The sequence below is a fragment of the Carettochelys insculpta genome, chromosome 1, assembly GCF_033958435.1.
Source record: "Carettochelys insculpta isolate YL-2023 chromosome 1, ASM3395843v1, whole genome shotgun sequence".
Taxonomy (NCBI): Eukaryota; Metazoa; Chordata; order Testudines; family Carettochelyidae; genus Carettochelys; species Carettochelys insculpta.
Window position 1 is genome coordinate 242,853,427 of NC_134137.1, and position 121,430 is coordinate 242,974,856.

Consider the following 121,430-nt stretch of genomic DNA (forward strand, 5'->3'; position numbering starts at 1 on the left):
AGGAGAGGGGTGAGAGAGAAGATCTGCCATGAGAGGAAGTTGTGCGACTGGATGCCATGAGTGCACTTGCAAGGCTCAGGACTCTTGGGAAAAACTTTGGAGCACAGAAAATTCATCTCCCTGCCCCTCCCTCATCCCCATCCCCACATGGACCTCAACTTACATGAAATCTGACTTAACGTGTGGTTGCCCAGGAACGCCACCAGCGTGTAAGTCGGGGTTTTACTGTATTCTATTTGTAAGCATGTACAATTTCTGTATCTGAAATTAAGAATATTGACTATTCATGATGTGAAAAGCCTATTTCCACCCACCAGGAACAACAGTGAAGAAGCCAGACACAGAGCTAGACACAACTGATTGGGGGAGAACTGTTTTCCTGCACAAAGATGTGTCCATGTCACCTGATGCTGGAATCCATCTTGAATTTTGTACTTTTTCACAGAGGTGTTAGGGGATCGAGCAAAGACGTCTCACCCTAGGGTAATTCTATATAAGGCAAAGGACGTAACCAAAGATTGTCTTCAGCTAATTTTGCAGGCTGCCTCCCCACCCGAAGAGGTTACATGAAAATACCTGGAAACGAAAGGATTGTAAAGACAGGGGCAGAGGACAACTCTGGCCTGGAAAGGACTTTACCTGAAATAGGAACTGGGGTATGGAATTATGATTTGTAACAAGTTCACTTAACGCATGAGACTTAGCTTTTGTGCTTTGTTTTATATTGCTTAGTAACTTACTTTGATGTGCTATCACTTGCCACCACTCAAATCCTACTTTTTATACTTACTAAAATCACTTTTGTTTATGATTAAACCTAGTGTAAATAATTATTAACAGGGTGGAGGAGGCAACAGCTGTGCATATCTCTCTTTCATTGATAAAGGGGGCAAACAATTTATGAGCTTGCACTGTATACAACTTTTATATAGAGTAAGACCAATTTATCTGGTGTTCTGGTCCCATTAAGGCTGTGCAGCTGGGTGCTGTATCAATTCCTTTGACTGAGCCTTTTCAGAGCTGAGCTGATCTCAGTGTCTGTGTTGCTCTGCTGTGGGATATGACCCCAACTCTGCCATTGCTGGGGCAGACCAGAAGTGTGGCTCACCAGAAGAGGATGGTGGGGCACCCCAAAGGGCAGGTTGGCAGGCTCAATGCTGTTTCATAATATCAGCTATGTCTACACTAGCCCCTCCCCTTTTGAAAGGGGGATGCTAATGAAACACTTTGAGATATGCTAATGAGGTGTTGCAATGACTATGCACTGCCTCATTAGCATAATGGTGGCCACAGCACTTCGAAAGTGCCACTTTCAATCGCACTTTGCTCGTCTACATGGAGTCCTTTTCGAAAGGACCCTGCACACTTCAAAATCCCCTTATTCCTATAACCAAATAGGAACAAGGAGATTTCGAAGTGTGCAGGGTCCTTTCGAAAAGAACCCCGTGTAGATGAGCTGCACGCGATCAAAAGTGGCACTTTCAAAGTGCTGCCGCTGCCATTATGCTAATGAGGTGCTGCATATTCATTGCAACACCTCATTAGCCTATCCCAAAGTGTCTCATTAGCATCCCCCTTTCAAAAGGGGGACTAGTGTAGATACAGCCTTCAAGTGACAGCCTCAAGGGGATCTCTGTGACCAAACCCGTCACAGGTATTATAGGATATGAATTGGTGTTGGTGTGTAATTTTTCCTTACATCGTGCCATTTTGGCCAATGTACCAGGTACTCAGTAGGGATTGTAGAGCCAAAAGCATACATTTCTACAGCTCAGGCTAAATAGTCAGACTCATGTTTTGTGTGTATTGGACACATACAACCCACTAATCAATAGGTTGCATTTGCATTAACAGGAATTTATTCTGAGCAACCTTAGCTCTAATTTAGCAAAGACTTCACACACACACACACACACACACACCCCAACCAATTGTGGCACTTATATGTAGATTGCACGTGCTGGCTCTAAGCTAGCCAGAGTATTCCTACCAAACAAATATTTCTTTGCATCAATCCCTATGACATAAATGTCATATACAATAATTATTGTCAAGCTACAGCAGCCCCAGTTCAAATAAATTATATTTCCTGATCACAAAGTTCTGCTTTTCATTTAGCACTGCAGATCAAAAGAGACTTTTGAGGTATATAATTGAGTTGGGTTCAGCAGTGATACAACTGTTTAAAATCATTAGCTGTGTCAGCATGACTAAAATGAAATATAACTCATCAGGAGCTTTGCCATCATGTGTTTGCATTGCCCTGGCACTAAAGAGAGGGTTTTTTTCATCTCTTTATTATTATTATTCTTTTCATTCACTCAAAATTTTTTTATTTGAACAAATGACAGGCCACATGTTGTTTAGATCTCTTACCTCAGCCACTGAAATAATCATAATTCTTTTAACCTATCAATTTAGCATCCTGAACATTATGGAAATTATTTTTTAATGTTGACCCATTGTTGCCCAACACCTGTCACAGGTATTATAGTATATTGTTGACTAGAAACAGATTTTTGACTAGAAACAGATTTTTGAGATCTTAGATTTCATTTTCCCAATGAATGAGAAATTGGTGAGGCAGAGCCAGGGCATTTTCTTAGCAAACTTTATTTATTTTTATAAAGTACACCTATCATAATTCCTTTAATAGAGGTGGTAACAAGCTATACACAGGCAAGCCTTTTGGCCTCTCTTTCTTTTTTTTGAAAAGCAGTGAAAAATCAAGGTCATAGTTTCTCATGGGCCTGAAAAGAGAAGCTGAACTTTTGTATACCTGTCAGTCTTTAAACCCATGCTGATTTCATTTTTGAGAATAAACAAGAAAACACTATATTTTTTCAGTTTCCAGCATTTATTGGTGATGAGAGAATGGAAGAATCTTTGACTTTACTGTGATTTCTGCAGCTTGGAAGGTTCAAAGTTCCTATTGCCAGTCACTCAGGAGTGACACAAAAACGTTCACACATGTTTATGTAAAGAATGTGTGAGCAGGAGCTCAATACTGCTGAAGGATTTGGGGAATGTGTCCTTTAGAGATCATTTGCATGAAAATGCAAAGGTGTGCCTATATAATTCCTGGTAAACAAAGCCTGATGGGTAGCAGGTGAAGCAATGACGTTTCATCTATTGTAAACAACATGTTGTTGTAAGTCACAATTTATGCTACACCCAATGTAAGAATTGTGGAGTCTCACCAATGCTTGAAGTTGTTGTGTGGGTACAAGGCAGTCATTGCTTCTGTGTAAGATATGGATCGCACAGGGCTCCCTCCATCTAAGCATTGTGAGGTTGAAGTGGCAGGGGGCAGGGATAGTGGTTGAACCAGGTCACTGGGAGCCTTTTGGCCATGCAGCTGTAAGGCTGATTTGACTAGTTCTTCTCCTCCCTCCCCTGCCCCCACTGTTCAAGATAGATCTAAAGCTGGGCCTATAGCAGGGATTCCAAACATGGGTCGTGAGTAAGTTGGAGCTGCATGTGGCTCTTAAAGAAGCCATTTACAACTCCTTAACACTGCCACATCCAGCAGCTATCTCTATCAATAGAGAAACAATTACACAATACAAGGACAGCTTCTCCACCTTTGACGTCCATAGCCATCCAAGGAAAGTCACATAATAGACTCTTGCGATAAGTAATTTTTGCCCCCACTCCTCCCTGCCCTCCTTTTGCCCCCACTTCTGTTCTATGTACCTGATCTGTCAGTTTTCATTTTTTGTTTGGGGGAGTCACACTTGGGCTGGGAGGGGACAGAGGAAAGAGTGTGGTATGATTGGGCTTCAAGTCTATATTGTCAATAAGAGTTTCTACTGAGAAATTAAGCAATTTGAGGCCATGACCATCAGTGTTCCCTCTAATTTTTTCCCTACCTGGGCAGAATAAATTCTGTTACGTGCATTAAGGCACATGTGGATGTGCACCAGCAGTAGAAATACATGCTTCTAGCTGTGGGCACAGTGGGTACTCTGTTAATCAGCTGGGCAGCAACTGAATGGCTCCTGGGTGGCTGCCCAAGTCTCAGCTTTCAGGGAGCACTGATGACATCTTTGTGTTTGCAAAGCACCTACTTCATGATTGAGGCTCCAAAGTGCTATAACAATAACAACAACAATAATAATCAACTCCCTGCGGACTAGAAATGTTGGTTTGGTACCCAAAGGAGTAGAGCCTGTGTAACCCCAGAGGCACTAAATCTTCTAACTAAGGAGAGTGAAGTCTCTCCTTTACAGCCTGGACTGAGAGCTGGCTGTCCTTTAGCTCATGTGGTAGAGCACAGGGCTTTAGTCCCTAAGGTCACAAGTTCGTTCCCTCGTGCTGATGACCCAGGCATACTCCCTGGGTTACTCGGGAGCAGGCAACACTCATTTGTGTACCTGCTGGGTTTAATATTAAAGGAGATCCTGAGTGTCGCACTGGTGACGTTCGATAATTGGGAATCCCCTTTCCACCCCTGATTTCTAAATGTATGTGAAATGGCAGTGCCTCCACCTGGCTGGCCCTTGTACACACATAATGGTGTGCCTTTGGAAACCTCCAGGAAACTTATTCCACTTACGATCTGGGTTTAACTCCCAGGCAGCTATTATAAGTAGTATATATATCTAATAGACCACATTAGAATTAATACACACCTTTATTCAACAACTTAAGGAAACAGGGGTACAGACTAAATATGAGTAAAATCCATTAACAATATATACAGAAATGAATGAAACATAGTACACTGCCACCAGTTACCTCACCCCACAGTGTACACTCCTCAGTTATCAATGTTCCAGTTACTTGCTTGCATTGGTGCACTGCTGGTGTTTCACTGGATTGCAGACAGCTTAGTGAAGGTCAGGCCAGACAACAAGCTGATGAACCCCTCTTTCACTGGAGCTGGCCTCTGTAGCACGTCAGCAGACATAGATAAAGCTCCTTCCCTTCAGGCTCTCTCCTTAGCAGGCTGTAGCTCCCCAGAGCAGTTCGTGGCTGGGACAAAACTCCACACCTGCCCTGAAGTGGCTTGTTCAGTCAGCCTTAACTCTCCAACAACAGGAGAGCACCATCTTTGTTTTCCAGCCTAACCAAAAAACCCTTTCCTTTCCAAAACCCCAAGGGAGTTGTAGTCTCTAGAGCCACATTGCAGCACAAAGGTTTCTCCCAGTAACAGTCAGGGAGGCTCCTATAGACAGAGGGGCTTACACCTGCCAACTCAACTCAATATGGAGAATACAGGCAAATGAATAAGTATTGTAAATAGCATAAAGGAGTCCTCAATAATTTAGTTGGACTTCAGGCAGGTCAGTAGCATGCAACTATCCAACCAGCCCAGGAATGGGTTTTGGCAAAATCAGAAGAGAGAGACTGGAAAAACCTCATGCTCCATCCCTGGAAAGAAAGAGACAAGAAGAACACGGAGAAAGAAATGACTGAGCATAGACTCACTGGACAACCGAGTTTTATTCCAAGGCAGAGAACTCACACAAATGAAGATTGAAAGTTTGAAAAGGGAGATGAGTGGTGTTGAAACACGTGTTGTGAATATATGGTCCGGCTGGCTGTTGAGCCAATTAAATTGAGTCCTGCTCTTTCCCCTGCAGACAGAGAGCTGGAGGCAGAGCAGCAGCAGCACCTTTTAAAAATTGCACCAGGAAAAAAAGTGGCTGAACTCAGTTCCCCTGCATTCCATTGGAAAAAAAAAGCCCTGATGCAGCATATAAGAGGTGCTGAGCACCAGCCAAAGCTAATATGATGTATGAAATTTGCAGATGAGCAAAATATTGAATGAAGTGTTCAAAGAAGCATAAGACCAATGAATATTCGCCAGATGGATCACATGCTTTACGCTACAGCAACAGTTACATGGGCATGCTGCAGCTACCTGTGCTTGTGGTAGGGTTGCCAGATTTTCACAATGCTTATGTGGACAAATGGAGCCCCACCGGCATCCCTGAATGGAGGGCAGGGGAACCCTGGCAGCCCTGCAACTGGGAGCCAGCTGGAATGTGGAGCCCCACCGGCGGCACCATTGGCAGAAACCCAGGCTGGGGCAGGGAGACCCCAGCAGCCCCAGACATGGGACATTTTTGTGTAAATGCAGGACGCAAGATTGCCGATTGAAATGTGGAACTCTCCCACAGATTGTGGGATGTCTAGCAACCCTAGCTTGGGGGGGTGAAGTACCATCCCCTGGCTTGAAACAGTTTCCATCATAGGCAAGATTTATAGTTTTGTTCGATGGCTCTTACTGCCCCCACTACAGGTATTGTGCCAACGCCGCTGCAGTTACAGTTCATCAGCTTAAAATCCAGACAGGTGGAGGAGAGACCCACAGGGAAATTGCCTCTATTCAAGAACCTCCATGGAGGTAAAGATTAAGCCAGAAGATTAGGTTTTTACATGGGGAAATCAGCCTGCTGGAGGAATTTGAGAAAAATCATTTGAAGAGAGGGAGAAGCAAACAGCCTTGGCGATAAAATATCTGCTGAATGAAAGGGATGTGAGAGCTGTAAAGCAACAATGTAAACAGAAACTGATCAGTCAGGCTCATGGGACTGAAAGATATTCAACACTAAGCTGTCAGTATGAAGAGAACAGATTCTTTCTGAGAACAAGAGAGCCAATAAAAGCAGGAGATTTCCAGTGATTCTGGAAGGAAATCTGGCCTGAGGATATACAGCATAAACAGGCAGTGGATTGGACTAGCAACCTGACAGAAAAATATAAAAACAACACAGCCAGGCAGGGGCAATGTGTGCGTGTGCACAAAGGGTCATAGCCTATCCACCAAAAATGTGTGTACTGGACCCCATGTTTTTGTTGGACCCCATGTGGCTGAGGTTGGCCCAAGGTACTAGTGACCTGGTGCCGGCAGCTGTGGGATCAGCTGGTGGACTGATGCTCCCTGGTGCAGGGAACTAGTGGGGGTCTGGTGACCCTGATTGTGATAGGAACATCTAAGAAAGAAATTAAAAATTATGGCACCTGTTGGGGTTTAGAGATCACAGCATCTTCAAAGCCTCATTCTGAGGTAGAAGAAGAGCTGATTGCGACATAGGAAGTGCTGGCTCTTACTAGCAGAGAGTCCCGTGACTACCCTTGGCTGAAAACAGTGAACCAAAGCCAACAGGAGCCATGATGCACCGTCATGACCAACTCTTTAGGACAGTAGACAAAGCAACTTTCCCACAGTGAGTCTACGGTCCATTTTGAGAAACACTGCCCTAAAGGACAACAAGAAGTCTTGTGGCACTTTGTAGACTAACAGATATTTTGGAGCATAAGCTTTCATGGGCAAAGACACGCTTCATCAGATGCATGAGTGGGCATCTGATGAAGCGGGTCTTTTCCCACGAAAGCTTATGCTCCAAAATATCTGTCAGTCTATAAGATGCCATAGGACTTCTTGTTGTTTTTGAAGATACAGCCTAACATGGCTACCTCTCTGATACTGCCCTAGAGGGATTGTCCCTGCTGCATTCCTGCATGTGCCTTTTCTTTTCCGGAGATGTCCCAGACAGCAGACTTTTGGCCCTTGTGGCCAAGTTGGAGAGTTACAACTGGAAAGCATGCAGACCAAATGGGGTGTGGGGTTACTGGATGAACTGCCTAGCAACAATGCACAATCATTTACTTGAATAACTTAATAAATATTTGAAGAACAGATGTCCCAGATGGATGGTGACAGGGAGACTACTGCTCACGCATAAAAAGAATGCAGTCCAGAGTGATTGTATGAGTTATAGACAGATCACATGATTACCAATCAGGTGGACACTTCTCAGATCAAATTCTAGAAATGAAGATTCTGCTAGCTCACAATGGAATTTTGCCTCCTCAACAAAAATTGCCTCACAGTGAACATGAAAATGAGGGAAAAAATGTCACCTCAAGTTGAACAGGAGAAAATGCAAAACAACTGAAACGTAAGAAATATTCAGAAACTATATGTACAAAATACCAAAAAGCACATGACAGCTTCCCACATTTGTGGATCCTTGAGACGCTGCAAATGGCCAAGGTTCCTTCAAAGATAATTTCCTTAATGCGGCGATCTGTGACTCACTGGGACATTTTAGCCACAATAAAAGATCGTCAGATCATGGTAACATGTGATGGGTGAGCATGCATCACAAAGAAGCATAGGAGAAAGGTGAATGCAAATCTCCAAAGAAAGAATCAAAAGATTTATATACAACAAGAAGTCCTGTGGCACCTGATAGACTAACAGATATTTTGCAGCATAAGCTTTTGTGGGTAAAGATCTGCTTCGTCAGATGCATCTGACAAAGGGGGTCTTTGCCTATGAAAGCTTATGCTCCAAAATATCTGTTATAAAAAATATCTTGTTTTTGAAGATACAGACTAACATGGCTACCCCTGTAAGATTTATATAGAAATCAGTGTACAGACAATAATGGAGAGAGATCTAACCCACTGGTGATGGAAGAGTAACACACTCATGGCTGGTAGAAGGGTACCTCAGAAGAGAGAGAGGCTCATTATGAGCTCATAAAAGCAGTCCTTAAAGCTTAATTACATTCAAAATAAAATTGACCAACAGAACTGAGCTTCCAACGGCAGAACATGTTTGGAAGAACAAAAGCTGGTGAAACATGCGATAAGCACTTACAGGAGTGTGGCTTGGAGAGAATATATCAACTAACAATGAGATAGTCAAGTGTCTGCTTTGGAGCCCTTATGGCAAGTATGGATTTAAATACACTGTTAAGACCGCTGAACTGAAAGTGCTCTAGAGAGTGAAGAGGCTAAGATTTTATAGCATCTGGCAGTTGTCAAAGACTGAATGAGGGCAGGCAAACAGGGCAGGCCATGGCAGTTGTGGAAAAGAAGACAAACAAGATCATGTTAATTGATATTGCCGTATGGACAGACGGAAACATCAAAAAGAAACAAGAAAAGTAGATGGTGACTTATGAAGAATTCTCCCAAGTAGTGCAATAATTACAGAAAATTCAAACAAAGACAATACCAGTGATTACTGGAGGACTTGGAACAAATCTCAAGGGGATGAATTAGCAGTTGAATAACATGTTAGGACCACAAGACATCACCATCAGAAGCTAGTAGCTCTATTAGGCACTGTGAGAATTTTCAAGAAAGTCAAAAGAGAATGAGAGCATTTGTGCACCTAAAATGCAGAAATGCTGCAGCGTGTTTAATAGAGCAGCTGACTATCCAAACCTAGAGTCACTTTATGGTCAAAAACAACGAGAATTCCCATGGCACTTTATAAACGAAGAGCTTTTTTGGAGAATGAGTTTTCGTGGGCAAAACAAAAACAAAAAACCCAGTGGTTAGACTTTCCACTGCTTTTCACCTTTACTGATACAAGTGTAAAGTTGGTCTAAACCACAGTCATTGAGTAATAAGACAAAGGAGAAAGAAGCTCAGCATCTCTGGACTGCTTTTTTGTTTAATCTCTGGAGCAGTTAAGAGAAAGGCATGTTACTAATGTGGATTTTTATTAAGAATTCAAATTACTCAAAAATAATGTGATAAAGCAACAAACCAACCAAATCATTGATGGAAAGGTTGGTAGAAGCGTGGTCTGAAGCTCAATGAGGTAGTTAAGGGAACAAAAAATAATCTCATTGCTGAAACTACAAATAATGCAGAACAGTACAATATGCCACATTCAGGAATGTCCTGACCATGTTGATATGTGTATCTGGCATGCAAACAACAGAGAACTATTGCAGCTGATATGGTAATTGCAGAGGTATAGAAAAAAGTGGGCGGGTCATGTGAAATTCATGACATACTTGAGGTGAACTCACAGCAGAAGTATTAGTCACTTTTAAAATTGCACACACGGATCTCTCTGTGTGACTTGTTTTGTAAAAAGCATATTGTTCATTCTCAAGAGGTTTAAAAATCTGTTCCATCTCAGTGTTGTTTTTGTTGTGGAGATATTTTGCAACATGCTTTCACTCCTTTGGCCTACGCTGACAAATATGCCTACATATGCATACCTATTAGTGCCAGAGAAAGTCTGTGGTCTGTAACTGGCCCTTTCAGTACTAGTGCTTGTGGTTGTACTGTAACCATGTTGAAGACTATTTTTGAACACAGTTTTACCCAAACACAGTTTATGTAACATGGGCTGTGTTTATGCTCAGAATATTTACAAATCCTGAGACTAATGTTGTAATCCTATCTAAGGACACATCCAAGATTGCTACATAGTTTGGAAAAAGCATGAAGGGCCCTTCCAAGCTACAGGATGGCACTGTGTTGTAACCATGTTGTGCCATATTAGGCACGCCTTCATTAGGAAATCTTATCATGTTTCTGTACTATTTGTGAGCAGTGGAATAATCTTAAACTACGCTTAAGTAAACTTATCTTTGTCTACACTGATTAGCCCTTCTTAATGGGCATCAGGTCAATGAAGCTGACTCCATCATGTTTAGGCTTGCTTGGTAACTGTGACCTGACATGAGTGTAATTTTAGACGAATCCTCATCCCTGTTATTAAGCCTTGCTGACATGAGTCCGTTAACACCAATGGGGTTATTGATGTGAACAAAGATTACCGAAATGAGCAATGATTGCAGGATCAGCCCAGTATTGCAACCATTTCCACAAAATGTATTGATTTCACGGCAAGTAGCATCTGACATTTAAAATCACCAGTCAGTTTCTAGCTCATGAACTGACAGATGAGAAAGGTAAGATACAAGGAAATGAAATACTAATGTGCATAAATATCTGTTAACTTTCTTTTCTTTTCTTTCTTTTGTTAATTGATTTTTAGTTTCTGGACTGGCTGAAACTTGAAAGCATAACTAATTTCATAGAGATGTATTTTCACATTGGAATGGTGTTAAATGTAATTATGGTATAAGCTCAACATTTAAAAAATTGCAAGCAACAGCAAAATAAACCCTCTGGGTTTTTTTTTCTGATTTTCTTATCTAAAAGGACCATATTTAAACCACAGATGCAACTCTGAAGTCACTTCTGACTTTTCAAAGTTAAAGTACTCTTCACTGAAATTTCAGCCAAAGCTTTGGTCAAAAGGAGGACGGTAAGCCGTGCCAAAAACCAAAGTAAATTAGAATCCAACTGCCTGGGTTTTGACTGGTGCTCTCTTACCATCTACTTGAGGAGAATTTAAGGAAAGAACATTTTAATGATAGGAAGGGTCACAGAAAAGTCCCCATATGATCTCACTGTGAACTCCTGAAGGTGTCCAAGTTTAAGTACAAAAATATACAAAGCCTATTCCATCCACCATGTACCAAGTAATTCACAGTCAAGTTGCACACTGTGTATCTGCCCACAAAAGGGGTTCTCCATAATATAGCCTGTGGATCCCATGGAGGCTCCAGGGCTAGGAACTATATATAGAGAAGTTTTACCAATTCCCAAATGAATCCCCTTCCAAATGGTGGATTCCCATACCACTCCTCCCCATCACCACACACAGACCCCATGGGAAGCCCCTGGATGCCAGAATTACTGCCCACAGGGAAACTGTGGATGCCAAAATTACTGCCGACAGGGAGCTGGAAGAAAACTAAAAGGTGCCATGAGACAGTGCAGAGGCAAAAGGCCTATGCGTATATGACCCCATTGCCTCTAGAAGATTCTCTGAGACCCACACTCCGATTGCAGAAATTGAAGGATATTCCATCAGTGGAGCTCACAGAGTTTTGTCCATGGATCTTTTCACCAGTAAGGGGAAAGCTTCACTGAGGAAGAAGCACACCATGCACATAGTCAGTCAGTCTGTTGTCTCTCCAAAGGGCCAAAGGAAACAGATTGCTGCCAGTTAGATGGGTATTTGGCAGTAAGAAATACAAGTAGTTGTTTTCTCTTTTTCAATTCTTTACTGGCATGAGCTATTTATAACCAACCACCTTTTTGCTGCAATGTCCACTGTATTAAAGTGATAAATATACACAGTTGCACAGTTGGTGACTGACTTTTCAGCTTGAAATGTTCATCGCTCATACAGTATTCACCTATTGAAGATACACAGTATGTTAATCCTACCAGAATAACAGCCAACCCAGTGGAGTTTCAAACTTTCCCATTTTCAATGGAACTATTCAATTTTTTCTCTATAAACTTCCCAGGAAATCTTATCTATTTCAGTCAGGGAACATCCCATTGCTGAATCGTTAGTAGTGTTGCTATGGAAAATTCTCCCCTGATCCTCTCAGAAATATCATTCAGAGGCCCTCAGATAGCTTTCAGCATTCTTAACAGGAACATATTTCGTCCTTTCCCCCCCTGTAATATTTAAAGCAGACAGATGGCAACCCAACTGGTGGCAAATTCCGAAGTATTTATAACTTTTAACTTGCAAACGAAATGAAGATGTAATTGGAAATGTCATGCATGGAGTGCATGAGTAATATGTTCATTAATCAATCATCCAAAATAAACCAAGTTATGATGTGCATTTGTTGTAGTATACAGTAGTTATTTGCAGTTAGACAAGCCAAAACCACTCACTTGGTTCTCCATTCTCCTGTCCCTTGTGTTGGGCCAGATCCTCTGGTTTGCAAAGTTCGTTTTGTGCTGCTTATGCTTTGCTCAGGCACAATTGGGCTACGTCTACACTAGGGGGAAACTTTGAAATGGCCATGTTCGTAGCCAAATTGGAGAATACAAATGAGGTACTGAAACGAATATTCAGCACTTCATCAGCATGCTGCCAGCCGTGGCACTTCGAAAGTACTGCATTTTGCTTGCTCGTGGGTCATCTACACAGGGGTCCTTTTCAAAAGGACCCTGCAAACGTCGAAATCCCCTTATTCCAATCAGCGGGGGATTTGACATTTACAGGGTCCTTTCGAAAAGTACTCCTGTGTAGAGGAGCTGCACATAAGTGAAATGTGTTGCCGCCACTGGCAGCATGCTAACGAGGCACTGAATATTCATTTCAGCGCCTCATTAGTATTCTACAATTTGGCCATGAGCATCGCCCTTTCTAAGTTTTCCCCTAGCATGAACATATATTTGAAATCGAGCCCTTGCACTCAAGTTGGCATAAAACACGTAAGTAAGAATTCTGTACTCTATTATGTCAGTGTTTTACACCCACTTTGGACTCAATACAAGTGTAAATGTTTCCAGTGGGTCAGCTCGTATAAACTGTCATAGGATCTGGCCCAACCTGTTAAAAGACAGCCAATATTTTAAAAGTGAAATAAAAACAAAATAATCCATGCTCATTTTGCTAATTTAATGTTAAACTGTTCAAAAAAATTTGCCAGTTAGACTGGTGGTTTGCTATTCTGCATCTGACTCTGCTTGGATAACGCAACTGGAGTTGTCAGTTGATTTTATTTCTGGTGTCTCTCACGTCCTAATTCCCTTGCACTAGTGTCATTGCCTTGATGTTCAAAACATGTCAGGAATATTTTGTAAATGCTTTCATTGACAATTTTAACACCTACATGTGAACATTCCTATTTATATGATGCTTTGCAAAATCACCTTTTTTTTCTTTTGAAACTTAAATTTGAAGTGAATGGTCATGTATGGTGGTCACTTTCAGAATGAGTAGTCCCACTGCAGTCAATGAGAATACTCACATACTTACAGTTAAGCATATCTGTAAGTTTAACAGAACTGGGGCCTAAACTGTTAGACAGAGCAAGCTAAGTGTCTTACAAAAATCATCTTCATTTTACACAAATATTCTATTTGTTGCTTTATGTTGAACTTTATGTAGCTTATAAAGCACATCAATAGACTGAGCTCTCATTGTAAAACACTAAAGAAAGGAGCCATTTTCTTATTTACACTAAGGCCCATTTATACCAAGCCAGTAGTGTTAAGGGACCTTAAAGTGAATGTAAATATATAAGAATCTTGTAATCATTTTAAAGCCCCTTTATACTGCCAGAGACATATAAAGGAGCCTTGGTGTAAATGAAAATTAAGCCCAGAAACTCTTTAGATATGCTAGTGATGTCTATATACATTTTGTTGCTGGTTTTTAAAACATTTCAAACTTTGATTGCTTCTTATTTAATTTAGAGGGCTCGATTATAAGTAGAGTTGCCTAATCTCGCAAAAACAAGCATTACTGCCCTGTGCCTGAAACTTAGTTACAACAAAGAATGCTTTTTTGTACTTGAGTGTCATTGTTTGACCATGGATCCTCCTATAAAAATAAGAAATGATTCAACACACACTTCAACCTAATAATTAGATAAGATCTTCCCATATATTTTCATAACATAATTCTTTTTCCCTTTGCATTTTAAGAGAAAATTACATTGATCTTACACTTATGTTACTATTACTTTACCAAGCAAATTGTCTTTACTTTACTATTCCAACTGATTTGTATGCAAACAGAATATTTCCTTATATGGGAATTGCTTGGTGAAGCTGCTGAGTGGCACTTTTTTTTTAAATGTCCAGGGTGCCCACCAGTAAACACCTTAAAAATTTCTTATCCTTCAGCTAGAATTTCCCATCTTGGAAACTCCCTATCTAGGGGTGATTTCATGTTACTTTAATTAGGATTTTTGATAATCACAAGGTTATTAGTCAACATATTTTTTATCTGGAACTCATCCTTCTATGGTCAGTGGGCTGACATGAATTTTCAGTGGCTGGAGAGTCAATGGGATGAATTCAGATCTGAGGTAAGCATGAGCAACCTCAGTAAAGCAATTGGGAAGTCTGTGGAAGTTCCACAAATAGAAGATAGAACTCCTAACTTCCCGTCCAGTACTTTAACCTTGAGAACATTATTTCAGTTCTCTTTGAACCCAAAAGAAAATTCAAGCCAATCCTTTATATGGTGGGGTCTTTATTTGTTATTTTGTTTTGGTATTTTTTTAAAATAGAGATCTACTTTTGTAACCCACTGTTTTCCATTTTTAACACCTATACACTCTTCAGGTCTAGCCAGAGATGAAAATACAGGTACCAATATATAACCAGAAAGATTATATTTATATCCCAACTGGAACCCGAGGAGTAATGAAAATCTCTTGATAAAGTCTGTTCTTGGCAGATTTCCAGCACAGCTTGCAAGCCACCAGATAAGAGTACAGTATCTCTTTAATACAGAGAAGTGAAATAGCTCTGTACATAGGAATGGCAATCTAGAAGAGACAGTAAAAATAAATGATCAGTCCTTCACCCTACCTCCACCTTAGATTTTTGAACTCTTGAATGTTTCTAAAGTAGGCACGAATTAGCCTTGCATCCTGAAAAAAATTCCAGACTCCAAAATCTTCATATGCTTCTTTTCCATGTCACCTGATATTTTCACCTGTCTTTCCTGACACACTCTCCTGTCTGTTATTTGCAATTGGTCTGGTACCAAAGTGAAAATGTTCTTTCTGGTGCTTTCACAATATGAGGAGATCTTCAGAGAGAACGGTGACCATTCCTACTGTGTTTTTGCTGCTGTGGTCAGAATACCGATTTTTGGGTGTTTTCTCCTTTATTATATATACAAATGAAAGCCACAGGAGTTCAGGCCCATTCTTTCCCACATTAACTAGCAACTTGCTTTTTTTAAAATCTGTGGTTACGCCTACACTACAAGCACTGCAGTGGCACAGCTGCCGCATCTTATTACAAGACTGTAGTGATGTAGTATTAGACGCTTGTCACAGGAACCGAAGAGAATGTTTCCATTGTAATTTTGCTGTAGTAAATCAATTTTCTCAGGCAACGATAGCGAGGCTGATGGAAGAATTCTTTCCTCAACCTAGGGGTCTGTACACTAGGGCTTAGGTTGGCTTAACTTTGTCTCTCAGGAATATTGATTATATCTATCAGGTGACTGTAAATTTATTTTTGTAATGTACTTGTACATGCCAATTCTTAAGTCTAATTCTTCATTATGTTCTTCTTTGTAAATAATGTTTTTCTACACCTCCACCTTCAAATGCCTCCTCCAGCTGCAGTTCTGCTATTACACCTACAAGAAACCATGATGGTGAATGAGGTTTTGACTGTTCATCAGTCAGAGCACGATTTGATTGCATTTTATTTTATTTAAAAATCTAAGCTAAGTGAGGGCCTTCAGGAATCTCCATATTTAACCTATGGCATCTTGTGATTTTGTCTTCTTTAGCCTCATCCTCCCTCATCCTCCCTCCAACCTGCTGTTTTTTCTCACGTGTGTTGTTTCTTGCCTCAGATTGGGCCTTAGATCTCCAAGCACCTGTTTAATTGCTTAAGTTCACTTACATGAGTAGTCCTCTCAATTTACATGAGACTACTCATGCAAGTAAAGTATTCATACACCTGATGCATTTCAGAAGGGTAGGCATGTTAGTCTGTTTCAACAAAAACAGCAAGGAGTCCTACCTTGCCTTAAAGACTAATGCATGTATTTGGGCATAACCTTTCTGAAGTGAGTTCCAGCCCAGAAAACTTATGCCCAAATAAATTTGTTAGTTCTCAAGGTGCCACAGAACTCCTTGTTGTATATTCCTGATGGTTTGCAGGGTCAAAACATTAGAATTTAAGTCTTCAGGGTGCAGACTGTGCTGCAGATGCTGTCAAATATAAATTATTATAATGTTTTAGATGAATGTTATTTTAAATGCTCTATCCTATGCTCCCTATAATATTTTTCCAGCAACGTGCGGAGTAAATGTTGTTACGCACACCAAAGCATGTGTGGACATGCACCATTAATAGAAACACATGCTACCAACTGTAGGAGGCTGTTACAGGCTGGCCACCCAAGCACTCAGCTTACAGGGAACACCAGCCCTAACATACTGTTAACACAAAGTTAAGGTTGCCCAGTGGCACCTGGCCAGGAGCCCTCTAACTTAACCTTCTGAAAGCGAGGAAATGCAAAGTTAAGCTATATGCCTCTGCAATTGTTCTCCTGGAACTGTCAATAACCGGTGGGAATGGGTCAGTAAGGAGAGTGCCAGGATAAGTAAGTAAGTCTGAAAGAACCTGCCATTTTTGGACGGTGCTCCATGAGTTTGATTTCAAGCATTTGTCTATAAGAGCTCCCACTGCCTTCATTGTGTTAGGTGTAGCTGTATGGAAGCGTGGAGGGATGAGCTGAAGCAGGTTGGTAGAGCTGTTACCGCAGGGTTTCCCAGCCTATGGGTCTTGATTACATTGGAAAAGGGTCCCTGGCTGGGCTGGTCAGCTCCACAGGCGGCTCTTAAGAAGCCATTCAGGCTGAAGTGATACTCAACTTCTTAACTGGCTTAACAGCCCTCAGGCAGTCGAACCAATCAATTAAATTGAGTACCATTTCAGCATTACAGGGCAGAGAACTGCATACTTGCACAGGAAAAAGGAATAGGGCAGGGAGTTAGGGAGCCAAAGGACCAGTGCCCAGCTCAGGTGAGGTAGGTGTGGGGGGCTTGGGTCAGTGGTTGGGAGGCTTGAGGTTGGGAGGGAGGGAGGGAGGGAGGGAGGGCTGAGAGCTGATCGGCTCCCTGCCCCAGCTGGCTCCCAGCCATGAGTCTTGGAGTCCCCCCCATCGTGACCAGTGTTCATGCAGATGGTGCTTGCCTTCCAGAGCTCTGCCCCAGCTGACTTCCAGCTGTGGGGGTGGGGGTCCCCTCCCACACCTGGCCAGGGTTCCTGCATCTGGCACTGCCGGCCAGGGCTCCATGCCCCAGCTAGCTTCCAGCCACAGGGGTAGGGGTATCCCCCTGCACCTGGCCGGGGTTCCTGCAGCAGGCATGGCCAGCCAGGGCTCTACACCCTAGCCAGCTTCTATCCACAAGGTTAGGGGTCCCTGTGCTTCTCCTAGCCCCCTCCAGCCCCTGAGTGTGGTTCCCCTTGCCTTGTCCAGCCCCTGAGTGACTCCTGGCCCTGAGTGTGACTCACCTAGCCCTGAGTGTGGGGTAGCAGTTTGGGGATGAGTGTCTTTCCACCACCACATCTCTGATTAACTATAGTAAATGTAGTGTTATTGTTTTATTAATATATTTCCCCTTTTCTATTAAATAACTATTATGAATATATAAGCATGAGGGGGCACAATTTTGTATTGTTTCCTCAGGCACAAAATTAGCTAGTTACGGCACTGCCCCTCCTCCCCCGCTCAGCCCGCCGCCAAACTCCGTTTTTAAATTGCCTTGGGTCACCGAGTCTTCCTGAATGGTCAAAATGGGTCCCCATGTAGAAAAGGTTGGGAACCGTTGTGTTACTGTAACATTGCAAGAGGTGTATATGTACTCTGAAGGGTTGAAGCACACAGATTTTAGAGTACTGAGAAGCTTCTACTTCTAAACAGAAGCTGCGGCTCAACATTGACCTTACAAAAATAGTGCTCCTGTACAACAGCAGATAAATCAGGTATTACTACTGATTCTTTTTAAGAACATAAAAATAGCCATACTTAGTCAGACCAATCATCTAGCCCAATGTCTTGTTTTCAACGGAGGCCAGGCCAGATGCTTCAGAGAGAACAAAGAGAAGAGGGCAACTACCTGGTGATCCATTCCTTGTCATCCAGTCCCAGCTTCCAGAAGCAAGAGGTTTAGGAACAACCAGAGAATTAGGTAGCATCCTTGACCTTGTCTCGTAACCATTGGTGGACCAACTCACCATGAATTTACCTAATCTAAGCAATTTTGGAAGAGATTCCTCAAAGGTGAAACAAGTTGTTAAGATCTCTACTCTCCGAGGACAGAGGAGATTTAGTGGGGTCCAAATTGTTGTAATAAGCTGAAAATCCTGTGTCTTTAGTAGGGCTGTGATTTCTTTGTGTGTGTGTGTGTGTGTAAGTAACAGAGTTATGAATTTAAGTTCTCAGGTTTGTCTTTTGAAACTGTTGCATAGGTATTCTTTGAGGATAAGAGGTCAGAAATGGAGTTGCTGCCCATGGGTTATATGGTGTTTTTGTCTTTTATCATTCTTCTGTAAAAATGCACTGGAGAGTATAGTGATTATCTGGTTTCAGTTATTGGGGCATTTAGTGCACTAAATCAGGTATCCCACACGTGGTGATAGGCAATGCTTTTTTGCTAGGAAAAAACGGTGCCAGAACTCAGCACCAAACTGCACCCCACCAGCTCCCAGGCTTAAACCCCTCACAACCCCAAACCTGCCCCCACATCCCCAGGATTTATCTGCCTCAGATGACAGCTGTGTGAGCTGCCCACCTGCCCCAGCTGCTGAGGTGTGAGAAGGCAGCCCAGAGCCAGTGCCTGCCCTACCCCCCCAGCAGCACAGGCATATGGTGCAGCCAGGGCAGCGTCCGTGCTAGCACTGGGTGCAGCAGGGGGGTGCTTCTGAGCTGGTGGCGGCAGTGGCAGTGGCAGAAGCAGGAGAGCTGGGAGCAAACAGCTCATGGAAGAGTGGCCACCTCTCTTCCCCCTTTGGCTGTAGTGCCCTGCCATGGCTGGAGTGGAGCCATCCACTCTCCCCCTAGCTGCCGCCACTGAGCACAGTGCCTAGAGTGGGCTACAGCAGCTGGGCAGTGTCAGCCGGGCAGGCAGAAGCAGTTTGACAGCCAGAGGAGGATGAGGCTGGGAGCAGAGGAAGCAGTGCTGGCCATGGGAGTGAGCCAACTGCTTTTTTCTCCCATCTTCCTGGCATGGTTAGGGGTGCCCGCCCGCAGCTCCTGGTGGTGTCTGATGAGGGGGTGGTGCAAGCTGGGTTCCTGCTCTGCTCCTCCATGGCTGCTGCCTCCCCCCCCCCCGATACAGCTCCCCAAGGCTTCCTCCTCCTCAATGCAGCTCCAGCAGGTGCAGGCTTGGTTGCCCCTCCCCGCCAGCTCTTCTACAGTCTTAGACTTCCCCCCATATGGACCATGCGGGTGGCTTCCTGCCCTGCTGGCTTCCTGTTCCAGGGCTGCCTGCTCTGCAGGCTTCCCTGTTGCAGCAGCTGACTGCTCAGCAGCTCTGGAGGCTGCTGCCGCTTAAACAAAAAACTAAATTCAGTTTTAATGGAGAGTGTTATTTAAGCGGCAACAACCTCCAGAGCCACAAGTGGAGTCAGCAGCAGCAGCAGCACTCGGAGCACAAGTGGCTCCTTAAAGAGCCACATGTGGCTCTGGAGCCGCAGGTTGCCAACCCCTACACATGTTACTCGGAGCTTCTAAAAAAGGTGCCAGAACTCCATTTCAGTGTATTCCTCTGAAAAAGAAGTCCTGGAGATAGGCATGTGTGCGACCCTTAGATCTTGAAATGTGTCCCAGCAGAGGCTGGGAGTTAAGTCTGTAGGCTTTGCATCTGTTGTTATAGCAAAGGTGTGATGTATATTACTTTGTGTGGTATAGAAAGCTAGCTGTTCCAGCTTAACTTTCCATTTATTTTCCTCAAGGTTTTTATTGTTGTTTTTAAATAAGGAGTTTTACTTTAAAGAAAAGTATTTCTAAGGTCTTGGCCATGATCTTTCAGTTAAGCAAAAACAATCCACACAGACACAAGAGTGCTCTTCTGAAGTGTTTTTTAAACTTTTTGGGACCCTGGAACACCAAACAACAATATTTTTATGTGGAACTCCAATGAAAATTTTTTCAAAAAAAAAAAAAACCCGAAACAAAAAAACATTGTCAGACCAACCAACCAACCAAACAGCAACATATAAAGTAAAAACAAAATGAAGTACTTTAATCAGGTATTATACCAATGAAAAAGTAACATTTTATCAGTTTTAAATAAAATTAAATGTATACTTTGAATAATTTTTCCAAACGCTCATGACACACCTGTGAGCTGTTTATGGAACACCAGTGTTCTGTGGAACATAGTTTAAGAAACACTTCTCGACTGTGTGGTCAGCCAAACGACCGGGAGCTTTACCAGTGTGGTTGATTTTTCTGTTTTGTTGATAATTTGATGTAATATTTTAAATTGATAAGTGCAAATTTTGTAAAGTCACCTAAAGTGATTATTGCCAGGTAGGACAATTATGATTAGTTATCGTTTATCTATCACCATGTGAAGTGTACTGTGAGGTTATTTTGAATTTGTCTTGAGACTACAACAAAACATTTAGGTAAAAAATGTAAAGACTGGACAGAAAAGGGAGGGAACAGAAACCCCCCTTCAGGGCTTGATTCTTGTTCATGCTGAATTATACTTTACTCCATGAGCAGTCCCATTGAACCAATGTCTACACCACACCGTCTATGGTAGGGGTTTCTCTAAGCTTAGAATGCTGCAGCAGCCCAGCTGCACTGCTGTAGCTTGTCAGTGAAGACGCTACCTACACTGACAGGAAGGATTCTCTCATTGGCATAAATAATCCACTTGCCCAGCAGATGGTAGCTAGATCAATGGGAGAATTCTCCTGACGACTTAGTGCTGTCTACGCTAGGGGCTAAGTTAGTTTAACTGTGATGTTCAGGAGTGTGGAGTTTTTAGATCCCTGAGTGATGTAATTATGACATCCTAATTCCCTAGTGTAGACCAGGAGTAGGGCTCATGAGCACGTCCACATGGTTAGAGCACTGGTTTAGGATTTGGGAGTACTGGGCTACATACCTTGTTCCACAAGTGACTTTATGTGCAACCTTGCACAAGTGACTTAGGGCTGGTCTACACTAAGAACTAACACACCCCAGAGAGATGTAACTATATAGACCTCACCCCCAGCTTAGAAAGCACTAAGGTGAATGGAGGACTTGTTCCATCCTCCTAGCTACTGCCTCTCAGGGAGGTGGATTACTACAGCATTTTTTCTCAACTGGGGGTATGTGTATCCTGGGGGGTACACCGAGGTCTTCCAGGGGGTACATCCACTCATCTAAATATTTGCCTAGTTTTACAACTGGCTAAATAAAAACCACTAGTAAAGTCAGCACAATCTAAAAGTTCATTCAAGCAGCAACTTGTTTCTACTGCTTCATATGCCTTATGCTGTCAAGAAAGTACAATATTTCTGCTCCAAGATAAGATGGGAAAAAGCCAGCAGGTTTTCAGTACTAGTCTTCTGTGATATTTTTGCATATTTTTGTAAGTAGATTTTAACTGAGGTGTAACTTGGTGGTGTGCAAAAGAAAGCTGACTCTGAAAAGGGTGCAGCAATTTGGGAAGGTTGCATGGCGCTTGTTTCAAGACCTCAGATTACTTTAGGACCATGTTTCTCAACAGGTGGTAGGTGTGCCTTTAGAGGTATGCAAGAGAAGTCTGGGGGACTTATAGTGGGTTGTTTTGAAAGGGGTACTTTATAAAATGTTGAGGAGTACTGTGGTATGGTACCCCAGCTCCAGTAGCACTAAGTGTAGACAAGCCCTTGGCATCTCTATTCCCCATCTGCTTGATGGGCTTAAGAGCATTGCCCTTCTTTACAAGGAGGGGCGGGAGGGGTTACGCGCACATAAGGGTGTTGAGGGGCCAGCTGAATGGTAGCTGGTGGTAAAATTCCCTAGTGTAGACAGGACCCCGCTGAGGCTCTGAGGGTGGGGCTGAAGAGGCGGAGGGGGGAGGCAGAAAGGAGGCGGGAATCAGGGCGGCAGCGGTAGCGGCAGTCGCGATGCTGGCAAGGAGCCGCAGCTCTGCAGACCCCGCCCAGGGGCGGCCTCCGCCACACAGTGCTCACACGCGCGCCCGCGGGGAGCCCGCCCCCTTCCGAGCCGGAGAAGAAAGCCGGGCACTCCCGGCGTGCCCCCGCGTGGCGCTGCGCTCCGCTAGCGGCAGTGCCGGCGTGTGCGGCGAGGGGGAGGCGCAGCCCGGGCGGGGGGCTGGAGCTGCTTTGCCAGAGGTGGCTGCCGCTGTCTCCTTGCCCCGCTCCTCTTCCCCCCCCCCCCCCCCGCCTTTCTCCTTCCCTCTCTCCCCCGGGCTGAGTTCACTCCCTGGGATTGGTTTCAAATGACGCCATCTCTTTATTTTTACACCAATGACCTCATCCCAGCGGCTTGAAGTTTACTGACCAGCGAAACTCCCTCTCTCTCTCCCTCCCTCCCTCCTCCCTTGGTGTCTGTTTGTTCTAGCCATTTATTGCTAATTGTGTGGTTCCTCCTGGAAACCCTCAGCCTCTTTAATTCTCTTCCCCCTCCCCAGCCCTGGGCTTTTCTCCCCCCTCTTCATTTGCTCAAGCCAGCTGGAGGAGGAGGGGGGAAGAAGAGTTCCCTACGTTTCCTCTTTCTCTCTCGCTCCCCCCCCCCCCCATTTGAAATAGATCAGAATAAAGTTTTAAAGAAGATCCAGAGCCCGGCTTCCCAGCGGCTGGAAGGAGAGAAAGTGGGGTCTGGCAGCAGCTCCAGCAGCGGAGAAGCTGGTGGTAACTTTTATTCCTTCTCCAGGAAACAAGCGCGGGGGTGGGGGCGAGAGAATAAGTGTTGAAAAGAAAGAAGGGGGCTGGCAACAGGGTTGGGGAAGTCCCCCCATGTTGCTAGGGGCAGCCCCCTCGCAAACGAGAGTCACCCCCTCTTGCACTCCATTGCGGTGGGGACACCACTCTGGGGTGGCTGTGGATATGATCTGATCCCCTTTCAGACAGTCTTTAAAAGTTGTTCCTCTTCCCTTGAGTTCTACTTTGTAGTTTTCTTGACTTGTGGTTTTTGTTTTTTTTTTTTTGGTGGTGGTGTGTAGGCCCTAAGAACAGAGGGAGAGCAAATAAATGAATTGAGGTGAGGGGAAGGTGGTGGAAACTGCTAATAAGTGACGGGGATATGCTAATAGTCTCTGCTATCGTCTCTTCCCACACAATCCTTTCGTTCCGTCTCCGTTTTTTATTTGTGGGTTTGTTTATTTGGCCCTGATTAGTCCCTTTCCCCATCTCATGTGGAGAAAGGGAGGGGGACAGATGAGCTGCCAGGGTGGCACACTTGTTAGGGGTTTTTTTGTGGTTGGTGTTTGTTTGTTTGTTTGTTTTTAAAGGTACCAGATCCTAACTATTGCGTGTTTTTTTTGTTTTTTTGTTTTTTTTCGTTCTCTTAAACCCTCCAAACTGTTTCGGGCTTGTGGGTGGTTTGTTTTGTTTTTAAATTCACCTTTGGGAAAAAGTACAAAGCCACCTGTCTTAAATCCCAGATTTTAAATGAGAGAGAGACAGAAAAGCATCATTTTAAAAACCAAGCAGCAAATTAGGTGGTTTGTCTATACTAGTGGGCATTAAAATAACCTTCAGAGGATGTTTTGAGAATTTGTTGACTTTTTTTTGTTTTTGCCTCTAGGAACAGTAAGTGCTTCTGACACTTGAAAATTTAGTAAAGAGTCATTTGAATTCATGTTTTTAAAGTATTTGAAACAGTGACATTTAATAACACTGAAATATTATCACAAATTCTAAAAATGTTTGGAAGTAGTGCGTCAAACTTTACTAAATATTTTAACCAAACAGTTTGACAAAAATGGAGGGTTGATACAGAATCCAAAAAAAGTTACCTGTGAAATGTTAGCTTGATTCCATTTGAAATGTAGTGATTTTTAAAAAGAGCTTGACTGGTGGTTTTTGTTATTTTAAGCCCACCCTGGGATCTTTTTCTGGAATGTTTTAAGAAGCCATGGGAGGAGGAAACACCTATGCACATCAACATATGCTGAATAAGGTGTATGTGACAAGTCTTGCATAACCTGACCAGCAGAGGTGTGTTTGGTGTTTAACACTAGTAAACTGCATCTAAAAGGAAGGGCACAGAGCTGTTCAAAAAGTCTTAATATGTTTACCTACTGTTTACTGTAGTGTGAACTGATAGGACATGTGTGCTCTTATCCCTCTCTTTCTCTTCATCTCCCCCACCTACCCAGATGACAGGGATATGCCTAGTACATCTTACTGTTTGAGCTATGGCAATTTTTTTTAGCCTGTGTGTGTGATATAAATATATACACACGCTTGCTTGAAGGGATTTTGGTCCATTATAGACAGTATAAATATATACACACACTTTTAAAATTGCTGATGGTATTTTGATCCCTTTTGCACAGAAGAGATGTCTCCGTTCAGGTACTCTGTGTGTGTGTGTGTGTTTTTGCGATTTTGCTTTTAGAATGTGTTTTCTGTTCATATTGATATGGTATGGTGGACACAGACCTTACGAAATCGTAACTGAACAAGCGAGACTTAGATTTTTAAAGTGGTGCATGGGGTGGGGAGAGAACGTTCAAGATTAATTTCTTTGTGGTATTCACCTTGCTGGCTCACTTGAAATTGGAGCATTCATAAGTGTTCAATACTGACATAGTCTAAGCAGTAAGCGTCCTATTACAGTGGTGCTTGCATGTATCCTGATTGTGTGTATGTCTGTCCTTTTTTTTTTTTTTTTTTTTTAATACAGCAAAAGTAATCAAAAAGGAAGTGTAAGTTTTTAGTGGTGACAGCAGCAGGTTGGAGGGGATTGATATTGAATATAATGTACAATTAAAAAAATTATATATATGTTCTAATAATCCCATGTACTTTACCCCTCATCAAGATCGTGTTTTTTTGTTTAAAAATATCAAATTAAATATCTTTAACTCTGATGGGTCCAGTTTTTTGTTTCAGTGATTTAATTTGTAGTGCTGGGACAAAAATCAGTCAACAACTGCACCAGTGTAATTATGGATGTAGGTGGCCTTGATTCATACTCTTGGGCCAGCAAGGATGGCTACCTTACCAGGGATATTTGACCTCAGTAGAAAGTAGTTTTAATCTTCCATAGGGCCCTGTGGGCAGAAGTTGTTGGGTTGTGCTAAAATGGCTTGATACACTGTATCCCACCAACACAATGCACTTTCTAACCACTGTCTGTTACAGGCCCTTGCGTGGAGTTGTGGGTATAGCAGCTATGCGCCATTGCAAACTCCAGCAACAGACTTTCTGCCATGAGGGTCCTAGTCTTCAGTTTCTGCCAGGAGAAGCTGGCGGTATGTGGGATGAACAGAGCCAAGCTAAGTTACTGGATTTACACTGGTGTAATTAATTAAGAGCAGAACATGCTTATCTTTCAATAATTCAGTTCTGGTACAGATTTGGAGGGCAAATTTAGGGTCCCTTTAGGGATCTCTGGAACCCTTATTACGTTTCAAATGTGCTGTCCAGCTGATACACCGATTTCAGCTAATTTTACGGATCCTGTACCTTCAGGATGTACCTGTACCTAATATGGAAAAGTGAAAAGTTATTTACAGATATGAAGGAAGGATACAGGCCTATGTGATTGTGGCTGTGCTGACTTGCCAGTACCTCAGACCTCAGTCTGAAGATGAGAACTGTCTTCCCCACTTCAGGTTCCATGTAAATGTTACTGAAGGGCAAAAGAAATGGATGATTTCCTTTATGTTCTGATCCTGAAACGAGTTCTAGGGCTTGGGGGTTCTGCACCGTTTGTGTTTTATTGTGGTATTCTGTTAAATTATTTCTGTCTGTACTCCATGCTGTGCAGCCCCATGCTGCCTTTTGAGACAAGTGGTTAATTATGGGTGTGCCCCGTATTTTGTGATTGCATGACTAGTGTTCAGTGATGCTCACAAGGAAACTGAGGCTGGGAGGGCCAGTTTTCACTCCATTATTGCCTGGTTCTGTACTAACCAGTAGGAAACCATGAATAGTGCTCTCAATGCTGACTGTCTCAAGTGGAGAAATCACATGATGGACTGCTAGGGCAAATCAAGATCATACCTGCTATACAGGTTGTGTCTTCTTCCTTAACTTCTAACTTGTGTTGCTGGTTTTATTAGTTTGTTAAATCATATAATCAAGGGAGCAACTAGCCCCAGAGTGGACAGAAATTAATTAAGGCAGGCTAAAATAAATGTATTTCTGAGAGAGACACTTTATCTTTTAAGTTTTGATTTTAAGGTAGGTAAGACCAGCAGCTTCCTCTTCCAAAAGGGAATACATAACTTTTTTCTGCCAAATAATTCATTTTAAGTACTTTAAAATCCAATAAACTGAGAAACATTTTCTCCAATGATGTTAGGCCAGATCATATGCCTTTCTGAGATTATATGCTCGCATAGGAATTGGAGAATTCTAAGTAGCAGAGTGACTGAATTCCCTCTATATTCTTCTACTGGGGAAGTTGAAGTGGGTGGACAGGGGATGGGATGGGGTGAAGGTGCCATACTTGTATATACCCTCCCCTATGCTACGCTGAAAAAACTGGATTCTGTCTCACAAGCCACGTGGATTGTGTGTAGAGGGGCCCCTTAATGGGCCAGTATACCAAGGGTATAATGCAGCTTGTGTCTGTCTCTCTAATTTTTTCATTTTATATTTCTTGAATCCTTGTTGCTCTACTGTTTGGGTGTTGCCTGGGCATGTGTGGTTATTTAAAAAAAATTTATAAAGCCCTGGTTTTCTAGATGATTGTGTAGAAAGTCACTAATAGTGTGTCAGAGTATGAGATCCTTTCCTGTCTCCTCCTTTTCTCAAAGAGATCTAGAGTGTATTTAGTACATTTACAATAGAGAGTTTCTTATGGGGAATATGCAAATACCAGAAAGCTGCTTTGCATTTCCTCAGTTCGACAAAGAGAAGTATTCCATGTGCATGGATAGTCGGGAGGTGTCAAATTAAGTTTTTGTTACTATCAGTTGTTTGCCTAGCACACATGGTCTGTATATTCTGAATTAGCAACCTGCATGAATGAAACCTGGGGTCAAAAGGTGTCTCTAGGTGGAGCTCTGCTATGAAGCCTCTTGTGTCCCACTTGTGTGTTAAGCTCAACCCCAATGAGGCTGGTAATGATCAAAAAGCATTGGCATCTATAGGAAATGTGAGTGGTCTTCATCTTGTTTCTAGACCATACTTGAAGGACAGACTGCCCTCCTGTAACATCAGGTATGTTTAATTCAGTAAAGTTACCAGGATACAAATATCTCGGAAGTGTAGCTGTATTAGTCTGTAACTTCAAAAACGACAAGCAATCCTGTGGCACCCTAGAGACTAACCAATATATTAGGTCATGAGCTCTTGTGGGTAAAACCGACTTCAACAGAGGGGACACTGGAGGGGCGCAACTGCCACAGCAGAGTGGAGAAGCAGGCCTGGAATCTAAACTGTCGTCACTACTAGAGGTGGTGCTGAGTTGAAGCACATTGCTGTGCTAGGGAATGTTCCCATCATGGCTGACGTAGCTGTCCCTCTGGATAGATGTCAGTTTTCTTGGCTGTCTAGTACCTCATTTTAATATCTGAAGAAAAAGCATGTATGTTACGGAAAAGTTTGGCTCTGTCCTTTTTCAATTTCTGTAGTTTAATCAAAGCATCTCTTAATTTGCTTAGGGATATGGCTTCTTGGCAGCTGCCAGCATCTCTAGTGGTGACCTTGTTGGCCACCAGTTAGTTATTTTTCCTCGATGCCAGAAGCAAGTTGGCATGTAAGAGGAGGAAAGTGGGGGGCGGCGGGAGCAAGGCCTGTGTCTGCTGCTGCACTCTGTGGTCTGCTGCTGAGCCAAGACTGACCTACTCAGAATTGGCTTCTGAGGAGATTGGCTCCTTTCCATTTTGTGTCCCTCTGAAATGTTCTTGCTGAGTTTGAAGCTAAAAGAAATAATTGCGGCTAGAGAAGAAGGGAAGAGAGAGCAAAAGAAAGTTGCCATTGGTGCTAGAAGGTTTGTTATGGCACTGCATTGAGTGGTGGTATCTTTTTACGTTTCTGAGAGGGTGAGTTAGGCAGAATAGCCCTTTCTTAATTTTGTTACCTTCCCTTCATCTTTCCAGTGCCACACATTGCAAGTCTGATTTTTCTTCTCTTGCACTATGTAAACAAACTGAATCATTCATTAACTGTGGCATTTATGGTCCATAAATGTACTAATTGGCTAATGGGGTGCTTTATCTGAGGAAATCCTCAGTTAAATCTGTATCCTTCTTTGACACAAAAGCCATGCACCTTCAGCAGACATTTTAAACATCTTTCTTTGGTTGCGATATTAGAATAGTTACTGATTGAGTAGTTACAGTTTTGATCATACTTTCAGTGTGTTTTCCTACTTTTTGTTTATAATTTTTCATGTTTAAGGGACAACCCTTTTCTTGTTTACATTTAACAATTGACTTGGTCAAGCTCCTCTTGTGTAATAGTTTTAATTTTTCTAGGTGAAATAATTAAATGCATCCTGTTTTCTTACAATTCATCTAATTTGAAATATCATTGAATGCTAGCCTATAAAATTATAATATGAAAGACATTCTCCAGAAAACTATAACTATTTTAAGTGAAGTTAAATTTCAATGCTAAATTATGGGAGAAGGCCTCTTAATGTTTTAGATAAAACTATTGATAACTAGTTGAATTGTACAGTGAAATTGGGCTGTTTAGTGACCAAATTATAGATTAATGCAATTATAGTTTCTTCATATAATCTTTCATTTAAATGTCTTTGCATATTTTATCTTAATGTTTTATAACATTTAGTGGTGATGGGAGGCAAAAAGATTGACCTGAGTTTTAAATGGTAGCAACATGTAACTGAGCATATTTGCATAAAATGAAGAGGACAACAGAAACTAATTGAATGAAATTCCTTTTATGCACACATTCTTGAGTTTGAATGACTAGTATGCATTCAGGCTGCTGGAATAGAAGGCTTTGGCTCCGCATGGATAGCGTAAAGGTTGCTGTTAAAATAGGAGAGAATTTGTAGGCAGCTTTCCCCAGACCCTTCCTTATTCCCAATTAAATTTGATTCTTTTTTCTTTAGTTTTATTTTAAGGCTAAATCACTATTACTAGAGTTTGAAATAATATCATACTGCTCATAGCTTTTTATTTGTGGACTGATTGGTATAATTCACTCCTGGTTTGTCTCATGCTAGCATTTGGGTTTCTGGCCAGTGAAGATATTGCAATGTAGTATACGTGGGGAGAGGTAAGGTTGAGGGCAAGGTTAATATGACGAGTTAGATAAGTTGTTAAGGTGGCTCTTGGTGTCTGTAAGAAGCTGATGAGGGTTGATCTTCTGGGGTTCAGTTTCATGCATCTAGTATGGATTTGTGAAATCGACCTCTCGGGGGTTGCAGCCAACCCCTGTATTCCTCGTGAGACGTAAGGATTAAGAGAGGTCGACAGGAAAAACTCTCTCCCGTAGACCTTCCCCAGTATAGACAGCCAAGTTATCCATGTGCAAGTACACAATTCGAGCTATGGCAAGTGCACAGCTAAAAACTGATGTATCTGTGGTTTACATACTCTGCTTAGTGTAGATGTACCCTAACTTTTCTGACTAACTTGCTCTCTCTCTCTCATTGAAACAGCTTTTAATTTTGAAGGCTGAACAAGAAAAAATGTTTGAGAGCATGGTAAGACTTCAGTGTTTGCCTAAACATAAACTATGGTACCAATTTCCAGTTTGACTGTAATGCTATTTGTAATACATGAAAGGTACTGTATTAATACCTAATTTGCGCTCTCATTCACATTTTATGAAGAAAAACGAGTTAGTTAGAAATAGGTATATGTGCTTAATAATACTTTAGTCATCCTCTTTCCACCTTTTGAATTCCATGAAACCCCTTGCTAAAAGACTAGTAGCTATACTTGATTTTTAAAGTTGATGTTTGGTTTGTGTGTCTGCCTTACCTTATATCATAACACAACAATCAATAGCAAAGAAAATTAGGAATATATTCTCCCCAGAGCAGAAGAGCATAGCCAGAGAAATAACAGTATCCTAGCATTGTTCTGCTACTCTTGTTAAAGTACATTAGGGACAACATTTTAAAACCATCTTACATTTAGTCCTTCTCAACTGATATTTAAGCAGCTGTCTAAGGCTACGTCTACACGTGCACCCAACTTCGAAATAGCTTATTTCGATGTTGCGACATCGAAATAGGCTATTTCGATGAATAACGTCTACACGTCCTCCAGGGCTGGCAACGTCGATGTTCAACTTCGACGTTGCTCAGCCCAACATCGAAATAGGCGCAGCGAGGGAACGTCTACACGCCAAAGTAGCACACATCGAAATAAGGGAGCCAGGCACAGCTGCAGACAGGGTCACGGGGCGGACTCGACAGCAAGTCGCTCCCTTAAAGGGCCCCTCCCAGACACACTTTCATTAAACAGTGCAAGATACACAGAGCCAACAACTAGTTGCAGACCCTGTATATGCAGCACGGACCCCCAGCTGCAGCAGCAGCAGCCAGAAGCCCTGGGCTAAGGGCTGCTGCCCACGGTGACCACAGAGCCCCGCAAGGGCTGGAGAGAGAGTATCTCTCAACCCCCCAGCTGATGGCCGCCATGGAGGACCCCGCTATTTCGATGTTGCGGGACGCGGATCGTCTACACGTCCCTACTTCGATGTTGAACGTCGAAGTAGGGTGCTATTCCCATCCCCTCATGGGGTTAGCGACTTCGACGTCTCGCCGCCTAACGTCGATTTCAACTTCGAAATAGCGCCCAACACGTGTAGACGTGACGGGCGCTATTTCGAAGTTACTGCCGCTACTTCGAAGTAGCGTGCACGTGTAGACGCAGCTTAACTGTTGTGATATCAACCCAATAGCTTCTATTTTGGGGTGGATTTTGGTCTTCCAGGCTCTGTGTTTCCTTGCTTATTTAAAGATGAGCCAGGTCAAGAAGGGGTTGTTAAGGAACACATCACTTATGCTTCCTTTCGCTTCCCAGAAATATCACCTCACTTCCTGTGTCACCCACATATTGACATTTATGTAGTTAAATCTGCTTAGTCATTGGACTGGCTTGTTTGTTTTTTTTCTTAAGACCCAGAAATTAAATTTTTGTCTTTCAACAGTCACTTCCCTTGTCATGGTGACAGAGTTGGAAGAACACATATGGTGCTTTGCAGAATATTTTTGAAGAAAAAAGCAACATATTTGCTATTTGTTTTGGATTTTGTAATGATCTGATGTTTTGATGGCTTTTCAAGGCTTTAAGCTTCTTGTCTGATTGCCAAAATAGTTTGACGAAAAGAGTTAGATCTGACTTGTGCCCCCTTCCTCCAAAAACCAACTATTGTGGTGGTGGTGGTGGTGGTGGTGGTGGTACAGGTGGAACCTCTCCAATCTGGAACTCTCTTCTGGCAACATTCGTAATCAGTCATGATTTTAGTTAGCTGGACAACCACTTGTCATGGGTGTGGCCAAGTTTCCTGTGGTCCCTAAAGTTTGTTTACAACCACCAGTCCTGACTTCCAATGCTACATGCCGTTATTTAGTTGTACCCCTAAATATCTTCTAAGAGCCCAGAAAGCAGTGAAAAGTGTTGGTAATGCTGCTAGACAATATTGACCTCCTGTAGTTGGACAAATTGTCTTGTCTAAAAATGGTCGGGTTCTGAGGGTGCTGGATGAGAGAGGTTCAGCCTTTAATATATCAGTACGTTAATTGCCCTCATTGGAAAGGTGCACTAAAATTTGAGGGAATTGTAGGTATCTTGCATGTAAAATATGTAGAGCAAATACATGTAGTACTAAATTTAAAAAAAAAAAAAGGCGATAGTTACTCCCTTCTAGCTTTCCTGACTGCTGAGCAAGGGAAAAATGCTTAAAATTATAGATGTCCAGCCTTTAGTACAGAAGCTTAACATAGCACGAGTTCCAGATAACCATTCAAAGATCAACTCCAGAACAGCAGAAGACAAATGGCAAATCAATGATTCATTCTGTAGAGTAGCAGGCACTTTGAAAATCGTAACACACGTTATTGCCTTGGGGAAGGGGGCATTGTACCAATTGAGAGACATGTTTTAGGATTAAGCAGCATAACCCACTGGCTTTTTGTTTTAGTTTTTGGCAACCTTGAGTAGCTCTTAAATCTTTTTCTTGGTAAACCAATGCAGTGTGATTTGACAACCAGTGCAGGTGTGACCTCTTCTGGTATGAGGAAATGTGCAGAGATATTCTATCTGCTGCTTTTGTTGAGATGAATCCTATAAAAAAGCAATGGGGGGGTTCAGGGATTTTTGTTTAGTCTCTAACGATGATATGAGCTATTAGTCATCCCTTCCTTTTAAGGGACAAAAAAGTGAATGGCCAGTCCTCTTCAAGATTTATTTAATGTTGTTGTAAGCAAGCACACTTAGCCTCTATTTTAGTCCAAACAGACTGAGGTGGGTATGAAATGTCTGCATTGCAAAGTGAATGCACATCTGTCCTTTAAAAATAGCTTTCTAAACATTATAGTTGTGTAGATAACCTTGCAAACATAAGCCAGGAATACCTTGATGTGATTTACCATCCTCCCATGTCTTCAGACTGTGCTTCGATACCTCTGCTCCTGCTCAGTGTTGTCTAGGTTCAGTTGGCGCTGTTCTTCCAGTTTCCTCTCTGGCTGCCCACAAGCAGGTGGGCAGCACTAAAACTGACGGTAAGGTCAGTTTGACTTTGCTGCTGCTGTTTAGGATAACTGGGATGAAATAAAGAGAGGGTGCGGGGGAGAGAGAGAGAACAAGTAGGGCCAGGTTGGTGCTGGTCGTGGAAGATGAAACTCCTTGTGAGCTGCAAGGATTAAGGAATGTCAACAGGAGGAGTGCTCCTGTTGACATTCTGCAGTGAGAACAGGGATCAAAATTGATGGCGGCAAAATCAATTTTTTTGTTTAAGGTATGCAGTTGGCATACGTAAAATTGAGTAGCAGCCGCTGACATTCCCGGTAAGTGTAGACGTAGCCTTAGGAACATAGAGAAAGAGAGGGTATGAGGAAAAGAGGAGGAAGGCAGACCAGAAGGAATGGGCTGAGACGACGGTGCAGGAAAAGATGCACTCTGCTTTAGTACAGGAAATGAAAGAGGAAAAGTAGAGTGAAGCCTGGTGGGTAAAGGATATATGGTGTACTTCTCCCCCCGCCCCCACCCCCCAAAAAACAAGGCTGTTTAAATGTAATATTTGAGAGTGTTCTAATACAGTTGGGCATTGTTCCTTTCAACTGCAGGGAGTGTGATTCTAGGTTAGTGACAAGACGGGTATTGTCATTCTTATTAGTAGCCTGCTGCTAGGAGGTATTGGGTAATAGTAAAATTGAATTTTCTCTCACACACCCCTCCACCCCAACCCAATTTTTATATGGTATTTTAACTTGAGCTTTTTGCAACTTGTGTGGTTGTTACAGACGTAGTCCAGTAAGCTTTTAGGAAAATACAATTTCTGATAGGAAATCTACAGGTCCAACTAGAGATTTGCCTGTAAGAAAACCTTAATACCAACTTGCTTTCAGTGGAAGTTTGTTTTTTAAAAGCGTACTATTTTGTAACTCTGTAATCTTCGTTCAATTGAAATCCTCCTAAGAGGCACACTCAAAATCCTGAATGTGGAATTGGGATATGTGATTGTTTCGTGGCCAAGTGTTATAAATTTTAAACAGTAAACCTTAGGCAGCCAACTGATTAATTGCATTTCAAATGCTACACTGTAAAAATAGCCTACATTTTCATCATATGCAGAGGACTCTCTTTATTTAAGGCCCAAGGACAGCAAGCCACAAATAACTTGCTCTCAGGCACCTGTAAAGAAATATCATATTTAAATTCCCCCTACTGGGTCATCTGTCAGTCTTTACTAATGATTCCCTGATGAATGCATTGTTTACTCTTTCTTTCCTCTTTCATTTATCCTTGAATCTTAACATCTTTACAGAAAGAAGTATGCAGTTAGTGTAGATCAAAGAGAAGTTATGCTGTTTACATGACTTAAAATTTAAGTGACACAGTATATGTGACTAGTGACTGGGAGGGCTTATAAAATATGCCCAGTTTGGAAGACTACTGCCTTCTAGTCACACCAATCCATGTGTTAGCTTCCACAGGCCACCCTGCCTTTATGTATTTATTTTAAATAATCTAATATTATATTAGGGCTCATGGTGATTGATGTACAAATCCATAAGACGAAATGGTCATTGCTCCAAACAACATCACTCTGGAGCTGGGATGGGCAAGATGCTGCCTGCAGGGGCTAGGTTTGGCCTGCCAAGCCTCTTAATCTGGCCTGTGGCTTGCCCCTAAAGGTATGTAGAGGGGAGAGCTTCAGGCGCTGCCCCCCAACCCCAGCAAAATCTCTCAGCTCCCATCGGCTGCTTTCTGGTCAATAAGAATTGAGAAATTTTGCTGAAGGTGGGAGCAGTGCATGAAACCAGCCAATAGGAATTGAGAAATTTTGCTGGGGTGGGGTCAGAGAAGCACAATTTCTCAGCTCCCATTGGCCAAGCCTGCTCCTGGCACTGCACTCCAACTCTCTGTCCCAGACCCTTCGCTCGCTCCTGTGTCCCTCACCTAGGTCAGAATCCTTTCCTGCACCCCCATACCCCACTCGGGGGTCACAGGCCCTTCCTTCAACCAAACTCCCTCTCAGATCCCCACGCCCTCTTCTCCCCATCAGTCTCCTACCCCATCTCCCTTCTTGCACTCAACCTCCATCCCAGACCCCACACATTCTTCATAGGAAAGTGTGTCCCTTGACCACTTCTGAAAATCTTGGAGAGTCCTCCAAGCAAAAATTATTGCCCACCCCAGTCTAGGTGCACAGAATGGAAAAAATCATAGAATCGCAGAGCTGGAAGGGGCCTCAGGAGGTTGTCAAGTCCAGCCCCCTGGCCAAGCAGGATAAACTCCAACTAAATCATCCCAGCCATGACTATTTCAAGCTGGGACTTAAAAAATAGCAATCAGTGCCTTACAAACCAAATATCAAAGGTATAAAACTCTTTTTTTTTTTTTTTTTCCTAGATATTAAAATAAATATTCCTCAGATCATTCTCTCCCTCTGTTCTTCCAATCAGCCTGCTCTGACCAAAAGATCAGTGGTCAAGATCTTCAAATGAGAGAAGGTGGTTCCATCAGTTTCAGTGGTACTACACCAAATGACACCAGCCGACAACTGTCCCACTTGTCTGTCCTGGAGGGACCATTAAGGCATGAAAGGCTTGCCCTCTTCATACATATTTAATGCTTATGTCTCTGCTGAGACAGCCAATAGTTACAACTGTGGCTTTGTGATATGGATGTGTCTTCTAGAAATGAGACAAAAACAACACATTCCTTTCCTTTCACATAGTCCATCTCAAAAGCTAATGACAATTATTTCTAGTCACACCAGGACTGGATTGAATTGGCTGCTTTACTGTCTGAAGGATTCTGTAATCCATTTAAAATCTCTTGGTCTTCCATGAGTTCAAAAAAAATCACAGATAGTTTACATGAGGATGAATTTCTGTTTCACTGCCTTAGTTAAAGTTACTGTCTTTTCTTCTTTGCTTACCATATGTAAAGCATGTTGGAATATTTTGAAAGAGTGCTGTATAAAACCATATTCTAAATAAATCTGGGGATGGGACATTAAATAAACAATATTAAGCAGTTTCCTGTACACTAGTGTGTGTTTTTGTTTTGTTTTGTTTTGTGTTTTTTTTTTTTTTTTAAACAGACCAATCCTCTTGGGCTGCATTCTCTTCATATTTCACAAGTTCAGCTGGGTTGGGCCTCAATTCAGTCAGTTCTTGGAGATGAGATGTCAAAGGAATACTCAGGAAAAGGTGTTGGTAACTCAATAAGCAGAAACACAGATGTTGGACCAAGTCCATCTAATCTAGTATCTCATTTGATGTGCAAGAAACTTAATGTGCAAGATACCCCATGCAGAACACCTAAATGCTTTACATTAAATGTAAATACGTGGAATGAAAAGTTTAGTCTTTGTGTTTTGAGAATAGGTAAATAGGGGTGACTGGCTTTATCTGGTCCAGACAGTTTTTGTTTTGTACTCCTCTACTATGTCCCTCTCGCCAAACTAAATGATACCAATCTTTTAGTCTCTTTATATTGAACTCGTTCTGTGTGTCATAGCTTTCCTTTTCCATGTCTGACCATGTAAACCAAGGGTAGGTCTACACAGCAAATAATTTTGAAAGAACATCTGTTATTTCAAAATAATTATCTCAACATCTACACAACAAAGTAGCAGTTGGCTTAAACCTCATTCTATGAGGAATAGCGCCTATTTCTAAATAAGTCATAGTGTGTAAACTAGCTCTATTTTAAAATAGGCTTTATGGCTGTGTCTATACTTGCATGCCTCTTTTGAAAGAAGCATGCAAATTAAGTGCAGATTTACATATCTTGCACCTCATTTGCATCCCTCTTTCAAAAGAGCTTCTTTAAGAAGAGCAGTGTAGACATGGCTCTTTTGAAAGTAAACCCCATCTTTGAAAGAACCCTTTCTTTTTTTTAATGGGAATAAGGATTCTTTCGAAGATGGGGTTTACTTTTGAAAGAGTCACATTATGCCTCTTTTCGTCTTTTGAAAGAATATGCAAAAGAGACACCAGATATGTAAATCTGCACCTCATTTCCATTTTTGATTTCTCTCATTTGCATGCCTCTTTTGAAAGAGGAATGCAAGTGTCAACACAGCCTGTGTGTGTAGTCAATGTATTACAAATTGTATTTTTTGAGTAGCTGTTTTTAAGTTTAAAAAAAAAAAAGCCATTCCGGAATAGCTTATTGTGAAATAATGCTGCTGTGTAGACAACCTCATGTGGTCAGAGGCACCATATTTGCCTGTTTGTTTATATATAAAACTACAGATGAACATGCGTGCGCGAGTGCGCACACATGCACATACAACTGTGTTCATTTCTGGTCTGTCTCTCGTATGCATACACACACACACACACACACACACACACACACACACACACACACACACACACACACACACACACACACACACACACACACACACACACACACACGTAGCCACCAGTGTTTAGCGTGTGAGTGTGATACCAGAACTCAACACAGTATCCTGCGTTAGTCTGTATACAATTGATAATACAGAGATATAATATTTTCAGATTTTTTTTTTTATATCTTTGCTTTAATTTCAGTGGTTTTTGAGTGTTGCTGCGCTTGATTAGACATTTTTCATTAAGCAGTTCAGTTCTTTCTTCTGGATTTCATTTGCATGCATGGCCACAGTTAATTTATAAACTGGTCATTCACATTATTCCTTCCAACATGCATAACCTTGGTCTCATAAACATTGACTTTAATTTGTCATTATGCTGCCTATTTATCTAGTTTGGTTAGGAACCTTTGAAGTTTGTCACAATAGCCTTGTCTAATCTAAACTTTTGTCAATTACAAACTTTGCTACTTCACTATTTTTTTTTTTTTTTTTTTTTTTTGGTCCCCTTTTCCAGGTCATTTATAAATGCTCTAAAACAGAAGCATATGGCAAAAACATTAACCCTGCTGCTAACACTTTGCCAAGTTAACTACTTTGTCTTGTCTTTGTCTCTAATCTATGGTGATATTTTACCTCTTCTTCCATGATTTAGATTCCTTCTATAGCCTTTTGTTAGGGACTCTGTCAGGCTTTTTGAAAGTCCAAATAAATCCCATCAAACTGTTCTTTTTAGATATTTGTTGACATACTCAATCTAATATGTTAGAATGGCATAAATTTCCTTTGCCACAGAAGTTTTGATTAGTTCCTGTCTTCCCATGTTCTTCAAAATCTTTTCTTATCAAACTTAAATGTGTGGAATGAAAAATGAATCTCCCTGTGCCCCTGCGTTTTGAGAATAGGTAAAATGGAGTGATTATTTCAGCGAGTTTACTTGGTACTGAAGTAAGACTCACTGATTTACTTCTCTGGATTACTTTAAAATCCGGTACACTTGAAAGGACATGCTGTAACTGTTTGTAAAGGATTGAAAAGAGAGTGTTTCTCAGCTCAGTTACTGCATTCATTACTTCCCTCTTAACTCTTGCATATGGTTTGGAGATCTGGTGACTTGCTACTAGTTAATCCATTTGTTTTGACACCTTGATGTCTAAAAGTACCTAATGTAACCTACCTTGTGCTTACTCTTTTCAGTGAAGAATTTTCCCCATGTCCTGTGTGGTGAATCTAATTTCAAAATATCGCACACTTTCCTAGCAGTACTGTTATCTTGAATTGCTCCCTTGTGGGCTAGTACAACTGTTGATTCTCTAATCTCTGTATACTTTAAATATACAAGGAATTTTATGCTAGTGTTTTATACCCTTTAACTTTTTGGTGTCCTTCACTTCCATTTCATCTGCTGTGGATTCATTAGTCTCCTTTCTATTTGCTCCATTGGGTTTGGATTTCCATTTTCTGATGCATAAACATTTGTCAGGAATAGCCCTTTGAATGCTGCCATTTAACTGTGTTTCTCCCCCCGCCACAAATTCCCGGCCTTCCTGCTCTTTCCTTGGTAGGTGGTATGCACACCTTCTGTAACACTTGTGGTTTGTTTAAATAGCTTCTTTGCAATGTCTAAGGATTTTCATTTCCTCACTTTTGACTTCTGAATCACTTTCTAGCCTCATAAATTCAAAATAGAATTGTACTGTGCTGTCACCAGAATACCTCTGTCTTTATTTGTGGAGTTTAAAGCATTTGATATCCAGAGTTCGAAACAAGAAGCCTTCCATTAATGGAAATTGCTTTTCTTAGTAGACTGTGGCTACATTAGCCCCCGCCTTTTGAAAGGGGTATGATGATGAGCCACTTCAGCAGATGCTAATGCTCATTAGCATAACGGCACCTGTGTGCGTTTTGAAAGTGCTGCTTTCGAAATGCAGGCTGCTAATGTAGATGGGGCCTTTGAAAGGACTCCCTGGACTTGGAAAGCCCCTTCTTTCCATTTGGTTTTGGGAAGAAGGGGCTTTCAAAGTCTGGGGGGTCCTTTTGGAAGGCTCCTATCTACAAGACCAGCGTGCGTTTCGAAAGCGACACTTTCAAAATTCGTGTGGCTGCCATTGTGCTAATGGAGTGCTGAATATTCATGGTAGTCACCTCCATTAGTGTCTGCCAAAGTGGGTCATTAGCATACCCCTTTCGAAAGGCGGTGGCTCGTGTAGCCATGGCCATAGAATCTGGGATTCTGTTCATTAGAAAAGATGATGATCTACTGAAAGGTGAGTAGTAGATACACATAGCTGGCAGTGGCGAAAGAGTAAAGAGAAGAGATTGAGCAGCCTACGGGGCTGTGAAAGGAGTGTCATGTCACCCTGCTATGCAACTATATTTGTGATGGAAAATGTGCTAAAATCCCTAACCAAGCTGTTACCAATGGCTGTTAGCCAGGTTGGACAAGGGTGGTGTCCTACCTGCTGCCAGAAACTGGAAATAGGTGACAGGGGAGAGATCACTTGGTTACTGTCTGCTGTTACAGATCCAGACTAACACGGCTACCCCTCTGATACAAAACACAACAGGTAATCAAGTATCCTTTGGGGCACCTGGCATTGGCCACTGTTGGAAGACCGGATACTGGGCTAGACACACTTTTGGCCTGTGAGCTGCTGTTATGTTCGTCCAGGAGTCCTGGGTAAGGTTCTGTCTGTACTGTAACTTACACACAGGTCATGAGACAATGGTTTTGAAACTGGGTGGCTTATTATTAGGTTAGTATGTTGGGCCCTGCGTGCACCATCATGGAAATGTGCAGTAACTGCAAAATATGCAAAACAATGTCATGAGGGTCAGTGTGCTCTATTTTCACCAAAGATATGGAAAAACAACCCACCCCATGGCATATTTTCTATCTCTTATAGCTTGTTGCACCATTCCTAAATGGCACAAAACTCCCTAAGGGCTTGTCTACACTTCAGGTAAATGTGCATAAAATCGATCTGTCTGGGGTTGGCAGGAGACTCCTGTACTCCTCGTGATCGTGAGCAGTAGGGGAGGTTGATGAAACAGTCCCTTCAACCTTTCTCAGTGAAGACAGTCAAGTAAGTCTATTTCTGATATATCAATTCTAGCTGTGCAATTGTTGTAGCTAGAATTTCATAGGTGAAATAAACTTTCAGGTCTAGTGTAGACCTGTTCTAAGTTACAGCTTTTCTGTGGCAAGAAATGGCTTTAATTTTAAATTACGTTGGTGTAACCACTGCCCAACCTTGCCTAGAACAGTAAGTAGCTAAATAAGAGGTGAAACAGTGAACTGTGGCCCTTCTCTGAGTTTATTCTCATAGACTTTGAAGCCAATTTTGAAGGGGACCAGAAAAGGGAGGGGGAGGATACTTATTTTTTTTTTTTCTTCATTTTGATTTTGTGTGTGTGCATGTGCCTGCCATCCCACATTTCACTCCTAAAAGATTAGTATAGCTTTTTTGGAAGTGCTCCTTTGGAGGATTCAAATATAGAGCACGCGGGCAAAGTCATTCCTAACTGAAGAAATATAGGAGGTGAAGTTTTAATATAACTATTTGTTAATCATGGGAATTAAATAGCGCAAACTCCCCACAACCACGTTTAAACTTGTTAAAATCACTTCTCTCTATTAACTGGGTGTATTTGTTTGGTATTTGTGGCATCAAACGTCTATGATTTTTAAATCCGTAATCTTTCAGGAAGTCTGAGTAAAGGGAACAGAAAGTTTAATGAGGAAAACCCACAACATTTCAGGCTGTCTTTTGTACATCATAATGAAACAAGACTCCAAACCTTTTGAAACCACCTTTTAGATCTTTAGCAGGTTAAGAACAGCGTTCTTTGATCCATTCGAATGTTCTTCCCTCCCCTCCCCAAAAAGGATTGACCAGTTACGCAAGACAGGGAGAGAAAAGACTGGGGTTTTCCTTGCAATTTCATCTATGAAAATCTTCACATTCTACTTTGTAGCCTCTGCCATGTCACCTTACTCCACCATGTAGCATCTTTAATTTCTGTTGTAACCCACTGTTTGTATCTGGTCTCTTTCCCTGGAATATATGGACATACTCTTGCATACAAAGAGCTTTTGCAGATAGGGAACTAAGAAACTGGAATTAGATGTGTGGTAACATGACCTGAATTATTGATTTAATCTGCAACACTTCTCTTGTGTAGGTATACCTCTTCAGCTTGTTTTAGAAAGTCCGAGGTTCAATAGCTGTAAAGTAACCTCATCACTAAACATTATTTTAGAAAAATCTGTTTGTTGTGGTTACTCTATGTTGATAGCGCAATGTTGTGAAGTAACTTTCACTGTTTTTCCCTCTCTGTCTTCAGTCTTTCCCCTCATGTCTGACAGCTTCTTTTCCCTGGCTTAGTAGGCTTATTCCTCAGGCTAGAGATGTTTTACTTGTTTTCCAAACACTTGATAAGTCTCTTTGTCCTCTTTCGCTTGTGCGAGGCGGTACTGTGTCCAACACACACAAGCTTCTAAATAATTTAACTATGATGTCATTCTTTCTGCAGCTCTTTGCTGGGGTGTCTTAATAGCTAGAGGCAGCCATGCTTCAACTGGCGTAAATTGGTGTAGTCACTCGATACTTAGTGGAGACATGCTAGTTTACAGTAGCAGACGATCTTGCCCCATATAAGCAAATATAAAATAAAACCTTAGGTTTGTGTGGTGTTTCCTGGGGGTGAGTGGGTTGCAGGGATTCTTTTATTTGCCTTTCCCCCTTTAGGGAAGGGGAATGGACAAGGACAATCAGCACTGAACTCTTTGCTCAGTGTGTGAGGTGGGACGTCTTCCGAGTCCTTTCAATATAGTGACTGCATCACCATGGCTGGAATAGGTTTTTTTTCTTCTCTTTAATTATTTTTATAGTTGGCTTAAATCATCCAGCCCGCCTCTAAAGCTGGGGAGTATGTCCTCTGTGTAGGGTCTGCCTCACCCTACTGCTGTTCCTCTTCCCCCCTCCCCCCCCATCACAATTGTTTATTTTTTCTGTAAAACCTCACCACTGCAGGATGAGTACAGTTGTATGAACCAAAACCTCTTAGATTTTACACATCATCTTCACCAGAGCCAAATCTAAACATAAAAGCTGTGCTGGTTTAATGAGAGGTGTAATCACAGAGCAAGGTAAACCAGACTGTGTGTGTCCAGGCAGGGTTTTGCAACATATGCACTAAGTCATTTTCCCACTAATTTAAATTTAATCCCCTGCAACTACTGTGTAGATAAACCATAGGAAAAGTTACATACGTTGGTTAACAAAATTTTAAGCCTTTTGGCACCTAGTGTAGACTAGATTTTAGCACTACCTTTTGCAGTCAACTCTTTCCTATCCAGCAGCCCCAGGACTGTGAGGTTGCCAGATATTCAAATATTCTGGGTAATAGGGACGTATACCTAGCAATGCATAACATTAAAGAAAAGCAAGATTAAATACTAAAAAACACAAATGTGTGCAGAGTACCTCATCTGATGATAGTAGTGTTGTACACCGTAAACTTACACTGTATTTATTTATATTTACTTTCACGATATTGTACTTGTGGAAAAAGTAACTAAAATTCATTTATGGTTTAAAATGATAGTTATTTGAGCATTCCGGATGATAGAATATCAGATATGAAAGAGTTTACTGTAAAATCATTTGTTTTGTGGCCAATTCTAGGGGAAGACTAGTTTTGAAATCTCATCTTAACTAAGTATTTAATGGTTTTTAAAACCTTTGTAAGCTAATGTTCTGTGTTTCATTTAATAAAAAAAAATCCCATCTATGGACACCTCTCTTCACTGTAGATTAGACTTTGCTGTTGATTTTGATGTGATCTTAGTGCCCTAGAGGAATTGCTTAGCCTTCATCTTTAGATGCTGCATTCATGAAAAATGAGACAAATACAGGCACTCTGGTGACTATTGTAATGTTCTTTGGAGATGAATGTTTCTAGGTATATATTATTAAAGCATTTCAATTGTTGTGCAGCAACTATCTTTCCTTAGGGGATTTTCTGATTTTTAAAAAAGGAAGCTGACCGGGGTTAAAGAAACCTAGTAAATGTACCTCGTTTAGTATATAGAGATATATATTTTATTTTGACTGTGGGGCTTTTCTTTTTTTAAAAAGGATTGTCTTCTCAGTTTTTTGACTTTCTTTATGATAGTTTCTTCCCACTGTCAAAGTGGAAAACGCCCATTGATTTGAGTGCTACATGTGAGGCTCCCACCATACAAAAGGTGCTATTCTGAAGAGTGTGTTGCCAGTGCAGGACCTCTAATGGGCTGTGTGTGTGAGGTCCTGTTAGCAGGAGGCAGGACATTCTTCAGAAGGGTGTCCTCAGTACACGAGGGCCATACAACATAATGTCCTTCAGTTGTGCCTCCGTACCAGATGAGAGACAAATGGTAGGAAAACAGGACTGTCCATCTTAGTCAGGATGGATGGCCTGTCTACTCCTCTCCTTCAGGTGGAATGGGAATTCTTGTTTTGTGATGCCATCACTCAGTCACCACATTGCCCTCTGTTGTCACTCCTGGCTGTCTAGGTCTCCCTGACCATCGACTCACAAGTCCTAAGGAGAGATAATATAGCCCAAGACTATAGAAGCTTTTCTTCACCAGGGGATTCCATGGGATCTGTATAGCCAGATGGCAATCTCTCTGGTATCGTGACTGTAATGGATCTGTGCTGAAGGTCACAAGAGGCAGAGCCTGTGGCTTCAGAGATCTGGGTTTGATTGCCTGCTGTGCAGCAGACAGGTGACCTTGGGCAGATTGCTTAGTTTCTCTGTATCTTAGCTCCCCATGTGTCAAATGGGGATAACGGCACTTCTCTACCTCACATGGAAGTTGAGGATAAATGGGTTAGACTGAGATCCTCTGATCATATGGTTAAAAAGGGCCAGATAAGTACTTCAGACACAGAGTGGAAGTAGTGCTGCCTGTGACCAAAGTTGGAAAAGGGTCTCTACGTATGTTCTTGGTATCCCACAGACCCTTGGACAAGGGGATCTGTCAGGTTAAAAAGAACCATGTCTAGCGATGTGAGTGTTGCCAGGAGATGTGGGCTAATTATTTGAGGTAATCACCACAATACATAGCATGTAAAAAGCTCCTTACCTCCACCTTTGAACTGGGGAGGGACCTTTGTTTTGTTTAGTGTGTGCTGTTTGTTACTACTTAGGCCTGGTCTAAATACCAGTTTGATTATATCTAATCAATACAGTAGAAACCCCATCCCCTTAATATGGACATAGGTCTACTGTTATAACTGTGATTATACTGTTGTAGCTTATTCCTGGGCAGGGGGGAATAAGCTAGATCATTTTAGGCACGTGTATACTAGTTTAACTGCGTATTATTAGAAAATCAAACCTTCTCCCCCAGTAGAGACAAATTAGACTGATTTTAAAAAAAGTGTGTGTTGGCCAGGCCTCTTTCAATTCCCAAACACAACTAACACAAGTGGGGGAAGAGGTATTGCATTTAACAAAAATCTTTCAACACGTATGCTTTTTCTGAGGCATGGGGACTCACAGAAAACCTCTGCTGAGGAATGCCTCCACTTTAAGAAGTTTTCCAGGAAAACTAGAAAAGAACGAACTTGTCATTCCAATATTATTAGTAATGTTTAAAATATGCTCCCATCTTGTTTCCTTTTCTTTTGAAGGGGATCAAACCTTCTAGCCATACTTTATTCGCACATGCGTGCGCGCACACACTTTTTTTTAAAAGTACTTTTTCACATATTGCTTCTCAAATCAGTGGGACTGAAATTTGTCTTTTAAAGGTTCTTGTGCTTTGAAAACTAGTTTGAATAAATATGCGGGGCTGGACATTTCTTGGAAGTATGGCCACTCGGCTAGATGTAGCTGAGCTAGTCGGTGAAGCTTCCCCCAGGGAGCAAGTGATTGCAGGTTTCCCACTTGCCGATCATCGCAGACCGCTTGTCCTGGTCCAACTTCTGCTTGAGGCTCTGTGCAGTTGCAGTGGATGGCAGCTTTCAGAGCCCACTCCAGCATGGGGGCAGGTGGGGTGGTGATGGTGAGTCTCCAGGTCTTAATGGGTGGCACTAGGTCTCCTGGCTCCTAGTGCTCATAGGACCACATCTAGCGATTTAGGTGTTCTTCCCTCTAAGTCCTTGTGAGGTGTTGTGGGCGCAGAACCACAGTGAGGACAGGTTACCGCCCCCCACCCACACCCCGCACACCAAAACTCAGTCTCCAGGGAGCATTGTGATGCATGGCAACATGCTGCCCACGGTGGGTCCCGACATCATGCTCCCTGACCAAGTCCTGTATGCTGCTGTTGCCGATGCTTCTCACCTTAGGGTCCAGGCATGTCAGGAGGCAGAAGGTGTGGGGCAATAACTGCCCCATTGCACAGGTTGCCCATCTGAGGAACGCTGGTGCTGCCCTGCCCCTGGGACATATAGATAATGTTCATGCTGGCGCTCTAGGAGAGGTAGAGCCATTTCCTCACCAGCTGCTGGATGGTGGTGTCTGCCTTATTCAGGGACACCTTGACTGCAGCCAATCCTTATCTCCACCCCCCACCCCCCCACATCTCCTTCCTCCTTGAGGAACTTGGCAGCGGGCAAGCAGGGAGTCATTGAAGCAGAGATCCTGTGGGACATGCATGTGCTCCAGAGCCAGTTGTATGAGGCCTCCTGTGGGTGTGCCCAGGTGCTGTTTAAAATTGCCCCTCTTTGAGAGAGACTGGGGGCGCTCACTGGATCTGGAACCATGTGGACCTAACCAGATTCTTGATGCTGCCATCAGTGTGGAGGGAGGCACACTTCTTTGCATTAAAGCAGAGGCCCATCCAGTCTGTGGCTCAGCTGGTGCCATTGAGCATCTGCTGTAGGCTCTCTGAGCTGTTGGCAACCAGAACAAGTGGTCTGCATAACTGAGATGTTGATTATTTGCTGTGCTGGTCAAATCTGGCCAGGGCTCCAGAGATGGCTCAGAGGAGCAGCTCCATGTACAGGTTAAAGACAGCGTAGCTAAGAGGGTAGTCCTGCTGGGCTGTAAATCATAAACACTAGAACTGGAAGGAACCTTGAGAGGCCATCAAGTCCAATTCCTTGCAGTCAGGGCAGAACCAAGCACCATCATCTAGAGCATTCCTGACAGGTGTTTGTCTAACCTGCTCTTGAAAATCTCCAGTGATGGAGACTTCACAACATGCTAAGGCAGTTTGCTCCAGTGTTTTGCCACCATGACATTTAGGAAGAACTTCCTAATGTCCAATCTAAGCATCCGTTGCTGCAATTTAGGCCCATTGCTGTTTGTTCTGTCATAAGAGATTTAAAGTGAATATTTTTTTTTCCTCCTTCTTCCTTGTATCTTTTAGGTACTTTGAAAACTGTTACCATGTCTCTTCTGTCGTCTTTTCCATACCAAACAAACCCAGTTCTTTCACTCCTCCTTCATATTTCATGTTTTCTAGACCTTAAATCATTTTTGTTGCACTTCTCTGGGCACTTTCCAATTTGTCTACATCTTTCCTGAAATATGCTACCCAGAACTGAACAAAGTAGTCTAGCTGAGGCCTAATCAGCGAAGAATGACGTGGGAGAATACTACTTGTGTTTTGCTTGCAACATTCCTATTAATACATCCTACAATGATGATTCCCTTCCCTCGCTCTGCAACAGTGTCACACTGACTGATGTAGTTTGTGGACTACTGTGGCCCTTTGTTCCCCTTCAGCAGTACTCCTTCCTAGACAGTCATTTCCCATTTTGTATGTGTGAAACTGATTTGTTACTTCCTAAGTGAAGTACTTTGCAATTGTCCTTGTTGAGTTTCATCCTGTTGACCTCACACCATTTCTCCAGTTTTTGCAGATCATTTTGAATTCTAATCCTATCCTTCAGTGCACTTGGAACCCCTTACAACTTGGTGTCAATCACAGACTTTATTAGCATACTCTCTCTATACCAATATCTTCATCAATAATATAGACAATGAACAGAACCAGTTCCAAACTGATCCTGGTGGAGCCTTGCTTGTTATGCCCTTCCTTTGTGACTGAACCATTGATATCTGTTCCACGGTTATGATGAAAATATATAGTGCCGTGAAGCCAATCCTTTCAGAATGGACTTCATCAAAATACATGATCAATATTTGGTAGAACTCCAAAGCGTTAAATAACGGGGTGGGGAGCAGGGTGCTACAGATGGTTTTTGCCTCAGGCTAATGTCACAAGTTGGTGATTTTTTTTAAATTTGTGTTTTTCTATGTGTTCCTTTGCCATGGGCTGGCTGTATTAATTTAGCACCTACGTGCCCTATCCCTGGAACACTGAGCTGCTTGATGAACAAACATGAAACTAAGATGGCTTTTGCTTCAAAGAGCTTCTGATCTCAAGTATGACACAGCGGGATACCAATAGGGGAATACAAGGATCAGTGAGACTGTATTGATCACAATGATAAGTTGTAGTCCTTCATATCAGGAACCCAGCTTTTGTATGGGTTTTTATGGGCCTTGTGGCAAAGGTGGGTTTTAAGTAGAGATTTTGAAGGATGAGAAGGTAGCTTTGAGGATGGTTATGAGTCGCACTTCTGGTGTGAAAGACCGAACGAATATGCTAATTTGAAAAAGTATGAAGGCACGTGATGGAGCCAGTTCGGAGGCAAGAATTAGCATGTTAATATTGATAGACATTGAGTAGGGTGGGGTAGGCTATGAAGAGCCTTGAAAGTGGAGGCAATCGGCTTACACTTGATGTAATAAGGAAGGGGATGCCAGTGAACAAACGGCAAATTGGTTGTAATATGGTCCAAATGACACGAGGGAAAACTATCTTTTGCAGCTGCATTCTGAATGGGTGTGGATTATTTTTGCCAAGGGTATTGTTGTAGTAATTAAAGATGTGAGATGATGAGAACCTGGTCAGGAGGATTGTAGCTTTGCTGATGGAGAGGAAAGGTTATGTTGCAGATATGTGATGGAGAAAACTGGCAAAATTGAGACATTGTGTGGATCTACAGAGTGTTGAGCTGGTTGCCAAATTATGAGAAAACGTGGGAAGAGGACCGTGGGATGGTGTGGGATTAAGAGCTCTGGTTTTAGCCATGTTGACTAGAGATCCACAAGGAAATGCCTATGTGTCAGAACCATGCTGAGGTTTGCGTTTGGAGAGAAGGAGACTGGTGTGGAATAGAGATGTAGAGCTGAGAGTCTTCTCTACAGAGAGGGAAGTTGAATTTGTGTCTGCAGGTGAGATTACTCAGTGACAAGGTATAAAGGGAGAAGGAATAAAAGACAAAGCCTGGTGGAACTTGCCACCTGTAGCCTCCCTGAAATTTGAATAGGGGTTGAATAGGATCCTACAAAGCAGACATAGAAGGAGCAGTTGAGAGAGAGGGGAGCAGAACTATGAGGGGATGGTCACAGAGCTAGGGGACGACTAGATTTCAACAGGAGCCTAGTCATCTACATCAAGGTGGCTGACAAAATCAGTGAGGATGGTGCACTAGTTCAGATCTTTGTCATAGAAGAGAGAGTTCAGAACTTTGGTGAGAGCATTTTCAGTGGAAATGTATAGGAGGGAAACCAGATAGGATCGGATCTTGGATGAAACTGGAGGTTCGAGAAACATGTTCAGTGATCTTAAAGATGCCAGGGAAATAGCACAGTCACTGGAGAGGTAGGTGAGATTTTGAAGACAGGAGAGCTGACTGTATGTTTGTACAGTGAAAGGAAAGAACCAGAGGAAGTGGGGTGTAAAGTCTGAGCTCAATGCTAAAGTTCAGAAACAGGCTTGACAGCAGATTGAATGACTTTTTTAAAATACCTAACTGCTTTCAGATACTGCTGATGTCATTAGCTAATAATTCTTCTAGTTGGCCAATGATCTCAATTTTTTTCCTTCCATCACCCCCCTATTTAATCACTGTACAACTGGGTGATTAAAAATCCAAAACTGCCTTTTTTTCAATGAAATGGTGACTATTTTCACCACTGTGTTAGTTAACAAAGGGAAGCTTTTGCTAATGTTGGGAAAATTCCCAACAATTTTCATGCATGAACTTCTGAAAGATTATGTTCAAGGTGGGTTTTTGGTTTTGTTTGTTTGTTTGTTTGTTTTTTTTAATTTATCCACAGTTCTTAACGTTAATGCCAGTCTTCCCATCATTCCCTTCTCCAGTCTGGTATTGCAAGAAGTGAACATGTTCATAGCCAAATCCAGTCTTGTGATAATATTGTTATTGCAGAGACAGCTTTTGAGACTGTCATCTAATAGCAATGTCACATAGGGCACCAAACCCAAAAGAGAAGAGTTACCGCTAGTCTGCAAAAAGTAGCTTGTAAGAACTTGTTTCTGTTACATATTGTTTGGGCTGCTTGTGCTATTATATTTTTGTGGTGCATATATTTGGTGTTGGGTGGGGGGAGAGGCTGTTTTGTAAGACAGTGATAAGATGGCATCTAGCAAGGCAAAATGGAGACAGTTCAGCTAAAGTCTCTGGCCTGCAGAGGCTTGGCTTCTGCTGAATTCAACCTTGGCTCTGAATTTCTTGCTGCCTTTTTTAATTCTAATGGTTTTGAAGTCCACTCTGTCACAGAGGTGCGTATCATGTGTTTGCAATCCAATATTACCATAATGAACTTTTTAGCATGGTATTCTATTGTCTCATTTCTTTGTCCAATATTCCTATCAATTTGAGCAGGTTTGGCTGTTTGTTTGGATTTTTAACTGGTTAAACGCTGTTCTCTAGAACAGATCACCTCAAGTGCTAAAAGAACAACTAAAACAGCTGATTACAACAATGGACTGCCAAATAAAGCAAATGTTGTAGAAATTACTAGGGCTTTGGAAATCTAGCATCTTTTGTTTTGTATGGCTCAGCTGATATTGTGGTTTCCTTATAAGTGCAGAGCAGATGGAACCTTGGTTACCCTGTCCAATTCAGCGAACGGATGCTTAGGAAGTATAGTATGTGACCGAGTAATATGCACAAATGGGTTGAGATAAGGTTGTAGGGATAATCTTAAATTGGGGCCTGTCCTAACTTCGGAATGTTTGACTTTGCAACTGTAGTATTTTGAAATGTATATCGCACGTAATTCCCAGGAGTAGCAATTGCGAGGTAAGTCCTCGCTTTCGAGCTGACGCATGCTTTCTCCAGGTGGACTCTTATGAGAGTTTAGCTGCAAAACTCCGAGTCCCTAAGGAGCATCACTAACTGCTGTTTATTTTTTTGGAGAATTGGAACTTGGCTGAGTTTCCATGTGGATGGCAAAAGGAACCGCTATGCAACCACCAGCGTGCCCTCCCTGCCAAAAGTCAAGTCCCTGCTCCAAAGCATGGAGGCTCTAGGGTTTCTTGGTAAAATGACTGAAAGACTTTATTTTTTTTTAAGCACGGGCAAAGCATATTTTTCCCTTATCTTGTTCTCACAAACAACTGAACCATTTTAGCTGAAACTTTCCAAAAATGCTCCGCCTGAGACAGACACCTGGCATGGGAGATTTCTGCCCAAATGGTTTACCTTTGGCCAAGTTACAAGCAACTAGAGTCAGAGTTTTATAGGAAGGTCAGGCAACCTCCTAAGACTAGACAGCAATTTCATTCTGCCTGTAATAACAAATATGGTATTAAAGTTCCTTTTCAATAGGGCAGCCAAGATCTGGGAAAGTGGGGGATGACAGTACAAATAAATAAGCACAAAGTTAATAAAAATGAATCACAGTATAGCTGCTGTGTGTCTTCTGCCTGATTGCAGCTTTGTGGGGCAGACTCAGACATAGCAGTTGCTGGGTCACGCGTATCCCTACCTTGCTGAAGAGCATTCTGGTTTTTGTTCTGTAGCCACAGCTGGTTAGCTAGACTTCCCTCTGGATTGAAAAGTGTTTTTCCTCTGAACTAAAAATAAACCAAAATCTTACATTTCTGGTGAAAGTGGGCTTTTGTTTGGCTAGATCTCTGCCAGATGTTCAACTTGTGGTGCTTGGGCCACTTAATACTTGGCTTCCAGCAATATGTGGCCTGGCATGTTACTCCTCACTTGAAGTACAGTGGACAAAGAAGAGAAGAAGCCTGGAGGGAAAACCTGACCCATCTGCATCTCTTTCCAGAGAGACCAGACAATTAGCTATTGTGGAATTGTTTAGTGTAGACACAACCTAAGCCTACAGCCACACTGCTGCAGAAGATCAGCCTCACTGTGGGTTGATGGTTTTGTTTTGCATATGTGAAAGGTGCTTCCTGGTGTCAAAGTTGACCCTGGAACTCCTTATGAGCATTAAGGCACATTGACAGGAGAAACGCTCCCATTGACCTTTTTCCATGTAGACAGCCATAGCAGTCAACCACAGATATGCAATTTTAGCTATTCCAACTATTCCAACCTATACTAGACACAGCCTAAGGCTTCCATCCTCTACATCTGGGGAGATCTGAGCTGAGGAGAGAACCTGTTCTTCCCCCCCCCCCGCCCCCATCTAAAAGGCATCTGGCATTTATAGGTAGAGCTTGCTCTTCCAGTGTAACTTTCCATACAGCCAGCTGATGGTCATTGCTTGGGATTGCTATGTCTACACTGAAATAAACTTGAATTTATTAATATCATGTTTTTGTAATGCTGGATTGTATACATTTGAATTTGGCTATCCTCACCGCCACACGTGCTCCTCACAAAGTCAACTTTTTGCTGCCACACTCAATCAGCAAACATTGACTGTTGCTGCAGTGCATTGTGGGAACCTATCCCACAGTTCCCTCATCCCCATAGGATTCTGGGTATGTTCACATCTTCCCACATTGCATTGCCCTCATCCTCCACCCCTCGTAAGCAAACATCCATTTTTCCAGTGGGAAGGAAAGAAAAGTAGAGGATCAACGAATATGTCGAAGTTAACAGAAATCTATCTTATGTAACTGAATTATCAAGGATTTTATAAAAATCAGCAAGTGTATCTTCTCAACTGGCCATCCACTGGCTGTCCCCTCTCTCTTGGTTGCATCCGGTCCCTGAAAATAGCACAGGGACAAGGAAAAACATGAAGAAAGAGTTGATAGTAAAGTTTTGGGAAAAAGAGTTGCTAAGGGGAGGGTGTTTGGCTTCCCTGTTTGTTATGAGTTTCTGTGCACAGTCTGTATTCTCAAGTGGCCCTCTACCTGCACGTCCCTGCATGAAGAGGTGCAAAGTTAGAAGAAAGATGATAGAAAAGGCTGGAAAAAAAAAGATTTGTCTTCCCTCTTCACTACACAAAAATTGCAAACAGCAGCAAGGCCCAAAAATCTTAGCCTCTGGAGAAGACCTCCCCCTGGCGACAGTTAGCCTCTGAAAATCTTAACCATTGGGGGAGACTTCTCCCCCCTGCTGTGTGGCGGAAAGGCCCTGAAAATCTTATCCGCCAGGGAAGATTTCTCCACGGAGGCTGCAAGCCCCTGAAATTCTTTCCTGCCCTTGAAGCCCTGACTGCACGCAAACTAGGATATGGTGTTGCCTGGCAGCATGGTCAGCACTGAATGGCAGGCACATCCTTTTACTGGATTGAGGACTAGCCATGTGATGTGGCTGAGCACAGGAAAAGATGCTGACTGTGTGGCCCCTGTGGAGGGGGAGGGTAGTTTGCACACACATACAAACCACTGAGAAGTCTTGCAGTGTCTTATGCAAGCATGACCCTCACAAGAGCCTTGTTGCCATGTGGTGTGGTGGGGCAGTGGCTGGTGCCAGATAGCACATGGGAAAAAAAATCAAGTGGCGAGACAACCATGAACTCTGTGCAGTGGCCATTTTTAATGGGTAGATGTGCTAATAGCAAAGACAGACATTTCTCAGGCTCTCATATGAACATGAGCCCACAGCCACGGACTTGCTGCTCCCAATTTTAAATTTCTGGTCTTCCTGCTACCTAATTCCTGTGCACCTGGGCTACGTCTACACGTGAAGCCAACATCGAAATAGGTAGCAACATCGAAATAGGCTATTTCGATGAATAACGTCTACATGTCCTCCAGGGCTGGCAACATTGATGTTCAACTTCGATGTTGCGCGGCACCACATCGAAATAGGCGCTGCGAGGGTACGTCTACACGCCAAAGTAGCACACATCGAAATAAGGGTGCCAGGCACAGCTGCAGACAGGGTCACAGGGCGGACTCAACAGCAAGCCGCTCCCTTAAAGGGCCCCTCCCAGACACAGTTGCACTAAACACCACAAGATCCACAGAGCCGACAACTGGTTGCAGACCCTGTGCCTGCAGCATGGATCCCCAGCTGCCGCAGCAGCAGTCAGAAGCCCTGGGCTAAGGGCTGCTGCCCACGGTGACCATAGAGCCCCGCAGGGGCTGGAGAGAGAGCATCTCTCAACCCCCCAGCTGATGGTCGCCATGGAGGACCCGGCAATTTCGACGTTGCGGGACGCGGATCGTCTACACGGTCCCTACTTCGACGTTGAACGTCAAAGTAGGGCGCTATTCCGATCCCCTCATGAGGTTAGCGACTTCGACGTCTCGCCGCCTAACGTCGAAGTTAACTTTGAAATAGCGCCCGACGCGTGTAGCCGCGACGGGCGCTATTTTGAAGTTAGTGCCGCTACTTCGAAGTAGCGTGCACATGTAGACACAGCTCTGGAGAGCAGTGGCCAGAGCGCAGCAGTGAGGGGCATTGTAGGTTACATATGGGGCACCTCTGGAGGCTAATAAAGTCAATTTTAAGACATGGCACTTCCACACTGGCCTTTAATCAAACTTTTGGATTTGAATTTGACGCTCCACCCAGCAGGTACCGATGACACTATGATATTAGTGCTCCCTAAATAGAACTAATGGTATTTACAGTGAAGACAGTCATGTGGTAATATCGAGGTAACTGCCTTTAAATTCAAACTTCTCGTACTGTAGACGACATCTGGGACTTTTTCCATCCTCTGCCAGATTCCCAGCTGAGAAACTCAGGAAGATACCTGCATAGATGGAGAGCTGTCTAGCTGGTTATTTTATTCCTTAGATTTTTTCCAGGCACCTTCAGGGGACTTTTCTCTCCTGTAACAAACAAAAAACGCACCTTTATTTTGCTCTTGGAATATCTGTCTTGCCAGCTAGTTTGTTGATACAGTTTAATGAAGCCTTGAATAAGGGAAAATATGAAATGTTATTTGTTGGGAAGAGCCAGAGTATATGGGCCTGATTTCCTTCTAATTTGTATGAGTCGTTTCCATTTCAGTTTTTCAGAGGAAAGAAATAGTTTCAGCCCACTATTGTATGGGTTCCCCCCGCCCCCCCCCCCCCCCCCCCCCCGGCCAGGGGACTCCTTGGAGAAGTCCTAGTTATAATGCAACTTCTCAGGAACGCACATTTTCTTTGACCATTCTGCGAAATGCAAGGGCACTTTAAATTTCATCTATGGCTGCAATTGACATCCGTGCTGGAAACACCCATGATCTAGTCTGGCTTTCTCTTAGTGAAGTGGGAAGGGATTTTTTTTTCCCCCCCCTGCATTGGTATGCAAAGGAATCTATGCCATAGCATTCTGCTTCAGAATTGTCTCTGGTATGGACTGATGACAGCATGTCCTTTTACACTTTCTTCTGTGCTTCAGTGTTGGAAGTGCTTGCTTCTTGTGGCATTAGAAACAATACATCAGTTTTTCTTAAGACCCGCCCAGACGTAAAATAGATTTCCTCTGTGATGTGTAACTGCCCACATACCCCCATTGTTTTGCTGCCTTAGGTCCTGATCCTAAGCCCACTTGAAGCCATTTGGACTTAAATGGGCTTTAGATCAGACCACCAACATCCAAAGCTTAACCTCATAGTATACTTACAGCCTCATGAACCATACTTTGTGCCAAAAAGTATTTAGGGGATTCCAAGAATGTTGGCAAGATCTGTGGCTGAAATGATAAAGTTTCAAAAGCTAAAGTTTTTGTTTTCTGGTTTTAAAAGACTGTGTAGTCAACCAAATGTGTCCTTTTTAGGCCTGTATGCAACATGCCTGCAAAATAAGGGACTAATCCCGTAAAATACTGTGGGCTTTAACAACTCATTCAGGACTTCGTGAGATCAGGCCACAAAGGTTTAAAAACGACTCGAAGCACCTGCTCCCTAGGTACTGTAGCTAAGGTTTGGCTGCTCTCTAATCAAGATGAGGCTTATAAAAAGTCTTTAATGTGGATAAAGTCACAGGTTTTAAACTCTAAGGTCAAAGCACTTACCAAAGAAACAAAACAAGCAAAATCTCTGTGCGGTATTTGACAAGAAGCCAGTGCAACTCCCTCGAAACTGGGGTGGCATGCCTGAATCAACTTGGTGTGAGCTAAGAATCTGGCAGCAGTGTTCTGCACAAAGAAAGGCTGAAAGAGGCTCTCGGGAAAGCTATATGCTGCTGAACATGGCATGTTTGAACAGGAGACTGACATCATTATGAGTTCATAGCTGTCAAAGAGCAGAGTATCAGCCACAAATTACTGACCTAATTTTAAGTCACTTTTGAAAACATATTAGTACAGCATAAAGCTTTGCAAGCTATTTAATTCCATCCTAGCCTTGTGATCGAGCAACAAGTTTATCCATTTCTCAGAAGTATCTAGAGTCTTTTTTTTCCAATAGGTTTCTCTCACTGGGACTTTCCATTTTAGTCTCATTCTCCAGAGCGAAGAAGTGATTTTTAAAATGTCTACTTGTGATTATACGTGATATTCCAGGATGGGTCTCTAGGGCATAGATAATGAAAGTATAACAGAAGACACACATGCAGCTCATACACGTGTGTTAGCTTTCTAGAGTGTAACTATATAAATCCTTTTTTAAAAGGATGTGAAATACTCCTATCTCTTGTGAAACTCAAGTAAAGTTTAACTGAAATGTAAATAACTGGCTTATAGTAAATACCTTCTGAGCAAGTAAGAGAGAGGTAGCTATGTTAGTCTGTACTCCAACAAAACAAAGCAGCAGAAATGTAGCACTTTAAAGACTAACAAAATTATTCATTCGGTGATGAGTTTTCATGGGACTACTTCAGATCAATTTCATTTCCAATACACACTGACATTTATAAAATACAAAGGACCAAAAAAAAAAAAAGGAAATACAAAAGAACAAAAAAACTTCTGAGCAAGTTTACTAGGCACACTTTTAAAATTGCATTGGCAATGAAGCTCTTTGTCATGTTGAGACTTTTAATAACTTGCCTGGAAACTTAACTCTGAAATGTTTCTGTATTAAATTGTTTCCTTTCTTCATAAATACACTTGTTGATTTGTTTATGAATTTTGGCACCTGTATTCTGGGGTCTTTCTTTATTAAACTGCTGTTGAAGGGAGGATTGTTTTTCTTTGTGTTCGTTCCACCCCTTCCCACCCCCCCCAACTTACAAAAAACACTCTTCCAGGATGCACCAGTCATGGAGTGATCTAGTTAATAAATAGATATACCCAAGGAGGTAGCTTTATAGAGACTGGAAAAACCTGCCTTCCCCCTTTTCCTACTTGCCTGTTAAGTAACTGGGCATTGCAATTTAGGGTGTGCTGTGCGTAATTGGCTTTACTCTGCTTCCATGGAAGCTAATGTTTACTTGTTTCTTTCTTTCGCTATTTTATTTTGTTTTTGTAGATAGAAGACATTTAACTACTAATTATGGCAAAGAATTATAATTTATATGTATTATCCTTTTGTCAAGGATCATGATGAGTCAATGGATCAGAGTACAGGTTGAACCGCTCTAATCTGGAACTCTTGGCCAGCAAATTCTGTAATCTGGTGAGATTTTTTTTTTTTTCTTTCTTCAAATTAGCTGTATGATCGCTTATCATGGGAGTGGGCAAATTTCCCTGGTACCATAAAGTGTTGAGTGTTTGGTTTAATAACACCTCCAGTCCTGGCTCTCAGTGGTTTGTGCTGTTATTAACTGTAATTTATTCCTAAATGTCTCCTAAGAACCCAGTAAACAGTGAAAGCGTGGGTAATGTGTTAGAAAATATTGGCCTCCCATCCCATCATCCGGCAAATTCGCTTGTTTGGCACCAGTCAGGTCCTGAGGGTGCTGGATGAGAGATTCAGCCTGTATTGTGAAAGCCAGTCCTTCCTCATTTTGTCATTGAAAACAAATGTTGAACAAAATAACAGCTGCTGACCTACAGTTGATGTTTGAAGGAAGCTGTAAAATCTTTCATTGTGTAGCTGGAGAAATCTGAATAAATGTAATTAAACACGTTGCTGTTTTTTAATTCTTCTGTGTATGTGTTTGTGCAGATGTGCATACAATTTAACAGATGCACTTAAAAGTATGAGTATTTAATGTAAATGGATAAGTTCCCTGCATCTTCAAAGTTCTGTACCAACGCTGATTGTGTTAACTACCTCAAAATGATAGCATCCCTGTGGGTAGCAGGTGCTCTAGGAAACACTACATTTGAAAATTGTTTAATGCTTCCAAACAAAGTGTAATAAGGGAGCCCAACAGATATGTGTGGTTATGGCACCCTTCTGTATGTTACTCTTCTGTTTTATATGTGCTCAGCAAAATTCTATTTGTGTTTGATAAATTGAGGGATAACAGCAATGTTTTGTTTTAAAGCTATCTCTTTTTTTTCACATTTGTGTGGAAAGGAGGGCTAAACACATTTCCACACATTTGTGTGGAAAGGAGGGTCATGAGAATTGTTTCTTGAGAGTAGGTGTAAAGATTCAAAAAGCTAAAAGCTTTATAATTTAATGTACAAATTGGCAACGTCATATGTCAATATAAAAATTGAATACCCTTTAAATCAAACTCTTAAGTTCTTAAGCAACTTTTTTTCTTTCTTTGGTAACAGAAGTTTACACCTAGGCAATAGAAATGTTTATTATCTGTGTATGCCCTGTGAAACAAACATTTACTGACATGCATGGCTTAAATAAACATAGTCCTTGCAAGCCTATCTGTATGGTTCCATAGAGAGGTGCAGGTGAGGAACACAAAGCAGTAAACCCTAAACATTAAATACAACTTCTGTGTTTAGCTTGCCAGAGCATTATGGTTCGATGGGCAGGTCAGTCATGTAGTCAGAAAGCTAAACACTGTAGTTACTTTGAGACTACCCCTAAACTTGATCCTTAAGTGCACCAAATAAGCTCCTAGCACCAGTGTTTCCTGTGAACTGTGCACTTTTATGGCTGTTCAGAAGAAAGTCCAGTGCTGCCCAGCTGATTAGCAGAGTGCCCACAGCTGGGTTTGTGTTCCTTCTGGAGGTGCGCATTTGCACATGCCTCTGTGCGTGTAACAGTTTATTCTACATATCGATTGGAAAGATGAGAGGGAACATCACCTAGCACGTTTTCGTACAAGTATCTCCAAACACATGAGAATGTGTACATGCTCTGCGTGATCACAGCCTTCTATGGCTATGTCTACACTACAGTGATCTGTCAGACGTTACTGTCGGAAGAGATCTTCTGACCAAAACGTCTGACATCGTGGCCACACATGAAAGCTGATCACTCTGTCAATCCTCTCTGTCAACAGAGAGCAACTGGACTGCCCAGCCTTTCTCTTGCCAGACGAGCCAACTGGTAGCACAGCAGATAGGGCTGCCTGGTGACCTGGAAACGCTGTCTGTTGACAGAGAGGCCCACCGGAGTGTCCACCCACCTGCCTTGCTTCTCACAATATTGAGGAGTACAGGGTTAACTGTCAACCTCTTATAGTTCAATTTTGTGCATCCCTACTTGGCGTGTGAAATTGAACCCTGGAAGATTGACCTTGAGTGGGTCAGTCTTCCAAGTACTGAACACATACCCTTGAACTTGCTTTCCCAAAATATGTAACTAACCTTGAATAAGCTACCTGAAAAGTTACTTATGGTCATGAGATTGCTTTTGTAAGAATATATTTGGGTCCTGTTTCTGAGAGCTGATTAGACACATGCAATATGGTACTGTGCTTCTGAACGAACACACACACACACACACACAGAAGCAAGCAAACCCTCTCACTTTCTTCATGCTGTAGTGTGAATGAGTTGAATGCATGTTGCCCTCTAAAAGAACTAGTGTCACTTCCACAAATGAGTAGAAAATGATAGAAATTAATTCACTGTTTACCATGGTAACAGCGTTTAATGAATTTTTCATTTTTTTAAAATGAGCCTCACTCCTTTTGTGAAAGTGGGATTTTTTTTTTTGTTTAGGAGTATATTAATTCCTCCCTGTCCCCAAAAGTGGTGTTCTTTTTCTTTTCCACAATAAAACCACCACGGAGCCTAAAGTACATAACAGTGAAGAGTTCAGCGCCGTCCTGTCACTTGGTTTCTGAAATGGCCACAGGAAAGGGTTCTTCCGTTGGCTGGGTCTTTACCAAGGTTTGCCTGTGATTGGCTGTCTCTCAGAACACACACACATGTACGTCATTCATATATATATTTAAAGAAAGATAGTCGCGGCAACCTTTTACTTTGCCAGTGAGAGAGGTGCACTGATTGGGAGGGAGCAAAGGCAGCACTTGCCACAGGGCCTGGCAATTTAAAAGGCGCAATTTGGGCAGTTCTGAGGGCTGGCTGTGGGGAGGCTAACCCCAGCCCTTCTGATTGAGTCATTCAGCTTTCTGAGGACCCCAGAACCAAGCTCCCTCCTATCCCCTGATGTTGCCTGTGGCCCATCAGCCTCTCATCATCCCTGACCTTAACCTTAAGTGGGGCAGATGTTATTCTCTGTAATACTGGATAAGACAGACTAGTGAAAGATGTTGTACTAGACAAAACTGGAACTACTGTACTCAAGTTTTTAATTTAGCATTCTCCCTCAATCCACTGTCCTTTCATTTTTAATATGTTCCCCAGCAAAGATGTTACTAACAAGAAAAACACACTGCTTACATGTCTTCCCAATTAAGGTAGTTCTTTGGTAGGTTGTATGCTGTTTGATTGTACAGCTTCTATCTTAAAACTCTCTGGTTTTATGAATCGGGGTTGCCCCTATGCTATGAACAGTGTGTGATCTAGGGTGCAAAGATCCTAGGGTCAGTGGAAATTTCAAGAACTCTACTGTTGGCAGTATTGCCAGAACAGTTGATAACCCTACTCTGTATGTGTGCATTTCATGTGTTTAACTCACATGCTAAAACTTTGACATGATGAACCACAGCGTTAGCTTCCAAAAATGTTTGTGGATAGTCGCCACATCCTGTGGGATCCCATAAGTAAGGCTCTTGAGCATTATATGTGGAGCCTGTAACTGGAAAGAGATGCAGCTACCACTGACCTCCCAATTTGGATGTTTGAGGCTAACTGTAAATCCTTAAATCCTCCCTACAGCCTGTAACATAGGTCTTTGAAGCATTGTCTTTGCAGAGAGGTTGGTGTGGAATTGTGCGGATGTGGTTTTAAGGCTGGGTCATTCTACTCCAGCTAAATAGACCAACCACCTTTATATTACATCCTCGTTAGGCAGAGGGCTAGACCTACTAGCCATGGATCGAGACAAAAGGAGACCGAGCTTGTTATGCAGGGCTGGTGCTCATTTAGCTGTGAGGGGAGGAAAGGGTGCTGGGACTCCTACAAGGATGCTGTCCCTGAATCAAATTAGAAGCTTTGGTGTCTCACATCAGTTTTTAACTAGCTATGCTGACAGTGTCGCTACCAGCAGTAAAACTACGCACATTCATTCAGGGGTGTGAAAAAACATCCCCACCCCGAGCAATGAAAGTTTTTTAGTGCTGAAAAACCCTGGTGGCTAGTGAAAGGGAGAGGGGCATTCTGTGTCTGTGTTGCATGACTGCAGCATGCAGTTCTGTGTCTGTGTTGCATGAGTTGCATCAGGATAGAGGAGACTCAGATTGTTGATTCAAAATATAAGCAGAATGCAGTACGGTAGAACCTCAGTTGCTAAGACCTCTGGAATGTAAGCTGTTCATAAAGCTGAAATGTTCATAACTCTGAAGTGTAAGTTATGATCTTTTAAAAGTGTACAGCTGAATGTTGACTTAATACAGTTTTAGAAATTTTACAGAAGAAAAATGCTGTTTTCCCTTTATTTTTAATATGTGGTTAACACAGTCCTCTACTGTGTTCTGTTGCTTTTTTGTTCGTTTTCTCTGCTGATGATGCCTGATTGTGTACGTCGAGCTCTAAGCATGGTGTGTGTGGTTGATTTGGTCAGTTTGCAGCTCTGAGGTTCAAGTGTATTAATAATTCTAGAAGACCTGGAAGTTTCCTGTATACTACTAAATAGTAAGCTTATTTTTACAGGTCCTCTTTATTTGCTGTGTGTTAGCACAAAAATCCCCATTTTTTTGTCTCAGTGAGCAAACAATTCTGTTACACAAAACTTCCACTATTCACATGTATTACTCAGGGATCTCTTTTGTCCATCCATTCCTCCCTCTTTGCTTAATTATAATACGGCATCCTCTTTTCCTTCCCTCTCCCTCCACCCAGGCTAATGAGGAGGATAAAATGCTTCCGAAAATTACAGGAAATGTCTGTTCCTGTAACAACAGTGCCAGGGAATTTCCAAGTGCACTTAAGTATGGCCATGAACATTGCTGAAGCTCAAGCAGTCTCCAGCCGTGAGGAATTCTTGTTCTAAATGTGTTTTACTGGAAGGATGTAAAAGTGTTGTGAAACAGCTAATCATGTCTGTGTCTGGGCTTTTATCTGAGCTTCAGCAGAATGACTGTTGTGTATTGGTAGAATGGTGTGCTGGCATTCAACTGTTCAGCCAAACGGTGGACAAAGATGGCACAAAGAGCTTTTGGCTCTCTTGCCTCTGTTCCTACCCCACTGCCTTCTACTGGGATTCCACACAGTGGAGAGGATGGGTGAAGCAAAGGGAAGAAATCTGCAGGTTTAATTCCTGTGTGGGCTTCAAAGGAGTTCTACTGGAGAGAGCAGGTGTGAGAACATGTTGAATTGGCACAGCTATATAGATTATCTTATGCTGCTGCTCTTGTTGTATGCTGTTGTTCCTCTCCACCCCGTTCTCTATCACACACGTGTATGTGCATGCAAATGTTGCTTCTTAGCCTGAAACTTTTGGAAGAGTTTCTGCCACCAGGGAACCCCTTCTGGCATAATTTTAACCTTTGGTGGCTAACACTTTTTTTTGTAAATCATACCAACCCAACACTCCTGGGGACAAAATATCTGCTAACAAAATGAATTAGAGGTGGTGGCTACTGTTTTACCGTCTCAATTGCAAACATGCCATATTTTGCATAGATTTTAATGCTCCTTTATTGCAAAAAGGTATAAAGGCCATTCCTGCAGGTCCTTTCAAAGCAAGTGGGCATTAATTGGAGAGAATTTGTAGCATCTTTCAGGATGAACTCTGCCTTCTTTTGTGATGGCTCCTTATCATTTTGTTAACCTATATATGCTACATCCATTGAGAACCACTTCTAGATTTCATAATAAGGCAATACTTGGCAATGGTTTGTTATGACAATGACGTAGGGTTGCCAACTGTAGCTAGTGATATTTTTGTTTTGTTTTGTTAGCTTCTGCTGAGTGGAATGAGCATGTCTTTATTTTTACTTCATTACTTAATCGTCTTGCAATAACCACAGGCACTTGTTGAGCATGTACAGAAATTAGTACATATGCTTTTACCCCTGAATAAGTTAAATGTTCGTTCCAGGCAGTTTCTGCTGTTGGACTAAGTTGCAACGTGATGGAAATGGGAGCAGCTAGTTACTATTTCAAATTCATCTGTAGCCAAAAGGCTGTCAGAGCTTTATTAATAGATGCTAAACATACACCTCTGAGGGCTCTTATATATGTTTATACAGGGGTGCAGTTGTACAGGTGTGAATTGAAGAACTTACCAGTTGGAAGGGCGGACAGTCCATTCTTTATAAAGCATTACATTTACTTTGATGTCCAGCTTTTCACTGTAGTCAAAGGCTAAGATGTTTGTCTCTGGAGAATGGAAAAAGTCAGTTTTAGAGCTACAACAAGTGTTTAATAATACAGAGAATTTTGAGCAGGGAGTACTGCAAATTAATGGGAGTTGGAATTACCATGTCTGTTTTGTTTTTAACTATTTACAAAGGTTTTACTTTGGTTTGTTTTAGGTACTTTTTTTCTTAGTGGAATTTAGAGTGAATGAATATCCTACCTGACAACTGGAGAAACTGGCTTATATTTGGCTAATCATTGGCAATTGCGGCATATTGCTAAGCAAACTGATGGTGTTCATACGATCTCTTCACCTCTTCCATTCCTTCAACTGTTTCCTAAATTGTAACAGAGCCAGCTGAAAGTGAATTAGCTCCCTGGTACTTTTGGTGTCTGGAAAAAGGTGAATTTTGAATAGCCTTATGTTAAAGATTGTGTTTGGCTAATGAGCTCGTGAAACCAGTTCTACTCTTTGCTGGCTGTCGGCAGTTCCAGGAAGATGAGAAGCTAAAAAAACTTGTACTCTGACATTTGGCGTTGGAGCGGATTAGATAAGCTGTCAGTGCAAATGACACATGCTCTCACCCAACAATGAGAAATCTTTCCATCTGAAAAGAACTTATTGCTTGGGTGGATGTGGGGAAGGAGGCCAAGAAATAGACTGGGTGTGTGAGCTGCTGATTATTGAGCAAAGCACTATATCAGCAACATTCTTCAGTGTTTTCCCATGACTTCATACTATAGCAATCAGGTTTTCGGCTATAACGAACATTGTAAATAACCCTCATTGATCTTTGGAATGAAATAAACAGCTTGACCTCTCAATAAGAACAAGTGGTGATAATTGGTTTATGGCCACTCTGAGTTGGTACTAGTGAGTTAGGAGGCCTCTCAATAAAATTATATCTGGCTTGAGAGGTAAATAGGACCATAACAGCCAGATCTTGAGAAGTATACTATGTCACTGGTGAATGGTGGTTTTAAATGGCATTATTTGGATGGTGTGTCCTTGCTTAAAAGGAGACCCCGCCTATGTTGCTTAGTTCAGCTTTCTGGAGCTGCTGGTTATGAAAAGTGCTTCAGTACAGAAATCAAAAGAGAAATGTGCTTTGAAAAATAAGGGCAAGATTTTCAGTTGAAACCTTTTTGCTGAAGAATACAGCATGTCACATCTGATGAAACCTTTAATAAATGTAGGTCCTTTTTGGCAAGATGGGTTGATCAAAATGGGGGAAAAAAATAAATCTTTTAGAATGGTTAGTGGTTTTTAGACTATCAGAGGTTGGTTTGTTTATTAAAAGGCTAGTTTCACAAGGGGATTTTTGCACCATTTACAAAACATAGGCAATGGTTGGGATGGAAGTAAGGTGTCCCTTTCACCAAGTATCCCAGTGGTTAAAGCACTCACCTGGGTTGAGTAGAACTAGTTCAAGTCCCTGCTCCAGCTCTTCAAGTGTGAGTCTTTCTGTCCCCTGTTGAAGCTGCTCTGCTCTTTAAAGAAATATTCTGAAGCGGAGACTGGAGCCTGGATGTCCAGAAGTCCATATATTCTGTAGAAAGCAGAACAGCTTTGGCAGGAGAGATTGAGTGAGCCGCACCTCAGAGTAGATGGGAAATCCAAATGCTTCAGTTCAGCTTAAACCAATTTGTATTCCAATTTCTGAAGCTGCAAGTGAACACCCGCCACACTCAATTGGCTTTACATAGGAGTTGGGCACTGTGTAAATACTGTCAGGTGGATGTTTGCGTTGTTGTGGCCTAAATACTTTTAAAAACATTTAGCACTAGGTGTTAAGTTTGTAACTAGAACTTTGGAGTTACTGCTGGAAGTGGCAAGCTTGCCAAAAAATGAGACTGTTCAGGCCTCAGACCACAGCGGGAGAGACTTAACTATGTTCCCAATAAATATTCAAAATAACAAAAATTAAGTTCTCTCTCTTTTTTAATGTTTCTATTCTGCTTTCTGTACTGATCAAGAAATTTGGACAGGAACTTCATCAGTCACTGATGTAATACTCTGGAGTATGATAGTTTATTGTCATTTTAAAAATAACCATCACAACTGTTAGCGATTACTGAGCAAACAGCATGAAGAACAATTTGCTGAGCAATGATATATTGATGAAAAACTGAATATGTGCAATGAATTGCATGTCCCTTAAACAGAGTGTTTATTTATGATCAAAATTCAGGCTGAATTAGAGTGGGGCAAAAAAAAAAATCTGTCAAAAGAGGGAAAGTGTTTGTTATATATTTAAAATATACTAAATAAAATTTTCACTCACAGGCACTCGTACAAGCCATTCCAGTGGAAATCCACTTTATTAAGACAGGCAATACGGCACTTAATTCTGGCTCTAGATGGTCATAAAGTGAATAGCGAATACTTTGGAGAAAGGGCAGTCAGGAGCCTGTACTTGAGCACAGACATGAAGCTTTCAAAAGTGCTGAAGTCACTTTTGAAAATGCTACTTCGGTTCTAAGAGACAGATATTTTTGGAAAAAAATTTTACTTGACTCCCTCTCTATCTCAGTGGCTTCCTCATTGGTCTAGTGACAACAAGCAATCTGGAATGCCTAATGAGAGTAGGGCAAAACGTACATCTCTCCATGCTCTGTGTTGACCTTTAAGCTTCAGTTAATCTATTGTGTTCCTTCTCTCTGAAGCATGTCACTGGCCACTGTCAGACAGGATATTTAGAAGTACTATTGGTCTGTCAAAGTATGGCCATTTTTATTATCTTGGGAGGTGACCCTGAGTAACAGTAATGCTTCTTGGATCATCAGCCATTATTAAACCCATGATGCAGACTAAACCTGGGATTGTTTCCTTCTTTTTGCAACCATCAGCCAGACAAAATTCACTTTTTTTTTTAACCATCATTTTGAAACTCCTTTCTTATACAACTCTACAAAAATAAGCAGTTTGGGGTCGGTGGGAAGGGGTTGGGTGTCTGATATAATTTAAACAGTTTGGCTTTGTGTAAGTTATTTTGCAGAGGGAGGGCTTTACAATTGTCCCCATTAGACTGGGTGCCCAAATTTTAAGATGTCTTCAGAATAGTGCGGTGTTTATATTGCTTTAGTACTAATATTTCCGTGGAACCTTGTCACTTCTATAAAGAGTTATCCTGTACAGCAAGCAACACTGAAGGTACTTGGTATAGCAGGCATCACTTGCCACTCATTACAAATATGAGTAGGGTTAAAGTAGAGCCATTGCTTAGTATGGCTATGCGACAAATCCAGATTCATTTTACTTACTTTTCTACTTAAGCTGAAAATGGTGTGCCTATTGCAAGATCAGTCCTTACAATGCTTGCTTCTCCCAGCTTAAAGAATCAACTGACCTCTGAAGGAGCACTTTTGTGAACCATTCTAAAAGGAGTCTGATCAGGTCCCCTTTAACCAGAATAATTCATGTAATTTGGGGCCTTTTGAGAAGAGTTGAAATCTTTTTTTTGTGAATGGATGTATGTTTTAGGGGAGAAAACTTCGCAGCTCTGACTCAAAGAACTCTCCTAGAAAATGGTAAAAATTAACCTGACCTATTTTTAAAATGCACTGTTAAAACTCTACCAAAACGAAAAAGCAGTAAAGTAGCACTTTAACTTATTAGGTGATGAGCTTTTGTTGGACAGACCCACTTTTTCAGACCATAGGCATACCAGAGCAGACTCAATATTTAAGGCACAGAGAACCAAAAATAGTAATCAAGGTTGACAAATCAGAAAAAAAATTATCAAGGTGAGCAAATCAGAGAGCAGAGGGGTGGGGGAATAAAGAATTAGATTAAGCCAAGTTTGCAAAAGAGCCCCTATAATGTCCCATAAAATTCACATCCCGGTTCAAACCATGCATTAATGTGTAGAATTTGAATATAAAAGAGAGTTCAGCAGCCTCTCTTTCCAAAGTAGTGTGAAAATTCCTCTTCACTCCATTAAAATGTCAGCTGACTGGTTTGTGGATCAGGAGTGGTTTTATACCTGTTTTGTGTCCGTTAACTCTTTAGAGTTACTTCGGTTGCAAAGACAAACAACAGAAAATAAGATATCAGGTTTGTCTGACAACTGTCTGTGCAACCTTAATTCTGCCTCCTTGTTCATTCAAGCTGCTTGCAAAATGAGGTAAGGGTTCTCACGTGATCATGGAATTAAAAAACTGAATCGCTCATGTACTTAAAGGTTGCAGATTAAGGTTGCGTGGGCAGACACTCAAAACAAAAAACGTCATAAAAGATGTAACGATTCCCAGAACTACTTCAGGATCAGTATAGAACAAAGACCCTTTGACTTATTTTATTGACTAAATTTCCATTTGACTTTTTTTTTTTTTTTTTTTTTTCCAAATACGTGGTATCTATTTAGCAGTGTTGAACATCACAATTGATTTCTGTTGAAAAATCAGTCTGGTGATGTTCCATTTTGATAACTTATGCAACGCCCTCATAGCTGGAACTACAAAATATCGGCAGTAAATTTCATTACCTGTGATCATCCTATAATTAGGATTTTCTAAGATGTTTCCTGGTCCAAAGATCAGCAAGATAATGGTCCGCTTATACAAGGCAATTAAGTGCAGCCTTATGATGTGTTGTCACTTATGTTGTGGTGGAACACAATGAGTGAGTCATTCCATGATGCAGTTTAGTATGTGAAAGTGGCAGCCCTAACTATGAGGTAAAGCTAAAGTCAGTGTTTGTTGCATTCAGATTACCACTGTGTTAATTTAGCCAGAAGTTTGCAGATTTCAAAACTCAATGGCTGTGTCTATAGTTGCATTCCTCTTTTGAAAGAGGCATGCAAATGAGGGAAATCCCCCCCTTCCTTTTTTCCTCTTTTGGGAAGAAGGATCCTTTCACAGAGGGGGTTTACTTTCGAAAGAGCTGCGTCTGCACTACTTTTCTTTCGAAAGGATATGCAGATGGGGCGCCAGATTTGCAAGTCCTGCACCTCATTTGCCTTTTCAATTTCCCTCATTTGCGTGCCTCTTTTGAAAGAGGAATGCAAGTGTAGAAACAGCCAATAAGATAAATTACTAAAAGGCCTCAAAAAGAGATGTCTGCTTAAAAAAAGGAAGGTCCATACAAATTTACCTTCAGGGTCTTTGTAATTTGTGGCATTAGAACAGTGGTTCCTAAACTTTTTCCAGTCGTGGAGCACTTGGACATCACAACGCTCTCTGCCGAACACTTCATCTTTTTTACATCATACTAACTGAGGAACATTATTAATGGATAATATTTCATAATAATTATTATTGTACAGTAAACACAACTCAACAATTAATTAAACCAGATATTAACAAAACAAATATAGCAGGGATGACAGATAAAATGTTAATAAAATCAGCATACTTAATAAATTTAATATGATGGATGAGCCTGACAGGGTGAACAAAGACGTCTGACGTCAGGTGTGATATCTGACAACTGAGTCTAGCTTTATACCCTGTTCCTGTACTTACAACGTCAATGTCGCCATGTGCATTTTCTTGTTGCAAGCTGTTTGAGGTCTCGGCAGTAGGAACACCATGATCTCTTTGTCAGCGACCCAGCTTTCAGCCAATGATCCATTGAATTTGAATAACATTTAATGTAACTATTCTAACTTTAACAGCCTTGATTTGTTGAAAACTGTTGAATTATTCAAAACATGAACACACCTCTCTCTGACATACACACACCCAACAATAGTGACTTTTTGCAAAACCCAACAAGCCCTGCCTCAGCTTACATTTAGTGGCTTTATTTATAGGAAATGACATCAGTAGTCTGTTAGGTCTGGTATGGATGAAGTCAGGTGCTTCCGAGATTTCCGTTTAATGTAGGGTCTATTTTGTTAAGTAAAGTGGTCCCCTGAGGTATGCGAATCTTATGTATGTTGGAGGGGAAAGGCTTTTTTTCTGGCGGAATGCAGTAGAACATTCCACCGCCTTTTTTCTTGGGCTGCTGCCACCGTCCTGCAGCCAGAGAAACAGTGGGAGCACGTGGTGCTCCTTTTGAAATGTGAGTCCTGGGGTTGCAGGGGGCCAGCTGAGGAGTGTTAAGCCTGGCAGTGGGTAGGGGCTGGGGGAGAGGAGCAGGGAGGGTAAGCCTGAGGTGGGGTAGGGTTGCGGGGGGCGGGCAGCGGGGTGGAGTTGAGCTGTGGCCGCGCGGGGCTAGGAGGTTTGAGCTATGCTGGGGGCGGGGGGGTTGGGCTGCAGTTTACTGTAGGTGTAAATCCAACAATAAGCAAAACTAACACCGAGCAAACTGCATCCCAAAATTTATTTCTTTTCCCCCTGAGAATGGGGATGACTGCCATTGATCAGTTTCGCTGATGGAACACTTTGCAGTAGCTCATGGAACATGAGTGTTCTGCCACAACATAGTTTGGGAACCGCTGCTTTAGAAGAACTCACGTGCTGTCAGAAGGGGCTGATGGAATCAGAAAGATGAGGAAAAATTTCTTAGGAATATTTGTGTAGCTTCCTAACTTAATTTATTAATCCTCTTTTGGAAACACATGCAAATCATTAACATTTTAAGAATCTGAAAGTTCATGAAACGTCTTACCTAGTGTATTTCTTTTTGTTGTTCAGAGTCAAACGGAGTCCTTTACCAATTCAAGCAGAAGCTCTCAGTTAGAAGGATCCTGATCCAAATCCCATTGTAGTTAGTGGAGAGACGTTCGCTGATGTCAGGAAGCTTAGGAACAGCATATCTCTGGGTGCACAGAGATGAATAGAAAATTCAGGGTGCAATAGGTATTAATAAAAAGCCAAAAATATATTTTTCCTGAAGATTTTAGGAATTAGGCACAACTCATTAGGTTAACAAGTTTTGTGCATCCTTTCTATTCTTCCATAACAATATAGTTTGAAGCCTGTCAACTAGTTCACCTTTTTTAAATCCCCTTCACCTACTTTTTTTAGAAGAAGCATGGACTTAGTAGTGATCTTTGTACATAGGAAGAGTATTCACTGGTCAGATTGCATAGATATGATTTAGTTAGTGCCTGTTACAGTACTTTCCCCCACTTCTTATTTATGACTCTAGAGAAATATGTATTTCACTAAGTCTGAATGAACTGAAAGCAATTATGGCAACTTGCCAGGAAACAGTGGGATCTTGGCAGAATAGATACACAACATTTTATCAACCCAATGACTGCTTTATGTAAAAGTCTGGCATTTTCCTTGTATTAGTAAATATCACGTTTTAGAGAGAGCAGTATTGCAAGTTACTTATCCAATATGTATGGTGGCTTTTTTAAATAGTAGCTCAATAAGGCCGTGTCTACACGGGCACAAATCTTCGAAATAGCCATATTTCAGAGATTACTAATGCGGTGCTGAATTGAATATTCAGCACCTCATTAGCATTAGGATGCTTCCAGCCCTGGTGCTTCAAAAGCCCCGCTTTCGAAAGCGCGCGGCTCCACACAGCTACACGCGGGTCGTTTTCGAAAGGACCAGCCCCTTCAAAATTGCCTTATTCCGATCAGTGATCGGGATAAGGAGATTTTGAAAGGTGAGGGGTCCTTTTCGAAAAGGACCCCTGTGTAGCTGCACCGAGCCGCGTGCTTTCGAAAGCGGGGCTTTTGAAGTGCCGTGGCCAGAAGCATCCTAATGCTAATGAGGTGCTGAATATTCAATCCAGCGCCTCATTAGTAATCTTTGAAACGGCCATTAGCATGGCTATTTTGAAGATTTGTGCCTGTGTAGACATGCCCCAAGAGTGAACCTGGTTGTTTTTTCTGAATTGAGCTTAGATACATGAGGGTAGGTGTTAGAATGATGTGGTGTCTGTCAAATAGAGCACCTACTAGTGAGTGATTTTTTTTTCCCACTGCTAAACACAGGTGACAGTTACTATGCCTATGTATACAACCATTTCTGAACTAATTTGAGTTCATGAGCTTATCACAGTGAAGATGTTATTTTCGTCAGACTTGACTCTGCAAGGTGTCAAATGCTTCCTGCAGGGGGCGGAGCTCCTTCAACACCTCTTGTAATCAGTGGGATTTAAGAGCACTCACCACCTTCCACTGTTGGAACTTTGAGTTCATATGCTTCAGACCAAGGTGCATAGTGCTACTTGATGCACACTAGAAAGTCTGCAGCCCCGTCCCTTCCTCTGCACTGCAGGATTAGGGCTGTGAGCTATGAGATCTAACCTAGAAGTAGGCTCTTCAGATGAACAGTTCAAAGATATTTGGGGTAAGAGTTTTCTTTACAAAACACCAACAACTTAGTATTGCAGATGGGGTTGTGTTCAAAGCCTCTTATCTTTGCTTGTAGGTTGCATATTAATTTCAGGGGGAAAAAAACTATGTTGCAAAAACTGGTGCTTTGATGTTTCCAGAAATGTTCCAGTACTTAATTTGTATGCCCTCCTCCCACTGCCCCAAAAGACTGATTGTTAGGGGGATTTTTTTATAGATATAAATTTTTTTAATCTCTTCCATCTGCCCCTTTTCTGTAAAAGTCCTGATGGCTGGATTATCCTGTATGTATATCCAGCTGGTACAATCTTGAGGACATTGATTGCCTGGGTTGCAGGTTAGGTAATACAAACCCTGACTATAGCTACCTGACATGACAAAGAGTTTCTGGTTTTGTAATTTGGTTTACCTTGAAGTACTTCAGTTTTACATATGAGGCATTTCCATAAACAGCAGGAAGCAGCTATATTTCACTGCAGAACTACATAGGAACTAGGGAATGCAACCACTTGTAGCCATGTAGGCTGCATTGCACCAATTTGAAGTGCAAAGTGTTCATTGTGAGTATGTCAGCACTGTGGTTAGACACTTGCAGAGGGCTCAAGTCTGCTGGATTGGTCTAAGAGGCTGGAAGCACAGTGTAGACATCCAGGCTCAGGCTGCAGCCCAAGCTTGGGCACTTGAATATCTACACTGCAATTAAACAGCTCTGTAGCTTAAGCCTGACAAGTCGGAAACAGCTGGCACAGACCAGCTGTGGGTTTTTTAGTTGCAGACTAAACACATTTGTAGTCCTGCTAGCCGTACTGAATTCCTGGCAGGTTTGCCCTTGTCTAGTAACACACCTAAGCTATGTCAGTTGCCGTGCCCCCTGGATATGCATCCCACAGGTTCCAGAAGCTGTGTGCTCTGGGAATCTTCCAAAAGTAGCTGACTGTATTGGGAGGACAAACTGAGCCATTTCTTCTCATTTGTCCCCCATTCAGGCACTAAAACTGATAAAATTGTATTGACTTCAGCAGAGCTAAATACTGACCTAACCTGCATCAACTCCAAATGTATGTGAACTGTTTGTAACATAACTTTTGCATGTGTTCCAGTTAGACTGAACCAATAGGGCTTGGCGTGGTGAGTTTCTCTAGCCTAGGCAAGACTTCTGTTGTTGGTACTGTGTGAGGAATGAAGCAAAATATTTGTATCCTGAAGGCAGCAAGTTGCTACTGTGCGTTCTCTTCACTCACCTTTTCTAAGCAAGGGAATTGATATAGAATCACAGAATACTCTAACTGAAAGGCGCCTCAAGAGTTCAAGTTCAGTCCCCTGGCCTCACTGCAGGACCAAGAACCATCTAGGCTAGTGTTCCTCAATGTTTTGTTTTGTTTTTTTAATAAAGTACCCCTTTATGAAGAAAAATAGATACCCCCCACTTTTCTTGCATACCCCTAAATGTATGCATACCACTGGTTGAGAAATGTGGTCCTAAAGTAAACTGAGGTTTGAAACAAGTGTCGTTCAACCTTTCCAGATTACTGTACCCTTTTTAGGCATCAGATTTGTTTTGCATACCTCCAAATTACACCTCACTTAAAATCTACTTACTTAAAAAAACAAGCAAAAATATCACAGAAGACCATTAGTGAAAACTTGTTGACTTTCATCATCTTATTACATAAATGAAGTGAAATAGAAATGGTGTACTTACGTTTCAGCATAAGGCGCATGAATCTGTAGAAACAAGTCACTGAATGAACTTTGAGATTGTCCTGACTTTACTAGTATTTTTATGTAGCCTGTTGTAAAACTAGGCATATGTTCAGATTGGTTGATGTACCCCTCAAACACCTTGGTGTATGCCCCAAAGGTTCATGTACCTCTGATTAGTGTTTCTCAATCTCTACTACCTTGACAGGTTTTAGCTCTTGAAAATTTCCACTCAGATTTTTGCCCTCACCTTAAGGTGAAACTTTTTTTAAGAGTGTGCAGGTTCATCAAAAAATAAAACAAAACTTTTTTTAAATCCTTTTCTTACATTTTCTAATAAAGTGTAGATCTTCTTGCTATCTCTGCTGTAACACATCCAGAAAGAAAGTTTTGTTTGAACAGGAACACCACTGCTGAGGGAAGTGTCAAATAATTCTAACATGCAGTCTTATGAAGGAATTATTCCAGTGGCAACAAAATTCTTTGGCAAAGACTGATTATATTTGCCTGAACAGGGTAATTCTACAGCTGGGATAGTTGGAGTTGAGTCAGACCCCACACTTACAGATATTATCCCTGGTCCTTTGGAATGTACAGCAAAGACAGTGTGAGGTTTCAAGTGTATATGAAAAGAGTAGTAATGTCTGCTGAGCACTGTACTAGATGGCTGATCAAATACTGTGTATTTCAAGTGCTTTTTTCTTTTTCTTCTTCTCCCAGGCGCTCAGTCCAGTGTAAAGCTGAGAGCATAGGTAAAGAATGATGTAATGCAGTAACAGCCCAAAAGCATCTTTTGTTTGAATTGTGAAATGGCTACACCATAGTCGGCTCCTGATGAATCAGATGTGAGGGACTGCTTTGTGGCATGAGTCCTTTGTAACAGCGCATCAACTGTAAGCAGAAGGAGACATTCACTTGGAGGGCTCTTTCTGAAAATGGGTTTAACTTTTCCTTTGCTAGTCACTACCAGCGTGACCTCATATGCTTTCAGTACAATGGAATGGCTAAGCCTTTGAGTACATAGCCATTACATCATCTCTGCAAATTAGAGAGGGAGGTGGTAAAAGAGGCCTTATTGTTGTCATGGCTGATGAGATGATCAGGACTCAACTTATGGTTGCTGAGAGATTGGTGGCTTTACTGGAAAGTGGCACAGAAAAATTGTTGCTGATTGATAGCCGCCCGTTTGTGGAATTCAATACATCCCACATCTTGGATGCTATCAATATCAACTGCTCCAAGCTTATGAAGAGGAGGCTGCAGCAAGACAAAGTGTTGATTACAGAACTCATTCAGCATTCAGCAAAACACAAGGTAAGGATGGCTGTGGCTTTGGCTTTGGTTGGGTTTTTGCTTTTTAAGAGCGTGGAGTAAAACTTTAAAAGAAAATTAACCTACTTGGTAGTGAAATGGGTAATGATGAACTGCAGTCTTCTACAACTTTATCTAGTTCAAGGGAGCCACAGTAAATAAACTATTGGTGAAACTGGGGTGCTATAAGTGAGATAATACAGTGTTTAAGGTTAAACTCATGGGTTTTTTAGTTTGAATATCTTTATTCCCCTCTCATAAGGTTTTCTGTAGTATGGTCCTTTATCTGGAGCTAATTAGCATTTCAAGGGTATTATTCTTTTGCAACTGAAAGTTCAGACATCTTGGTTTATGAAGTACAGAGAATCCTATGGTAAGGCCTGACAGAAAAACACAAAAATCTAGTTGTGGAAAGCTGATTTCTCATACATGTAGAAGAGAACTGTATTTAATACTTTCCATGGATTGCTTGGAATGGCCTTTTAGGGAAACAAGGATTGCTTAGTATGGGGTTTCACTGCTTGTTATGGTAAGAAATGTATATATTACAAAACCCCATTCTGGCTAAATGTAAAATGTTTTATTTGAATTTAAGAGAAGCACTTCACAGTTAGTCCAATGAGCATTTTAATTTAAATGGATCTATTTGCAGGTTTTATTTAAGAGGTCTGTCAGGGTTTACAGAATATTTTGGGTTTGGGAGGAAGGAAAGAGAGTATATATCTGCATAATTTTTTTTGCCTCAGGTTAACATTCTATACATAGTTTAGTCCGAAATGTCTAATTTTTAAAAGCATTAATAAAGTTTTATAGCTGTAATAAAATATACTTGCAGCAGTTCAAAGACTTTGGGGTAGGTAAATAGTTTGAGAGAGAGAACTAAAGTTTGCTGCTTCACATTTGAATGCAAAACAACTTAATTTCAGGTAAACTTTGGTTAAATTATTTGCTTTTCAGATTGAGATTGATTGCAAGCAGGAGGTGGTGGTATATGATCAAAGTTCCAAGGATGTTGCCTCACTCTCATCTGACTGCTTTCTTACTGTACTGCTGGGCAAATTGGAGAGCAATTTCAACTCTGTACACCTGCTTTCAGGTAGGATGCAAGGTCACATGAGAAAGGGAGGGTGTAATTCCATATATGCAAAGAAAGCATGCACGCTTTTGCCTCTTGGCTTTATTGAAGAAAGTGTTACAGTACTATGTGCCGATGTATGTGCCACGCATGTGAGCATCCCTATAAATTATAGCTTAAGATCCTGACTTCTTCTGTTTACACTCTTCACAACATTCTGGCTTCATAAAATGAGAACTGAGCCTTAGACTTTTTACCGAGAAACGTTGATTGTTTGACCCTGAAGCAGCATTAGGAATAATTCTTGAAGCTTTATATGCATGGGGGATGGGAAGGAGGAGAGGAATGTCTGTCGGTTGCTGAGCCAGAGCACGGAATTAAAATGGTCAAACTCTGGAAAAACAAACACACCATGTTCTCAGTCTTGTGGGGGTTTAAGTCTGTTCTCTCTCCTTGAATCAGAGAAGCACAGAGGTGAGATCCTATATTATTGGTGGACGCTGCAGCCTCTGGGTTACATGCTGCCCACTGGGGCTCACCTGTGATCCAGGGATTCCCTGGCTGCCTCTCCCCAACTTGCCTGTTGTGCACCAGAGCCCTGCACTTACTTGCTCCGCCCCCTCCCTCCCTCCCATCTCTTTCAGACTGTGAATTTCCTGATTTCTGCTCCATCCCACGACCTCCCCCTCCCTCCCACAGCTGTTTGCAGCTGTTCTAGCTCCTGGAGGGAAGGGAAGGAGCAGGTAAGTGCGGGTCTCTGGTGCGCCAGGCATAAGAGGCGTGTGAGAGAGAGGGAGCTGCAGGTGGGATCCCCACAGGGCTTCAGGCTGCTGCTGCCCGCTGAGGTGAAGGAGAGCCACTCATGCAGCCCACTCACAACTAGTGGTCACCCATCACTGTCCTACAGGGTTATTTTTTGGGGGGAAGGGGGCAGAGGAGAAAGGATGGGATGATGAGGGGGAACAGCACAAGAAGATGCAGCAGACACACATTTGATACCAAATGAAGCAGGGCGGAAGCAAAGCCAGGAGTGGGTGGAGGAGAGAGCACTGCATAAAAATGAGGAGACAGGCAGTGTAGGGTAAGCGGACCAGTGGGAGGTGCGCACATATCAGTATAGGACTGATTTTGGCTTCTGGGCAAAATAGGAATCAGCAGCACATTCAGCTTTTACAGATGCGGCTCAAACCTCCTACTCTAGTTTCCGCTTCCTTATCTGGTCAGTGAGAGAGAAGGGACGATCTTCCTGAGCTGAAAGAAAGGTTTGCAGGGCCTGTTTAGCAAGGGAGGGAGAACTTTAACAGTCTCCCACCACACCTACCCTGGGGCAGGGGGAAAGAACAAAACTCTTTGTTGGGAGAAAAGGAAGGTGCATGGAAATTAGTGAGGTAATGGTTGTAAGAAACTGAAATGCGTGTTTTGGGGGAGGGGGTGGGAGAAATTCTAAAAAAGTTTTCCTTTGTAACAGGAGGCCACCTGTGAGGTTTTTCAGGGACTTCATCCAACAGTGGTGATGAGCGGCTTTGGTTGCTGATAGAAATCCTGAAAAAAATGCCCATATCTAGACCTCCAAACAGAGAGAGAGAGACTCAACTAAATGACTGTTTCCAGTGAAAAGTCTCCAGTTTTTGAAGTAAAATGAAGTTATAAGAGCAGAATCCTACTCTGGATCAAGTGCATTTGACTTCAGTGGGAGCTATGCAGAGGCACACCCAGTAGAACTATAACTCTCGGGGTTCTCAGAGACTAGTTTTATTTTGTGCCTGTCTTATCAAGAGGTGATGCCTCTGAACTTCAGTTTTTGGCTCTGCAGCCAAGTAATTCTTCTTGTGTGCGAGACACCTCTTCCTCCCACCCTGTAAACAGGAATAGCTACCTCAGGCCACTGGATACATTAATTGAGCGGCACTGAGATGTGATTAATGGTCTATTAAAAATTGAAACTGTTTTTGTTTACAATGGATTTGTTAGAAGCTGTTCATCCCACGTCATGGAAACCTTTTTGTGATGTAACTTTTGAAGTGTCTAACTTGTCCATCTGGCTGTGCTGAGGGTGTGTTGGGGTTTGTTTTTAATTAACACTGTTGCATCATGCCATAGTACAAAGTGTCTACATTTAATGCTTCCCGAGGGAAGACGTGCTGAATTCTTATTCCTAGAAATGCCATAATAACTAATGGGCAGAGAGCACCTGAAGAGGAACCTGAGGGAGGCAACCAGAGAACTCCAAGAGGTTCACCTTCCAGGATTTTCAGGGAACCATCATCCTCCAGTGGGAACTGAGAGATCACACATGGGATTAGGGAGGAAAGGAGAGAAAAACTCTGTGGCAGTTGATTCTCTGTGAGTCTATTGTCAGTTTCCTATTGGTGATACCACTTGGGTCAGTTGTGATGGAAGCTCAGTAGAAGTCAGTGCTGCTTTGGAAAAAGCTTTAACTGTGTGTGTGAGAGAGAGTGACCATATCTCCCCTGGCCAAATATGGGACACAGGTGAATGATGCCTTCCTGGCTAAAATGGGTTGGATGGTCACCCTGTGTCAGAGTCAGGTGGTGGCTGCCCTGGGGGGCTGTCACCCTGTTTGGGCGGGGGGGTGTTTGCTGGCTGTGGGGGCCAGCTGTGACTCTCAGCTGCCCCATGACTTGGGGCACTGGGAATGTGGCTGCCACCCCATCAGCTGCGGGGAGCTGGGAACCAGCTTCAGGGTCCCCCAGCCAGGGGGCAGCTGGGTGGCAGCCATGCCACTGTGCCCGTCTGGCTCCAGGCTCCCTCAGCCATGCAGCTGCCGCATTTGTCCAGCTCCAGGTTCCGCCCCGCCCCCAACTGCGGGGGAGCCAGAACCGGGAGGCTGTCACTGGGGGAAAATGTGGAATACAGGGCCATTAGCCCCTTTTGGCAAAATAAATGAGGATGTCAGGGTGGCACATGAAATATGGGGCTGTCCCACCAAAATGGGGCAGATGGTCACCCTTGTGAGAGAGAACTAGTCAGTGAGAAAACTGGGTGGTGAGCAGGGCAGCATGTCCAGTCTCCTGCTCTGCTCCTACCCCCACTCCTTATTGCCATGGAGAGAAAACCCCACAGGGCAGCCATGCTAATTCTTCTTTGGACTGTAGGGGAAGAATGAGCAATAGTGCAAAGGGAAGGCAGCCCAGGTCTCCTTAGCCTGGGAAATCCCACTTGTGTAGGCCATGTTTACACTAGGAGCAAAGGTTTATTATTGCATGCTAGTTATGTGTTTTCTCTGGCCTAAACTAAACTATTAAAGTGCTGTCTGATTAACATGGGCTCCCCACTAAATCGGAGCCTCTTCCAGCAAAAAAATTTTTACTTCCTTAATGTAGCAAGGACAATATATGCTTATGTATATGTACAGCTCTTCTTTCTCAGTGAAAGGGAAGCTGCAGATTCACCATCACGTAAAGTGAGAATAATCTAGTTTTTGTGAGTGCAAAATATAAACGTAATGGAAAGGTGGAAATATTTGCCAGTTGTATAATGAGAAGTGACAGGCAGACAATTTTACCTGCATCACTTATGTTTCAGCTCCTCCAACGGGATTGTTAGCATCCCGCGGTTTCATTCTCAAGTAACAGAGAGAAAGCCGTGCTAGTCTATATACTATCAAAACAAAAAAGCAGTCAAGTAGCACTTTAAAGACTAACAAAATAATTTATTAGGTGATGAGCTTTCATGGGACAGACCCACTTCTTCAGACCATAGCCATACCAGAACAGACTCAATATTTAAGGCACAAAGAACCAAAAACAGTAAGCAAGGTTGAAAAAAGAATTTTCACTCTGCTTTGGAAACAGGAACTGCTGAACTCTTTCATATTCAAATGCAACACATTAACACATGGTTTGAACCAGGATGCAAATTTTCTTGGACACTATAGGGGCTCTTTTGCATACTTGACATCATCTAATTCTTGACTCCCTCCGCCCCTGCCCCCTGCTCTCTGATTTGCTCGCCTTTGATAATTTTTTTCTGATTTGTCAACCTTGCTTACTGTTTTTGGTTCTCTGTGCCTTAAATATTGAGTCTGTTCTGGTATGGCTATGGTCTGAAGTGGGTCTGTCCCACGAAAGCTCATTGCCTAATAAATTATTTTGTTAGTCTTTAAAGTGCTACTTTGCTGTTTTGTGTTCATTCTCAAGGTGTGGGAATTGTTTATATAGTTAAGTGATGGTCACAAAAAGCCTGTCAGTGAATTCATATATTCGTGTGTTCTGTCCTACAGCCAGTGAATAGTAACTGGTTTCTCCCTCTAATAGGGAATTCAGTCTGATTTTTAGTTACATGCAAGATGGAGCCAAAAATCTTCTTTCTATGCCCTTGTTTTCAGAGATTAATCTCAACATTTGCCACATTTAGCTCTGTTGGTGGCATTAACACTGAAAAAAGATATGCTTGCCTTTAGCATCTTTAGGCACTGTTTATGCTTGTTCTGAGTAGATTTGGGGGAGAGAGAATTGGAGGTGCACAGTAGTTAAAACCCCAATACAGTAGACCCTTGCTTTGCACGGACTTGACTTATGCGGTTTCCATATTAACGTGAGTCAAGTCTGGGGGGACCCTACTATATTGTTCCCTGCCTCTCTGCTTACCCCCATGCTGCTGGCTGGCTCAGGGGCTCCTTAGGAGGTAGCACCTGTCTTGTGGTGGCCCTGCACTGCCATGCTGGGCGCACAGAGGGGTAGGCATGGCTGGAGCAGCCCTGGGACTAAGTCACACCATGGCTGGAGAGCAGCAGGGGTGCCATGGCTGCTCTGTGTGGCCAGCGGCTGGAGTAGGAGGTACCTCGGCCCTTCCCTAACCTGGCCCCTGCCTGCAGGGGGAGCCGGAGCTTCTGGCTGGAGCCTCTGGTCCAGCTTCCCGCTTCTGGCAGCCAGGTAAATTCCAGGAATCTCCCCAACCCCTCTCCCCCCTCCAATTTACACAAAATTTGATTGACGTGGAGGTTGTCCAGGACACAAACTCCATGTAAGTTGAGGGTTTACTGTACAGTAGAACCTCAAAGCTATGAGCACCTGGGGAGTGAAGTTGCTTGTAACTCTGAATAGACCATATGGCTGTTCTTTCAAATGTTTACAAATGAACATGGACTTAATACAGCTTGGCAACTTCACTGTGCAGAACTAAAAACACCACTTTTAATAAACTGAGTTGAAATGAAACAAGCACAGAAACAGTTTCCATACCTTCTCAATTTTTTTTGTTTTAAACTTTAGTAGTTTACATTGAACACAGCACTGTACTTTATTTGCGGGAGGTTGTTTTCCTCCCTTCCGTCCCTCCCACCCCCATCCCTCTGCTGCTGCTTGATTGCATATTTCTGGTTCCAAATAAGGTGTGTGGTTGATCTAGACTGTGGACAGAGCTTCCATCATTGCTATCACTGGTGGAACTGCTTCTGCAGTAGTTCAAGGTTAGGAAATTTTAAGGAAAACTCAGTACATATACAGCCAATCACAGTAGCCTGTCTTTTTGTAGTGAATAGGTCCACTCATGTGAGTCTAGAATTAGAGGGAAATTTTCAAAGGGACAAAGGGTAGTATTCTGGCACCTATCTGAAAACATTTTCCTGGGGACATGCTTACTTCTGGCACAGCCTTCATAAAGATTGCTGTGCTCTTAAGTGTCCCTCAGTCTCTCTCTTTTGGCCTCTCTAGTGCACAGTTCTTGGGCACATTCTGTCTTCACTGCACAGAAATAGACATTCTTCCTCAGATCCCCAGGATGAGCACTGTAGCGCATCCCAGAAAATGGGCCATGATCTGATTAGGAACCTTCTATTTACTGCTGTAATATAAGGGCTTGGGTTTTTATCTGTGCTAAGAACTCCACAAAAAATCTGTGTGAAGGGATAGAAAAGGAGTGTGTGACCTGGGGAGTCGGGGGAGAGACAGTTGTCTGCTGAAATGGCAGTGTTCCTAACTGAACTCTGATGCTTGAAATTATGTAATGGAAAATGGCAGGCGTCCCTGTTTAGCTGTGCTGGAATGCATGAATTGTAATGATCTGAGTAGAATCTGCACTTCATTTAAACAAGGTAGAAACACTGCTGCAGATTCATAAAAGTTCAAGTCAGAAAGCTGACAATGTTTTCTTCACTTTCTTTGCTAGGAAAGGAGGAAGAACTGCTCTAGCTTTACATAAACATTTTGATATGTATGGGGAAAAATATGGAATGGTAACATGCCTCTGAAGGTGCCATTCCTAGGCCATCCTAGTTGAAGGAAAGTGCACTTCATGAAAGGGCATCTATTTCTATACTTTGGGGTTATCTTTATTAATACTGCTTAATATTGTTCTTGAATGGTGCACAAGGTATATCTAAAATCCCCATGTGCCCTCAATCTCTGTTCGGCTCTTTTGTGTGGAGGACAGAAACTTCCTGTGTGCTGTTGTGCTTTTTGTGTCTAAGTTAGTCTTTTTTACATTGTGACAGAGAGGTAGCTGTGTTTAGTCTGTATTCTATCAAAACAAAAAAGCAGTCCTATAGATCTTTAAAGACTAACAAAATAGTTTTATAACTTTATAAATTACCTGTTATGTTGTTTCAGTACTATTCTACTGAGAATATCCACAAGTGGAAGCAAGAGTGGGTTAGAGTTGATCGTCAATTTTATGCAACCTTGTCAGGCAAAACATTCTGGCTGGGTCTACACGTGCCCCTTCCTTTCGAAAGGGCCATGTTAATGAGCAGGTTCAAAAGATGCTAATGAGGCGCTGCAATGAATATGCAGCACCTCATTAGCATAATGGCGGCCGCGGTGATTCGAAAGTGCAGCTTTTCAAATCATGCGCCACCCGTGGAGAAAGGACCTTCCGAAAGGACCCCCCCGCCCAGTTTTGAAAGCCTTTCTTCCGATCAACAAATAGAAATGTTGATACATAGCTTTAGTTTTTTAATGAATCACTTGTTTAAAGTTTTGTTGGAGTACAGAGTAATTTAGCAAGAGTATTGTACACTGTAAACTTAGGCTGTATCTACACTAAAAAGTTCTTTCGAAAAAGGTGGGCCTTTTCTGAAATAACCTGTGGAGCATCTACACGCAAAATGTGTTCTTTTTGGCTTGAAAATCGAAAGAATGCAGCACTTTTTCTGGTGGCCCTCTTCCTGTCCCTGATGAGGAAGAGTGCCTTTTTCTGAAAGATTCTTTTGGGGAAAGAACATGTGTAGACATCTCGGGGGGGCCCTTTTTTCAAAAAATCAGTCCTCATGGCACCAGATTTTTTCGGTCCCTGGCCCGTTCCTTCTAAAAAGCGGGGGCTGTGTTGGTGCTTTCTACTGAAAAGAGTGGATCAATTTTTGATCTGCTTTTTTTGTGTGAGGACGTGCTTTTTTGAAAAAAAGATTTTTTTTTTTTATTTTTTATTTATTTATTTTTTTTTGGAACAGCTCTTTCAAAGACCTTCTTTTCGAAAGACCTCTGTAGTGTAGACATAACCATACTGTATTTACTGTATTTATTTGTATTTACTTTCACTATATTGTACTTATGGAAAACGTAACTAAAATTTACTTACAGTTAAAATGCTGATTATTTGAGAGTGCCGAATGATAGAATGCTGGAAATGAAAGCATTTACTGTACCGCCACGAAGTAAGTTTTTCGTTTTGCCCAAAGGAGAGCGTACGTGCTGACAAAGCAGCATTCACAGGTGTACTTGCCACTGCAAAACTTCGCTGTTCATGCAGCAGGAGGAGTATATTAAATCCCTAAAGCACTTGTGGGCAGTAAGTGGTTAGCGTTCAGCATGCGTTAATCTTATCAGAGTAACTTTTTAAAGGAATGTTAGGAGGTAGGTTTGTCTAGTGCAGCGGTGTCCAACTGAAATTTACCTGATCGCCACAGCCCCGTACCCAAACCAGATGACTCCCTTGCTGGAGCCTGCTGGTGCTGGAGGAGCCGCCTCCACCACTGCCGCCATGCACTTGTCCTGTCATGTGGTGGGGGACATGCGCTGAGAGGCTGCATGGGTGCCTGAGCCACATTTTGCCTCACTGCACTGCCAAGTTCTCCACGTGTGGTGAATGGAGAGCATGTTAGACACCACAGATCGAGAGTGATTTTATTTTTGTTGTGTTACTGTCTAGAAGGACAAGGCCATGTTAGTCATGCACTCAATGAAAAGAGTAATTCTCCCCCCAAAGAATTTTGTTACACACGCTGTGTGTAACAGATGGGTACAAGCAACAATGGGAATTCTAAGGTAACAGCTGCACTAGTTACTATGACAGTCAGTGATTATTGTCCTCCAGCTGCTATTGTTGAGTATTTGCTGGTCACCACAGCAGAGGTGAGTGTTTTCAGGAGTGTTTGCAATAGGGTAGCATAGTGTTCAGAGCTTTGCAGGAAGTTCTTCCCATGCCAAAGGGCTGCATAGGAGAAGTGGCCACAATGAAATTTGGTCTAATGGGCAATGAAGGCTGGCATCATTGGCAGAGCAGTAGCATACGTTGACTGCTTATTACCAGGTCAGAGAAGAGGTAGGGACTCATGCAAGTGTAGACTTAAAAACGGAAGACAAGAAGCTTGTGTTTGTAGTGAAAAGGGAGTGTTTGAAAGAGATCAAAAGTTACTGCAACTCAAGATCCAGATCTCGTAAGTGACTGCCAGGGACTTTTGGTGTCTTGTTTACCTCCACTGTGCCATTGTTTTCCGTATAAAATGGGGATAACCTCTACCTCACAAGCTTTATTAAAGGGCCTTTGAGCTGCTCTCAGGAAAAAGACTATGTGAATTTAAGTACTTTTTTAACTAGAACCTGCCAACATTTAAATTTTTCTGAATCTTCTTATCTTTCAGCAGTGCTACCCTTGAATTTTGCCGACTGTGAACCACCTGCAGGAATCATAAGATGTGAATACTTAAAATATCACTGGAACAGAGCATGAGGAGAGGGGACTTCTAACTTTATTTTCATAGTTTAAAATACCTTTGCAGTGGGATTTTTATCTTGAATGATTTAATTTGATATTTGACTGCAGTGGTGAAATGTTTAAGCTATAGACTTTTTTTGTTGTTTGCACTCTATAAATCCAGACCACAGATCCAGAACGTAGCTATAATAGAGATTATTGTCTCTCTTTAGTGCAAGATGCTGGGTTGATGGTCCTGGAGAAAGGCAACTTCCTGTGTACAGAACTCATAGACTATACATGCAGCAACAATATTTCCCCCCATGTTTTCACATTGACGTGGAGGGACCAATTCTAGGACTGCAAGACTAGTTTTGTCTCTATACCTATTCATTTTTGCATGTAATGTTAGTCAAACTAGGCAGTTTCAAGAACGTGAGTTGTTTTTCCCCACAAGTTAGGTGTGACAGTTAGTTAGCAGTACGAACTTTCTGGTCTGTGTCTTATTATTCAGGTACGCCGTGATCAAGTCATGCAGTGCAAGATGTGCTGAAATAATAACTTTGAACAGCGAAATAACTCAGCATGAAAGGGTTTGAAGATTTTTAATCCCTGCTAGCTTTGACCCTATATTTCTTGAGTTGACTGGGGGGGGAGCTGACTCTGCTGGCATTAGGATTCCCTAACAAACATCATACCTCATTAGAACTATCATTCATCAGTAGTAGTAGTAGGCATCCTGCAGTCTGCATAGACTATGGATCGCGCCCTTTAAAGTTTCAATTGAGGACTTCATTTACAGCATCTACCGTGACTATGAAGACCCACACGAGAGTGACAGTCCTTGCTGCATCTCTTGCAGAAGTGGTGGGTGTCTGGCAAGTCCTTAGTGTGCTTTCTGTGCGCTCGCTTCTCCTCTGCTAGTTGTCTGATCCTCATCTCGCCCTTCTGAAGGCCCTCGTGTAACCCCTGCCTCCATCTGCCGCGGTCGTCTGCTAGTTCTTCCCAGTTGTCCAGCTCGATGTCTACCTCTCTGAGGTCTCTCTTGCAGACATATTTGTAGCGCAACTGGGGGCTTCCGGGAGGTCTTTTGCCAGAGGCTAGCTCACCATACAGGATGTCTTTTGGAATCCTTCCATCGTTCATCCTGTGGACGTGGCCAAGCCAGCGGAGCCGACGCTGCCTGAGGAGGGTGTGCATGGTTGGGATTCCAGCTTGCTCGAGGATGGCAGTGTTGGTCACTCTGTCCTTCCATGATATTCCAAGGATGCGCCTGAGGCAGCGCAAGTGGAAGACGTTCAGCTTCTTTTCCTGGCGGGCATACAGGGTCCAAGTCTCGCTGCCATAAAGGAGGGTGCTGAGGATGCAGGCTCTGTAGACTTGCATTTTGGTGTGAGTGTACAGCTTGTTGTTATTCCACACTCTCTTGCTGAGTCTGGACAGAGTTGTGGCCGCTTTTCCGATCCTCCTATTTAGCTCAGTGTCCAACGACAGGGTGTCAGTGATGGTGGACCCGAGGTAAACGAACTCGTGGACGACCTCTAACGTATAGTTGTCAATGCTGATTGATGGGGGTTCAGCAACATCCTGACCGAGTATGTTTGTTTGTCTTCTTTAGGCTGATGGTAAGCCCAAAGTCCTTGCACGCTTTGGAGAACTGATCCAGCAGTTTTTGAAGCTGGTCTTCTGTGTGAGACACTACAGCAGCATCGTCTGCGAACAGCATGTCTCTGATGAGGACTTCCCACACCTTAAACTTAGCTTTCAGCCATCATTCATCATCATCATCAATAACGATGGGCTCAGTGCCTGTTGGTGTCTGATGCCTCTCTCTCTCACTATTTCCTTCCATCTTTCCCTGTCAGGTGCAGAGTGGCTTAGCTTATGTAGACTAGCTCCGCGCCAATCCATTATATCATCTACCCATTCTTTGTGGGGTCTGCCTCTGCTATTTGAACCATCCATTATGCTGAATAGCAGGGTCTTGATTTTTTTCATTCGTCGTTCATTCTGCAAATATGCCCAAACAGTTGTAGCTTCTGTTTTATAACCTTCAGCAGCAGGTTCTCTTTCAAATCTCGCTACCATCATTCTTGCACTCACCAGTTTGTATCCTAATAATGCTCTTCTAGCTGCTTTGCTAGGAAGGAATCCAACTCCTGCTTCATTCTGTTTCCTGACCAAATAACTTCTCAACCGCATATCTCTCCTGATGCTGTCCAACGCATCTCTGCCAGTCCAAGTATATCACATCGGTATCTCTCTATCTCCTTCCGAAGCAGCTCTAATTTTCCAGTTGCCCATAGCCTTCAGACGTTCCATGTTCCAATGGCTAGCATATGTGTTAGCTGTAATTTTCTTTCGGTAACCAATTTATCAGCCCAACCCCGATGGCTCGTTTGGTATCGCAGACCTTGTTTATCCGGGCGATGTCTGAGCTGGCATCTTTTAACATTCAGTTGTACTGGCATCAGATTTCGTTCGTATTGTTGTTTGACAGTCAGAGCGTTGACACACATCTGACCAATCTTCCTCCTTCATCCAGGCTTGGGACTGACATAGAGCTTGCAGTAGCTTCATGAAGGAGTTGAACTATCATTACACACATGTAAACTGAATTAGGAATCTAAAATGTATTGACGAGTGGGAGGGTAAGCAGCCACCACTTTTCTGATTTATATTTACAGTGTAATTAAATAGGAGACTGGATTTTGGCAGAAATTGTTCTCCTTCTCTGAGGATAAGACAAGGAACAATGGGCTTAAACTGCAGCAAGGGAGGTTTAGGTTGGACGTTAGGAAAAACTTCCCAACTGTCTGGGTTGTTAAACACTGGAATAAGTTACCTAGGGAGGCTGTGGAATCTCCATCGCTGGAGATATTTAAGAGCAGGTTAGACAGACACTTATGGGGGATCATCTAGATGGTGTTTGGTCCTGCCAAAGGGCAGGGAACTGGACTGGATGATCTCTTGATGTCTCTTCCAGTTCTAGTGTTCTGTGATTCCTGTAAATGGAAGTGCAGACGTGTATGCAAGGAAAGGCGGCCTTATAGTAAAGGCTTGGATGCGGGGGCATTGAGGTTTATACCAGCATTTGAGCTGCTAAATTACTGAATGCTTTTGGCACCTTAACATAGTTTCATACAAACTTTGTTTGAGAATCATAGCCATCACTAGTGAACTGAACAAGTCTGCACTAGAATGGAGTGTAGCATCAGTATGTTGACTGTGTTCTGACCACAGCCTAAAACGAATGATTGTTGATGTTTATTTAAAACTGTGAACTCATTGAGGAGAATCTGTTTCATTTCTAAAAAGCTAACTAATTAATTTGGATTTGACCAATTATATCGAATTGTAATTTCTGGTAGAGCTGTATCTTCCAAACTCAGTTAATAAGTTTCCAGAGCCAAAAAAAAAAAGGCTGAACTGTAATGGTGGTTGTTTGTTGTTTGGTTTTTTGTCAGGTAGGTACAGTCTGATATATCAGCATCCATTTTTAAAAATATGTAATACCTTCTACCATAGGAGCAGAATTTTGTCCAAACCAAATGAGAAAATTGGCCAATGCACAAAATAGGATTCTGCCATATTTGGTGTGAAAAAGTCATATACAGTATCTGTCTGTTCGTACGTACTATGGAAGTAGTTTGCAACAAGAAGCCACTTTGACAGAGTAACATCATATACAATAATTGACAGGTACTCTTTTGGAACAGGCACATTTTTTATACAATAAATTGAAAAAAATCAATTTAGTTGTGATTTAATAGGCACAGTTTTCCCTTTAGTTTATTGACATGATGTGAGCTCACCTGTGTTGCTTTATTTTTTTTTTATTTGCTGGGTACAGGAAATCTTTCAGAAATCTTAACTTTAAAAAGACCTTAAAATTTGTCCACTTCCTGGAGGGGTTGTTGCTGTGAAAAGAGCGTGAAGGAGACTCTCAATTTACCTTTCTAGGAAATCCTCTCTCCACCTCCTTCCCCGCCCCCCCACCTTTTTTTTTTTTAAGCAAATAGAAGAGAAGAGGCTTTGTTTTGTTGGAAGTCAAAAGACCAAGTTGTTGGATTCCAGTTTCACAATAAAGCACAGAAGAACCTGAATGGCTCAATAATGCTATTTTAAAAACAAATGCTTTAGAGTTCTTCTTGACTTTCAGTCTCTCTAATTCCAGTCCTTTTGTGCATTTAGCAGTTGTCCTGATTGCTAGGGCTACAAAGAATAGCCTGCCAGATATTTCAAACAGGGAGGGTTATACTTCTGGTGTAGGCACACTTGGCTAGAAGGTGAGCTGAGATGTGCCCAAATTTACTAGGAGATTAGGACCTAGGCCTGGTTAAGTTAATCAAATACTTCAGTGAAACTTTGTTCTGTTAATGACCTGTAGATGTTCTTGCTGTAGTTGCAACATGCCCGTGTGATTGATTTATTATTTGCAGGGGCTGGAGTGATGTAGAGAATGGGTATCTTTTAGAAAAGAGTGCCAGAAGAAAAGCATGCTTTCTCTTCCTAAAAAGCTGCAGCGTGCTGCAAATCTCATCTTACCAGTAGCCTAGTTCCAACTGAAGTAGTTACAGAGATGATTTAAAGATTATGTTTGGCTTGGCAGAAAGGCGATAGCCAAGTTCTGAAAGTGGAGGCAGTACAAAAAACAAGTTGCATTTCTTACTGAGTATGCTTGAATGAGTCTCGTTGAAAACAAGATTTGTGCTGTGTGTCCTCTCCTGTCTACCAAGTTAGTTTTCTCGTTACCTTGACAGCAAGACAATACATGATATCACTAAGAAAGCTCTGCTCCTGTGTAGGAAGAAGCTGATAGATGAGTGCCACTTTCCAGCCTACTATGGGATACAACAAGCCGTGGTGTGGTGTGGTGTTTTTTTTTTTTTTTTTTAAAAAAAGAAGTGCTGGTACTCGTCCTCAGCCGGAAGGTTGTGGGGGGACCCCAGCCCTGCATCTGTGAGCTGGCTGGGGTCATGAGAACCTCAGCCATGGTGCAGAGGCGCCCCACGAGCAACCCTGGCCAGGATGTGGGGGAACCCTGCAGAGCCCCAGATGCAGGAACCCCAGCCGGAGCAAACATTGATGCAGAAGTGCTGGTATGCAGTAGTGGCATATACCACCAGAAGTAAAAGACCTGACAACCAGTATTTACAGGCAGAAATACTTGAATTAGGATAGGATACTTTTTCTGCTATCAGAACATTTTTATGTAGAACTTTGATATTCTTCACTATGTCCAATCTCAAAAATAAGAACAAAAGTATAGGACATTGCAGGTGTTTCAAGCTGGAATTTAGTATCAGTACTACATTACAGCTTAGAATTATGGTACAGGCACTTTATTGTTTCGAATTCCTGGTACTCTGATATTTATTTGGATCAGAATATCTCAGCTAAATATGTTGCATTTTCTGGTGACATCTGTCAGTAATTTTTACTTTGAGGCTGTGTCCGTGTGGATAATGGCAGTTGTTAGGATTGATTTCTGCTGTTGTGGGGAAAAGAAAATGAAAGCCATTTAACAGAAGGCACCTAGGGAAGATAAGTTCATTGAGATGTTGCACCCGATTTTGAAAGGAGTGAGACTTTGTAAAGGTAGACCAACTCATTCAGAAACTAGCTCTCATGCCCACTGAAGGCAGTGGCTCTGTGGAAGAGTGTGTTCACCGCAGGCACACCTCCTCATGGCTAGGCCAGACATAGCGGCTTCTACTATGGCAGCTCTTGAGCTTCAGCCCAACTTCAGACTTTGTGGGGCTTCCTGCCTTTGGCTCTGGGGTGAGCCCAGGCCCACACTCTGTTCTGGATTCCAGCCCAGGAACCAGATAGTCTGTTTCATCAGGGCCTCTCTGTTGTACCCTCAGCTGCTTTCTTCCATGGCCCTGAACAAGGTTCTTTCAGCCTTTTTTCTAGGCTGACTCTCTTCTGTAGATGCGCTCCCAAAATAGGAACTAAACTAGTTAAGGGGAACAAAAGAACCATAAAGGTCCTGCACCAGGCCTGCCTGCCCCCAGGAGACTCAAAGATCTTAGAGGCTCGGGTTTGATTCTGGCCCCATCTGGGCCTTGCTCCATAAAGCCTGTCACCTACTACTGGGCTGGGCCCTTCCTCTTAATTTCTTCCCCCAGGTACCTAATGCATGTGTAACAAGGTAAGAATGATTGGATCCACAGACTCACATTAACCCTTTCATGGTTAGTGTGGAGTTTGTGTACCTCCTCACAGTTTCCGTGGATGCCAATGGGACAGGATAAGGCACTGCTATAAAGTGTGGGAATTAGGAGGACATTTTGAAGGAACTGAAAGGTCTCTTACATGGGAGCAGGTATAGGGGGGAGAGTTGTTCAATAGGCTGTTAGTGGTATCTGATTCTCAGGGGGCTGGGATCTATCTAATGGTGAGCTCTGTTAGATTGAGTAGTAGCTCAGAGGAAGTGTTGGAAGCATTAGTCCCTGAATCATTTAAAATGAGAATGGAGGGAAAAAAAGCTTGACAAAATAAACTGCCCTGAGCAATATTGTGACAGAAGGGGACAGACTCTGATCTACTCTCCTCACCCCATCCTCTCAGTCTCTGTTAGTCTTTTGCTGCAGCGTACACACAAAGAGAAAACTGATCCAAAAAATACTGGAAAAGACACTTTCACTCCTTCAGCTTTGTGGTCTGTGTGTATGTTTTGTTGTTGTTTTGTTTTTTTTGGGTGATCTGTCTTCAATTTGTTTTTTTTTTTGTTCTGCTTTTCTGTAATGAACTTAAGTGATTTTCCTACTCCTGACAGTCTGTTGTGCTGAGGAAGATATCTCAAATCACGAGTAACTAAGAGAGATGATGATTTGACTCTGTTTTTTCTTCTCCTTTAACATGTGCTGCTGGGATTCTGGCTCTTAAATGAGCTTCATCCCAATGTCTTGACCTGCCATATAAGGCCCATAAGACTTCCTTTTTATAAGAGGGGAGAAGTTTTGAAGCAATATTTGGTAGATTTTAACGTGTAAATTTTATTTGGAAAGAGCCTCAATTAGCTCATAATGGTAAACGTCGTTTGATTAAGCTCTTTCACAGGATGGAGATGATAAAGAGTAAAATATAAGTTCTCGGGGATGGTAGCTGATTAATAGAAACTCTTGAAAAATTTGAAACCACGAATGCTGTTCTTTCTGTTCCTCCCACTCAAAGTGGTGGACCATATTTCCTCTTCCACTAAGGCTGTGTCTACACTGCCACAAATCTTCAAAATGGCCATTTTGAAGAAGATTTACTAATGAGGTGCTGAATTGAATATTCAGTGCCTCATTAACATGCTTCCAGCCAGGTGCTTCGAAAGCGCTGCTTTCGAATGTACACGGCTCAGCTCGGCTACACGGGGAGAGGGGGTGTCCTTTTTGAGAGGACCCCTCACATTTTGAAATCCCCTTATTCCCCTCAGCTGAAGAAAGGTTTATGTTACACTGGTGGTGTTCTCTTATCTTCCAGCAGCAAGTTAAACCATTAGGCCGTGTCTACACTGGCACAGATCTTCAAAATAGCCATGCTAATGGCCATTTCAAAGCTTACTAATGAGGCAGCTGAGGAGAATAAGGGGGTTTAGAAATGTGCGGGGTCCTTTCGAAAAGGACCCCTGTGTAGCCGCACTGAGCCATGCATGTTCGAAAGTAGCACTTTCGAAGTGCTGCAGCTGGAAGTGTGCTAATGCTAATGAGGCGCTGAATATTCAGTTCAGTGCCTCATTAGTAATCTTTGAAATGGCCATTAGCATGGCTATTTTGAAGATTTGTGCCAGTGTAGACACGACCTACTGGTTTGAACTTGCTGCTGGAAGCTAAGAGAACACCATCAGTGAAACTCTTCTAATATAAACCTTTCTTCAGCTGACTTGTTACCAGCAAGTAGCTTGGCATAACAAATTTTATTTTGGAGACTAATGTTTAGTCCTGAGTTATTGAAGACTGACTGAGATTTTTGTCTAATACACTGCACCTAATACAAGAGAAGGGAGACTTCTGTAGCTAAAGGGATATGTCTGTAAATAGAATTGTTACCCATAGAACTTCATCCTGCCAAGTTGCTTTTGGATTTTGCCAGACATATTTTGCTTTATTCAAATATATGGGAGCTGTTAAGAATGTGATTTTATTTTAAGATACTGTAATAGATGAGATTTAATTTTTTTTCTCCATGAAAGGTGTCGGAGCTTCCAGCAGCAAAGATTCAGTTCCTACATTCTGAGAACTGGTGCAAATCAGGCAGTAGCAACACAAGCTTTTTCTCAATTCCTTTTACTTGAGATTTTTGTTGCCTATTATCATTCCAGTCTGTAGTGTTTGGTAGATTTAACACATTAATACTCAATTTCTTTGATACATGGGATTTAGACATGCTGTTTATAATCTAGTCAGGATTTGCTCTCCATACTACTCCTACACTTTTACTTCTTATAAGTTTTATGCTCCCATGGAGGGAAGGGAATTGGGGGACTCATCTCGATATTGTATCGTACTGTCTAATTTTTATACTGTGTTTTCAAAGGGGTAAAGAGGCATACCAATTAAGAGGTTGGATACTTCTTAATGGTAGTGATAAACTCTTTCATGAGGCAGAAGAGTAAAGCCCATGCTTTAGTTGAATTTGCTGTTAAACAGACTGACTAGCCAGATTTTTGCTAGCACGCTTGCCAACAGTTACTTTGAAACATGATGATCTTTTTTTTAAATAGTGTATAGTATGGCTTTTTGACACCAACACAGTTCTCAGGGAAAACCTCCCCACACTAGAGAAAGGAATAGATCTTGAACTCTGCTTACATGTTTGTGGCTAATACAGTTTTAAACTTGTCTGCACTAGCATTTATCTTTGTATTTCCTACCAGCAGAGCTACATTAATAATGGGAGTGTTAGTGTAGACAGGTCAGTGGAAAACACTGGGGTTTTAGCCCCAACGTCAATATTATGGTTAGAAAACTAGCGGCAGTGTACACATGTGATAACTAGATGGAGGTAGGGAGAGACTCTAATAAAAATTCTAGCATAGCCAAAATGTGCAGACTCTAAGACTGTAAGTTAAATGAATGAGGGACCACCTGGGTGTCAGTAAAATAACAAGAATCTTGACTATCAACAGGGGAACCCCGGGCTGGGTGTGTTTTTTCTTTCTTAAATCATGACTGAAGTTTGTGCTTGCGGCAGCTTTGAAATGTGAGGTCTGCAGGGAGCCTGGCTGAATTTTTGTGTTGAAGTGCAAGGATAGAATGATGAAAGGTTTTGCAGTCAGTGTTCATTCAGCTAACAATGTGTTTTAATACTTTTAAAACCCCTGTACTGATGGCACATTATTCTTCTTTTCATTGCTGTGATGGTAAATTATTAAAGACTTGGCTCAAAGGGAAAGGAGCATTGTCCTTGCTAGTTTAGGCGATCAGACCTCTTTTGGGATCTTTTTGTTGTGGCCTGCATTCCACAAGTAAACACTGAAAATTGAGAAGTACCTTGATTTTTTGAGGCAGTGAAGACAAGTAACATTTCAAGTTTCTCTTAGATCTTTTTATCATTGGGGGTGTGGGCGTATGAGGCAAGACACTGTGCTGGATTATATACTGGCCTTGGCTGTCTTAGATATCCGATTTCTTATAAGAAATAAGATATACATGCAGCTCTGTCAATTTGAGTCTCTAGGCTTTTCCCACTGTGGCTCACACTCATGGACTCCTCCCAGCCCAGATTAATTTTTTACATTGAGACTTGAGACTGCTGTACAGTAACATACTTTTTTATGTGGCTTTGACAGACATTCTATTCTCTCCGTTGAACTGAAACTCCAGCTTTTGTTTTTCTTAGGTGGGTTTGCTGAATTCTCCAGCTGTTTTCCGGGTCTCTGTGAAGGAAAATCAGTTCTAGTCCCTACTTGTATTTCTCAACCTTGCTTACCTGTCTCCAACGTTGGTCCAACCAGAATTCTGCCTCACCTTTACCTTGGTTGCCAGCGAGATGTCCTCAACAAGGTGGGTACTTTGAAGTTGTTTACAGCTATTAATGTGTAATTATCTTGTGTGGCAAGAGCTGTTTAAAAACCAATATATCCACACGTGTGTAAGAGTGGATAATGCTGCCTGAAATAATTGCATCTCAGCATTTTGTCACTGTCTTGTGGTGCTGCAGCCACACACCTGCAAAGCGGCTAGAGTAAATGGAGATGTTTTGTGTGGCTTAACCTCAATCAGCTAGGAATTGAGCGTTAGTCTATTAGAGAGAGAGTTGTGTAATATGGAACAGTCTCTTCCCACCTATATGTTGAGAATATGATATCTGTCACAGCAGTCTACCAACCAAAGAGAAATTAATAATCTGTCACTGCAAAAGTTTAACTAGCTTCATGTGTGGCTCCTACCAGTTCTTCTGGCTAATGTACAAGTTATGAACAGAAGTGTGCTGATAGCAACTACTGGACAAAAAAATTCTTAATTCATATTTTTCTGTAAGTACACACACACACGCATCTTCTAGAAGTGGAAGGGACCTCAGGAGGTCATCTAGTCCAGTCCCCTGCCTTCTTGGCAGGCCCAGGCACCATCCATGGCATCTGTTTTCCTCAATTGTCTCCTCAAGGATTGAACTCACAACTCTGGGTTTAATAGGCCAATACTCAAACCACTGAGCTATCCACTATTTGCTGCACTGGCCACCTTGTAAAGAGATATTATTGCATATATCCTTTAAAGTCATTATGTAAAATATTTCAGCTTGGACAGTCCATTGGGCCTTTTAAATTAATCTGTCCTATAACAATGTAAACATGGTAAAACACTGATCACAAGTATAAGTATTAGATCACTGTTCCTGGGCTTCTTTCCTAAACTCAGCTGCCTTGCAGTGTCTGTAAAATAACCAAATACATCTTCTGTTGGGGAACTAAAGGTGGTTCTGGTAAGGGGCCAGGCTCCTGACTTATCTAAAAGCTTCTTCAATATCTGATTGTTCTTGCCCATGTGCATACACATACTGTCTGTATCTCTGCCTCAGGCTTCAGCCCTCAGGTCACTTCACCAAGTAATAACTTCTTTTTATATTGACATGGATGAGCAAAACCTTTCCTCTTTGTCAAAGAGGAATAAACTGGAATTCAAGAGCTGCTGTTCACAAAGTGTTTAAATATTGAGCTGTGAGACCTAAGACCAACATAAGAGTCTTTTTCCCCCTCTCCGTTACACATTAGCCCTTCACCCAAGTAGGGAATGTCTAGTTTCATATACACGTAAAAACTTCACTATGTGAACACGTTTCCTGTTCCAGTCTTAACAGGCCTGCAATTCTATCACACTTCAATCTCTTTGCTATAATCAGATTCCTCCCAGTTCCTTCTGTTTCCCTCTGCTTTCTCTTCTGATTGTTTTTAAATACATGTTACTCTTCTAGTCCCCAAGGAAGGTCATGTCCATCCAGAACATAATCCTGCTCAGAAGCCCTATCAGGTTCATGATCAAGGTTCCTGCATTTAGAACGAGGGGCAAAACATGGCTCTAATATTACCCATTTGGTTCTGTGACACTAAAGCAGAGGTGGGGAACCTACTGGATCTGGACTGCAAGGCTCAGGGTTCAGCCTCCGGCAGGGGTGTTGCTGGAATGCCACTGCCAAGTAATGTGGGAAGGGTCATGGCTGGAACACCAGTGCCAGCGAGCTCATGCTGCTGTGGGGGGTTGGGACATAGGCTGGATTCAGGCAAGCTGCAGGCCAGATTGAGCCTGTGGGCTCTGCCTGACTGGAGGGGAAGCAGCTTCTGCGCTAGAAGGCAGCGATCTGTGCTCCCCATTTTGCTCCCATTGGCCACACAGAGTCCTTCACCAGAGCTACACCAGGTAGGTGCCTGCACACCTAGTCTCCCCATCCCTGCTCTTGTACCCACTTCCAAACCCAGCCTCCTTCAACCTTCCTCCCTCCCAGATGCCCCATCCTGCATCTTACCTCCCACCCAAAAATGCCCCTAAGCTTACTAGTGCACCCAACCTCTTGACTGGCCCTCACATCCCCACTCCAGCATGCACCCATGCACTGAGCCCCTCATTTTTGGCCCCACTCCAGAGCCTCCCCTCCAACCCCCAGATCTAGTAGCCTCAGTCCCCCTAGGCTCTGGGGTGGAGTTCAGGGGTAGTGAGGCAAAGGTCTTTTTTATTTCTGCTTCTTTATTTTGCTTCTCACTTGCACGTGGTCCCTGCCTGATTTTTCTGTGGGTCATTGGCTCCTGGCCCAAAAAAGGTTACCAATTCCTGAAGTAAAGGCTTTGTGACTTGTTACGCTTACAGCAACTCCAGGCCAAGCAATAATCCTGGAGGGCAAAAAGGATGCCCTTCTCCACCCTTACCATAAATGAATGCCTGTAAAGGAAGGAGAGCTCCTACACAGTTGTATGTGTAATTTTTTCAGGGGCAAAGCTTGAGTTAACTTTGGTGAAAAATGGGTGTGGGGTTTGCATCCTTTCAGAGTGGAGGGGTTGCTACAACCGCAGTGTCTGTGCGGGGCCCGGATGCAGCAGAGAAGTCTCTCTCTTGATCGGGAGAAACGAGAGCGTGCAATGGGAATTTCTGATCTTGCCCACTAGATTGTCCTTCAGCTGTCTATGAGCAGAGCCAGAGTGAGACCCTAGAATTTCATCAAATCATAGATCTGTTGAGGGAATTCAGATCTAAAAATCACTAATTTTCCTTTTCTGTTGGAGAGCCACATAAAAGGTAAAATAAAGTCTACAGTCTCTCTCCCCATCCTGCCCCAATTTATTCTTCTGTTCCAGTCTTGGACAGATTATTAATTACTTAATTTATCAGTTTGCTAGACTTTCTAGCAGACACCAGGAATCTGTCTTTTTGGTTTCGTATTATTTCCAGGGCAAAAGTGCATCTTATGCTCTCAGACTTTTGAGGGAGAAATATCCCTTAGAGGGTTTACGCTGCAGTAAGTAGGTATTTTTAAGGATATTGATGGCCTTCCAATGCTTATTGTCTTGGTGACTTGCCTCATCTGGCAAATCTGTACCACTGCTTTCACCTTGCATATTTGTAATCCTTTCTGCCTTGTCTGTCTAGCTGTAAGAGCAAAAGGAAGATCTTGCTTCTGGAATCTCAGGTAATTTAGTAGCAGGAAGAAACATTCACTTTCTTTAGTGGGAGATGGCAACAGCCTTCTTCATTTAACTGCCCTGAGAACCTCAGTTTTCTGGTAGCTGGCTAATGCTAGCCACAACGGACATGTGAAGTACTATGTTCCAATGAGCAGATTGAAAGAGGGTTCACAGTGATAAGAACCTCCAGTGCTTGACTGTGACTAGATCAAAGGGCTATTTTTACAGTCTCCCTGTAGTCCCAGGATATGTCTATATTGAGAGAGCTCTCAGAGCAGTTTTCCAGGTCTGAAGAAGTGGGTATCTCCCATGAAAGCTCGTCACCTAATAAATTATTTTGTTAGTCTTCAAAGTGCTATAGGCCTGCTTCTTTGTTTTCGGGAGAGCAATGTGAAAGAGCCTGATCATTTTTCAAACAAATGTTCCAAGTGAGTGAAAGCAGGAAAGAAGGAAACCAAATGTCAGAGACAAATGGCAAAAGAACTTTCTCTGAGGCAGATATTAGGATTGCATATTCCCGATTGGCCACTCTCCTCCTGTTTTGCACCTTCAGGTTACCAGACGAGTCTCTTATTGGTATGGGAAGATAGGCTTCTAGTTTGTATTTTTAAATTATGGAAAGGGCAGTAAAATTTATGGGAAATTCCCCTGCAGAACTTCAAAAGCTGCAAAATTCACAGATCTCCATTGTCCTTGCTTTTACCTTCTAAGTGCTATGGGAGCTGGAGTTTTTTTGGGGGTGGAGAGGTGTGGGGCAATGTCTGTGTTGTGAGCTGTTTATAACCAGACCAACTGATTTCAACACAACTGAAACTTATCCAAAATACACTGTAAAATGAATTATAAATCTGCCAGAAAGTTCAGCTGTGGATATTGGAGCCTGTAGATGATTCAGTCTAGTTCATGGGGCTGGAGGAGTCTCTGACACATCACTTGGTGAGCTTGCAGTGTTGTCCTTTGCGATCTCTGTGAGATTCCTGAGAAAAACTAAACATTTATCTTGTTGAAGTTTTTGTACCTTGCAGTCTGAAATTTCCAATAATTCCCAACCTAGCCAAATTAAAACAATATTCACAATGTCTGTGGTTTTTATATATAGAGAGCTGGTAAATAATATCACTTATTTACAGGAGAACAAGCAGAACTGTTTGGTTTCATTTTCTTCATAGTCACCAAAACTTGCAACTTTTTTCCAAGCCCAATGGATTCTTTCCATGCTCACTTCATTGACTATACAAAGTTTTTAAACAAATATTTTAAGCGAGCACCTATTTCTGTTTTATAGTGGATAGTTTTCTTATATTTAAATTAGATATAGGTACAAAGTCTAGACATGCTTTTTCATAGAATACTAGGACTAGAAGGGACCTTGAGAGGCCATCGAGTCCAGCCCCCTGCCCCAATGGTAGGACCAAGTGCTGCCTAAGCCATCCCTGATGGACATCTGTCTAACCTGTTCTTAAATATCTCCAGCGATGGAGATTCCACAACCTCCCTTGGCAATTTATTCCACTGTTTGACCGCCCTAACAGTTAGGAATTTTTCCTTATATCCAACCTAGACCTCCCTTGCTGCAGTTTAAGCCCATTGCCTCTTGTTCTATCCTCAGAGGCCAAGAAGAACAAGTTTTCTCCCTCTTCCTTACTACACCCTTTTAGATACCTGAAAACTGCTATCATGTTTCCTCTCAATCTTCTCTTTTCCAAACTGAACAAGCCAATTCTTTCAGCGTTTCTTCCTAGGTCACATTCTCTAGACCTTTAATAATTCTTGTCGCTCTTTTCTGGATCCTCTCTAATTTCTCCACATCTTTCTTGAACTGCAGTGCCCAGAACTGGACACAGGACTCCAGCTGAGGCCTAACCAGCTCAGAGTAGAGCGGGAGAATGACTTCTCGTGTCTTGTTCACAACACACCTGTTAATTCATCCCAGAATCATGTGGGGTTTTTTTTTTTGGCAACAGCATCACACCGACTCATTTAGCTGGTGGTCCACTATAACCCATAGATCCCTTTCTGCTGCAGTCATTCCTAGACAGGCTCTCCCCATTCTGTATATGTGAAACTGATTGTTCCTTCCTAAGTGGAGCACTTTGCATTTGTCCTTATTAAACTTCATCCTGTTTACCTCAGACAATTTCTGCATTTTTGTGTACCCTCTATTAATTTAATTCTTTAGGTACTGGGCTGGAAATATTGAGGCATTTCACTTTACTCATGTGAGGGTACAGACACACATCATCCAGACAGCTCTTGCAAGCAAATTTGTTCATAAACTTTTGTAAAGTCAGGCTCTTACTAACTATTTATGCTATTCACGTCTGTGTTTTTGGATAACGAAAACTGAAGAGTTCCACATTCTGAATCCCAAACATTTAAGAGAAGTAACAGAGAGGGAGCCATGCTAGTCTAAATACTATCAAAACAAAAAATCAGTAAAGTAGCACTTTAAAGACTAACAAAATAATTTAGTAGGTGGTGAGCTTTCGTGGGACAGACCCACTTCTCCAGACCATAGCCATACGAGAACAGACTCAATATTTAAAGCACAGAGAACCAAAAATAATAATCAAGGTTGACAAATCAGAAAAAAAATTATCAAGGTGAGCAAATCAGAGAGCAAAGGGGTGGGGGGAGTGAGTCAAGAACTAGCTTGGCTTAATCTAATTCTTCATTCCCCCACCCCCGCCCCTCTACACTCTCTGATTTGCTCACCTTGATAATTTTTTTTCTGATTTGTCAACCTTGATTACTATTTTTGGTTCTCTGTGCCTTAAATATTGAGTCTGTTCTGGTATGGCTATGGTCTGGAGAAGTGGGTCTGTTCCACGAAAGCTCATCACCCACTAAATTATTTTGTTAGTCTTTAAAGTGCTACTTTACTGCTTTTTTTTATATTTAAGACAAGGTGGCAGTGTTTGCAAAAATGTTGCAAGGGGGTATTTAGATGCAAACACACTCTGGGTTTTTTTGTTTATCTTAACAGTCTAAGAAGATGACATCCTATGTTTTGGGCATGTGCTTATCTGATCCCTTTTAAACACACAAGTCTTAGTCTGTTTTCAGATTTAAGCCGGAATTGCTCAGGCTCATGTGCAAAATGTGCATATGAAATAGACAGGCAACTGTAAAACCTCTTGCTTTTCACCTTACAAAACTATTTTGTTTGTCTAGATCTGGATTTTGTGTCCTGGAAAAATATGGCATTTTAGGGTAGTCATTAATTTTAAGATTAAACAAGTCGGAAAATGTAAATAACTTGACAAAGGAACATTTACCCCCCTTTTCACAAAGTTATTAGCATTAGAATTGCTGGATCTTCCTCTGATCATAATTCATTTCTTTGTCTTGGGTGCCTTACAGTGAAGTCACTGTTCTGGTTATTACATTATAGTCTGCAGCTCTGGGAATGATGGACATCCCAAACACAAGGAATCATAATTTCTTCCTTTAGTGCTTGTTTTTTTTGAGACTAGGCCTAACTCTTTTTTCCCCCCCTTTTTAATTCAGCACAAGTTGGCTTGGAATGCACTGTTTTGTGCCGTCCTCTCCACTTCAATTTTACATAATCAGCCCCACACCAGAAATCTTTGTGTTGGAGTTGAGTGTTCTTAGAGCGAGTGCCCCACCAAAACCACATGAAAAAGATAGGAAAGAAGCCATTCAATGATCACTTCTCCTTCACAGCTCGTATATCTCCTCCATCATCCTGAGTAAACAGTCTCAAACTCCAGCAATGATTGTTGGTGTTAGGTTGAGGGATTTTTTTCCACCTGGTGTGGCTTTCATAAATTACACTGAACACGGAGTGTGGTTCTGTGTGTGATTTGATATAATTTTTGATATGGATGTGTGAAAGTAAATGAGGTACAAAGTCAAATTGCAAATGGCAGCAACAAGATGTTTTCCTGTAACGCTTAGGAAATCTGACATGAGTCAATCTGTATTATTTTTAGTGATCTAAATTTGTGTGTGTGAGATTTGTACAAACAGAGTTCTACACTTTATGGCCAGAGTTAAGGCTTGCAAGGTGGTTGTTTGATAGGAGGTTGGAGATATGTGAGATGTGTGCATTTTGTGGGGGGTGGTTTTAAGATTTGATTTGATAGGAGTCATGCAACCTCTACTCAAACTTTAAAATCCCTCTCCAACTTTTGCCGGATCCCATTTTCAGCCTATGCCACTTTGTGCACTATTCATATTAGCCCCTAAAATACATGCCATGTTCAGTTTTAAGCATTTTTGTATCCATATGTAACAACTAAATGGAATATAGTGGGGAGAGTGGCACTGTGGAAGGTATGCAGGAAATAAGATTGAGGAGGTGGGCTGCAGAACTTGTGTGAGATGGAGAGAAATTTAGAATTGGGGTTTGACCTGTAGTGGGGAGGAGATCGCTGTGCTGTGAATTAAACTTCTATGGAGATGCTGCTATGCAGCTGCTTGGTTAGGTGAGCATTGAGTTTGGCACTCAACTTCAGGAGTAAAATGCCTGTCTCTCACGTTGGGATGACTGAATTAATTTCCAGATTTAGCACAGTAACTCTTCAGAGGGCGTGTGTGGGGGGGCGGGGCGGGCGGCGCAAACTGTTGACTCTTGTAGAGGAAACGTGCTGTTTCCCTCACATTTCTCTAGGCCCATTGTTAGGCAATATTGTCATATATAGCAGTAAGAGAGAATTGTATGATCAATTGTTAAAATGTGCAACGTGCCAAATATTTATATTCTGTTTAATCCCTAAGAAGTTCTATCCTCATACTCTGCCAAAAATACACACACACTTTTTTACTACTGCCAAACTGATTTTCTTTTTTTAAAAATAGAACTGGGTGTGCAAACAAGACACAGGAGAAGTGAATTTAATGGACAAAGGAGCAAGTCTATGTAGACCTCTTAAGAGCCAGCTGTGTGGGAAGATACAGTAACGGAGGGGAGGAGAGACTAATTGCTGTAAACTGCGTATTTTTAAAATACTTAAAGTGCTAGAGCAACATTTTTTTCTCACTTAGTGTGCTTACATGTGAACCCCAGCCTTCGTTTGACAGAGGTATCAATTATTTTTAAACATCTGTAAAGCCATCCAGCAATTAGACACACACGCCCCCCACACCCACCCTCCACCCTGATCAGTCTTTATGATTTGCATTTTTTCCATCTTGAGGACTCTTAAAAGGGTGTATAGATAAATGTGAATTTCAGTAGAAGCTTGGCACTTAATTCCCTTAGGGTCCTTTGGAAAATCTCAGCTGGAAGGTTTGGTTGTGCTTGCACAAGTCCCCCTCCATATTGCATGTCTAAGCAGAATTTTACCCACTGAGTGCAGCAAGCTGAAATGGGGGAAGACCTTCTCTTCAGCGCCAGCTCTTAAACCTCTGATGTCCAGACAGATCTGTGGGCATAAAGTGAGTGTGTCACTCACACTCTTCCTCTCTGACACTCCCCCACCCAAATCTGCAGCGCTCTCTGTTCCTGGGAACTGCAGCAGCAAAAGGGGAAGAAGGTGGTACTGCTGCGCCCAAGAGCCAGTGCCCGATACTCGTAGCTCCCTCTGGCATCTTCTGTCTGAGGTTCTACAGCTCCATTTGGGCTGGGCTGGGCTGGGCTGGGCTGGGAGCAATATAGCCAGAGGTCGGAAGGAGCTGCCCGCACAAGGTGTTGGCTCCTGGCAGTGGTGCCACCACCTCCTTCTCTCTTGGCTGCTTTGGTTCCCAGGAGTGGAGCCCTGAAGTTCAGTAGATAATGATTTCTATCAACAGGTAGGAATTTGTACCTGCTCGGGGTTCTACAAATCTGGTCATCTGGCTGATTGTCTTTTGTTTAGAGCCCCATTCACTTGGCAGGCGTTCTCAGAGCACGCTTGCTCGAGTTCTGCAAGTGAGATAGATGGGGGGAGCCGCCTAATTTGAAATCTCATGAGGCTTAAGCATGAGGTAAAGCGCCAAGAAGCTCAGTAGCATCAGGATTTAGGCAAGTGTGCACAGGCCCTCCCCCAGCAGAAACTTAGGTGCCTGGTGACTCTAAGTGCCTGCAGGGTTAGGCAGCAGCTCAATGGGAGAGGTGTTTCTCAGTAGTTCCTAAATGTTGGATTTAAGTACCTAAGTCCCTTTTTGAGTGATGCACCCAAGAGAGCCAGGAAGCTAGGATGCAAAAAACCCTGATTCTGCCAGATGTTTGTTTGGAAAATGTATTCTAAATCAGGACCGTTAGCTTTTCATTAACCAGGGTAGATTGATTTTCCTCAGTGTCTGGAAGAATGATTTATATGCAGAACATACCTTCATATAATTATTAGAAGCCCGGGAAATCCTAGCCAGTTGGGGAGGTGGTTAGCTTATTGCTTGATGATGAAAATGTTTGTTCTAGCAGGGATGTTCTCGTTTTTGCCAGTGTAGATGGGCGGGGCAGGGGGAATGCAGAGAATACTGAGTGCAACAACAGACAAAAAATTAGAATTGCTAATAAGCTGTATGTATATTGGGGGATAGTACTTCTACTGTATTGGCAGTATGGGAGCTATCTGATTCATGTCACACTTTTCACTGACACCACTTACGCCCTCATGGAGAGAGGGTAATTGTGCTGCGACAGGTAACCCAGAACTACAGCTGTGGTAAGGAGGCCAGTTAATACTGGACATGGTGGCAACAGAAGTGACATGGCCCCGGGCAACAAGTGGATCTCTGTTTTAACAGATCTATATTCTGGCAGCAACTTCCACCTTTTTTTGACTCTTTCCCCTCCTGCAGGCTGCCCCTTCTTTTTGAAGTCTCCTCTTCCAAGTATGCAGTCATTCCATCCATAGAAGTGTCGGGTTGTACAGGTAGTTTTAAGCAAAATAATCCACCTCTTCGTCCTGCAAAAAGGTTAACTCTGCTTTGAAAAAGGATATGTAGCTGTTAGCACATGGTTAATATTATGCACATAAGAAGTCTAATTTAGCTTCCAGTTTTGTAACACTCCAAGGAAGCTCATGGTTTCTTACATGCTTAATTTTCTTAGATCCCAAAGACAGGGACTGTTGTGTTTTTCACTCTTGCTTGTTTTCCCTTATAGGAGCTGATGCAGCAGAATGCTATTGGTTATGTATTAAATGCAAGCAATACCTGTCCAAAACCCGACTTTATCCCAGAGTCCCATTTCTTGAGAGTACCTGTGAATGACAGCTTCTGCGAGAAAATTTTGCCTTGGTTGGACAAATCAGTTGATTTTATTGGTAAGAAGCTGAAATAAAATGGTTCTATGCCATTTAGCCCAAGTACTGAACAGAACATTTTTACATATTTTGGGGGGAAGGAGAATCAAAGCCTGAAAATCTCTCTTATTTTGAGAGGGTAAATAGAAGCACCTGATCTGCTTTTCATATTGCAGTCATGATTTTCATGTAGTCCTCTTGTGTCTCTAGATATATCTCTCTCTGCAGTCAACATCCCTAAAACTTCTGCTCAAACCCAGGTCTCTCGCCGTTTCTGATTTTTACATTCTTGTCTCTGAGAACCCCTTTTATTTCCACTATAATTATTCTGAAATAGAACGAGGAGAACTCATGCGATTCAGGAACCATAAACTTCGTATAACAGCACCATAATATTTTCATTTATTATTCATTTTTGTTATATATACAGGCATTTTGCTTATTTTGGGGGCTGTGGGGGTTGGCAGTGGCGAGGGAATAGCAGTGTTGCACACTAGCTAGATGTTTTTATGGAGCTGGCATTGAAGACTTTTTCTCCTGAGTGGTCAGTATGTTTAAAATAATGAGCCACCATTCTGCCATTAGACAAAGCTAGCAATCTTTGGAATAAGTAATGCTATATTGTACCTACACTGGGTGGTCTCGGTTGGCTGGGAAACAGTTTGCAATTGAGCACCACACTAAACACTTAAAATCAGTAAAGGTACTTATGCTGACAATTATGTAGAAGAGATTTTTAAGGAACTGGAAGCAATAAGAACATCAGCGTGCATCTTAGCAGTGCCATAAAAGAGGTGGAAGTGTTTAGTAGCAATCACAGCTAAACACCCATGACATAAGTCATGGACAGACAAAGAACTCTGCCATAATGGTTACGTCTACACTAACCCCAAACTTTGAAATGGCCATGCAAATGGCCATTTCGAAGTTTACTAATGAAGTGCTGAAATGCATATTCAGGGCTTCCTTAGCATGTGGGCGGCCGCGGCACTTCAAAATTGACGTGGCTCGCCACCACGCGGCTCGTCCCGATGGGGCTCCTTTTTGAAAGGACCCCGCCTACTTCGAAGTCCCCTTATTCCTATGAGCAGATGGGAATAAGGGGACTTCGAAGTAGGTGGGGTCCTTTCGAAAAGGAGCCCCGTTAGGACGAGCCGCATCAATTTCAAAGCACTGCGGCCGCACACATGCTAAGGAAGCGCTGAATATGCATTTCAGCACTTCATTAGTAAACTTTGAAATGGCCATTTCCATGGCCATTTCGAAGTTTGGGGCTAGTGTAGACACGGCCAATATTTCTTACAGGGATATTATTGGGTCAAGTTTGGCTTCAGACTTATGACTTTTTGAAACATAACCGTATCTAAAAGATAAGAAAAATATAACCACAAGTTTTCTGTAGAAGATAGGAGGGTTTTTACAAACTATTTCCTACTTACTGTAGCAACAGAATTATGCTGGAAAAAATGAAAATCTCAGATTAGTAGGACAGTTGGTGCTTGACTACTTTTTTTGCATGTCTTAACCTAGATCATAAAATTCTTCACAGATCATATAGCTTATAATCACTAAAATTTTTAAATTGCTGAAGTGTGAATATGCTTTGTGTCAGAGGAAACTGAAAAATTAAGGTTTGGGGCTGCTCCTCCCTGTTCCTCTGGGCGTACCTATACTTATCGGAAGATTGATGCACTGCAGTCAATCTTCTGGAATTCGACTTTGCACGTCGGGTGAAGACATGGTGAAATCAACGTCTCTGGGCTTGGTCGTTGACGCCAGTATTGTGTTAAGGGACGTCAACGCAAGACTAAGAGGCTTGGACTTTGCTAGGGAAGTGTGTTGTTTTTAATACATCTGTTCTAGCTATGCCAATGCTGTAGCTACAATTGCGTATCTGAAATAGATTTATTTCCCTAGTATAGACTTGACTTTCTCTTATATCCTCCTCCATGATCCAAACAAAGATGAGGTGGTGTGTGTATAAATCTTACCAGTTTCCTTAATAAAAAAAATAACTGCATAAAGAGAGCTTGAACTTTCCAACACGCTAACGATTAAGGTCCTCTTGAGTTCACTGGATTCAGGATTAGGAAACAACAGTTTTAAGGGCATGGTATTGTGTTTTAGATCAAGATAGAGGAAGTTTGAGAGAGCTGCAGTTTTGGGTCCTAGACTCAGTTTTGATACTGCACCATGTGAACTGGGTCAAATCATTTCATTTGTGTTTTTTTTATTCCCATATTAAATGGGGGAAAAAATCCCTTCTGCTGAGTCAGGATTATTATTTAATGCATAGTGAGATGGGAGCTTATGTAATACCATAAATGCACAGTAATAGTCTTAATAGAAGAAAAGATCAGCATGGATTCATGCAAGGAGAGAACATCTCTCTCAGAGCATTGATTTTGGCTTGGATACCATAGGCTCTGCAATAAAGAGTGAACTTCTAAAGTCATGTTATTTTAACAGGGAGGCTTTAAATATGTCACCACCATGTGTCATTGATAGTGACCCATCTTGAATTTTCCTTTTTGTTGTCTAGAGAAAGCAAAAGCCTCAAATGGGCGAGTTTTAGTGCACTGTTTAGCAGGGATCTCCCGCTCTGCCACAATTGCTATTGCATATATTATGAAAAGAATGGACATGTCCCTTGATGAAGCTTACAGGTAAGGATAGATTTCTTTTTTCACCTCCCTTTTGAAATGAGCTTTTGTGCTTGTCAGCTTGAAATTTGTCAATAACATTTCATAACGTGTTCTTTCCTCTTCATCCAAGTCCATCTCACTTTTAAATACAGGCTCGCTGCTGACTCTTCCCTGCCCTTGTAGGAAGTGTAAAACCTAACATTGTGGACACAGTTGTAAAATGAGGACGGACACGTGCCTGGAATTGAAGTGGCAGGCTGCAACTTGTATTAAACTTAATACATAAGGGGTACTCTCTGCCCATCACCCATAGTCTTTTATACCAGGCATGTGGGGTTATAAGGCCCCTTGCCATAATGAGGGGTAGTTCTCCTCAGTAGACCCTCCACCCACAGGACTTAGTCCTCTGTGTGTTAGCATCCTACCCCGTATGCAAGGGATACAGAGGCTCCGGCAACCTAGGAACCTCCCCCTACAAGATCTGACCTATCACATAAGCCCATCACCAAATTCCAGATATTTTATCCCTGGAACTCTTCGTTTTATTCTCGTAACTACGCTGCAAATCAGTCATGAGTTACAACAAACTCATTCCCCCACCCCAGTACCTCAGTTTAAGCCCATTTCTGTTTAACCCACTGGGGCTTCAAGGTGCCTCAAAGAACATCAAAAACTCCCTGGTCCTCTGCCAATGGGCCTGTGAAAGAGAATCCTCCTTGACCTTTACACAGGTGTTTTGGCTTAGACCTGCAACGTCTGTCAAACAGGGTTCCCATTTCTGCTTCAGGTGGATAGGGAGAGCTGCTAAATTGGATCCAAAAGCGGGCTCCCCCTGGCCCCTGTGCTGAGCTTAACTGAGAGAGCTGGGCAGTGTTCCCTCATTTGTAGGTGTGCATCCCAAATATATATTACACTTTTACACACACACACACTGCCAGCTGAGTGGCTGTGGGCCCTCTACTGATCAGCTGGGTGGCATCTGAGCCTTTCCTGGGCAGCCACCCAAGGGCTCATTCTACAGGTAACACTGGAGCTGGGGAAGGGTGGCTAGTCAACACCTCTCCCCCAGCCAGGTGTCCCTTTCGTGCCAGAAACTCCCAGGTGGCTATGCCACCTATTGTCTCTTGGTGTTGCCCTCCCTTGCTACTGGGACTGTCTCCCTTTTGCCACTGGCCACCCATCAGGTTTCCCCACCCAGTAATGTGGGTGGGTGGCAGTTAGCCCCCTGGAGTTTGCACCCTGTTTGCACAGTGTAGTCTTGGCCTCTGCTTAGAGGAGGTAAGGGTTAGAATGTTAAATAGCAGCAATATCTTGGAAGAAATAGAATACACAGCTGAGACCACATATGCCACCATCTCATAGCCTGTGCCAGTATAAGCCACAACCAGGGAGGAGAGAAGCCAGAATAGCAAATGTTATTTATATAGCCCCTGTACTTTTTTAAATGCTTGATTAGATCTAATGGCTTACCGGTGGTATTGGATGAGTTTCACTAATGGCTGTAGTGAAAGTCTTCCAGGAATTAAGTGAGCTGAAAGATGAATCATGTGTTGATATTGAAGTCGGTCAACGATCATTCAGAGTCTTTTGAAGTAAGAGGTCTTTGGGCAGCTAAAGACTTTGTACATGAATTCAGCTCTGTTTCATGCTCCCTGGCAGTTTTGGAATCTAGCTTGACTGTGAATGCTTCAGAAAGGTTGAACACAGTTTTAACCATCATTTTTGTACTTTATTGGACAAACATTTTGTTGTTCTCAATGCGACAGAAAGCCAACGTGGCTTTTTTCTTGTTTACTTCTGAGTATGCTGTGGTATCTGTGTATTGTGAACTTCCAAGAATGTCCTTTTGAATCCGTGCTGCTGATCAGGTAAACACACCTGACAAATTCCTACAGGTGTTGCTGTGATGGAAAGAAGGGTATGTGAAAGTCTGCCTGCTATAGAAACTGAAATTTTTAAGTCTGGTCTTCACAGAATGTGGTGTTGTACTGAAAAGTAATGGATGGGATCTTTTCAGGGGGAAAAGGCAAAATGCTGCATTTATTGGTATATGGTATAATAATCAGTACTTATATGCATATGACATGTTACACACACAAGCACACTCCTGTCTTGTTGCTTTTTACCACTAGTTGCTCCCCGTAATTGTACTGGCTGGTGAGTTAAAGCGGGGAGAGGTGGAGCCGGGCTTCTGCCAAGCCAGTGCTGACAAGACAAACCCAGAGTCCCGATGCAAGATGCCTACCATTTATAGTCTCCTGTCCCTCATGCAGGTTGACACCAGTTAGCTATCTTTTATGCATAATCTGGAAGAGTAGTCTTATGAATGTGCAAGTAGACATCTGTTGCACCTTCTTCTGGGTGGTGCTTCCAAAAGCAGGCACTTACTGGTAACTCCCAAGGCATCCATATGTCCAATCTTCTTTCAATGGGCCCACTTCACAGGTTCCATTGTTCTTCTCATTGGTCTTGGATCTAGCTTCTATCCCTTCTCCAACCCTTACAATACCTGAAGGTGGCAGAAATCATAGAATAAATGTGGTGCTGAAGGTGCTTGTCTTCCAGGCCTTATCCATTCATACCTCATTCACTCAACAGGGCAGTCAATTAAGCAATCCAAAAATAAAGGGTACAAAGAGGTTATTCTTTACCTTACCGACTTCTAGGAACTAATCTACAAAATATAAAATTTCTATGTAAAAAGACTTAATACAAAATTTCTAAATGAAAAGATACAAAATTCCCATGTGAACGGACAATACAAAGCTGCTACATTCTAAATGAAAAGGATACTAAATTTCTATGTAACAGGGCTTAATACAATGATACATAAAATGACTTGATACAATATTTAAAAACTCCAATGAGAAAATAGTTAAAACAAAGATGTATCTGCAGTGAGAGACGTATCATACAAAATCTGAACAGTGCACCTCATCTGAACTAGTTAGGAACCTAGTTACAAAAGATTCAAATAGGGGATGCTACATGAATAAAGTATGCATTAGACAGGACATGGACAAAAATGCATGGCTCATGTGCTGTGTTAACTACTTTCACTAGGCCGACAGACTGTGTTGCAATCACTTTAGGTTGGCAACAGTAAGAGAAATGAAGCTAGAGTTTTATCCATAACAGAAGTAGTTCTGCGCCTTTTCAAATGAGGCTTCTCATTAGTTCTAATCACTTGCAGTCGGTTGGAGTTTTTTTTTTTTTTTTTTCCTCCAGATTTCTGGAATGAATTCCAGAATGTCCGAGTCACTCAAGTCTAAAACTTCTGTGCAAAGTTGTGATAAAAGGACTTTTTTCACCCACACATATATTGATGTTTGTAGGCACCAAAGAAAATGTTGCAACACTTAGCAGACTGTAATTGTATTTTTCTGTAGTTTCCCTTCTCTACAGTTGACTATTTAGTGACTGTACTAAAGGAATGAATAACTGATTGATTTTTTTTTTTGCATGAAAACAAGGCCAAACTTTAAAAAATGAGAACCTCTAATACGCATGTTTTATTTTTTGAATTAGTGAAAGGTAGAAGGTAAACCACTATAAATAACAACTGTAAAGCTAAGGTGTCAGACAAGTTGTTAATCAAGTGAATGATTGCAGTATTTTCTCAGTATCGTACCTCCGACTACTGTAGAAGGACAAACAGCAAAAGTGACTAAAATCCATCTCTTTTCTGATTAGAGAAACAAGTAGCATGTTTGTAAAACCCCAGCCTGGTATGTTCTATGTATGCAGAACTACTTTATCTTCCTAACCTGACTGGTTTCAGGGCGATAGCATCCCTACAAAACCAGCTTTGGGGGACTCTTGCAGCACACAGTATATGTGCTAACATGTTGGAAAAAAGCTACTAGGTTCATCCAACAAGGGCAACCACCAGAGAGGAAAACAATTTGAACAAAGATTGATTTAACACTATGACTGGTGAGTCATATGCTCCACATTTCTTGCTCAGCTTGAGCTGGAGAATTGTCCTACCCTTCCTCCCCAGCTGCTGGAGAATAGTATGTATGCACAGAGGAGGGTATTAGTGTCAGCTGCCATTTTGTGCTCCTTGTCTGATCTTCCAGCTCAAATTTGTTTTTGTGCCTGCTTCCCTAGTCACAGGACAAACTCTGGAAGGGTTAGTGTAAACTGTAATCAGAAGGTTCACAGTCTTCTCACTGTCTGGTAGCTACTGCAAAACCAACGAACCTACCAAAAAGCATGCTCCTGCTTTCTTTAGCACTTTTATTTTATGGTGATATAACATTGTTATATGGACTTGTCTGCTTTAGTCTGACTGGAGCCAGTTCCAGTGGGTACCTCTGTGTTTAGCTTTGTTAATGTAGTGGTAGGTTGTGGGTTTTTTCTTTTTTTTCCCTGCATGTACACATCTGTAAGAGAATGACTTTCCTCCAGAATACACTGGTTCAGTGGTTCCTAGCCAGGGGTAGGCGGGTTTGTGAGGGTAGTGCAGGAGGACGGGGGGGAAAAAGAAAAACTATCATAGAAAACAACTTTTAAATAAATTGCAAAGTGACAATCTATTTTTAAATTAGATTTTCAGGCAGCAATTAACATTATTAGAAGATATATTTATGTTGTGGTTTCCTTCTTCGTTTAATGAAGTGTACATAATGGCTAGCAATTGGCCTTGATGAGGGTCTGCAACTGGTTGGGAGGTTATTGGGGATCTGCACGAGTGAAAAGGTTGGGAACCGCTTAACTAGGTCTTTATGGTTTGTACTCCCGCTTTAATGCACCTCCTCATGCTTCTCCCAGGATATTTCTGGATTTCTAGATTTATGCCACCCTGGTGGGTTTTTACGTTTTCTTCTCCACTTAACTCCTGCCATAAGTTGATATAGTCTTTGGTGGTACCAAGAATGGATCCAAGCAGAGCTGTCCCTTGTAGTTGCTGCCACTCCGACATATACTAGCTTTTTAAAATAGCTCCTGTCATTTTGTTAGCTGTGTGATTCCAGGAATGAAGACACAAGTTGGGAGGACAGGCTCTCAATCCTGTGCAGCTGACCATGTCTAGAGACAATGGTAACTTTTTAGAGCCTGTAACAAGTAGTTGTAATATTCCTGTGCTGCAGTGCAAATCAAACAAGTTGTCACAGACAGGGTTCTCACACTTCATTGCACCACAACTCTCTTCTGAAAACAAAAGTTACTACGTGACCCCAAGTAGGGGGGAACGACGTCTGAGCCCTGCCCAACACCCAAGGGCTTCAGTCGCTGGTGAGGAGTCCTGTAACCTGAGCCTTGCCACCCAGAGCTGAAACTGAAACTTCATCCCCGCCACATAGGGCTGAAGTCTTTGGGCTTCAGCTTCAGTCCCAGCCCCACCAAAGTCTAACACCAGGTCTTGTGACTAGGGAAGTTAACCAACTAAGTGGCTTGGGGGAAAAACTCCCCTGCTGCAAGCAAGGCCTACTCTGGCCCAGCTGGAGCGTTCCAGCCTCTAGCAAGCTCAGAGCAGCTCCTGTCCCCGTGGCCCTGGGGGCATTCCAGCTGGGCCAGAGGAGTCCCAGCATGCCATGAGGTGTGGGTACTCCGGCCTGGCTGGGACAGACCCTGTCCATGGCAAAATCTCCCGTACTCCCCCAGGACTTCTGCGGGCAGGGCTACTCCAGTATGGCTGGACTGCTCCTACCTGACTGTAGCGGGCAGGGTGCAGCTGTAACCCATACCAGTTAACTATTACTGGTTAACCTTTAACATCCCTACTCATGACCCCACTAAAATGGGGTTGTGACCCACTTTGAGAACCACTGGTCTAGATGTTACTGTAGTTAACTTCAGAGGAGTGACAAATGGGTCAATATGGAACTTTCGGCAAATTCCAATTTCGCAAATGCACTCTTACCTTACATATTAAGTCCATCCAGTCCAATGTTGCATGGTTAAATATACACATGCACAGTCTTTTTTAATAGGATGTAAGAACTTGTTTCAGAGCTTTACTAACCAGGGATGAAGCACATTTTACAAGATTGCCTGCCAAGAAACTAGGGGAAATTAATTTCTGAAATGTTGGCACAGTGCAACTGTGTTTATATTTTTAGATTGAATCAATCCATGGCTATGAAAGTCAATGAATTTTCAGTTTGATGAAGACGGAACTGATGGATCTTAGAAACCAGTAGTCCTTATGGTACAAATGAAGCCCAACATATTCCATAACAGGTTGGCTGTGCCTACAAGATGATAAACACAGCAGGGAGAGGGAGAGGATCAGAAAATACAAATGTCAAAATAATTCAAAATATAATGAGATTTAAAGATGATGAGGGTGGGAGAATGAAGGACACTCTACAGTATATGAAGGTCTGAGGTGCTTTTAAAAATGCAGCAGACTAGGGTATCCAAGACCAGATAAGTTTTTTAAAAACTTGCCAGAATGAGCCCAAGCCCCTCTAAGGCTTTTATGTATTGCAAGGAAGTAAAAATAAAGGCACCCATTTTCCTTCTTGAAGAAATGTGTAAACTGCAAAAAGAGAAAATATTTTGGCTTGTTTTAATTGCTTACCTTCAATTCAATTCACTGCTGTCTCTGTCCTTCAGATGTACTTGTTGTTTGTGCTGCTTTGAACCTGAATCCAAACCCCATGAGGGCTGTAAGCCTAGTACTCTTAGTGGGATTACTGTTCACATTTTGAGCTGCAGAGTTTTTAAATAATTTTTGCATTTTCTCTTTAGATTTGTGAAAGAAAAAAGACCCACCATTTCTCCCAACTTCAATTTCCTGGGCCAGCTGCTGGATTTTGAGAAGAAGATTAAGACCCAGACTGGGCAGCCTGGACCAGTAAGCAAGCTGAAGCGTTTGCATTTGGAGAAAAGCAGTGAGCATGGACTGGTCCCAGAAGGCGGACAGAACAGTGGCCTCTCCACTAATCAGCTGGGCCCTATCTCTACCTCTGAGAATGTGGAGCAGAAGGCAGTGGACTCTGGAAGCCTGTCGCACTCGCATTTGCCATTGTTGGAGGATAGCCCGCTGGTACAGGGTATAAATGGACTCCATGTGTCCTCGGACAAGGTAGAAGATAGCAACAGACTGAAGCGCTCCTTTTCTTTGGATATCAAATCAGTATCTTATTCAGCAAGTAGCAGCTGTGTGACTGCATCAGTGCAGGGTTTTGCCACATCTGAGGACACTTTAAAGCAGTTGAATGTTTGTAGTATTCTAGATGGTGCCAACAAGCTGTGTCAGTTCTCCCCTGTCCAAGAAGTTTCAGAGCAGACACCAGAAACCAGCCCTGATAAAGAGGAGGTAAATCCTCCTGAGACAGCTCAGAACGCCTGGCAGCTGGACAGCCAGAGCAAGCGGCAGCACACGGGGAGAACCGCCAGCAGCAGCACAATTCAAAGGTCCGTGTTGTATCCATTGCATCGGAGTGGGAGCATGGAAGACAACTACAGAACGAACTTCCTATTTGGGCTGTCCACCAGCCAGCAACACTTGGGAAAGTCTACTGCTGGGCTGGGCCTGAAAGGCTGGCATTCTGACATCTTAGCTCCTCAGACATCCACCACCTCCCTTACCAACAGCTGGTATTTTGCTACGGAGTCCTCACACTTCTACTCTGCTTCGGCAATCTATGGAAACAGTGCCACTTACTCTGCATACAGCTGCAGCCAGCTGCCTACTGGCTGTGACCAGGCAGGCGCTGTGCGCAGGAGGCAGAAGCAGACTGACAGAGGCGACTCAAGGCGCAGCTGGCACGAGGAAAGCTCCTTTGAAAAGCAGTTTAAGCGAAGAAGCTGCCAGATGGAATTTGGGGAGAGTATCATGTCAGAAAACAGATCCCGAGAGGAACTGGGGAAAGTGGGCAGCCAGTCTAGCTTTTCAGGCAGCATGGAAATCATTGAAGTATCCTGAGAACTAGCAGACAATGGTGACACTGTAGCTGGCTTTTTTTTCCCACCCCCCGTTTAAAACAATTCCCCGTAAATCTGAAATTTTTTAAACTGGGGCTTCAGGGTGAAGGTAATGAACAGATTTATACAAAACAGGACAAACTAATATGCGCACTGGGGAGAGCCGTTGTATATTTGTTTCTTCCCCTCCCCCTTAAAGTAGAAGGCCAGATGTTCCAGAAATTTTTCCTGACATAAGGCAAAGTGACAAATTCCAGTCTTCAAATGACTCTCCCTGACAGGCCATCTTCCTGGTTCTGTTACTAAAAAAAAAAAAAATAAAAATTCTAGTCCTCTCCCTCAAATCCCGCCCCCCCCCCCAAAAAAACAAACAAACCTATCCTGCACCTTTAGCCCTGAGCCTGAGCCAACTTCTGGAGGCAGAGCTTTATCCTTAAGGACAAAGACTGCTAGTGAATCCGAGCAAGTGATTGATCACAGCAAGGCTGAGCTAAAAACAAAGCTCACACCTTATAAATATTGATGTAACTATCATTCTAATGGACAAGTTTAAGGTGATGTGCCAGAAAGCTGCTTTAGTGCAAAACCCATACCTCAAAAAATAAATACAGCTAGAGCTTTGATGGCTACCTGCTCTCTGGTAGTCTGTTGGTAAGCAGTGTGAATAGATGACTGGCCACACAGTGAGGCCTATTAAAGCTGTCTACGCACAAGTTTCTCATTTGGCTTAGAGACTAGCGGTGAACTTCAATCTTCCCAAACCATGTTCAATCCCCAGTTCACCTACAAACAAGACAAGACAAGCTGTTTGTTTTCAGTGTGTGATTATGAAGATAGCTTCTGAGGTGTGGCGCTCTCACTTCCTAAACCCGATACTGAAGGAAGAACTGAATGCTAGGAGCATGAATAGTGGATCAGATTTAGGGTTATGTGCAAGAGAATTAAATAGGTGACAGAGGGAGCAGTTTGGGTTTGTCCTCCACAAGTGCGCCGACAATGTGAGAACTGCCTCATGGTACAGACGCCCATCTGCACTTTCCCTACAAGGGAAGCCTGAGTCTACTTCCTACCTTTTTAGAAAAGAAAGTAATTTTCTGCATCCTTGCCCAGGTCTTGAGGATTCACACTTACCTTGGTGGGCATAGCCCTTGTTTAATCTTCAAACCTTGTCAGACCCACTAACCTCTGATGAGCAGTGGAGCAGCTTGTTAAGATCAAGCTGGGCTCATCTGTGAGAGACAGAATGGTTCCACTTTGGGATTGGGGGTGGGGTGGGGTAGATGGCATTTAAAGACTTAAGATTTAAGGAGAAAAATAAATTAAGACTGGGCTAGAGAGAAGAGAATCTCCCATAACTTGTTCTAAAGTGAACCTGAGAATCTGCCCAGTGCAGTCCTGTCCCTCTCCCCACTGGGGGGGGAGCTTTTCTCCTAATACAGTGTAGTTTTGCTGATAGCCAGTTTTAAATCTTGCCACTGCTTGTTGTTGCTGGCCAATACCTGTTTCAGAGCCTTAACTGCCTACTGGAGATTCCTGGGAGGGAAGGTTTGTCATTCTCTTTGCAGCCACTGGGGACAGGGATGGAGCTCATTTATTTCATTATTTATTTTGAGAGGAGGAGAACCACCTGCCTTCACTTTTCAGCCTATGATTCTTGTGGTACTGTGGTTACCACTGCCCCAGGCCCCTTTGTATACCTTGTTAGAGGCTTATGATATTAAAACAAAGGATGCACAGAATCTAACCTAAGATTTTGTCATTCAGTCCAGTGTTGTGAGAAAGATCACAATGTGCAATTGCTCCAAATTCTTTCCATTGTCTTGCAGTAGAGTAGGGGAGGGTGAGGGGGACAGGTAGGACCCAGTGCTTGTACAGTTTCAGTGCAGGCAGCTGAAAATACAAAATACTGATTCTTAAAGTAGTTGGCTGAGGTTTTGTCAGTTGAGATCCAGTAGTCACTGAAGCCCTGGTCAGCAGCTTGTTTTTGTTCTTTACTGTAAGTGTAGCGAGTTGGTGACTCAAATCTCAGGTTTTACTATATTGAGAAATGGACAGGATTTTTGTCTGTTTTGTTTGTTGCTAGGATGTCACTTAATGGCCTATGATGGACTTTTTTAAAACTAGCACTGAGAGGAAGCTACAGAGTTGATTTAACGTGATCCTAAAGAGTGAGAGACAGACTGCAACTGGAAGGGTTGAATCCATAGATGGTGTTGTGTTATGTGTGTATGACATGCAGGAAGAGAGGGTCATTTGGGTAAGGGTGTGGGTTGATACCACATTTTAAAGCATATCAGGTCTTGGCTAATCATTGCACATACTCCCACTGGGCTTATGTGCCAAGTGAAAGTGATTTAGCATATATATATATACACACAATGTGTGTAATATACTGAATAAACATGTGGTCTCCATTTATCAAATCTCATGTAATCTAGATTTCAGTTACAATCACTTTTTGTAAGTAACAGCTGATATCAAATATTTCACAAGAAGGGGGTTTGGAAAGTAGTTTATAAACATCCCTGCCAGCAGAAACAAAGCTGAGATCTTCCTGGCTTCTGCTGGGAGACCCTTTTTTCCCTTCCCCCCCAAAGCCCCCTTCCTTTGCAACAGAAGTCTGGTCTCATTGCAAATCAGTTCCAGGCATCCTCTAATCAACTGTTAAATCATGGCTGCAGGATCAGCAATCTATTGGATTGGGCTGTTACAGGAGAAGGAAGCCTTGCAGCCTACCTAGGAGTAGTTTCTTTTCTCATTTCTTTACTGGTATCCTGTACCTGAGAGATGCTGGAAAATGGTTAAGTTTAGAAAGTGAGGTGGAGGCTGGGGGGAGAAAATGTGTAAATGTTTAATCTGAATATAATGTGTTTTGGTGTATGGCAAGCTGTTTAAATGGTTCACAGGTGAGTTTCTCATCTTGATGTGTCATGAGCATTACTTGTATGTTATGATGAAATAAAATCAGAAGTGGTACCTGTTTTTATAGACTGGCTGAGAAAGACTGTTTGCAGGCAGCTGCAGTGCGTGTACTTGTCTGCATTACATCACAGTCCTGAGCAACCAGGTGGTCAGCTTTCCCAACAGCTGCTTCTCATCATCTCATTGATTAGCAAATGGGTGGCTTTTCTGAAGTGGAAGCAAACCACCTTTTATCTTTAACAGAGCTGAGACACACTGTAGTGATTCTACATCGTAAGTAATTGTGCAGCATTCTCACCTGTTAGTGCACCCTTCACGTGTTTGAACAGAAACAGCTGTTGTAGCCTTGTGTTAACCTTTTAAAGTGTCTATTATTGTTAAACACAGCAGCACTTGCTTGACAAGGCAGTGATCTCATTCCCAAGTGGATAGGCTGAGGCTCTGCAGAACAGCTGTGTACTTGTCCTGCAGTAACTATGTCAAATGGTTTAAATTACCTAGGGGTGGGGAAGAGTGCTTCTTGTTCTGCCCTTCCCCTATGCTGTTAAGCATGACTGATGCTGCATCCAGTGTGTGACTTCTTGAGTCTGAGAGGGAGCGACAGGGACATGCCAGCCTCATTCACCTTCAAGACTAGGGGATAGCAGTTATCCCAGCAAAAAAGCAGCACGCTCACTCTCTAAACTCCTACTGTACTACGATGAGGCATTTTGTTGGCTCAGATTTCAAGGCATAGGTGCTGGGACCATGGGTGCAGCACCTGCAGGCTTGAAGTGACTTCTTCTGTCATGTACAGAGTTTAGTCACATTCAGTGGCTCTCATCACCTACAACCATGTTTCATGGCCCCTAGGTTGAGGGCAAGACTTAGTGTCCTACCAAATTCAGAGTCAGGAAAAACACATCCCAGACCATGAAATCTGGTCATCTGTGTCCTTTAATTGTACAGTACAGATTTCACAGGCAAGAGCAGGGTTTCACACACACGGCTCCTGGCACACAAGGGAGTTGCAGGTGTGTCAAAGGTATTAGAGTATTGCCACCCTTACTTGTGTGTTGATTTTCAAGGCTCAGCTGCCCAAGAGCAACAGCTGTAGGCTAGATGTTCAGACATGAAGCAGTGTCCTGCTAGCAGCAGCACAGAAGTAAGGGTGACATAAGGGTTACTACTGCTGCTGCTGGTAGTGGCTCTGCTGTCAAAGCTGGGCTCACAGACAGCAGCTGCCGTGCTCCACCTTCCCAGCTCTGAAAGCAGAAGGTTAGCAATACTGCAACCCTGCCTACAATGTTTGTGTAACCTCTGCCCCCCACACTCATTTTTGGGTCATGAGCCCTATAATTACAACCCCATGAAGTGTCAGATGTAAATAGCTGAAACAATGAAGTGTACAATTTTTAAAATCCTCTAGCCATGGAATGGACCAAAATGGACGATGAAGGCAGGAGGGCTTGGCTATTAACCACCACAGGTTGTTTCAGTCCTTCTGCTACATGCAATTCAGTCCTAAATGTAAGACACCTATCATTGCCCAGCCACCCACATTAACAGCAGGAGATAAGCACAACTCTGCTGCTGGTGCATTTAAACACTGTGCTTTATCGTGGTAAAGGCCAGTGGTCAGCCTCACTGTTTAATGGGCTCAGGGCCTAGTAGTGTATTTTGAGCTAGGAACTATTCTGCAGAAAACCTGTTGCCAGAATAATAGCTCCTGTATGAAAAGGTCATACACGTCTCTTGTGACTAATGGAACTCTTTTGTATTTGCATCACTTTCCTCCAACTTGGTTGGCTGCTGGCTGAATTGTGACCAGGTTGCCCATACAACTCACAGCTGAACTCTAAGAAGTGCTTAGAATGAGACTTACCTGCAAATCATGTGTGTCAGACCAGGTAAGAGAATTAAAGATCTTGACACACAGCAACTGGACAGGACTTCTAAAGACAAGGGAGTTTCCCCCTGCAGATGTCACCACAGAGCAGGTTCCAGCATGAATCATCCATCCTTTATTAAAATCTAAATCCTGCCCCCTAATAAATAGTTAAGTCACAGTTGCCTCCTAGACAATAGCCCAGCAAAAGTACCACCTAGCACTGAAGGAAGCTGCATTACAAACTTGGTGATTACACACCTCTTCCCTAAAGCATTGAACTGCTGGCCAATCAACCTGACTCAGTAACAAATGCCTGGAGTCCTGAAATGTTGGTGGGACACAAACTACATCTACATCCCCACTCTCACAGTTCCAGTGCAGTCATGGGCTGGCCATGTTCTACCATAACCAAGCTGGGCTACTCCCAGGGCCCCTCTTGCTATAGTATCTCGCAATCTTTAACACATTCATCCTTACAACAAGCCTCTGAAATACACCAAGGACATTAGCTCTATTTGACAGATGGGGTACAGGGTGACTTCCCCACTGCCACACAGGAAGAGCAAAAAACTGAACCATAGTCTCCTACATTCCTGGCTAGCACCTTAATCAGTAACCTTGCATCTCCTCCAGGTTTCCCCAATGCACTTCTAGAATGTTCCATCCAGACTTTCACCCCCAAAGCGATATCAGGCACTCCCACTTATACCTAATGAACACAGGCCCCTATGTGTAAGGCTGACAGCAGAAATTAAATAGAAATGATGGTAGGATATCAGAGGGCTCATTCAAAGCTCACAGATTCATCTACATTTCTCACAAGCTGTGACATACTGAGTTATCTTTATGCCTTTTATGTTAAAACAGAGGAGAGGAGGGGGTGGTATTACTGAGGGCACAAAGATTGAAGGCAGACTGTGGAAGTGGGAGGCAACAATGGGAAACCCTCCAACCCAACAGTGCCAGGTTTCCCTTCCAACAGCTGTTGCTGGCCTTCTACCCCTTTGACATCTGTGCTACTTTAAACAGCCATTCACTATTCCAATTTCACTCAGAACATGAGCTGCAGGTGCCTGTTGGGTCAAACCTCTGGTGAAAGGCTTCTGGAGGGCTAGACAGGGGACCCAGTCAACCAGGGAACCTTCCAACCAGTGCGAGAAGAAGAATGAAAACATTTTAGTAATCTTCTCCTTCATTATACTTTGTTTATAACCTTCCCCTGCTTTTTTCTCCTCCAGCCAGGGCCTAATTTTTAGTGGAAGGATAAATTAGCTAAATATCACTTGTCTACCTCATCCTCTTCAACCTGGGGATTTTTATTATCAAACCCAAGAATTTAAAATA

General features: G+C 42.4%; 1 protein-coding gene across 5 annotated transcripts; it reads left to right on the forward strand.

Moving 5' to 3' along the window:
- Window positions 1-22,719: 22,719 nt before the first annotated feature.
- Window positions 22,720-118,276, forward strand: DUSP16 (dual specificity phosphatase 16). 5 transcript variants are annotated; one of them, XM_075003227.1, is made up of 8 exons: window positions 22,720-23,157; window positions 57,107-57,186; window positions 73,928-74,521; window positions 75,476-75,614; window positions 94,302-94,465; window positions 104,630-104,789; window positions 107,311-107,434; window positions 114,116-118,276. In XM_075003227.1, exons 3-8 carry the CDS (start codon window positions 74,291-74,293, stop codon window positions 115,293-115,295), a joined length of 1,998 nt encoding a protein of 665 aa, XP_074859328.1. In that variant the 5' UTR covers window positions 22,720-23,157; window positions 57,107-57,186; window positions 73,928-74,290; the 3' UTR covers window positions 115,296-118,276. The 5 variants fall into 5 exon arrangements, with proteins under 5 accessions (XP_074859328.1, XP_074859323.1, XP_074859333.1 ...); XM_075003222.1 differs by lacking the exon at window positions 57,107-57,186; XM_075003232.1 differs by lacking the exon at window positions 57,107-57,186 and having other exon boundaries at window positions 22,720-23,154.
- The last annotated feature ends 3,154 nt before the right edge of the window (window positions 118,277-121,430 follow it).

Excerpts from the sequence above, each read along its gene's own strand:
- DUSP16 (XM_075003227.1), top strand. The coding sequence starts at position 74,291 with ATGGCTGATGAGATGATCAGGACTCAACTTATGGTTGCTGAGAGATTG. Across the intron at positions 75,615-94,301 it reads CTCTGTACACCTGCTTTCAG|GTGGGTTTGCTGAATTCTCC; the intron begins GTAGGATGCAAG and ends TGTTTTTCTTAG. Across the intron at positions 94,466-104,629 it reads AGCGAGATGTCCTCAACAAG|GAGCTGATGCAGCAGAATGC; the intron begins GTGGGTACTTTG and ends TTTCCCTTATAG.